The sequence below is a fragment of the Salmo trutta genome, chromosome 31 (assembly GCF_901001165.1).
Source record: "Salmo trutta chromosome 31, fSalTru1.1, whole genome shotgun sequence".
Taxonomy (NCBI): domain Eukaryota; kingdom Metazoa; phylum Chordata; class Actinopteri; order Salmoniformes; family Salmonidae; genus Salmo; species Salmo trutta.
The window spans coordinates 33,997,950-34,142,128 of NC_042987.1; the positions used below are offsets into that span (position 1 = coordinate 33,997,950).

Sequence of the window (144,179 nt, forward strand, 5' to 3'; positions counted from 1 at the left end):
TAAAGGATGGTCCCTGGAAAAGATGAGAGAGGTGAGTTGTGAGAGAAACTCTGGGGTGGTGTCATGACCACTGGAGTCATACACCTCAACCTCTTAAATGTAGTCCACATATTTGATGTTTTTTATTCAATTCAGTCTGGTATGAGAACGGTAGCCCCTATCTGCAAAAGCAGGGTGTCTGCGGAAAGCCGAGTATCTTGGCTATTGAGTGGTGCCTTCAAATCTTTGGTACGACTTACTGCCATATGTAAACACACCGAAAGCTGGGACTCCACAGATCATGAGGATATCTTATTTGTCTGCCTGTGACCTACCGTTATTGATCACCTTCCCCGAGAGTCAAAATGTTCATTTTACACAACGTTTTCACCAAACATCTTAGAAGGTAAGCTTCCATTTTCATCTGTGTCTGAGCTATAGCTACATGGGAGGGTATGAAATGAATCCTTGGGTTGGTAGGAACAAATCTAGCCTATTACCAATGTTATCTGATGATGTATGACTTAATGGCAACATTGAATATATCTTTCACATTAAAAATATGATGTTGCCTGCTTATGTGCCATAGACATCCATATCCCCTGTATATCCCCTGACACCAGCACAATGTTTGAGAGATGTTTTTATAGTGAACAATAACTTTTAGGCGCATCCAGTGTTGAAAAAGTGTGCAATTACCACATTCGGGACACTTTGGAGAGGTTGAAAGGACACTTGTGTACCCTGCATACCCCATAACACCACCACAATGTTTGAGTGAGGTTGATATGGTAAAAATGTTGTTTTTATACTGAACAAATAGCATTTAGGGATTGCAAATATGTAATAGCACTGGAATGATCTAATTTACAGACATATTCCACTTTTGAAACGTTTAGGGACACTTGGAAACATCCCGTGACCACATTTGATACCACTTACTAAAATATCTGACCATTTGTAGTTAAGTCTATCAATCCCATTTTTCTTCTGATATTGTTCACATGTTATGAAGGCCATTTGATGTGTTTCCAGCTCAAATCATCATTGATCTTGTGTATTCAGAACTATGTAACTCATATCTATCTTCTGATCATTTCCCAGATGTCCTCTTTCCAAATATACCAAGTTTTTGCATGTCAGAATCATGTAATTATACATGAATAGCAGTTACATTGGGGTATGTCTATTTACGTGGACATCTACATTTTCACCTGTCAAATTTGTTATGTTAGTGGGGTTGATGAGGGAGGTAAGGGATGGTCCCAGGAAAAGATGAGAGAGGTGAGTTGTGAGAGAAACTCCAGGGTGCTGTCATGACCACTGGAGTCATACACCTTAACAGTACCTACCTGGCAGCGGAGGTTACTTACCGTGACCCAGTGGTTAGCCTTGAGATTGACTATTTGGGGAAACCCCTGGGCCAGTGTGTTGGTACTGCTGACAGCATGGCGATACCGCCTACCACGAGGTGATGTGTTGGGCAGACCACACTACGCTCTGGAGAGCCCTGCGGTTGCGGGCGGTGCAGTTGCCGTACCAGGCGGTGATACAGCCCTACAGGATGCTCTCAATTGTACATCTATAAAAGTTTGTGAGGGTTTTAGGTGCCAAGCCTAAGAATTTGTTCTTAACTGACTTGCCTAGTTAAATAAAGGTTAAATAAATAAAAAATGTGTGGCATGACAATGATAGAGAAGTTGGCACGCATACAATATTGAACCGGGTCTAGAGCAGTGTCTAGTTCATTCGTAGGAGTTACGGGGTCTTGAACTCAGAGTCAACGTTGAAAAAACATTGCGTGGGGGTGTGTTTGCTGGGGACCATCCCATTCAGGAGTTCTAAAAAGGTCAGACCTGCATGATTACATGGCAGCCATGGAAATGGATAAACCAGAATCAAGACAATTTGATTAAAAAAAACTAAACCCCTTACAAAAAAATAAACCTCTCTGCATAGCCGCATGTGATTTCATTCTGCCCAGTAGGACCATGGGTGTCTGCAAACACAAGTCTCGTTATCTGCACTCACCCTCAGTTGTGTACATAGTTACGTTTATTCAATCACTAGGTCTTAATCCTGTGCTGCAGCACCAGACTACGACTGGCTGTCACGTAATTTAGCCACAATTAGGGAGCCGGCTGAGACCCTTGTTTTTTGGTATGTTTATTTTTGAAATTTATTTATGTAACATTTTATTTATGCAGTCGAGTCAACATTTATTTATCCAGGCAAGTTAATTAATTTATATTTACAATGACGGCCATTAAGTGGCTTCCGCCGGCACTTGAGACAACAGAAAAACAGGAAGAGAGAAACATAGGATAATTTCTTAGAAGCTCTAGACTTGATAGGGGGTTCTTGCATAAGTTATGGAATTTCTAGTCCTGATACGTTATACTTAGCCTGGTTAAACCAGACCAGTGGTGAACGCAGCGCTCAGTCTGGTATAACTGCCAGGCTATGTGTCATACTGATTTGGGCAATGAGGCCCTTTACCTAGTCAGATTAACTCATGGATACCATTTTTACGTATGTGCGTCCAGTGACATAAGCCTACCAGACGAGCTAAATAACTTCTATGCTCGCTTCGAGGCAAGTAACACTGAAAAATGCATGAGAGCATCAGCTGGTCCGGATGACTGTGTGATCACGCTCTCCGCAGCCGATGCGAGTAAGACCTTTAAAGAGGTCAACATTCACAAGCATGTACAGGGAGCATGCGTTGACCAACTGGAAAGTGTCTTCACTGACATTTTCAACCTCTCCCTGTCTGAGTCTGTAGTACCAACATGTTTCAAGCAGACCACCATAGTCCCTGTGTCCAAGAACACTAAGGTAACCTGCCTAAATGACTACCGACCCGTAGCACTCACGTCTGTAGCCATGAAGTGCTTTGAAAAGCTGGTCATGGCTCACATCAACACCATTATCTTAGAAACCCTAGACACACTCCAATGTGCATACTGCACCAACAGATACACAGATGATGCAATCTCTATTGCACTCCACACTGCCCTTTCCCACCTGGACAAAAGGAACATCTACAGTGAGGGAAAAAAGTATTTGATCCCCTGCTGATTTTGTACATTTGCCCACTGACAAAGAAATGATCAGTCTATAATTTTAATGGTAGGTTTATTTGAACAGTGAGAGACAGAATAACAACAACAAAAATCCAGAAAAAAGTATGTCAAAAAAGTTATAAACTGATTTGCATTTGCACAGTCGTGAAGAGGGCACAACAAAACCTATTCCCCCTCAGGAGACTGAAATGATTTGACATGGGTCCTCAGATTCTCAAAAGGTTTTACAGCTGCACCATCGAGAGCATCCTGACGGGTTGCATCACTGCCTGGTATGGCAACTGCTCGGCCTCCGACCGCAAGGCACTACAGAAGGTAGTGCGTACGGCCCAGTACATCACCAGGGCCAAGCTTCCTGCCATCCAGGACCTCTATACCAGGCGGTGTCAGAGGAAGACCCTAAAAATTGTCAAAGACTCCAGCCACTCTAGTCATAGACTGTTCTCTCTGCTCCCGCACGGGAAAACGGTACCGGAGCGCCAAGTCTAGATCCAAGAGGCTTCTAAACAGCTTATACCCCCAAACCATTAGACTCCTGAACAGCTAATCAAATGGCTACCTAGTCTATTTGCAACCCTGTTTCTCAAACTTGATACGAAGGAAGTTAAGAGGTAGTTTTTTAGAGCCAAAGCTAACTAGCATTAGCACAATGAATGGAAGTCTAGAGGAACAGCTCTAGCAATTGTGCTAATGCTAGTTAGCAACTTCCTTCAATCTGGATTCAAATACATAAACATGGTATCTGAACTATCTCTTTAAATTTGAAATGTGATGGTTGGAATAGGACTACCATTGTACATCAGACCCCATGCACTGAGGATGTGGTGAGAGAAATGTAATTTGTTGGACATGTCTCCCACAAACTATGTCAATGTTGTGAAATAAATAGGTGTCATTCTGTTGTATAGTGGAGGGTAAAACGCACGTAAACGCCTTTTGTGGGATCGCTTTCCCACCGATCGTGAAAAAATGAATTGAAAGTATAGGGGAGTGTTAATTTAAATTAAGCACCAAACATTGTTTTACCACTACATCACTGGTGTCATTATTATCCGGTGATCTAAGATGTCTCTCACAAACTATCTCAGTGGGTTATTTTCAGGAAACCTTCAGAACCTGTCCTTCCTCATTCACCAAATTACTTTTCTTCACTTTTCTGCAGGAGAACGCTGAAGGACACTGCAGCTTGCAGCTGAGAGAGTCCTGTCAGTCACTCAATATAAATAGGCTACAGTGCCTTTTGAAAGTATTCACACACCGTGACTTTATCCACATATTGTCACTTTTTTATATTTAAACTTTATTTAACTAGGCAAGTCAGTTAAGAAGAAATTCTTATTCACAACGACGGCCTACCGGGGAACAGTAGGTTAGCTGCCTCGTTCACGGGCAGAACGACAGATTTTTACCTTGTTAGCTCAGGGATTTGATCCAGCAACTTTTCAGTTACTGGCCCAATGCTCTAACCACTAGGCTACCTGCCACCCCAAATATTAGTAATATTATGTCCACATCACCTCAGCATACGGTGGACTGAAGTGTTTTAAATGAGTGTTTAAGTGATATGTAAAACGGAACATTGGGCTTGCAGTACAGAGACAACTTTTTTCTGAAGAATTTTCACAATTGATGTTTTACAGTTCACGTCTTCTTCTCTTGTTTATTTCTTTGGCTGTTGTTGTATAGAAGCAGTCATCGGGTGAGTATTTAGTAGGAACATTAGCTTTCACCCTGGACAACGTGTTGAAGAGGTAAAATAATAGAGGCTATCTTGTCAAGGTAAACTCTATTTTTGTGTGTGACCACTGCCCTTTTAACTGGGGTCGGGCTGTGTGTGTGTGTGTGTGTGTGTGTGTGTGTGTGTAGAGTGGGGTAATAAAAGTGGAACCTTTTTTAAATTGGTTGCCACTGTGAACAAAAGCTCCATCAGACATCAATTGGCACAATCATTGGTTCACTGCAGGTCAAGGACTCAATCTTACATGGTGTGTGGTGGAGTTAGGAGATGTACATAGGGGATGAGACCAGAGGGAGGAGGAGAACAGAGAGCTGAGCATCATTTACTCTCACAGAGAAAAGGAATTAGGGAGAGAGAGATTTTATTTTTGGTGCTCTCCAATTCATGAAGACAGAGGAGAGAGCAGCACTCTTTGTCTTCACTCCGGCAGTTCAGGAGATTTTAACATGGTGAACCAAACCAGTAAAGTATAGGAGGATGTAATCGTTGCAAAGTTGAAATCCAAGCAGTGGAGGACAAATGACGAACATCAATTTGCGACCTTTTTCCCTCTCCTCCACATACATCCGCGTCTGAAGAGAAATAAGAAGAGGACATTTAAAAAGGACAAGGTAAGTTTTCCATCTTTCCATCCATGGCATATGACTATGGAAGAACATTTCTGCAACGACTACCATTCATGGCATATGACTATGGAAGAACATTTCTGCAACGACTACCATTCATGGCATATGACTATGGAAGAACATTAATGGTAGTCGTTGCAGAAATATTCTTCCATAGTCATAAAAAAGGTGCATTAGTGTTAGACAAAGACAAGAAACAGGCCCACTGTACTTTCCCAAATTATACAAATATATACAGCTATGGGTTCAACATGGGTTCAACACTGTTTATAGTAAGAATGTCAAAAATGACCAGTATACTTTATACATTTATACAGTATAAATCATATGGGAGTAGTCATATTTTTATATCCATTTTCATGTATGTATTTTAATACCTCTCATGGCTAATTATCTTGAACTTGATATGAATTTGGATGGGAAAGAGCAGTAGGTTGTTGTTTTGAATTAATCATGACTTTAACCAGGCTGTGTTTATGCAGTTGGATCCGTGGCTGGTTTGGAGCCAAATATTTTAACTGAATTGTTACTATTGTTAGGATTATCATTTATATTGGTTATTTGGAGTGACAAAATCCATTTGGATCTTTTAGCTTTGTTTAGAAAAATGTAATGATGATTTATAACAGGTTGGTCACAGATGCCTTCAAAAATAAGTATGGGCTTCGCATAGAGTTGATCAGGCTGTTGATTGTGGCCTGTGGAATGTTGTCCCACTCCTCTTCAATAGCTGTACGATGTTGCTGGAAATTGGCGGGAACTGGATCACGCCGACGTACACTTCGATCCAAAGCGCCACAAACATACTCAATGGGTGACATGTCTGGTGAGTATGCAGGCCATGGAAGAACTGGGACATTTTCAACTTCAGGGGAATTGTGTGCAGATTCTTGCGACATGGGGCCGTGCATTATCATGCTGAAACATGAGGTGATGGCGGCGGATAAATGGCACAACAATGGGCCTCAGGATCTAGTCACAGTATCTCTGTGCATTCTAATTGCCATCGATAAAGTGCAATTGTGTTCATTGTCTTTAGCTTATGCCTGCCCTTATCATAACTCCACCGCCATCATGGGGCACTCTGTGCACAACGTTGACATCAGCAAACCGCTCGCCCACACGACGCCATACACGTGGTCTGCGGTTGTGAGGCCGTTTGGACGTACCAAACTCTCTAAAATTATGGAGGCGGCTTATGGTAGAGAAATTAACATTACATTCTCTGGCAACAGCACTGGTGGACATTCCTGCAGTCAGTATGACAATTGCACACTCCCTCAAAACTTGAGACATCTGTGGCATTGTGTTGTGTGACAAATCAGCACATTTTAGAATGGCTTTTTGTTGGCCCAGCACAAGGTTCTCCTGTGTAATGATCATGCTGTTTAATCAGCTTCTTGATATGTCACACTTGTCAGGTGGATGGATTATCTTGGCAAAGGAGAAATGCTCACTGACAGGCATGTAAACAAATTTGCACAGCACATTTGAGAGTAATAATGTAAGGACCAACGCTGGAGTAGAGAAGCAGGTACGGAGTCAACATTTAAATAAGGAACAGATATAGGACAAGACAGGAACAGTGTCAGCACACAGGTAACACAACGACATACAACAATTAATCCTCAAACAGAGCTTCAGGGGAAGGCAGGTGTGCGTAATGATGGTGGCAGGAGTGCGTAATGCTGAGGAACCTGGTGCTTTCGAGCGCCAGGGAGGAGGAGCAGGTGCAGGTGTGCCAAATAAGCTTTTTGTGCATATGGAACATTTTTGGGATATTTTATTTCAGCTCATGAAACATGGGAACAACACTACATGTTGCGTTTATATTTTTGTTCAGTCTGGTGAACCAAGTTCATGTGACGAGTAACCTGGCCTGGGACATTGGCTTTAGCACAGAAGGCTAACACTGCCAGGAGAACCAGGTCATGCCACCAATATAACCGAGATCTCCTGTGAGCCAACACAAGTTTTCATGCAAGAATTAACCATCATGCGAGCTTGGTTCACTGAACCACCTGTGTTAAATTTTGCAATGTGTGTTAGCAAAGCGGTATTAGAGAGACAAGATGTATTCACCCCTTCATATCTTCCTGCTACAGACTAGAAAATCTGAAATCAATCAATCTCCCTTGGTAGAGGAAAATACCACCGCCAACATTAGCTATATTCATTCAGTATGAAATGTAGCATAACTCATATAAAACAATACATTTTAATGGGAAAGTAAATCAACAATTCTGTTCCTTTTCTGTCAGTAAAAAAAGTACCCCTTTTCTTGCTCCATTCAGTACATTGGTTGGTGCATGAAAGGTTTTCTAAATGGATGAGGGCATAGCAAGGTATCACATTACAGAAGAGGTATGCAATCACAAGTTAATGGCGCCTCCAAAATGTATCTATTGTGCCACTTGATTCAATCATATCGTGTTCTGTTGTTCATGAAAAAAATTGTAACGCGCAAAACCCCCGAGGGTAACAAGTTTGTAATCTTTGGATATTAAATCAGTTTCAACCTGTATTATGGGCAACAATGAAATCATAAAAAAATAAAATAAAATCGGTAACACTTTATTTGAAGCTTAGCTACGTATTATTCTGTATCTACACTACCGTTCAATAGTTTGGAGTCACTTAGAAATGTCCTTGTTTTTTAAAGAAAAGCACATTTTTTGTCCATTAAAATAACATCAAATTGATCAGAAATACAGTGTAGACATTTTAATGTTGTAAATTACTATTGTAGCTGGAAACGGCAGATTTTTAATGGAATATCTACATAGGCGTACAGAGGCCCATTATCAGCAACCATCACTCCTGTGTTCCAATGGCATGTTGTGTTAGCTAATCCAAGTTTATCATTTTAAAATGTTAATTGATCATTAGAAAGCCCTTTTGCAATTATGTTAGCAGAGCTGAAAACTGTTGTCCTGATTAAATAAGCAATAAAACTGGCCTTCTTTAAACTAGTTGAGTATTTGGAGCATCAGCATTTGTGGATTCGATTACAGTCTCAAAATAACCAGAAACAAATACCTTTTTTCTGAAAATTGTCAGTACATTCTTATTCTGAGAAATGAAGGCTATTCCATAAGAGAAATTGCCAAGAAACTGAAGATCTCGTACAACACTGTGTAGTACTCCCTTCACAGAACAGCGCAAACTGGCTCTAACCAGAATAGAAAGAGGAGTGGGAGGCCCCGGTGCACAACTGAGCAAGAGGACAAGTACATTAGAGTGTCTAGTTTGAGAAACAGACGCCTCACAAGTCCTCAACTGGAGCTTCATTAAATAGTACCCGCAAAACACCAGTCTCAACGTCAACAGTGAAGAGGCGACTCTGGGATGCTGGCCTTCTAGGCAGAATTGCAAAGAAAAAGCCATATCTCAAACTGGCCAATAAAAAGAAAAGATTAAGATGGGCAAAAGAACAAACACTGGACAGAGGAAGATTGGAAAAAAGTGTTATGGACAGACGAATCTAAGTTTGAGGTGTTCGGATCACAAAGAAGAACATTCGTGAGATGTAGAAAAAATGAAAAAATGCTGGAGGAGTGCTTGACGCCATCTGTCAAGCATGGTGGAGGCAATGTGGGTGCTTTGGTGGTGGTAAAGTGGGAGATTTGTACAGAGTAAAATGGATCTTGAAGAAGGAAGGGTATAACTCCATTTTGCAACGCCATGCCATACCCTGTGGACAGCACATAATTGGAGCCAATTTCCTCCTACAACAGGACAATAACTCAAGGCACAGCTCCAAACTATTGAAGAACTATTTAGGGAAGAAGCAGTCAGCTGGTATTCTGTCTATATTGGAGTGGCCAGCACAGTCACCGGATCTCAACCCTGTTGAGCTGTTGTGGGAGCAGCTTGACCGGTTGGTAAGAAGTGCCCATCAAGCCAATCCAACTTGTGTGAGATGCTTCAGGAAGCATGGGGTGAAATCTCTTCAGATTACCTAAAAAAATGTACAACTAGAATGCCGCTGGTCTGCAAGGCTGTAATTGCTGCAAATGGAGGATTATTTGACGAAAGCAAAGTTTGAAGGACACAATTATTATTTCAATTAAAAATCATTTTTTATAACCTTGTCAACGTCTTGACTATATTTCCTATTCATTTTGCAACTCATTTCATGTATGTTTTCATGGAAAACAAAGATGTTTCTAAGTGACCCCGAACTTTTGAACGGTAGTGTAAATCCGAGACACTCCATTTAGTATGATATGTTAAGTTTCATATGGTATGTATTCATTTGTGGATGTCCATTACACATTTTGTATAATATGTTCCGAATTACAATTCCTATGATATTTTTTTCGAATTGCAATTCGTACAATATCTAACAATTTACAAATAAGTATGACATGTTAAGAGTTACAATTTGTTGTGGCTAACGTTAGCTAGGTGACTAGGTGGCTAACGCCAACGTTAGCTAGGTGGCTAATGTTAGCTAGGCTAGGGGTTAAGGTTAGGAGTTAGGTTAAAGGGTTAGGGGAAGGGTTAGCTAACATGCTAAGTAGTTGCAAAGTAGCTAAAAAGTAGTAAGTAGTTGAAAAGTTGCTAATTAGCTAAAATGATGAGATTCGAACACGCAACCTTAGCGTTATTCGCCCACCCATCCCGACCAACCACCATCCTTTCATTTTTGCCTTAAGTAACCTTCAGTCTTATATAACCATACCAAACCTATCATACTCATTTGAATGTCCCAGGTTTACATTTACTATGTTTCGTCTAGTTTTTGAGACCAGGGTACGTCATAACACTTTATAACACTTCATAACCATGTCATAACAGGTGTCATAGCCTGTCATAAATAACATTGTAACACTGTTTTCACACATATTTAGATGTTTTGTTGACTACAATGTACATGTTAATGTTGTGCCATACAGTATATTGTGATATTTTATAACCTGGTTATGACACCTACATAAGTGTCAAAACCCACAAAAACCTACCACACAAGGCAAAACCATTCAATTACACCAAACTTGTAGTAGGCTATGTTAGATAACATTTCCTGGAATTAGCATTGTAATTGCACACACATTGATATCAGACATACAGTACAAACCCCAATGCTCATTTGCTGATGACTGGGATGAATTCAGAAGCAGGACAAGGCACCCTCATTGTGACATATGACTGACATATGAGCATGCACATAATAGGTCACGTCATAATCACCAACTGCCAAATGTTGTTTGTTCAGACTACTGCTAAACTGTCACCTACACTGAACCAAGCAAAACATTCCATTCCTGTTATTTCCATTCTCCCCCTCAGGTGTTGTGTCCCCATAAACCAATGGCTCAGTATAACTGTTCCTCTCTGGGTCTGCCTGCCACCACTCCTGACCAGCTTGGTTGGAATGTGTCCTGGGCCCTGGGCAACGTCAGTGCTGATGACATGGAGGACACGTGCCTGAATCGGAGTCAGTACCTGGAGAAGTTTCTAGGCTTCCAGCGGTCGCCTGTTTTCCTGCCGGTTTGCATTACCTTCCTCATTATTTTCGCTGTGGGAGTGTTAGGGAACGTGCTCACCTGCGCCGTCATCGTGCGCTACAAGGTGATGCGGACGCCAACTAATTACTACCTGTTCAGTCTGGCCGTGTCTGACTTATTAGTCCTACTGCTGGGTATGCCGTTGGAACTCTATGAGATGTGGAGCAACTACCCGTTCCTGTTCGGCGCCGGCGGCTGTTACTTCAAGACCTTCCTGTTTGAGACGGTCTGCTTTGCCTCCATTCTCAATGTAACGGCACTGAGCGTGGAACGCTACATCGCCGTGTTACACCCGCTGAAAGTCAAGCACGTGGCCACGCACGCCCATGCCAAGCGTGTCATCCTGATGCTGTGGGTCATGTCCATGGTGTGCGCCATGCCAAACACCAGCCTCCACGGGGTGGCCGTGTTGAGGCCCCGATTTGGCCGCCAATTCCCAGAGTCGGCCGTCTGCATGATGATCAAGCCCATGTGGATGTACAACCTGATTATTCAAGTGACCACACTGGTCTTCTTCCTGATGCCTATGCTCACCATCACTGTGCTGTACGTGCGCATCGGCCTGCAGCTCAGGATGAAGAGGGGCATGCAGGGGGTCAGGACCGGGCAGGGTTTTGGTCCTGACCGCCACTGCAGGCACCAGCAGAGGGCGCGCCACCAACAAGTCACCAAGATGCTTTGTGAGTTCCTCATCCACTTTCTCTATAGTGCCTGAAGGGTAGAGAGGAGATGTCCAGGAAATTACAGATTACAGACTGATCTCACTATTGAATAGAGATTTAAAATTATTTGCTGAAGTACAACTGAAAGATTAGTTCCTAAACATGTCTGTTGTTACTTAACCATTGCTCTTGCTCTCAGAAGATAAGGTGTTCTGGAAATGTGACAAATTATAGACCAATATTTATTTTGAATTGGGACTTAAAATCCTGTGCTAAAGTACAAACCAAAAGATTAGTTTCTAAACATGTTCATTGTCACTTAAACATTGCTCTTACTCTCAAAGTCTGCAAATGTCTTGTCTTGTCTGTCCATCTGTCTATGCAGGCGTACTGGTGATTGTTTTTGGCATCTGCTGGGCTCCCTTCCACATTGACCGTCTCATGTGGAGCTTCATAAACACCTGGACCGGCCACCACCACCTGGTCTTCCAGTACGTCCACATCGTCTCCGGGGTCTTCTTCTACCTCAGCTCGGCGGTCAACCCCATCCTCTACAACCTCATGTCCACCCGCTTCCGGGAGATGTTCCAGCAGATCACGTGTCACTCCAGCCTCTGTGGCGGCAACGTGCCCCTGCTGAACGCCCGTAGCACCCAAATGACCCTACGTAGTATCGTCTATGAGAAGCCGCAACATAATGGGACCCCAGAGAGAATCACCCCAGACAGACAGGAGCAGAATGTGTACGTAAACCCCCACGGCCAGCATGTATATGGCAATACAAGCCCTGATTAGATAGAGGGTGATGATGTGGGGGTACCAAAACAATGTATAAAAATGAACTAAGATTGGGTACCAAAATGAGAAAATGTGTAGCTGATTGAAGGTGTACAGCGAGAGTTTGGATGGAAAGCAACAGAGTTGAAGTTGAAGTTTTGCCCTTTGGATTTAAAGTGGAATTCTCACTGGGCGATACCAAAATTAACCAGGATGAGGTACCAAAATGTAACAAGATTATTAAATCGATCACTGATTGAATGTGTAGCAGGTAGGCATTTATTGGGATGACTCATGTACTGAAGGCAGCTTTGTAGAGTGGTCACTAGATGGCACAGCCACAAAGTCATAAAATCAGATTTCAAACCTAACCCTAACCACCCTGCTAACCTTTTGCCTTACCCTAACATATAGCCAATTTTGACTTTGCAGCTGGCCCATCTAGTGGAAATCACTCAGCTCTGCCTCCAGAACACGGCATCTCAATAAACGTCAACCTGCAACTGTGTACAGCCAGAGTGGATAGAGAGAAAGTAATAAAGTTTAGTCCTTCGACTTCGAATTTAAAATGGTTTTCCCACACACATACAATTAGTTATATGTGGGATATTCAACTGTTTATTCTGTGCAGATGAAAGTGTTCTTCAACCGGGTATTAATATTCAGATTGAACACATTATTTATATAAGCTTATCTAATAATCAAACTTTGAAAAGAAACCATACCCAGCTTTGTAAAATAGCTTATTAATATAATACTGATCTTATTCTATTCATATGTTTCAGGAGACACAATTAAATTGTAACTGTCTTCTTCCATGCGTTATTGTACTAGGTACACTATCAAAATCCCACTCGCTATCAATGTAGATCACAGGCAATATTGAAAGTATACGGGAGATAGAAATGTCATGACACAGAAATGGAAAATGTGATGTGCGATGTGCGTATGACATCCTTAAAGAAATGGAAATGGGGCAGGATTTCCATCAGCAGTAAGTAAATACATATGCTAAACAAATGCTGTGTGCCTTTTTAGTAATGCTCCACAATGCACGGTATTGCTTCAAGTGCTTTCTGAGAACTGCAATTGTTTTATTCCTGTGTAAACTGATTTCAAATGAATATTTTAGAAGGTTTCAGCATCATGTACATTTCCATTGCTAAACAGAAGTTAAATCATACAGTATTTAGTCATTACTTGCATGCTCCCATAACGTCTCAAATGTTTTTGAATGGTATTCATTATGAAAATGACGTAAATGTAAAATATATAGTTCTAGAAGATATATTAGATGTATAGATACCTGTCATGTTGTCATGTGGGTTTAGTAAGGACTTGATTGTTTATAGAATACTAATTCATGTGTTATGTTGCTTTTAAGTAGCATACTGTAAAATATGAACATTATTTAGGAAAACACAATGGTTTTACTGACGAGCTGCATGACAAATCTACATGAAAAATCGGTTTCAATTGCAACAGTATAATTTACATTTTATAGAAAAAAGACTTGTGGGGATATTATAAAGCCAATCTAATAGTAACACATTTCTTCAAGACGAATAAGACTTTTCTTGAGCTTTCTCTGTGTGCCTTTGAGAATATTTCATTTAATATAGGAATATCTAATGGTATTCACAATCTGTCTGGTTAAATGACAGCTCTGAGTGAACAGTACAGCATGAATCTCTCACACTTCCCCATTATTCCATTTGACCCTGAGCCATCTGGATAATGAGTCTAGTGACGGCTCTGCTGGCTTTCTACTCTCCTAATCAACACTTTTTATTCGCTTTCCAGCTAACGACAACACCGATCGTAGCATCTCAGATTCACAGTCCGTCTGGTTGAATGACCGAGGACACAATATAAATGTCCCAAAGTTCCCAGGATTATTCCATTTTACCCTGAGCCATCTGGGGTAATGACTCCACTGACTGCCTCGTCTGGCTTCACTGTGCTCTGGGGCAGAATACTTACCACTCAGACGTGTGTGTGGAGCGAACTTCAGAAACCCACACAGTCCCTGGAGAATTACAATAGGGGTCTGGCACAAGTAACGGATAATGATGAAAAGGTGCGGCTGGCACAAGTTGAGGTGACCTAGGAATTTAATAACAAATATAACAATGAAGCCAAAACCAATGGCAATGAAACACAGTGCAGGTGTTGCTCTGGAAGTTTGGTCGTTTTTGTCTGGTGGTAGCATGCTCCCCGTCAGTGGTTTGACAAAGAGAAGTGTAACCTGGTTTAGAAAATGATCACAATCTATTAGTAGTTTATCATCATTATTATAGTCATGTAATGTCCATGGAGATACCATGATTAATTAGATTTCTTTGTTTCATAATCATTTTAACCTTTATTTTCCCAGGTAAGTTGAAAACAAACTCTCATTGACAATGATGACCTGACATCAAATACAGACAGCAGCAAGAACAAAAACACATCAATGAAGTAAAACTGTAAAACAGCAGGACATTGCACAAAAGTATAGTCTGTGTACTAAACATTGTTAAGAGTTCAGGAAATTGGAAATGTAAGTGCCAAAGGCGATATTCTCTCTGTCATCAACTGGCTGAAGTTGATCATCTTTGGCTGAAGATAATGACTGCACACACTGAATGCCAGTTTTTATTGATTGACAGGTACCAACTCCAGAAGGTTTTAAGCTGAAAGTTAAAGCTATGTCCTGTCTACGAGACTCATGGGCCAGAGGCAATACCATCACAGCGAGATAGCAATAACCAATCACACAATGAACTGGCTGAAGTTGATCACAATCGGCTAAATGTGATTGGCAGAACGTCACTGTTATGAATTTACTTCTAACTCCGGAAGCTGTAACCTCCTTTATCACCTAAGGCCTGTTTGCAAGATTCATAAGTACACTCTCTGGAGAGTCCGAACATCATCTGAGTGTAAATAACACACTTGTGGAGTTCTCAAAAAACATGTTATGAGATAAACTTTTTTTATAAGTAAGAAGAAAATAATACTCTTATAGGGAGAATATTAGGTATCTCGTTCATATATTCAAGCAGGCTTATTTTAGACATTGCAGAGGCAAACTTTAGGATTCACCAGGGACAGTTGAATCCCAGGGCACCATCAAGATTCTGCTGTCATTGTAATCTGTCATCTATAATCTTACGCTCATCAAAACTTCTGTGGTGAGGAAAGAAGTTTCTCAGTGCCAAAGAGAGAACTTTCTTCAAATTCGATCTTTATCTTCAAATCGCTCTTCAAATCGCTCTTCAAATCGCTCTTCAAATCGCTCTTCAAATCGCTCTTCAAATCGCTATACATGGAAGGGTTCTCCTTTAATTAATTTATTTTTTATTTCACCTTTATTTAACCAGGTAGGCAAGTTGAGAACAAGTTCTCATTTACAATTGCGACCTGGCCAAGATAAAGCAAAGCAGTTCGACAACATACAACAACACAGAGTTACACATGGAGTAAAACAAACATACAGTCAATAATAGAGTAGAAAAATATGTTTATATACAAAGTGAGCAAATGGGGTGAGATAAGGGAGGTAAAGGCAAAAAAGGTCATGGTGGCAAAGTAAATACAATATAGCAAGTAAAACACTGGAATGGTAGATTTGCAGTGGAAGAAAGTGCAAAGTAGAAATAGAAATAATGGGGTGCAAAGGAGCAAAATAAATAAATAAATACAGTAGGGGAAGAGGTAGTTGTTTGGGCTAAATTATAGATGGGCTATTGGCAGCAGAGAACTGGAAGGAGAGGCGGCCGAAGGTGGAATTGGCTTTGGGGGTGACCAGAGAGATATACCTGCTGGAACACGTGCTACAGGTGGGTGCTGCTATGGTGACCAGTGAGCTGAGATAAGGGGGAACTTTACCTAGCAGGGTCTTGTAGATGACCTAGAGCCAGTGGGATTGGCGACGAGTATGAAGCGAGGGCCAGCCAACGAGAGCATACAGGTCGCAGTGGTGGGTAGGATATGGGGCTTTGGTGACAAAACGGAAGGCACTGTGATAGACTGCATCCAATTTATTGAGTAGGGTATTGGAGGCTATATTGTAAATGACATCGCCGAAGTCGAGGATTGGTAGGATGGTCAGTTTTACGAGGGTATGTTTGGCAGCATGAGTGAAAGATGCTTTGTTGCGAAATAGGAAGCCAATTCTAGATTTAATTTTGGATTGGAGATGCTTAATGTGAGTCTGGAAGGAGAGTTTAGTCTAACCAGACACCTAGGTATTTGTAGTTGTCCACATATTCTAAGTCAGAACCGTCCAGAGTAGTGATGCTGGACGGGCGGGCAGGTGCGGGCAGCGATCGGTTGAAGAGCATGCATTTAGTTTTACTTGTATTTAAGAACAGTTGGAGGCCACGGAAGGAGAGTTGCATGGCATTGAAGCTCGTCTGGAGGTTAGTTAACACAGTGTCCAAAGAAGGGCCAGAAGTATACAGAATGGTGTCGTCTGCGTAGAGGTGGATCAGAGAATCACCAACATCAAGAGCGACATCATTGATGTATACAGAGAAAAGAGTCGACCCAAGAATTCTAAACCTTATTTCCTGGTAAAAACCAGAGCTCTTTGAATCAGACTTTTAAAATCAACTTGCTTTGTGCCCACAAGAAAGAGCCATCAGCTACCCTTTCACACTACTGAGCTGTGCACAACTGTATTGTGTGGCCTGGTCAGCCATCCAACATAGTTGCTGAAACAATGCTGGAAAAGACAACATGAAAGTAAAACATCTGAGCCAGCACCGTACAGTACAGTTTGCCATTGTAAAAGGGTGTGAGAAGGGTATAAGAGAGGAGCTGGGATGACGATTTTCTTTGCGCTTCTCTGTTTACATTATTAGTGCCAACAGGGCTATTCTCAGCCCCGGATGGCTGGAAAAATGTATTTATAAAACGTTCTACCAGAACCCTCTGCGCTCTATGAAACAAACATCTCCCTTTAAAGCACACCATCAATTTAAGGTACGTGATAATGAAAAATACATTATATGTGTGGCTTCTAACCCCTTTGGCATCACATCCACTCTGTGTGTAAACCCACGCAGCATTACGCTTAAATATAACACCTCAATACATGAAATAAACCTATCTTTTCAAGTCAGTAGGTTGCATGCCTCTGAGTTAAGACATCCATATATGGTCATCCGTCACAACTCTAAGACACACCTCCAAAGGAAGATGATTAGTGAGTAGTTTAACATAATACAAGCAAGCGTGTCATGCAGTCGCATAAGATGTGCCAAATCTGCCAGGGCGCCAAGACCATCTGCTAGGGCACCACAGAAATTAGCCAAAATATCAAATTAAATGTATTTGAAAACTGAAAAAAAAACACTAGCTATTCTGTTAAGAAGGCATGTAAATGTACATAAATAATTAAGTGTCGGTGATAGCCTATGCGTATTGGCTATAGTCGGTCATATCAAAACTGATGCTAACATGAGGGAGAGGCACCTGAAAATGTAGCCAGACTTTTAATTACAAACTATATATATATATATCTCATGTACATACAGTTGAAGTCGGAAGTTTACATTCACCTTAGCCAAATACCGTTAAACTCAGTTTTTCACAATTCCTGACATTTAACGATGGTCCTTATGGCCAAACAGTTCCCTTTTTGTTTCATCAGACCAGAGGACAAAATACGATCTTTGTCCCCATGTGCAGTTGCAAACCGTGATCTGTCTTTTTTATGGCGGTTTTGGAGCAGTGGATTCTTCCTTGCTGAGCGGCCTTTCAGGTTAAGTCGATATAGGACTTGTTTTACTGTGGATGTAGATACTTTTGTACCCGTTTCCTCCAGCATCTTCACAAGGTCCTTTGCTGTTGTTCTGGGATTGATTTGCACTTTTCGCACCAAAGTACGTTCATCTCTAGGAGACAGAACACGTCTCCTTCCTGAGCGGTATGATGGCTGCGTGGTCCCATGGTGTTTATACTTGCGTACTATTGTTTTTACAGATGAACGTGGTACCTTCAGGCGTTTGGAAATTGCTCCCAAGGATGAACCAGACTTGTGGAGGTCTACAATTTTTCTTGCCTGATTTCTTTTGATTTTCCCATGATGTCAAGCAAAGAGGCACTGAGTTTGAAGGTAGGCCTTGAAATACATCCACAGGTACCCCTCTAATTGGCTCAAATGATGTCAATTAGCCTCTCAGAAGCTTCTAAAGCCATGACATAATTTTCTGGAATTTTCCAAGCTGTTTAAAGGCACAGTCAACTTAGTGTATGTAAACTTCTGACCCACTGGAATTGTGATACAGTGAATTATAAGTGAAATAATCTGTCTGTAAACAATTGTTGGATAAATTACTTGTGTCATGCACAAAGTAGATGTCCTAACCGACTTGCCAAAACTATAGTTTAACAAGAAATTTGTGGAGTGGTTGAAAAACGAGTTTTAATGACACCAACCTAAGTGTATGTAAACTTCTGACTTCAACTGTAAGTATATACATGGCTGAGCTCTTTAATCACTACTTCATTAAGTCAGAATTCCTATATGACTCAGCCATGTAACTATATACATTGCCCGTCCAACATTTCCTAATCTCCCAGCCCTTCTAGTGCAACTAGCCCAGATGCTTTTCCCTCTTTTCCCCCTTCCCCGCTACAAAGTCTCTCCCTGCAGGCGGTCACTGAGTCTGAGGTGCTAAAGGAGCTCCTTAAACTTGACCCCAGAAAACCATCTTGGTCAGATGGTTTAGATCCTTTCTTAGGAAAGGGTGGATTTAGCTAGCTAGCTACTGCAGGACACAAGCAGACCAGAAACAGACACTGAAAATTACATTTTGTTTCAGAAGTGATTTGATTGGTGTGAAGCCAAATCCAAACTGGCCTCCCTTGGGGGGCATTTTCTGCACCAGGACAACCCACAGTTGAGCTCAGCTCAACGATGATTGGCAAAAAAAAGATTGTTGTTATTATCAAGAGAGGCCAAATGCTGGCATCAATCAATCAAATGCTACTGCAGCAACGTAAAAACATTTTTTACCAGACAGCATCAGATACATTGGATACACATACTGAGACAGAGGTGCTGTTTTGCTTGCTTGGAGACTGGCACATTTAAGGAAAGTTATGAAAAACACAAAGACAAAATATACATTTTATTTTTATTGGTCAAATATTTGGGGAAGCCTGGCCTCCCTTGGAATCCATGAATACACGACACAGTTCTAGCAGATGGGTTTGAGGTGGCAAAATTGCTGATGCACACCTCATGGTAAATGTAGCAAAAGTTAATTTGTTGCTTTACTGGGGAGTCATGTATTTTTCATGAGGACATGGGTTCCAGTGAAGACCGGTACATCACATTATGATGTTGTGGACCCAAACTGCACCACATGATTGGTTTTACTATTTAGTACAAACTTGAGGAAAATGAGTAAATCCATATGAATTCAATCACTTTTTGAAAGCACCCTTTCTGATTTGAACAAAATCTTTAATATATACGTGCCCATTGTAGAAGATCATAGAAAAGGACGTTTTGGACCCCAATGCCAAAATATTCAAGAAATAAAAGTGCTCAAAGTTGACCTATTTTGCATACCCCACCATACCATGAGACATCCATGTCTTCATCACTGGAAAATATAGAGTTCGAGATCATTTAAAAGCTTACAAAGAGGGTTGTCAAAGGTGTTCATCATTTCTTAAATTTTTTTGAAAACATTTTTCAATTATCTAAAAACGCATAAAACTCTGTTTTTCATATTTGCATATGTTGTAGCTGCATGACATAAGAGGTTGTGTTGTGCCTGCTATCCGCTGAGACATGCTCTTTAATACAGGGTGGTTTGGCTGAGAAATGTACTAAAACAGAAATAAAAATGGACATTTTGACTTTCAAATGCTAAAGCTTAAATCTGGTTGGAGGACCACGCTAGAGAATGTTGACTTGAATGGCAATATCTGTTGTTTAAAATAATACTGTCAATCCTTCATATGAAACCTATTGTAAATCGTAGAAATATAGACAATAGAATGGACATGACCATTTAAGTTGACATTCGACGGTGGGTGGACCGGTGGCCATCTTTGTGGTAGTCATTAGAAATTAACATTTCAATTAAAATTTAAATGAGCTACATTTAAATGAGCTACATACCAGCTACATTTCAGTGGTCTGAAGGGATAAGTCCATTCCTTGAATTATATTTCAATTATAGAAATTACACCCACCCTGTATTCAAGTGCGGGCACAACATAAATACGTCAGTTGATGTAAAGTAGGGTCTAAGTGACAACATATGCGAATATGAAACAAATCTGAGTTCACGTGTTTTTAAATAATTGACTTTAAAAAAGGTTAAAAAAATACACTTTTTCCACTAACAACAAAAATTTAATAATTAAAAATAATTTGACAACCCTGTTCGTAAGATTTAAAAATGATATCAAACTCCACCGTTTATATTTTCCAGTGATGAAGACATGGATGTATCATGGTATGGTATGCAAAATAGTCAACTTTGAGCACCTCTATCTCCTTAATGTTTTGGCCTTCAGGTCCCAAAAAAAATCACTTTCTGACCACTTCTTCCATGGGTAAACATGTATGGAAAGTGTTGTTTAAAAGGTTTGTACCAAATCTAACTGCCTGTAGCTCAGGACTTGAAGCAAGGATATGCATATTCTTGATACCATTTGAAAGGAAACACTTTGAAGTTTGTGGAAATGTGAATTAATGTAGGAGAATATAACACATTAGATCTGGTAAAAGATAATACAAACCAAAAAACATGAGTTTTTTTTCTTCCATCATCTTTGAAATGCAAGAGAAAGGCCATACTTTCAGATAGGAGTAGAGGTGTAATTTAGATTGCCACCAGATGGCAGCAGTGTGTGTGCAAAGTTTCAGACTGATCCAATGAATAATTATTTGGGGATTTTGGGTAATTTCCTGAGTCAGATGAACTCATGGATACAATTTTTGTGTGTCTGCGTGCAGTTTGAAGGAAGTTGAACATTCCAACATTTAAGAGGTTATACTAAACTTATTCCTCAATGACAACAGGGGTCCCTGTAAATGGACATAAATATCACCCAGAAATTACCTGATTATACAGAAAGGGTCACACCTCCAAAAAAACTAAAAACGAAGTGTGATATTCATATTACAATCTGTCTGTGTTTATGATTAGGGGGTACCATCACGGCCGTAGTGGAAACCCCTGCAGCCCCCGGAAGGTGGGGGGCCTCACAAGCTCTGGGGGCCCATGTGCTCCATCTCACACCTGTCTACATTTTATTACTTTTTAAATAAATAATTTTGACAGTAACCCTCCTTTTAAATTTCAATGTGTAGCAAGTGAAGTGTTTGTGATGTCCAATCTACTTGGGTAGTAGGTGAGGCAGACAAACAATATAGTTGCGATGCATCTAAATTAGCCTATTTACCAGCGGCAGACTATAGTCCTACAGGACAGTTGTATTTTATTTTTATAATAATAAGTTACTGATTACTATGCTGTTGCATCGAAAATCTATTTTACAAACTGCAATGTTTGAATTTCCCACTTTAATTACTGAACAAGTAGCCAGCAGCCTAAATACAGTAGGGTAGATTGCCTAGCATAGGAAATTGGTCCCATGTAAATACATAAAATCTTTTAACTATCCCTTAAGTGTTGATGGCCTTACCTGTACATTTATGGGAAACTATAAAAATAACTGTCCTGATGTACAGAAAAGTAAGAAGATTGCATATTTCTAAATATTTCTCTCTGTGGGACACTTTGCAAAGTATACCAAGGCCAGTGCTAATGACTCATCTCCACTAGATGGCCACACAACACATGTCAAACTCAAGGCCTCATCTACACAGTGTGCAAAATATTAGGAACACCTGCTCTTTCCATGACAGACTGACCATGTGAATCCAGGTGAAAGCTATGATCCCTCATTCATGTCACTTGTTAAATCCACTTCAATCAGTGTAGATGAAGGGGAGGAGACAGGTTAAAGAAGGATTTTTAAGCCTTGAGACATGGATTGTGTATGTGTGCCATTCAGATGGTGAATTGGCAAAACCACAAACTGTAAGTGCCTTTGAACGGGGGTATGATAGTAGGTGCCAGGCGCACCAGTTTGCGTTAACTGCAACACTGCTGGGTTTTTCCCGCGTAACAGTTTCTCGTGTGTATCAAAAATGGTCCACCACCTAAAGGACATCCAGTCAACTTGGCACAACCGTGGGAAGCATTGGAGTCAACATGGGCCAGCATCCCTGTGGAACACTTTCGACACCTTGTAGAGTCCATGCCCCAACGAATTAAGGCTGTTCTGATAACAACCTTTATGAAACTTCTATTAGCTCTTATAAGCCTCACGCATCGAAATAAAAACAAATTGCTATCTTGACTAAATTCAACTCTCATTGCCCCACATACAAAAACTCTTCACTTGCTTAATAATGAATTATCTGCTTAACGTGGACAGATTTTGGGTGGAGTAAACCCTCTCGCTTTGCCTCTTCATCTCTGGCGCTAACAAGTGGAAGTGGGAATTTTTGTATGGAGGTCAATGGGAGTGTCAAAATTGGTCAATAGAATGAAGTTGCATTTTATATGCAAGGCTTATTTGATCGACGTTTATAAACGGTTAGGTTGTTACAAATGTACTAATAAAAAAATCAGGCATGTGGCATCCCGGCAACTTTGAGAAAACCAATGTTATCATTGTTGTGCCCGTTGTTCACATGTGAATGTTCCCGCCTGCTCCCACCTCCACCCGGTTTGCAGACATTAGTATTGTTAGAGCCTTGAGTCCAGCATCTTGTCCTTATATAGATCATCTTTGTTTTTACTCAGCGATATGACGATGCCACAAGCAGCACCACAGATGTTACAGATGAGCGCAATGCAAGATGATACACTCAAGGATTATCACAAAGTATCTGCGCATGTGCACGGGTTCGCTGCAATAGCTACACATGATGGCTGCGGGACCGGAAACAGCGGAGAACTTCAGTCTGGCACTTCAACGCTCTTAGTTGTTGTGGAAATCGACCGAATATTGCTGTTTACTTTGTGCATCGCTGACTGACGATCTTTAAAACTTATTTTTTGTTGTCTATGCAACAGCAGGGCATTGTCAACAACGTCGAAAACTTTCAGTTAGTCAATAAAGTGATACGCAATGCTCTTTTTTTGTCCTGTGCATCCTGAAGATCACTGATCACCTTGGTTACAGCTGATTATACTATGTTTAGCTCTGAAACCAGACTGGCTTTGGGATATGATACAATTATTGTAGAGAAAATCTTTCAGCTGTGAATTAGTCGGTTTACAAATCTTATATAAATAGTTGATGGGTTAACATTATAGAATAATCATTTACTGGACACAGAACACTATACTAAAAACAAATAACTTTATTCAAAAATACAAAGCATAATGCTATTCTCTGTGTAAGTCTGTGACTCAAAAAAACTAACTTTACTTGACACCAAGCGTCATAACACTGTCATGACCAATATATTTACACGTGTTGTGACGTATATTGCGTTACTTTAAGGCTGGTTATGACACCAACATAAGTGTTACCACGCTGGGTGTCAAGGAAAGTGTTACCACGCTGGGTGTCAAGGAAAGTGTTACCACGCTGGGTGTCAAGGAAAGTGTTACCACGCTGGGTGTCAAGGAAAGTGTTACCACGCTGGGTGTCAAGGAAAGTGTTACCAAAATAACACTAGGAAATACATGTGAAATAAAACATCAGTGATGTTCTTGACAAGCCAAAGAAAAATCAATCACGCAAAACTGTAATACATGTACATATACTAGCAAATTTACATAGTCGCTTAGATACCAGATACAAATAATATGAAGTATTATTACCTTTGACCTAAGAAGAGTGTTTGACATCCTATTTGACATGTTTGATCTGCTTCCCAACCAAACACACATTGATATAGCTACAGTATGTCCATTTAACAGATTATTTGAACCAAAGCGACTTACAGTTATGCGTGTATACATTGCTCTGCAGTCCATGTAGTTATATAAACCTGAAATAGCAGCATGCTGTGCTCAGTAGGGGGAAAACGTTTTGGAACAGAGTGAAACGGGGAGGTACTACCTGGGCCCGTATCCACAAAGCGTCTCAGAGTAGAACATTGGTCGCAAGTGCTGAGACTGGAGACATTTTTCTCCTACTCTCATGGGTAAAAATAAAAGCTATGCGTGAAGCCTCTTTAGTCATAAGAGTCCCACCTAGTCGGCAGATATTTAGGACACCTCATGAGCTGTCCTAACCAGTTAAGAGTTACCAGCAGGTGTCTTGATAACAGTAAAGGGCAGTGAGTCACTGGTTCCTGCACCATAGACAAGCAATTGATCTGGAGTTGAAAGAATGGTTTGATATTTCTATACGATCAACCCATAAATAATCTAGACCTTCATGCAACAGTAGGCATCTCTTGCGCTTTTGACAATGATTTTACACGAGGCCTAATTCACATGATGATATGCCTAAATACTTATAACCACTAGGCTAATAAATTATCACATTTTTATTTTTGACTATTTCATTAACCTACATGTTATATCAACATGTCCCTTTGGAGTGCAATATCCCTAAATTGGGCATGCTTATAAGTTTGGCAATTGACAGCATCTAGGGGCTAGGGGCTATGTGTTTGGTGATTAATGATAGACCTTTCAAAATGTTTTAGGCAACATTATCGGCAAGTGACTTGATGCCTACTGTGCTAAAAAGAGATTCAGTCGTTGAAGGGGAGAGATGAGTGTGTTGATATAACAGTAATATAATCAAAATTCTGCTTTTATAAACCATCATATGATTCATATGCAATGATTCAGTATGATTCAGTGCAATGCCTTTCACATTATAAATATAAGAATTTGTAAAAAAAACGAAACATTTATAATAAGTTTTGCATGCCAACATATTAGGCAAGAATTAAGAGTAGTTTTTTGTTGTTTTCTTAAAACAAGTGAACAGGATTCCTAGGACCTTTTCTGAGATGCTTTGTGGATACGGGCCCTGAACAATAAGAACACAGAAAAAATAATAAGTGCCGTACCGAACCCCATCTTAAAGTCTGGAGTAGGTCTGAGTACAGGGTAGTATTCACTAGGCACCAAAACAAACAAAACTGAATGAAACGGAGGGACCACCTGAATGTGTAATAAGAAATGATTATTTTCCTTTTTGCATTGAACAACATTTTGATACGTTTTGTCCTTACGAATATGACCCAGGTATGGGATATTATGGCTCCCAGAGTCTACACACTCTTCCCCCATCCTCATTACAGGTCTTTGGGGCAGTACTTCCTCTCAAACTGTGCCACGTCAAACTTGCGGGTGCAGCCTTTGTAGTTCATGTACCGTATCTTTCCGAAGATGGGTCTCTCGGCCCAGCCCTGGTCATGGACCCCACATATGGACCACATACAACCTACAGAGAGATAGATAGGGTTGGGGGAAAAAAAAACGTTGCAGTGTAAAACAGACATGAACAAAGATTCAGCACGAGGCAAGCATGTAGAGGTGCAAATGGATGTTGGTTTAATTTACACAGTGCTGGTGATGACGGTGAAAAATGTACAAGTTAATATATTTAGAAAAAGGTTTGCCCCGCTTTCTAAATAAAAAAATAAAAATAAAACACATTCTGTGACGTGCTCAGTTTTTTGGCGGCATGAAGCTTTCATTAGACCAATGAAATTGCCGAACGGGTTAAGGTCAAAGCACTTTTTTGTTTACTGTTTAGATTAAATTGAGCGCTCTCAAACTTCCCATCATTCTGATCAATTAACCTTGCTTTCACCTACCCAGTTCTATCAGAGCTAGGAACATTGAAGGGGTGTAGGAAGAGGCTAGGTGCAGAACTGGAACCTGGCCTTACACCAAAACAATAGGTGCTTTGGGTAAGAATTGAACCAACCACCAGTGAGTCACTTACCTACGAATCCATTGGGGTCCTGCCCGTCCAACTCGTATCGGTCGTTGAGGTAGATGGCGATGGACAGCGCTCCCTCTGGTGAGGAGGTCCACTCCAGGATCTTCTTGGCCCAGTACATCCTTAGGAAGCCATGCATCTTACCCTCAATCACCATCTGGTACTACAGGAGGAAGGAGACAAGATGGACAATTTATTTACAGTGATATAGGGCTGTCCCGGATCTCAAAAAATCTTGGTTGACCGAGAGTCATCTGTTCTTTCAACCAATTGATTTGTCTAATTTTAAAAACGTGTATTTTTTCATATACTGTGAATTCGTATTATTCGTAAGTATTCAGACCTCGACTTTCCACATTTTGTTACGTTACAGACTTATTCTAAAATTGATTAAATTGTTTGTTTCCCCTCAATCCACACACAATAGCCCATATCGACCAAGCAAAAACAAAGTTTTTCGAAATCTTAGCAAATGTATAAAAAAAAAAACTGAAATATTACATTTCCATAAGTACTCAGACCCTTTACTCAGTACTTTGTTGAAGCACCTTTAGCAGCGATTACAGCCTCAAGTCTTATTGGGTATGACGGTACAAGCTTGGCACACCTGTATTTGGAGAGTTTCTCACATTCTTCTCTGCAAATCCACTCAAGCTCCGTCAGGTTGGATGGGGAGCGTCGCTACACAGCTATTTTCAGGTCTCTCCAGAGATGTTAGATCGGGTTCAAGTCCGGGCTCTGGCTGTGTTACTCAAGGACATTCAGAGATTTGTCCTGAAGCCACTCCTGTGTTGTCTTGGCTGATGGAAGGTGAACCGTCACCCCAGTCTGAGTTCCTGAGCAGGTTTTTAATCAAGGATCTCTCTGTACTTTGCTCCGTTCATCTTTCCCTCAATCCCGATTAGTTTCCCAGTCCCTGCCGCTGAAACACATCCCCACAGCATGATGCTGTCATCCCCATACTTCACCGTAGGGATGGTGCCAGGTTTCCTCCAGACGTGACGCTTGGCATTCAGGACAAATAGTTCAATCTTGGTTTCCTCAGACCAGAGAATCTTGTTTCTCATGGTCAGAGTCCTTTAGGTGCCTTTTGGCAAACTCCAAGCGGGCTGTCATGTGTCTTTTACTGAGGAGGGGCTTTTGTCTGGACACGCTACCATAAAGGCCTGATTGGTGGAGTGCTGGAGAGATGGTTGTCCTTCTGGAAGGTTCTCCCATCTCCACAGAGGAACTCTGGAGCTCTGTCAGATTGACCATCGATTTCATGGTCATCTTCCTGACCAAAGCTCTTCTCCCACGATTGCTCAGTTTGGCGGGGCAGCCAGCTCTATGAAGAGTCTTGGTGGTTACAAACGTCTTCCATTTAAGAATGATGGAGGCCACTGTGTTCTTGGGGACCTTCAATACTGCAGAAATATTTTGGTACCCTTCCCCAGATTTATGCTTCAACACAATCCTGTCTCGGAGCTCTACGGACACTTCCTTTGACCTCATGGCTTGGTTTTTGCTCTGACATGCACTGTCAACTGTGGGACCTTATATAGACAGGTGTGTGCCTTTCTAAATCATGTCCAATCAATTGAATTTACCACAGGTGGACTCCAATCAAATTGTAGAAACATCAAGGATGATCAATAGAAATAGGATGCATCTGAGCTCAATTTCGAGTCTAATAGCAAATGGTCTAAATACTTATGTAAATAAGGTATTTCTGTTTATTTTGAACACATTTGCAAACATTTCTAAAAACCTGTTTTGTCATTATGGGGTATTGTGTGTAGATAGATAAAAAAAAAAAATCAATTTTACTATAAGGCTGTAATGTAACAAATCAATTATATGCACTGTCTGATGCTTTAAGTGAACTATTTTATGAAATAATTATGACAAACAAATTACTTGATTGCATTTAAAATCATGAATGACTCGTATGCTTCGTGATGACATTAACCAATGAATGACTGATACAGTAGCCTATATAAGTATTGAAATATAGGCCTACGTAAGTTACGGTATCAAGACTAAACAGGATGAGCTCTTAGGCCTACAGCTGGATGGTGGTTATACAAGGCTGCTATAGTAACACTACTAATGATAATGACATTACTTATTATGCTGATCATAATAACAACAAGAAAAAGTTGGGTTATTATTATAAATATTTTTCTGACAATTTGGAACAGTGTTTAACACTGAATAAGTGAGAGATGCTGTTCTTACGAGATAAAAAAAAGTGCAAAGCCTTTATTACAGCATAGCAAAGATTAAAAACAGCAGAACGTGAAATTGTTTATCCGACATGTTGTGGTTGCGTGAGGCTTGGCGCTCATGGAATCAGTCGGCTATTAAAACACACTCAAACTGGCAACAGAAGCAGGATGTGTCTTATTTCTGTAGATATAAACAATTCTGCTCAAAAAAATAAAGGGAACACTTAAACAACACATCCTAGATCTGAATGAAAGAAATAATCTTATTAAATACTTTTTTCTTTACATAGTTGAATGTGCTGACAACAAAATCACACAAAAAGAATCAATGGAAATCCAATTTATCAACCCATGGAGGTCTGGATTTGGAGTCACACTCAAAATTAAAGTGGAAAACCACACTACAGGCTGATCCAACTTTGATGTAATGTCCTTAAAACAAGTCAAAATGAGGCTCAGTAGTGTGTGTGGCCTCCACGTGCCTGTATGACCTCCCTACAACGCCTGGGCATGCTCCTGATGAGGTGGCGGATGGTCTCCTGAGGGATCTCCTCCCAGACCTGGACTAAAGCATCCGCCAACTCCTGGACAGTCTGTGGTGCAATGTGGCGTTGGTGGATGGAGCGAGACATGATGTCCCAGATGTGCTCAATTGGATTCAGGTCTGGGAAACGGGCGGGCCAGTCCATAGCATCAATGCCTTCCTCTTGCAGGAACTGCTGACACACTCCAGCCACATGAGGTCTAGCATTGTCTTGCATTAGGAGGAACCCAGGGCCAACCGCACCAGCATATGGTCTCACAAGGGGTCTGAGGATCTCATCTCGGAACCTAATGGCAGTCAGGCTACCTCTGGCGAGCACATGGAGGGTTGTGCGGCCCCCCAAAGAAATGCCACCACACACCATGACTGACCCAGTGCCAAACCGGTCATGCTGGAGGATGTTGCAGGCAGCAGAGCGTTCTCCACGGCGTCTCCAGACTGTCACGTCTGTCACGTGCTCAGTGTGAACCTGCTTTCATCTGTGAAGAGCACAGGGCGCCAGTGGTGAATTTTCCAATCTTGGTGTTCTCTGGCAAATGCCAAATGTCCTGCACAGTGTTGGGCTGTAAGCACAACCCCCACCTGTGGACGTTGGGCCCTCATACCACCCTCATGGAGTCTGTTTCTGACCGTTTTAGCAGACACATGCACATTTGCACAACAATGTGCACAACACATTTGCACAGACACATGCACATGCACAACTCACTGCCTTCCTGAAGACAAACAATGTATACGAAACGCTTCAGTCTGGTTTTAGACCCCATCATAGCACTGAGACTGCACTTGTGAAGGTGGTAAATTACCTTTTAATGACGTCAGACCGAGGCTCTGCATCTGTCCTCGTGCTCCTAGATCTTAGTGCCGCTTTTGATACCATTGATCACCACATTCTTTTGGAGAGATTGGAAACCCAAATTGGTCTACATGGACAAGTTCTGGCCTGGTTTAGATCTTATCTGTCGGAAAGATATCAGTTTGTCTCTGTGAATGGTTTGTCCTCTGACAAATCAATTGTAAATTTCGGTGTTCCTCAAGGTTCCGTTTTAGGACCACTATTGTTTTCACTATATATTTTACCTCTTGGGGATGTCATTCGAAAACATAATGTTAAATTTCACTGCTATGCGGATGACACACAGCTGTACATTTCAATGAAACATGGTGAAGCTCCAAAATTGCCCTCGCTAGAAGCCTGTGTTTCAGACATAAGGAAGTGGATGGCTGCAAACTTTCTACTTTTAAACTCGGACAAAACAGAGATGCTTGTTCTAGGTCCCAAGAAACAAAGAGATCTTCTGTTCAATCTGACAATTAATCTGGATGGTTGTACAGTCGTCTCAAATAAAACTGTGAAGGACCTCGGTGTTACTCTGGACCCTGATCTCTCTTTTGAAGAACATATCAAGACTGTTTCAAGGACAGCTTTTTTCCATCTACGTAACATTGCAAAAATCAGAAACTTTCTGTCCAAAAATGACGCAGAAAAATTAATCCATGCTTTTGTTACTTCTAGGCTGGACTACTGCAATGCTCTACTCTCCGGCTACCCGGATAAAGCACTAAACAAACTTCAGTTAGTGCTAAATACGGCTGCTAGAATCCTGACTAGAACCAAAAAATTTGATCATATTACTCCAGTGCTAGCCTCCCTACACTGGCTTCCTGTTAAGGCAAGGGCTGATTTCAAGGTTTTACTGCTAACCTACAAAGCATTACATGGGCTTGCTCCTACCTATCTTTCCGATTTGGTCCTGCCGTACATACCTACACGTACGCTACGGTCACAAGACGCAGGCCTCCTAATTGTCCCTAGAATTTCTAAGCAAACGGCTGGAGGTAGGGCTTTCTCCTATAGAGCTCCATTTTTATGGAATAGTCTGCCTACCCATGTGAGAGACGCAGACTCAGTCTCAACCTTTAAGTCTTTACTGAAGACTTATCTCTTCAGTAGGTCCTATGATTAAGTGTAGTCTGGCCCAGGAGTGTGAAGGTGAACGGAAAGGCTGGAGCAACGAACCGCCCTTGCTGTCTCTGCCTTGCCGGTTACCCTCTTTCCACTGGGATTCTCTGCCTCTAACCCTATTACAGGGGCTGAGTCACTGACTTACTGGTGTTCTTCCATGCCGTCCATGGGAGGGGTGCGTCACTTGAGTGTGTTGAGTCACTGACGTGGTCTTCCTGTCTGGGTTGGCGCCCCCCCCTTGGGTTGTGCCATGGCGGAGATTTTGTGGGCTATACTCGGCCTTGTCTTCGGACGGTAAGTTGGTGGTTGTAGACATCCCTCTAGTGGTGTGGGGGCTGTGCTTTGGCAAAGTGGGTGGGGTTATATCCTGCCTGTTTGGCAATGTCCGGGGGTATCATCGGATGGGGCCACAGTGTCTTCTGATCCCTCCTGTCTCAGCCTCCAGTATTTATGCTGCAGTAGTTTATGTGCCGGGGGGCTAGGGTCAGTCTGTTTCATCTGGAGTATTCTCTTGTCTTATCCGGTGTCCTGTGTGAATTTAAATATGCTCTCTCTAATTCTCTCTTTCTCTCTTTCTTTCTTTCTCTCGGAGGACCTGAGCCCTAGGACCATGCCTCGGGACTACCTGGCATGATGACTCCTTGCTGTCCCCAGTCCACCTGGCCTTGCTGCTGCTACAGTTTCAACTATACTGCCAGCGGCTACGGAACCCTGACCTGTTCACCGGACATGCTTGTTGCACCCTCGACAACTACAATGATTATTATTATTTGACCATGCTGGTCATTTATGAACATTTTAACATCTTGACCATGTTCTGTTATAATATCCACCCGGCACAGCCAGAAGAGGACTGGCCACCCCTCATAGCCTGGTTCCTCTCTAGGTTTCTTCCTAGGTTTTTGGCCTTTCTAGGGAGTTTTTCCTAGGGAGTTTTTCCTAGCCACCGTGCCTCTTTCACATGCATTGCTTGCTGTTTGGGGTTTTAGGCTGGGTTTCTGTACAGCACTTTGAGATTTCAGCTGATATACGAAGGGCTATATAAATAAATTTGATTTGATTTGTGGCCTGCTAGAGGTCATTTTGCAGGGCTTTGGCAGTGCTTCTCCTGCTCCTCCTTGCACAAAGGCGGAGGTAGTGGTCCTGCTGCTGGGTTGTTGCCCTCCTACAGCCTCCTCCACGTCTCCTGATGTACTGGCCTGTCTCCTGGTAGCGCCTCCATGCTCTGGACACTACGCTGACAGACACAGCAAACCTTCTTGCCACAGCTCGCATTGATGTGCCATCCTGGATGAGCTGCACTACCTGAGCCACTTGTGTGGGTTGTAGACTCCGTCTCATGCTACCACTAGAGTGAAAGCACCGCCAGCATTCAAAAGTGACCCAAACATCAGCCAGGAAGCATAGGAACTGAGTAGTGGTCTGTGGTCCCCACCTACAGAACCACTCCTTTATTGGGGGTGTCTTGCTAATTGCCTATAATTTCCACCTGTTGTCTATTCCATTTGCACAACAGCATGTGAAATTTATTGTCAATCAGTGTTGCTTCCTAAGTGGACAGTTTGATTTCACAGAAGTGTGATTGACTTGGAGTTACATTGTGTTGTTTAAGTGTTCCCTTTATTTTTTTGAGCAGTGTATATATACACAAAAGTATGTGGACACCCCTTCAAATTTGTGGATTCGGCTTTTTCCGTTGCTGACAGAAGTATAAAAAAAAGCACACAGGGATGCACTCTCTATAGACAAACATTGGCAGTAGAATGGCCTAACTGAAGAGCTCAGTGACTTTCAACACGGCACCGTCATAGGACAAGTCAGTTCGTCAGATTTCTGCCTTGCTAGAGCTGCCCCGGTCAAGTGTAAGTGCTGTTATTGTGAAGTAAAAACATCTAGGTGCAACAACGGATCAGCCGCGAAGTGGTAGGCGACACAAGCTCACAGAATGGGACCACTGAGTGCTGAAGCGCGTAAAAATAGTCTGTCCTCACTTGCAACACTCCATACAGAGTTCCAAACTGCCTCTGGAAGCAACGTCAGCATAAAAACGGTTTGTCGGGAGCTTCATAAAATGGGTTTCCATGGCTGAGCAGCCACACACAAGCCTAAGAACACCATGCGCGATACCAAGCGTCGGCTGGAGTGGTGTAAAGCTCACCGCCATTGGACTCTGTATACTGTATAGTTTGGTGGAGGAAGAATAATGGTCTGGGGCTGTTTTTCATGTATCGGGCTAGGCTCCTTAGTTCCAGTGAAGGGAAATCTTACAGCATACAATAACTTTCTAGACGATTCTACGCTCCCAACTTTGGGGAAGGCCCTTTCCTGTTTCAGTTTGACAATGCCCCCGTGCACAAAGCAAGGTTCATACAGAAATGGTTTGTTGATCGGTGTGGAAGAACTTGACTGGCCTGCGCAGAGCCCTAACCTCAACCCCATCTAACACCTTTGGGATGAATTGGAACGCAGACTGCGAGCCAGGCCTAATCGCCCAACAACAGTGCCTAACCACACTAATGCTCGTGGCTGAATGGAAGCAAGTCCCTGCAGAAATGTTCCAACATCTAGTAGAAAGCCTTCTCAGAAGAGTGGAGGCTGTTAAAGCAGCCAAGGGGGACCAACTCCATATTAATGCCCATGATATTGGAATGTCATGTTCGACAAGCAGGTGTCCACATACGTTTGGCCATGTGTATATGGATGACTTATAAAGCCAGGCATATTTAACAGTTAGGCTTTTGATTATAGAGCTAATTAAGTTGGGGTTCTCTCTCTCTACTCACTTTTCTTAGACAATTAAGGCTGTTTTCTTCTCAACTTCACTGCTGCCTCAGCCGCATTGCTCTCAACACCAATATGCTGGGTAACTTTGCTATTATGCACATAGCAACATGGTCTAGGAAAAGGCGCCAATTTAACAGCATGTTTCAGAACCGCGGCCAGCGACCGTTATTTGTTGTTGATTTCTTCAGTCGGGCAGTAGCAATCTCGGTCGACCAAGAGCTTATCGACAAAACAATCGTAAATGGGGTCAGCCCGGCAGTGAGTTGACTTTATTGAAGACTGAGCTTCTTTTTGACTTCCCTAAGGTGTAGTTGTTTCTGGGCATTGCTAACCAGCAAACGGTTAGCAGGAAACGACACCAGAGGGAAGTCGAAAATTCCCTTTTATCCTTCGCAACTTACAGCAATGAGTGCATTCATATGTGTCAAAGTGATTGGAGTTGTTTTCATGCACTCACTATATTATAAGTTGCTTTGGATAAAAGTGTCTGCTAAACTGCTGATTTAATTACATGATTTATGTTAAGAAATAAATACAAGTCTTGTTGTTGTTCTGAGAATTGCTGAATTGGCTGGTTTGCATGTTGATAGTCTATGGGCGGTCAGTACTGTAAATGATACCTGGGCTGCGTTCCAGAGCTTGTCGTGGGTCTGGGCTTTCTCCAGCTGCTCGCGGGTATAGACGTATGGTCTGGGGTCTTTGGCGTGATCTTTCAACGTTTTCTGGGCCCAGTCATTTGCACCTAGATCAAATACAAGGATCATTAATGTTAACTTAGCAAAACAGAACGGAAACATCCCTTCCCCTTTAAAATGTCACAATAGACTAAATTGTTGCATTGTCTAAGACCCTGCACATAATCTACCATGAAAATACTAATCAAATGTTATTTGAAATGCTTACGGCCCTTACCAACAAAACAGAGAGAAAGAAAATAGAGAAAGAAACACATAATAATAAATACTTAATGAGTAACGATAACTTGGCTTTATACACAGGGTACCAGTGCCGAGTCGATGTGCAGGGTACGAGGTAATTGAGGTAGATATCATTCTGTATACATCTGGCCCTTCTTTGGACACTGTGCTAACAAACCTCCAAACGAGCTTCAACACCATACAACACTCCTTCAGTGGCCTCCAACTGCTTTTAAATGCTAGTAAAACTAAGTGCATGCTCTTCAACCGATTGCTGCCCGCACCCTCCCGCCCGAATAGCATCACTACTCTGGACTAGAGGTCGACCGATTATTATTTTTCAACGTCGATACCGATCCAGATTATTGGAGGACCAAAAAAAAGCCGATACCGATTAAATCGGACAATTTTTTTATTTCTTTATTTGTAATAATGACAAATACAACAATACTGAATGAACACTTATTTTAACTTAATACAATACATCAATAAAATCAATTTAGCCTCAAATAAATAATGAAACATGTTCAATTTGGTTTAAATAATGCATAAACAAAGTGTTGGAGAAGAAAGTAAAAGTACAATGTGTGCCATGTAAGAAAGCTAAGGTTTAAGTTCCTTGCTCAGAACATGAGAACATATGAAAGCTGGTGGTTCCTTTTAACATGAGTCTTCAATATTCCCAGGTAAGAAGTTTTAGGTTGTAGTTATTATAGGAATTATAGGACTATTTCTCTCTATACAATTTGTATTTCATATACCTTTGACTATTGGATGTTCTTATAGGCACTTTAGTATTGCCAGTGTAACAGTATAGCTTCCGTCCCTCTCCTCCCCACCCGGCTAACTAGCTAGCCATTTCACATCGGTTACACCAGCCTAATCTTGGGAGTTGACAGGCTTGAAGTCATAAACAGCGCAATGCATTGCGAAGGGCTGCTGGCAAACGCACGAAAGTGCTGTTTGAATGAACGCTTACGAGCCTGCTGCTGCCTACCACCGCTCAGTCAGACTGCTCTATCAAATCATAGACTTAATTATAACATAATAACACACAGAAATACGAGCCTTAGGTCATTAATATGGTCGAATCCGGAAACTATCATCTCGAAAACAAAACGTTTTTCCTGTCAGTGAAATACGGAACCGTTCTGTATTTTATCAAACGGGTGGCATCCCTAAGTCTAAATATTCCCGTTACATTGCACAACCTTCAATGTTATGTCATAATTATGTAAAATTCTGGAAAATTAATTCATAACGATCCAGGCAGCCCAGACTGTTTCATATACCCTGACTCTGCGTGCAATGAATGCAAAATGACACAATTTCACCTGGTTAATATTGCTTGCTAACCTGGATTTCTTTTAGCTAAATATGCAGGTTTAAAAATATATACTTCTGTGTATTGATTTTAAGAAAGCCATTGATGTTTATGGTTAGGTACAGTAGTGCAACGATTGTGCTTTTTTCGCAAATGCGCTTTTGTTAAATCATCCCCCGTTTGGCAAAGTCGGCTGTCTTTGTTAGGAAGAAATAGTCTTCACAGTTCGCAACGAGCCAGGCGGCCCAAACTGCTGCATATACCCTGACTCTGTTTGCAAGAGAAGTGACACATTTTCCCTAGTAAAAAAAAAACATGTTAGCAGGCAATATTAACTAAATATGCAGGTTTAAAAAGATATACTTGTGTATTGATTTTAAGAAAGGCATTGATGTTTATGGTTGGAGCAACGTGTAGCGATTATATGCAACGCAGGACAGGCTAGATAAACTAGTAATATCATCAACCATGTGTAGTTAACTAGTGATTATGATTGATTGTTTTTTATAAGATAAGTTTAATGCTAGCTAGCAACTTACCTTGGCTTCTTACTGCATTCGTGTAACAGGCAGGCTCCTCGTGGAGTGCAATGTAAAGCAGGTGGTTAGAGCGTTGGACTAGTTAACCGTAAGGTTGCAAGATTAAATCCCTGAGCTGACAAGGTAAAAATCTGTCATTCTGCCCCTGAACAAGGTAGTTAACCCACCGTTCCTAGGCCGTCATTGAAAATAAGAAAGTGTTCTTAACTGACTTGCCTAGTTAAATAAAGGTCTAAAAAATAATATATATATATTTTTTTTTAAATCGCCCAAATCGGCGTCCAAAAATACCAATTTCCGATTGTTATGAAAACTTGAAGATGGCCCTAATTAATTGGCCATTCCGATTAAATCAGTCGACCTCTACTGTGGACGGTTCTGACCTAGAATATGTGGACAACTACAAATACCTAGGTGTCTTGTTAGACTGTAAACTCTCCTTCCAGACTCACATTAATGATCTCCAATCCAAAATGAAATCTAGAATCGGCTTCCTATTTCGCAACAAAGCCTCCTTCACTCATGCTGCCAAACATACCCTCGTAAAACTGACCATCCTTGACTTTGGCAAATTGGATGTAGTCTATCACAGGGCCATCCGTTTTATCACCAAAGCCTCATATACTACCCACCACTGCGACTTGTATGCTCTCGTTGGATGGCCCTCACTACATATTCGTTGCCAAACCCACTGGCTCCAGGTCATCTATAAGTCTTTGCTAGGTAAAGCCCCGCCTTATCTCAGCTCACTGGTCACCATAGCAACACCCAGCCTAAGCACACGCTCCTGCAGGTATATTGCACTGGTCATCCCCAAAGCCAACACCTCCTTTGGCCGCCTTTCCTTCCAGTTCTCTCCTGCCAATGACTGGAACAAATTGCAAAAATCTTATATCTCCCTCTCTAACTTTAAGCATCAGCTGTCAGAGCAGCTTACCGATGACTGTACCTGTACACAGCCAATCTGTAAATAGCACATCCGACTACCTCATCCCCATATTATTACTTACCATCTTGCTCTTTTGCACCTCAGTATCTCTACTTGCACGTCATCATCTGCACATCTATCACTGCAGTATCAATGGTAAATTGTAATTATTTTTCCCTCTAGAGCCTATTTATTGCCTGCCTCCCTACTACATTTGCACACACTGTACATAGATTTTTCTATTTTTCTTTTCTTTTGTGTTATTGACTGTACATTTGTTTATGTGTAACTCTGTGTTATTGTTTTTGTCGCACTGCTTTGCTTTATCTTGGCCAGATCGCAGGTGTAAATGAGAACTTGTTCTCAACTGGCCAAATAAATAAAAAAATATTATGGCAAGAACAGCTCAAATAAGCAGAGAGAAACGACAGTCCATCATTACTTTAAGACATGAAGGTCAGTCAATACAGAACATTTCAAGAACTTTGAAAGTTTCTTCAAGTGCAGTCGCAAAAACCATCAAGCGCTATGATGAAACTGGCTCTCATGAGGACCACCACAGGAAAGGAAGACCCAGAGTTACCTCTGCTGCAGAGGATAAGTTTATTAGAGTTGCCAGCCTCAGAAAATGCAGCCCAAATAAATGCTTCAGAGTTCAAGTAAGACACACATCTCAACATCAACTGTTCAGAGGAGACTGTGTGAAATCAGGCCTTCACAGTCGAATTGCTGCAAACAAACCACGACTAAAAGGACACCAAGAAGAAGAAGAGACTCGCTTGGACCAAGAAACACAAGCAATGGACATTAGACCGGTAGAAATCTGTCCTTTGGTTTGACAAGTCCAAATTTTAGATTTTTGGTTCCAACCGCCGTGTCGTTGTGAGACAAAGAGTAGGTGAACAGATGATCTCCGCATGTGTAGTTTCCACCGTGAAGCATGGAAGAGCTTTGCTGGTGACACTGTCTGGGATTTATTTAGAAGGCACACTTAACCAGCATGGCTACCACAGCATTCTGTAGCGATACATGGGATTATCATTTGTTTTTCAACAGGACAATGACCCAACACACCTCCAGGCTGTATAAGGGCTATTTGACCAAGGAGGAGAGTGATGGAGTGCTGCATCAGATGACCTGGCCTCCACAATCACCCGACCTCAACCCAATTAAGATGGTTTGGGATGAGTTGGACTGCAGAGTGAAGGAAAAGCAGCCAACAAGTGCTCAGCATATTCCTTCAAGACTGCTGGAAAAGCATTCCAGATGAAGCTGGGGGTGAAAAAAGGAAAAGAAAATAGCAGCAGCTCTGGCCTTTATCTCAGCCCGAATGTTGCCTGTAATCCATGGCTTCTGGTTGGGATATGTACCGTCATGATGTTGGCCTGTGGGTAAGGTTTATGACCCCCCCATAAATACCTTTCTCCCTTCCCTCTCTCTCTGACTCTACTGAAGGACTCTTGAATAGCCTTTGTTAAACATAGAGAGTCTGGGAACATCAAACAAGTGGGGGGAAAGGAACCATATTTCGGTAATAGAACCAGTTGAAAATATGCGTTGGTACTTAATGTATATAATGTCTGTTCGGTGGTCATCTGAGACATTATGGACTGATGATAGGACGACATAACTAGAATGTGTAGACTTTCTCAGATACAGGTTATCAGATTCACATGGAATTGTTGTGCAAATGAAATGTTTGAATATGAAACTATTTGTGATAAGATTAAATGTCATTTTAGCTTCCAAATGAGAGAATTGGGTTTTCATAAGGTTAGAGCCCTGCTCAATCAGTGGCCCGCCCCTGTGAAGAGACATGGGTTATAAACTATGAAACACACCCTTCTCTCCCTCCACTATATAAGCCCTTGACGAAAATGTAACCTCCTGTTCTGAGGACGATAGGACGACGGTCCATACGTTAGAAGGGTCTAACATGTCAACTACAGAACTAAGCCAACCTCAGCGTGAGCTTTGGTTGTGAATGGTATGAATTTTGAACTCTTATTCACTAAAGAAGAGAGACCTCCTAGCTGTTGAGTTAGCAACAGCAGCTGTAAACGTGGGCTGGGAAAGGACGGACGACGTATCCAATCTAACACACAACGACGATACTACGACGTATCCAATTTACCACCAGAGACATTCTTCCGAGGACAGGAAGATCTCTGTTGGCCAACACGGCCAGCATCTACGACCAACCTACCGAAGCGCAGCTCAGAGTAAATATTTATTGCATTTTCCTTTTCCAAATGGGAGGTCATTTAGAATGCATAAGATACTGTATTTACGATAGCACAGCTTCTCCCTTTGTTCCTCAGTCTTCCCGCTCTTTCATTCAAGCCCAACCCCCTCTCTTTGTGTAACCAGCCATCATACAGGTTCCGTCCACCAGGGATGTTTTCTGTATGACATAATTTGCATTCTGTGTATATGTAATTCTGTGTGATTAGTTAGGTATTTAGGAAATAAATAATTAAACCCAATTTTGTATTGCTGATTCAACTTGTTAGCCAGGGTTCGTGAAGATAACCAAGAATTTACAACTTTCAGATGAGACTGAAATAAAATGACGATTAATATTGACTGCTATTGATGTGAAATATTACTAGGTCTTTAAGAGTTTATTCGGAAGATAACAGCTCTATAAACATTCTTTCGTGGTGCCCCGACTTTCTAGTTAATTACATTTACATGATTAGCTCAATCAGGTAATATTAATTAGAGAGAAAGGATTTTATAGAATAGCATGAAATATCACTTAATCCGGGATAGCCAAAGACACGACAGTACATACGGTCACTGTGGGGATGACTTCATCGATGCACTTGTTAACGAAGCCGGTGACATTGTCCTCAATGTCATTGGATGAACCCCAGAACATATTTCAGTCTGTGCTAGCGAAACAGTCCTGTAGTTTAGCATCTGCTTCATCTGACCACCTTCTCTAGCTGCACAGGTGACATGCTGGTAGAAATTAGGTAGAACGCATCGGTTTCCCATTAAAATCACCGGTCATTAGGAGCACCGCCTCTGGATGAGCATTTCTTGTTTGGCCCTACACAGCTCGTTGAATGTGGTCTTAGTGCCAGCATTGATTTGTGGTGATAAATAGACAGCTATGAAAAATATAAACTCAGCAAAAAAAGAAACATCCCTTTTTCAGGACCCGGTCTTTCAAAGATAATTCGTAAAAATCCAAATAACTTCACAGATCTTCATTGTAAAGGGTTTAAACACTTTCCCATGCTTGTTCAATGAACCATAAACAATTAACCGTTCCAAAAGGTATATGTTCATTAAGACACTAACAGCTTACAGACGGTAGGCAATTAAGGTCACAGTTATGAAAACTTAGGACACTAAAGAGGCCTCTCTACTGACTCTGAAAAACACCAAAAGAAAGATGCCCAGGGTCCCTGCTCATCTGCATGGACGTGCCTTAGGCATGCTGCAAGGAGGCATGAGGACTGCAGATGTGGCCAGGGCAATAAATTGCAATGTCCATACTATGAGACGCCTAAGACAGCGCTACAGGGAGACAGGACGGACAGCTGATCATCCTTGCAGTGGCAGACCACGTGTAACAACACCTGCACAGGATCGGTACATCCGAACATCACACCTGCGGGACAGGATGGCAGCAACAACTGCCCGAGTTACACCAGGAACGCACAATCCCTCCATCAGTGCTCAGACTGTCCGCAATAGGCTGAGAGAGGCTGGACTGAGGGCTTGTAGGCCTGTTGTAAGGCAGGTTCTCACCATGGGCACCAATGTGCACAAACCCAACGTCGCTGGAACAGAAAGTACTAGCAAAAAGTGCTCTTCACTGACGAGTCGTGGTTTTGTCTCACCCAGGGGTGATGGTCAGATTCGAGTTTATCGTCGAAGGAATGAGCGTTACACCGAGGCCTGTACTCTGGAGTGGGATCGATTTGGAGGTGGAGGGTCCGTCATGGTCCAGGGCGGTGTGTCACAGCATCATCGGACTGAGCTTGTTGTCATTGCAGGCAATCTCAACACTGTGCGTTACAGAGAAGACATCCTCCTCCCTCATGTGGTACCCTTCCTGCAGGCTCATCCTGACATGACCCTCCAGCATGACAATGCCACCAGCCATACTGCTCGTTCTGTGTGTGATTTCCTGCAAGACAGGAATGCCAGTGTTCTGCCATGGCCAGCGAAGAGCCCGAATCTCAATCCCATTGAGCACGTCTGGGACCTGTTGGATCGGCGGGTGAGGGCTAGGGCCATTCCCCCCAGAAATGTCTGGGAAATTGCTGGTGCCTTGGTGGAAGAGTGGGGTAACATCTCACAGCAAGAACTGGCAAATCTGGTGCAGTCCACGAGGAGGAGATGCACTGCAGTACTTAATGCAGCTGGTGGCCACACCAGATACTGACTGTTACTTTTGATTTTGACCCCCCCCCCTTTGTTCAGGGACACATTATTATATTTCTGTTAGTCACATGTCTGTGGAACTTGTTCAGTTTGTGTCTCAGTTGTTGAATCTTATGTTCATACAAATATTTACATATGTTAAGTTTGCTGAAAATAAACAGTTGACAGTGAGGACATTTCTTTTTTTGCTGAGTTTAGATTAACTCTCTCTTCGTAAATAGTATGGTCTACAGTTTATCATGAGGTATTCTAGCTCGGGCACCAGCTGTTGTTAACAAAGAGAAACACACCCCTCACTTTAGCTTACCTGGGGCTTCCGTTTGATCCTGCAGATGCATAGAAAAACCAGCTAGACATATATTATCCATGTCCTTGTTCAGCCAAGACGGACTCTGAGAAACATAGGATATTACAGTTCTTCTGGTCCCGTTGACAGGATAGTCTTGAACGGAGTCATCCAGTTTGTTCTCCGGTGATTGTACGTTTGCCAATAGAACAGTGGGTAAAGGCGAACTATTTATTCGTCAGGGTGCTCGCATGTCGGCCTCCCTTATGCCGTCTCTTCCTTTTCCGAGTCACTGGGATTAGGGCCTGGTCCAGGGTGAGCAGTACGCCCTGTTCCGCAGTTTCCTTGAAGTAGAAATCTTAATCTAAATCGAGGTTAGTGATTGCTGTTCTGGTGTCCAGAAGCTCTTTTTGGTAATAGTAAACTATGATCAGCACAACAAAAAAACAAAACAGCAGAACTGGTCATGAGCCTGTAGAACGGCAGCTATCCATTGCAGCGACATTCTAAATCAGGTATTTGCTTGGGGCTCTGGTCAAATGTAGTGCACTACATAGAGAATAGGGTGCCATTTGGGATGCAGATCATGTCTTAACTCAAGAGAACTCGGTCCTCCTCACTCACCCTTCACACTGTCATAGCTGGGGTTGTAGAAACAGAAGTTATCGGTCAACTCTCTGCGCACCACCAGTTCTTCTGTGAAGGAGGACACGGACTCGCCGGCACTCTTCCCACAGCGTTTTACCTGCAGCACCACGCGCTGGGCAGACAAGTGACCTGGAGATAGGGAGGGAGAGAGGTAGGGATGGAGAGAGGGTAGAAAGGGGAGAAGGAAAGGGATGGAGGGATAGAGAGCGGGGGGAAGAGAAGGAGGGACAGTCAGTGGAGTCCACCTTGAGCTTCAGAAATAAGTTTGAAAAACATTTGCATACAAATAACATTGGATACGAGCAGGCCTGCAAAGCCTGTGTTTCTTTAGGTGGGAGTGGGGCTTCACACCGGGTGGGTGTCAATGGGGCTTCACACCAGGTGGGTGCTAGGTGTATAAGGTCATAAGAGGTGTGTTTCTAGGCTGGTATCAGGTGAACACCGTGTTTTGTGTTGGCATGTTGAATTTAATTCAACATTTAGAAAGGGGAGAGCTGACACAGGTGTGTATTGCAGGGTCATAGTGGGTGTGTGTTTATAGGCTGAAATAACACTAAAGTTTGTGTTGGCACAAACTCCAGTAAGTTGCTTCCTCAACTGACCGAAGCGGATCCACGGCGAGAGCTGACTAACGGCAGAAGAATTGGGGTTGTTCCTCTGAGTGGCAAAGTTCTTGAGGCGCAGGTCGATGAAAGATTCCAACATGGCTATGCCTGCTGCCGTGCCAGACTTGGCCCAATCCACCTCCTCCACCGTCTTGTCCACCTCCAGAGAGGACAATGCCACTGGCCAGTCTACTGGCTGGAAGGAGAGAAGAGCTTCATTTATTTAAGGTTGTGGAGAGTTAAATATATATGGAGTGGCCCATACCAACAGAGGAGGAAAAATATGAGGAAGAACTTAGGTCTTCTCTAAAAACAACATCAAACTTACTTCCACTTTGGTGTTTGCAGGTCTGGAGGGACATGATAAGTATAAGCAATACAGCAGAAGCTCCATTGGAAGGCTTTGCAAAGTCATCACCTTATTGCTTACACATATCCTGTGCATTCTGCTAATACGGTGGAAGGGAGACGGTGGGTTGTTTTCTGATCAGGCAAGAAATGAACCAACTCAGAGAACAACCCATTAACCAACCCAGTTTAGTGGATTGTCTCTATACAAATACCATTAATGAATCCCTCATCTTAATGAGGCCCACCTTCTATAAGTAACCTCTTACTTTGGCGGTTCGGAGAGCAGTGTGTGGGTGTTTGTCCACTAAAGGCATCTCTGTGAGGAACTCGTTCAGAAGCTTGGTGATCTTGTTACGGATCGTCCTGGCAGAATACTCCAGCTTGTCTGATGCCACCCAGCAGGGCACCACGTTATGGGCATCGACCTGCAGTAGTGACGGGAAGACGTGATAGTTGACAGACTGGAAATCCTTTGTTAACGTAGCCTGAGAAATTGAAGGAAGAAAGCTATACTGGAATTCAATAGGTGTTCAGTGTTGGTATAACAGAGTGAGTTTCATCCCTGTCTACCCAACACGGGACACAAACCTTCTAACACAAATCTTTTGCACAATGATACTCAAGAAGCACTGGCCCTCAATAACACTGAAAATAATATGGATCTGGGTGCAACATTCATCCTACTTTTACCCCATAATGTTAAATCAAGCCACAACACACCGTCTGTGCATTTTTGTGATACATTTGACAAAAATCTTCGCAAATTGCCATGCAAAATAGCAGAATTGCTGCAGCAAAATATAGCATTTTCGCTCGCAACTACCATATAAAGAAAAATGCTAAGTAATCCTGAACGGGACTGATCCGCATACTTGTATGAAGGGGATATCCGATGGAAGCCCCTTTTTGACCTCCTCCACCCACTGCAGCGGTGTCCTTAGAGGGGAGAAGTCAGTCACTACTGCCCCAAAACTCCAGTCCGCCACAAACCCTGGCAGCAATTCTCCAGCGGAGCCCTGAAGCAGGTGGAACTGAATATCCAGGGCACTGCAGTCCTATGAAAGGGGGGACAGATACGTGCATGAGACAAGAAGGAAGCAAGTATAGAGGAGAATCTCAAATGGATTTTCTCGATTCCTCTCGCCCCCTAGCATCCACTCGATGAGGAGGAGATGAAACGTGGAAACAAATGCGCTTGTAAGAAATGAGGCTGTCCTCCTCTATCACTCCATCAGGCAAATTACATTTACAGAGGTGGAATCTCAAAATACTTATGTTTTAAGTGGTAAAAAATAAATGTTGCCAGATGTGCTAGACATTTTCTAATACAAGGATAAGTAGCGTATAGTTTTTAAATGTGTGCATGCTTTTCTCATCCGAGAAAATAACAGCTGCTCTTCGAGGGCGCATTTCAAAACTCTTCCGGGGTAGGATACACCTGAGCATCCTACACCGGAGGCAGCAACCAAGGAGAGGAGCAAACTCCTCCCTTCACCCATTAACAAACTGACACTCTCTTACATATGGCAGCCACGTATAGGTTTCAGAGTCACGGAAGAGAGGAGGACAGACTTTTTGCCAATTGAGAATCTCCCTCGGGCGACTGATTGGACCATAAACAAGTGTAAGAACTGAGGAGGTGAGCCGGGCCGGATGTCAAGACGACGACCCAGATGTCATATCCTCACATATATTTCTTTACAATCATAACCTGCTTAATTGCTAAGTTAAAAAGGTCTGAAGTATCAAAGTCCACTTGCATTAGGATCACACAGGACACATAATTCTCAAAGGCCTCCTGAACTCATGACACAGCGCATAACGATCGTAGGGGGGGAATGTAGGAGGGTGGCCACCGGGCCTGATGCCAAGACAAAAACCGCACACTAGAAAAGACAAGCACTCGACCTCGACTTTGGTTCAATTTATTTTTAATTTGCTGTGAATCAACAAACAGATTCGCATACAGATTCTTCAGGTTTGTGTTCGTTGATTCACTGAAAATGTAAAATGAACATAACTTAAGTCAAAGTTGGTGGCCTGTCTTTTCTAGTGTGTGATTTTTACACTTGTTTTAGGATAATAGTTGTTTTGGCACTGATTGGCCCAATCAGTTATTGTACTGGTTGGGCCATCTCCATCTCAAAGTCTCCCAGCAGCTGTTATTTTCTCAATTGGGAAAACAATTTGAGCCAGTCCCTAGATGCAGGTTGTCTTTTTTTCCATCATGAATCTTGTTCTGGAGGAAGCTCTGCTCCAAAATCATAAAATCTGATTTTAAACCTAACCTTAACCACACTGCTAACCCTAATGCCTAACCTTAAAATGAAGACTAAAAATAATGTTTGTTTTCATGAATTTATACAATAAATTCAATATTGACTTTGCAGCTGGTCTATCTAAGAGGGAATGAAAATTAAATAAAAAAATGTGCTCAGTTCTGCCTCCAGGGAAAGACTCATGACAATAAAAGTCAACCTGCTCCCTAGATAGAAAAAACAGGGAAGAGAACACACAAGTCATTTTTACCCCAGACAACGATGGAGGATTTCTCTACCTTAGCGACTTCCTCCAGTCCCCTCAGCATGAAGCCAAAATGGCGGATGGTGGCCAACTCTGAGTTTTGTGGTATCACCAAACAGAAACAGATATGCAGGGGCAGCTTCTCTTCGAGGGCAAGCTGCTGGGCATAGATCAATGCCCAGTTATCTACAGTAAGAGTCAAAGAGAGAAGCAAACATTCTGTTACTGGTGAATATGGCTGCAAATACTGAAATGAGTCCACCAAAAACAATTCCCACTACAATGCCAACCCAAACTATACTGGCTTGAAAAGTTTATTTTCCCATTGTCATTTCGAGCATGGCGGATGCATAACCAGGCCAAAACACTCCCCCTATCTACATTGACGGGACAGTAGCGGAGAGGGTGGAGAGTTTTAAGTTCCTCGGCGTAAACATCACGGACAAACTGAAAATGGTCCACCCACACAGACAGCGTGGTGAAGAAGGCGCAGCAGCGCCTCTTCAACCTCAGGAGGCTGAAGAAATTTGGCTTGTCACCAAAAACACTCACAAACTTTTACAGATGCACAATCGAGAGCATCCTGTCGGGCTGTATCACCGCCTGGTACGGCAACTGCACCGCCCATAACCGGAAGGCTCTCCAGAGGGTAGTGAGGTCTGCACAACGCATCACCGGGGGCAAACTACCTGCCCTCCAGGACACCTACACCACCCGATATCACAGGAAGGCCAAAAAGATCATCAAGGACAACAACCACCCGAGCCACTGCCTGTTCACCCTGCTATCATCCAGAAGGCGAGGTCAGTACAGGTGCATCAAAGCGGGGACCGAGAGACTGAAAAACAGCTTCTATCTCAAGGCCATCAGACTGTTAAACAGCCATCACTAACATTGAGTGGCTGCTGCCAACATACTGACTCAACTCAAGCCACTTTAATAATGGTAAAATGTATGTAATCAATTTATCACTAGCCACTTTATATTATATGTTTACTTACCCTACATTAGTCATCTCTTATGTATATACTGTACGCTATACCATCTACTGCATCTTGCCATCTGATGTAATTAAATGTATCACTAGCCACTTTATATAATGTTCTCATACCCTACATTGCTCATCTCATATGTATATACTGTACGCTATACCATCTACTGCATCCTGATGTAATGTATCACTAGCCACTTTAAACAATGCCACTTTATATCATGTTTTCATACCCTACATTACTCATCTCATATGTATATACTGTACTCCATACCATCTACTGCATCTTGCCATCCTGATGTAATGTATCACTAGCCACCTTAAACAATGCTGCTTTATGTTTTCATACCCTACAATACTCATCTCATATGTATATACTGTACTCCATACCATCTATTACATCTTGCCTATGCCGTTCGGCCATCACTCATTTATATATTTTTATGTACATATTCGTATTCATTCCTTTACACTTGTGTTTACAAGGTAGTTGTTGTGGAATTGGTAGATTACTTGTTAGATATTACTGCACGGTCGGAACTAGAAGCACAAGCATTTCCCTACACTCGCATTAACACCTGCTAACCATGTGTATGTGACAAATACATTTGATTTGATTTGATTTCACACAGCTCAGCAGTGTGAAAAGGCTACACTTTCTATCGGACATCTTGTTTTTTGTTTGTTTATTTAACTTGGCAAGTCAGTTAAGAACAAATTCTTATTTACAATGACTGCCTATTCCGGCCAAACCCGGATGACGCTGAGCCAATAGTGCACCGCCCTATGGGACTCCCAATCACGGCCGGATGTGATACAGCCTGGAATCGAACCAGGGACTGTAGTGATGCCTCTTGCACTGAGATGCAGTGTCTAAGGCCACTGCGTCACTTGGGAGCCCACTGTATATCCACTGCTATTGGAAGTGGATATACTGGAGATTTTCTCACCTTGGACCCTGTGATCCCGGTTCATCCAGTAGACTACTCCCTCTGAACCTTGCTTTATCTTCTGGGCTTGGGACACAAAACGGAGGCGCTTCTTGTTGAATTTCAAGTCCTTTTCCTCCTTCCGTTGCTCTGCCACCACACCCTGCAGCCAGCCCTCTTCTCTACCACTCTTCCCATTTTTTACAGCCTGCAGCTTCTGCCGTTTGGTGTTGTCCATTTTGGCAAATGTTGCCTTGCGTTTTTCTGCTGGCATGGTGGTTCGATTAATGCTACTTAGGCTTACTAATTTGGTAAAGGAGCAGTGTCTTTGGCTCTCGAGTGTCAAAAACTTCCAAATGTGCTTGGATGCTGGAATGAGCAACAAACTGTATAGAGGGAAGCATTGGAGGATAATTACTAAAGAAATATCACTTTTTCATCTTCAATACATGTTCTAATAATGCAAGCAACCATGACAAAACAGGATGTTATCATGCAGACCAAGGCACCATTTGAAGTAAGCCAGGAAATAATTAAATGACAATCGCACTGAAATGTTTGGCAAGAAATGCCTTACCTGCGATGCATACAGATTATTGTGAACGTGTATCGCAGTCCTTTTCAGAGTTAATATGTTAAACTGAGGCTTCTTGATATGTATGTATTCAAACAACAGCAGATGCGTGTCGTGTTCTTTTTGTTTTGTAAGAGCAGATCTTTATGGGGAGGGGGGTACTATGACAACTACACATCCCAAAATGCCATTCGTGTCTCCAGTTTTCGTGCGTTAAGACGTTTTTGCAGTCGTCACTAGTTACCACAGCCACAAAGTCATAAAGCTCCCCCATGTCTACAATTGATCTTCTTAAAATCTGATTTTAAACATAACCTTAACCACACTGCTAACCTTATGCATAACCCTAAATTAAGACCAAATAGCACCTTCTTTTTTCTTTTTTTTTGTTGAGAAATAGCAAATTTCGTCTTTGTGGCTGTTGTATCTAGTGACAACCGTTTAGACGGGGGGGATATTTGACGTTGCTAGGCAGGCTAGCTGGCGTACTAATTTTTGGGAATTTCATCCTGAATATTTTCCTGTGTGTAGCTACAAATTTCCACAGTATGAGCAACGTTGGTTTTTCGGCTACACGGGGGATCACCTCAGGCGCTCCTGATAAGGTCGACATGTCTTTAGGTAAGGCCGCTCGCATGTGGGTGGGTCACCAGCAGCTCGAACATGGTTGTTGTAGCTAGCTAGCTTGCTATTTTGCTAAATGTTCGCATATGAGGGATTATAATATGCATCTTTATATAGCTAATTACGTGCATTTATTTTAGATACATTACACTGTTTATTTCAAACTACTTATTTACTACTCTGGGCAACTTTGTTTGCTAACTGCTAGTTAGCTGCGTTCATTCAATGCGACCAAGCCAATTAGCCACTACTAGTCAGTTAACGAACAGCTAGCTAACGTTAATTGTTGTTATGCAGGTCTATTGGCCCATCCAAATGTCAGCGAGAATGATTCATGTAGTTAGTTAACTAGAATGTACAAATTCAGCCAAGACTTCCAAGAGCCAGACAAACTTAATTCATAAACATGGCATACATAACGTTAGATTGACTGAAAGAGCTCACTGACAAGTAAACTTATTGTTTTGTTCATCTGACTATCCTAGATGATATAATTCGTTTGAACAAGAAAGAGCAACAAGCAAGGAGGCCGAGCCCGGGGAACCGCAGGCCACTACAGAAGGGGAAGGTCTTTGTCCAAGGGAGGCCAGTTGTAGCGAGGGCCAGGGGACAGACCCAAAGAGGTGTGTACAGTAGTTTTGTTTGTGGTGCTCATCACTGCAGCTAGTTCTCTATTGACTATAAACTAGGTGGTTCGAGCCCTGAAGGCTGATTTGGCTGACAGCCGTGGTATTTCAGATCATATATCACGGGTATGACAAAATATTTATTTTTACTGCTCTGATTACTAAGGGCTGTATCCAGGCACTCCGCTTTGCGTTGTTTGTAAGAAGAGCCCTTAGCCGTGGTATATTGGCCATATACCACAACCCTTGGGCGGCAGGTAGCCTAGTGGTTAGAGAGTTGGGCCAGTAACCGAAAAGTTGCTAGATCGAATCCCTGAGCTGACAAGGTAAACATCTGTCGTTCTACCCCTGAACAAGGCAGTTAACCCACTGTTCCTAGGACGTCATTGTAAATAAGAATTTGTTCTTAACTGACTTGTCTAGTTAAATAAAGGTTAAATATATATATTTGTTTAAAATATTGCTTAAATGACTTCATATAATCATGCCTGGGATATTTGAAATGCCAGAGAACTAGTTAGACCTTCCAATACATCACATCAATTGGATTCTCCACATGAATAAGAAGCCGTGTCATTTCCAGGAGGTGGTGTACCAAGAGGTGCGATAACGAGAGCGGGTGTTGGAAGAGGCCGAAAGATTCCCCCTCCGGTTGGTCGACGCCGGGGTCAAGGGGTTATCACTGGACTGGCAGCCCGAAAGACTGCAGCACTACAGAAAGGCATCAGTCCGCTCAACCGACCTGCTGTCAACCGGGTACTAAGGGCACACTGTAGCAAAACATGCATCAGAACCAAAATGAGCATCCCTTATTGGACAAGTTAAGATAATACCTCGCTGTTTCAAACTGTTTTCCTCTGTTTCATGCCTAGTTAACATGACCCTTGTTGGGATCAAAGAGGAGAGAGTTAGTTTCCAAAGAAGACCTTGCTCCTCTGTTCACCATCTCTATTTCCATTTTCTCTCTCAGAAGTTACAGCCCTTCAACAACCGATCGCGGCCCTTCAACAACCAATCACGGCCTTTTATCCAATCAGCCCAATACAGACAGATGCAAGGCCAAAGGAGGCCGTACAGACAGACAGACATACAGAGAGGCCTCAACTCGACGAGACCCTTTCAGCAGCGGAGACGGTGAGGAAATAACATTGGTAGCATTACTCCTGGATGACTCCCCTCCATGGAATATCACTTCGTCACACTATCAGCCGGTCCCAGACCGCTATCTACCCCTTCTTCCTTTTGGTCCTAACCCTTCAATGTTTGTAGATCTGTATGTATTAAAGGGCCAATCAGCAGTTGAAACAATAACAAAGTGTTCTCCCTGCTACTGTTATTAGTAAACAGCTGAGGGATTTGGGGTGAAGAAATGTAACCATTCTAAAATGCATACAGCTATGGCTGCAAGGACTGACCATCCATTATATCAAAAGTATAGTTTTAACCATGTGTTGAAGCTATATGGTGTTTGTTTACATTTACTTTGTTTACAAACATTGGAGTAAAACAAGCTTATCTTTTGGGTTCTGATGGGGTACGACTGTTGAACTAAGCTCATGAGGCCTTTATAAGTTATATTCAAGAATCGATGGGTACATATAATTCATTTACAAGTCCAAAAAGGATGTAGCAACTGCAGATTTCCTCTTTAAGTAATGTGGGGAAGCGCCATATACACTGCTTATACTTATATAGGCCTATATAGATAGGCCTATCTGCAAATATCGAAGGGTTAACATCAAAGCAAAGGGGTAGGGAACAAATTGGGTCTGTCTACCGCTGAGAATCACTGCAGCGTTGTTCCAAGTGCTCTCCAATGACATTGCACAAACGAAGGACATCAGGAAACAATTCCATCTCCATTCCTAGACCAACCATCCATTTTGTCTTCTCCCTGTAGGCCCTTGCCCCCTGTCCAAACCCAGAGAGAAGCCCGCCAGGCCACGTTTCTCTTCCGCAGGGGCCTCAAGGTACACTCTATTGGCCCGTAGGTGTCTCTGACCGAATGCAGACTTTTTTTTATTTATTGGACACAGTGCATGGAAAGTCCTGTCTTTGTCCCACCTGTACATTCTTCCATACTGCAGGTTCACACCCAGGTGCCGAAGCCGGCTTTAACCTCTATACCCCCTGCCCCAGTTAGAACTCGCCAGTGAGTATTTGACGTGTGTGTGGATGGGTGTGAGACTGTTAACACATTCTGACTGTCGCCTCTTGACAGACGGGATTCCACTCTATAATATAGTGCACCCTCATCATTCTTGAAGACTACACATCGAACCTTTGCTCTTCTTTATCCACAAGCCGTCTAACCGTATGTGTCTGTCTGTCCACCAGGTGGCGCACGTCAACAAACAGCAGTGGGATCCTGACCGTTTCCATCGACAACCCCACTGCCATGACACAGTCTGAGTGAGTCACATTATGAAGCCACACATACCACTATATGAGCAGAGGCTGACTAAATACATAGAGCCAGTAGTTACCATACCAAAGAACCTGATCATAACTAAGGGCCAGTAGTTATCATACCAAATAACCTGATATTAACTAAGGGCCAGTAGTTTTTCCTAGTCCGTTCAAGTGGTATGAGGACAGCAGGTAGTTAAGAACTTTGGGCCATTAACCGAAAGGTTGCTGGTTCGAATCCCCATGCTGGGTAGGTGAAGAATCTGTCTACGTGCCCTTGAGTATTGCCCTTAACCCTAACTGCTCCTGAAAGTTGCTCTGGGTAAGAGCATCTGCTAAATGACGACAAATGTAAATACTCCTGGCCCTATATATACAGTGGCGACCAAATATATTGGCACCCTTGGACTTTTCTTACATCATTCATTACTTCTTCTAAAATAAGTTGAATAAGTCAGTTTGGCAAATTTCTGCCCTTCTAGTGCTGCCATGGTCAACTGTAAGTGCTGTTGTCAAATCTAATTTTGTTCGTCACATACACGTGATTGACAGCTGTAATTGTAGGTGTAGCGAAATGCTTGTGAAGTGGAAACGTCTAGGAGCAACAACGGCTCAGCCGCGAAGTGGTAGGCCACACTAGCTCACAGAACGGGGCCGCTGAGTGCTGAAGCGCGTAAAAAAATTGTCTGTCCTACCGAGTTCCAAACTGCCTCTGGAAGCAACGTCAGCACAAGAATTGTTTGTCGGGAGCTTCATGAAATGGGTTTCCATGGCCGAGCAGCCGCACACAAACCTAAGATCACCATGCGCAATGCCAAGCAAATGCTGGAGTGATGTAAAGCTGCCGCTATTGGACTCTGGAGCAGTGGAAACGCGTTCTCCTGTGTGATGAATCACGCTTCACCATCTGGCAGTCCGACGGACAAATCTGGGTTTGGTATGCCAGGAGAACACCACCTGCCCCAATGCATATATTTAAATGTAATCTTTATTTAACTAGGCAAGTCGGTTAAAAACAAATTCTTATTTACAATGACTGCCTACTCCGGCCAAACCCAGACGATGCTGGGCCAATTGTGCACAGACCTATGGGACTCCCAATCACGGCCAGTTGTGATACACCCTGGTTCGATTCCAGGCTCTATAAGCACCTCAAGCACTGAGATGCAGTGCCTTAGACCGCTGCACCACTTGGAAGCCCCCTGTAAAGTTTGGTGGAGGAGGAGTTAATGGTCTGGGACTGTTTTTCATGGTTTGAGCTGGGCACATTACTTCCAGTGGCTGAATGGAAGCAAGTCCCTGCAGCAATTTGATAAATTTTACCTTTATTTAACTAGGTTAGTTAAGAACAAATTCTTATTTTCAATGACGGCCTAGGGTTAACTGCCTTGTTAACTGCCTTGTTCAGGGGCACAACGACATATTTTTACCTTGTAAGCTCGGGGATTCGATCTTGCAACCTTCCGGTTACTAGTCCAACGATCTAACCGCTAGGCTACCTGCCGCCCCAATGATCCAGCAATGTTCCAACATCTAGTGGAAAGCCTTCCCAGAAGAGTGGAGGCTGTTATAGCAGCAAAGGGGGGACCAACACCATATTAATACCAATTATTTTGGAATTAGATGTTTGACAAACAGGTGTCCACATACTTTTGGTCATGTGGTGTAACAAATTCTTCTTGTAGCAATCAATGAGCTTGCTGCACCTTTCTACTGGCAATTTGACCCACTTTTCAGCAGGAAGCTGCAAAAATTCCGTAATGTTTCAGGGATGCCCTCCACCTACTTTTTTAAGATCTCGCCATAGGTTTTGGATGCGATTCAGGTCTGGATTCTTCCCTGGCCACTCCAGGACAGTCCAGCTTTTCTTCTTGAACCACTCCATGGTGCTTTTGATGTGTGTTTGGGGTTGTTGTCCTGCTGGAAGTTCCACAACCTTCAACAGACACATTTTTTGACAGTGAGTTGAACATTGCACTTTAAACACCTTGATAATCTGCTGATTTCATGATGTCTTGCACACATTCAAGGCCCCCAATACTAGGCCCCAAAACTGTGTCTGTCTGAAGGTTGTGGAACTTCCAGCAGGAAAACAATCCCAAACAAATGTCAAAAGCACCCTAGAATGGTTCAAGAAGAAATGCTGGACTGTTCTGGAGTGGCCAGGGAAGAGTTCCAATCAGAATCATATCCATAACCTATGCTGCCGTTGTTACAAGCTCATTAATGGCTACAAGAAGCGTTTGTCTGCAGTTCTTGTCCAAAGCCTGTGCCACCAAGTACTAGCTCCGGGGTGCCAATAATTGTGTCCATTCATCTTTTATTTTCTCAATTCTAAACTTACATTTACAAAAATAAAATTGTTTCTGCAATGTAGTTTTAGAATAAATAGGGAATTATTTAAGAAAAGTGCATGGGTTCCATTATATTTTCGGCAACTGTCCATAACCACTCGCCATATTTTCTTCTCTGTTCTCCCAGGCCTCCCTGTGCTTGGTCCCTGCACCCCCCGGCCCCCACCAGCTCTGCCCCAGTCAAGATGAAGGTGGAAGAGGAGAAGAAAACGGAACCACCTAAAGGAGTCCCCTTGCAGTTTGACATCAACAGTGTGGGGAAACCGGTGAGAATAAGATAGAATTGGGCAATCATACACAAAGGCAGCCCAATTCTGATGTTTTGGCACATTTTTGGCAAAAGAGCTAATCTGATTAGGTAAAATATCAGAATTAGGCTGCCTGTGTAAACACACCCCAAGTTGTTTCAGATCATGTCCTCGGGAGCCTCAATGCACAAAACATTAGGAACAGCTGCTCTTTCCATGACAGACTGACCAGTTGAAAGCTATGATCCCTTATTGATGTCATCTGTTAAAGCCACTTCAATCAGTGTAGATGAAAGGGAGAAAGAAGACGGGTTAAAGAAGGATTAGGCCTTGAGACAATTGAGACATGGATTGTGTATGTGTGCCATTAAGAGGGTGAATGAGTAAGACAGAAGATTGAAGTGCCTTTTGAACAGTATGATAGAAGGTGCCAGGCACACCGGTTTGAGTGTGTCAAGAATTGCAACATTGCTGGGTTTTTCCATGCTCAACAGTTTCCCATGTGTATCAAGAATGATCCACCAACCGAAGGACACCTAGCCAACTTGATACAACTGTGGGAAGCATTGGAGTCAATATGGGCCAGCATCCCTGTGGAATGCTTTCAACACCTTGTGGAGTCCATGCCCTGACAAATTGAGGCTGTTCTGAGGACTAAAGGAGTGCAACTCAATATTAGCAAGGTGTTCCTAATGTTTTGTACACTCTGTATAAATGTTATGAATGGTTGTTTGATGTAAAAAGTCTAACTCCCCCTAGTGGTTCAAGATCTAAGTCTCCCCTGTGAATTGGTGAATAGTGTCGTTCATTAGTGCACGCTGAAGCAAAAAGGTTAAAACGTGCAATGTTAACAAACTTATTGAAGTTCAGATAGTGTCTCCCTGATTCGGTCAGTTTGACTCCATTTCGTTTCTAGTGAACTGGACCCAGTTATACTGTATGTACACACCATTATATGCAAATGTATTATATGTACACAAGTCAGACTTCTCTCTGCTACCACACGGCAAGTGGTACCGAAGTGCCAAGTCTAGGTCCAAGAGGCTTCTAAACAGCTTCTACCCCCAAGCCATAAGACTCCTGAACAGCTAATCAAATGGCTATCCAGACTATTTGCATTTAAAAAATAAATAAAATTAAACTGCATTGTTGGATAAGGACTTGGAAGTAAGCATTTCACTGTACGGTCTACAGCTGAAAGTATTCAGCGCATGTTATATTCTGGTCTCTGACATTGCTAGTTATATTTTTACAAAATCTGATTTTTTTAAATGATTATTTCTAGGTATTACTGCTGAAGCTAGAAAACCAAGCATTTCGCTGCACCTGCAATAACGTCTGTGTACACGACTAATACATTCTGATTTGATTTTGTGAAACGAATTGAATGTTTTTCTGACAAGCGTTCTCTCCCAACTGTTGTCACATCAGACTGCGATGACTTTGAATGAGCGATTCCGCATCCTGAAAGACGAGCGCGTCGCCACTGCGCAGACCAGCAAAGGCAGCCGATTCGTCACTGTGGGTTAAGACAATGACACGAAAGAAAAGGGGGGGGGGACACACAAAACCTTTGTGTCCCAGACACACACACACTGATCCCCCACCTATCTGATGATATACAACTGTTTTAAAAAGACCCTGAGCTAATTGTAAGCTGATCCTCCTGAGTGACTTACCTTATGGAGCAGACTTTGTGTAGAAAGAGAAACAATGTGTAAATATGAAAACTATACGGGTGAAATTATCGTGGAAGATGAACCATCTTTTTTTTTTTTTTTACCACGATGGAACCCTATAGCATTATCTGTAACATTGTACTCAGATGTCGGTGTTAAGGAGCTTAAACATTTGTCAGGACAAAAAGGAAAATACTTTTAGTTTATTTGGAAGATTGTTTTTCAATAGGGAGGTTGCTTTGTGCCAGTAATGAAGGGTTTTGTGTAGTGTAATTTTTTAAAATTCTGTTTTACAATGTTTCAAATAAATGTGGCACATTGTTTCCAACACAACCCTTAACCACAGTTCACTACACCTATCCACCAGAGGAGGCTGGTAGTAGGAGCTATAGGAGGACAGGGTCATGGTAATGGCTGGAATGGAATAAATGGAACTTAAACATATGGAAACCACATTAATACCATTACAATTATCTCGTCCCATCAGCCTCCTATAGCTCCTCCAACTTCGGCATCGATGTGGCATGAAAAGTGTTTCCCGTTTGACAACAGTTGATGGGACTCGCTGTTCCAAAATTAACCAATTGCGAGAATCAACGCAATTACGCATAGATGACGCATTCTCAGTAGGATGAGCCGAGTATGCTATTTGTTGCTTACTTGCATTCATTTTTATTAAACAGTAGGCATAATTCTAAATAGTATGCCGTTCGAGTAAATATTAGTCAAGCCAGATTTTGACACCGCCTTTTTGATGTAAAAGATATGTTTTTTATATGTATTGATATGGGCTACTGTTCCATAGGAAATGTTATACTTTTAAATGTTTTTATACTAACTACAAAGTCATTTTGTTGAATAAATCCCTAATTAACGTACGAAAAGGCTTTTTTATAATTATTTCTGCGTAATCACGGTAGGCCTGCAGAGCATATCCAGTGTTAAATATAGAAAATGGATTCATTAGGAAAACAATTATAAGAGGTCTATCTTGTCCGTACCTGCCCGGATGCGGTTGCTCTCGGATAGCCACCTGATGTTTGCTACCCAATTTATTATTTTAGGAGCGCAGTAGCCTATGCCTGCAAAAGTTTGGTAGGTATCAAAGAGAAAGGGGGGAAATTGGTAGGCTCCCAGCCATATTATTGTTCTTCTGTAGCAATTGTTTTTTTTACCTTGCATGCAACAGAAATGGCAAAAATGAGACCGTTACTGCCCCAAATGGCACTCTACCCCAAACATTGTGCATTACTTTTGACATTTGGGATGTACGTAGTATTTTATTTGGCCTTTACGGTAGACTTTGGACAAAAGCGCTAAAATAACTGCTTAATGTTCCAATCATACCAGATAATTTAATGGTAACAAAAAAAAAGATATTTGGCTACAGAAGCTGCATTTGTTACCGATCTCTACAGCTTCCATCCATCAACAAATCCTGTGAAATAAAGTTGTGAGGAGTCTACGTTGTCCGGAAGTGGCTCCACCATTCATTTTCTGGATTCAGATTCACTCAAAAATCATTTAAAGCTTTGTTTTACTATTGACAGTTACAGCTGATTTCGGGATTGTATATCGTTTGGCTCTCCTTAAATATGTCATCTGATGTATTCGTTTGTCTCTTAATTGTTTAATGGAACTTTTCGCTGCCAGCTCCGGATATCGGCGCACATAAACTATACTCCCCGGAATTAGCATAGTGCCCATGTGCGCCCAGCTATAACCCTTCCCGACCTTGTTTTCCCTGGCTAAACTATGCTAGTTTTCGTCATTGCCAAAATTCATCAATACTAAACCTAAACTTCAAAACGCCTTTGCTAGTTATACAGTCATGTAACTAAGAAATTCGCTGGAAATAAACTTGTGTTTTGTTGAATATTCACGACTCGTTCGATATCCTTGGCTCTCATTGTTACTTAACGCAATATCGTTGCTACTTCAGATTTGGTTGCCATGGTGCCCTTATGGTAGCATAGACTGATTTGCTCTGCTAGTTTTATTGAAATGTATTAAAGTGTTTATGTGCATTGTTTTTGAATAAAATAACCTTTTTGTTTTGGGGTAGCTAAATAAAAGTAATGTTTTACCTCAACGTGGAAATTGGACAATATATTTTACTTTTCTGTCGAGTATAGCTAGCTGATTTGTTTTCTTTTGATTACCAACATTGAAGAGTTTCACCTATTGGGTGCGTTCGTAAATTCACTCTCGCTGCTATCTACTCCTTTTTCAGAGCACAGAATAACTTAATTATTTACGAACGCTCAACACCCGTTGAATATAGCGGTTGTCAGTAAACATCGGCAACAAAAACTTGTTGCCAGCAACAGTCACCAACGCTCTGGATAACATGAAAACAGCTTAACCAGCTCTGCTAGGGCGAGTAAAATGGTCAGTGAGGTGTTCTCTCATTTATGTCTGGAAGTAGCTGGCAAGCTAGCTAACTTTAGACAGTTGTGAGGTCAGAAAGTTTGGATCAACTATACTCCTCGCCCAGACGCAACATGCAAAGTGTTGGTTTCATGAGCTAAAATAAAAAATCCCAGAAATGTTCTATACACTCAAACTGCACACATTTGTTCTCCTTTGCCAAGATAATTCATCCATTTGACAGGTATGGCATATCAAGAAGCTGATTCAACAGCATGATCATTACATAGCACCTTGTGCTGGGGACAAAAGGCCACCAAAATGTGCAGTTTTGTCACACAACGTCTCAAGTTTTGAGGGAGTGTGCAATTGACATGCTGAATGCAGGAATGTCCACGAGAGCTGTTGCCAGATAATTGAATGTTCATTTCTGCCTCAAATGTCTTTTGGAGAATTTGTCAGCATGTCCAACTGGCCTCACAATGGCAGACCACATGTAACCACGTCAGCCCCGGACTATCACATCCGGCTTATTCACCTGCAGGAACGTCTGAGACCAGCCACCCTGACAGCTGATGAAACCAAGGAGTATTTCTGTCTAATAAAGCCCCTTTGTGAGAAAAAAAACTCATTCAGATTGGCTTGGCTCCCAAGTATGGGCCTATGCCCTCCTATGGCTACACCCCTGCCCAGTCATGTGAAATCCATAAATTAGGGCCTAATGGATTTATTAAATTGACTGATTTCCTTATATGAACTGTAACACAGTAAAATCAATATTGTTGCATATTGCATTAATATTTTGGTTCAGAATAAATGAATGGTGGACACTCATCTTTTACTCAGGAGGGTTCCTTCATAGTTAAGAGGATCCTACAAGAAAAGCTTAAACATTGACTGTGGCGGTAGGAAATCCATTCATAAGACAAAAAGAGTCCACAGAGAACTGTACAACTCCCTCTCTTCCCTCTCTATGCAGCAAGTTAAAAAATGTATGTTCCGCCTCTCACTCAGGCCCCTTTTAGAGTGGCACTTTTTAATGGCAGTCTGACAAACACTACTATTACAATAGTTCATCAGTGACAACGGCCTGGGACTTTTATGCTTGATGGAACAAATCTCAAAAATGAAAACTACCAGGTTAACAAGCCAGTCTTGTTGGAAGGAAATTACTCCTCAATGGCCAAGTTGTGAGGCTTGCTAGAAGCTAACTAATAGAATACCACATTTTTGTATTTATGTAGAGAAACTAATTACACATACAATTGTGACAATTTAAATTGTGTCTCAGTCTCCTGTAGTTTCTAATGGGTAGTAATTTCACAGAAAAAAATTGAATCTGAATATTGCATTTATTTAAATACATTAAATTTGCAATGTAACAAAACTATTGGCATATGAAATTCAAACACCATTTAAATGAACAAAACATGGCTCACTTCATTTTCTGTAGCTAGTGTACGTAACACTTGTTTGTATCGCTCTACCAAAACCCTAGCTCTTTGTCTCCATGTCTTTTTCCCCATTTACATTGTTCACAGACTATCTTACAATAAGAGTGCTGAATAAAAATATGAGGTAAGAAAGTGGTTTGAAGATTACAGATCATGCAGAACATGCTAAACAGCAACAAAAACATTTTGTTGTGAAAGTGAGAAGAAAAAAAAAAATACAGAAGTGCGCATTACAAAATAATAAATCGAATTACAGCTTTGCATCTTTGGTTACAAAGTAGGTATGAACGATTTCACAGCTTTTTTCCCCCCACCCCAAAAACACATGTACAAGAAGACACGAGTGTATGACAATAAATGCTCCATTTTGGAGACAAAGAAACTAGCAATTGGATTGGAAGTTTGTTAAAAATAGTCTACCGCAGATTCACGTTCAGATTTCCTGTCAGAAGACTTGGTGTTCACCTGTACAAACCTTACTATGTTCTTAATACTTTACACTATACAAAATGTACATTCAAACTGGATCTTGACTGGTGCGGATAAACAATTCCATTGTAAAACTGCCTGTTTAGTGTTAGACGTATGTCAGAGTTTCTTTATTATTGCCTACATATTCAACTGGTTAATGTAATACACTGCCCATTGTGTGTACAGACTATTATTTTAAACACTGATGACAAAAAAAAAGGCTCTTTTTTTAAAGTTTTTTGTGACATTGTTCCTTTCATGAAAATAGCAGCCCCGTAATAAATAAACATTAACCGTAGAACTTTAGACTGATGCATGGATTGGACTAACGTCGAAGAAGAAATGGCGGCGCGGCTCCGAAAATAGATCTCTCCCCACTTCTTACTTACAACATGAAACAGCAAGGCTAAAAATACATCTCTTACAAAAAAAAAAATCTCTGGGACGCTCTGATTCATCCTCTCATGTGAGCTGCACAACTCCTTTGTGGTGGGGGGAGGGGGGGGGATCTGGTCCACAGGCTCTGACACAGCACTCAACCAGTCCAGGCTCCAGCATGGCGCCCCATAAGAAAAGCCCCCGTCCCTCTCGCGCAATGATTGCATTAACACTGGGAAAGCCAAACAGGCACAGAAGCACTGCACTTGGTTGTGGTGGCCAAGCTGGTGGAGAACAAGACAATATAATTTTTTTGTTGTTTCGTATGCTAATTTAGAATAATTGGAGGGTGCTTTTCTGCTTTTTTCCCTCCTGCTGGGGAGGATGCACTTCAAGCGGAGTTGCCGTTGGGCTGCGGTTGCAGCAAAGGCTGGCTGGCGTCAAGCTGGGGTTGGGGCTGGAGTTGGTGAGGCTGGAGCTGCTGGGGCTGGAGTTGCTGGGGATGAAGCGGAGGCTGCTGCGTTTGAAGCTGGGCCTGGAGCTGAGGCTGCGTTTGAGGCTGGGCCTGGAGCTGAGGCTGCGTTTGAGGCTGGGCCTGGAGCTGAGGCTGCGTTTGAGGCTGGGCCTGGAGCTGAGGCTGCGTTTGAGGCTGGGCCTGGAGCTGAGGCTGCGTTTGAGGCTGCGTTTGAGGCTGGGCCTGTAGTTGTGGCTGGCCTTGGCCTACCCCTTGCTGGGGAGGCGTGCTGCAGGAGGAGTTTGTGGCGGCCGGCCGGACGGAGAGCTCAGACAGCTGGTCGCTGTTGGCCAGGGATTTCAGCACGGCGTTCTCCTGTTCCAGCATAGAGTTCCTCTCAAACAGCTCCTTGATCTGCTCCTTCAGCACCTCCACCTCCTCACGCACTGCATACATCAGATGGCTTTTCACCAAGTCCTGAAGGGAGAGAAAACAGGGGACATCCTATTAGCATTTAGCACACTAACATCCTCAGTGGGAGGAAAGAGCAGAAGATCCTATTAGCATTTAGCTTGCTAACATCCTCTGTGGGAGGACAGAGCAGAACAAGTTATTAGCATTTAGCTCGCTAACATCCTTTGTGGGATGAAAGAACAGAACAAGCTATTAGGTATTTAGCTCGCTAACAGCCAATGCGAGAAGACAGAGCAGAAAACAACTAGCCTATGTAAATTAACTGAACAAAGCAAACCCTGTAGGCACATGATGATTTCACAAACAAAAATGGCCCGGAGGGGCAATGAAGTCAGCGATAAGTCAGACCACAATTTATGCTTGTATTCGTCCTCGTCAGCAACTGGCTCAGACCAGGGAAACTAGTTGGAGTCTCTAGATGGCAAAATTACTTTAATTACTTTAGTTTCAGTTAAGTACCAAGGAGGGACCTAAACCAGAAACCTAAAACATGACATGAGTTGAGATTTGTTCCTTGCAATACAGTAGTTCCATTTCAACAATGAGATTTCAACAAGAGACTGTTTAAAACAAGAATGAAAGCAAATGATACCATAAAATGAATATGATTAAATAAAAACACTTACCATCGCCTGTTCGATTTTGTTATCAATGGCAACAACACTGGCTCCAGAGGCACTGTAAAAGGAATAGAGGAGAATATTAGACAGACTTATTTCACTAATTATTGATTACTTTTCATACACTTTAAAAAAGGTTTCTTTAACTTTTAACATTTCTGACACTAGAAACCTGATAGATACCACGGGCCAGTTGATCATGAAAGTAAAGGGAAAAGTAGCCTAGCCTGGTCTCAGACTAAACGTAACATAGTAAATGTAAATCCGGGACACTGAAATTAGTATGATATGTTACATGAATACAGATGGTTACTTAGAGCAAAAACTAAAAGTAGGGTGGATGTATAACGCGAATGTCTAGCAACCCAAAGGTTGTGAGTTCGACTCATCACGGACAACTGCAGCATTTTAGCAACTTTAACGTTTTAGCTACATTCAACTACTTAGCATGTTAACTAAGCCTTCCCCTAACCTTAACCCTTTAACCTAACTCCTAAACTTAACCCAAACCCCTAGTCTAGTTAACGTTAGCTGGCTAGCTAGAATTCATAACACAAAATACGAATTGTAAATTTGTAACATATGAAATGGGTGATGGACATCCACAAATTAATACATACCATATGAAACGTAACATATCATACTAAATGTAGTGTCTCAGATTTAAGAACAGAATAATACAAAATGCTCTGAGACCAGGTTGATTAGTCATGAACTTTTTTTCATATTATTCCTCAAAATATCCTAACTATATCATACATCGTAAGTGCTTCAAATGCAGTAAATTTAGTAAAGCATCAGTGACAATTATGATATTAAAAAAAGGTAGCCTATTAAGATATGAATGGCACGCTACTAGTACTACTAGCATGCTAAGCTACTAGCAGTGACCTAGACAACAGTTCAATATAGGTCACAGCAAAGCCTATAGGGGAAAGGCCAGCCATATGGCCACATTAACGCTGAAATATGTAACTTTTTGGACGACCGGACAAAATTCACATAGAAATGTGAGTTATATATATTCTCATTGAAAGTCATAGAAGCGATAGATCTTTAACTATTTCTATGCTTCCCATTTTTAAGTTTTGTACACCAGCTTCAAAACAATAATTCTCTACACTAGTTGTTTTGTCACAAACTGAAATTAAGCTAACAATTTGAATTTTAGCAACCAGGAAATGGCGGGGCGATTTCTTAATATCTTTAAAATGGAGCCACGACTCACATTCCTATACTGTGCGATTAAAATATATCACGAGATGAACGTGCCATGTAAAAGTTTGACAAAACTACACTTAACACATCTTGTGACACCTGTCCATCAGTTATGAGGACCTGAATGAAAATAAGTCTTGTCTGGTTTTTTGTGCCTCGATAATTTTGTGTGTGTGTGTGTGTGTATTTTTGTACTCTCATGGCTGAGGCAAATCTATATGCATGAAAAAAATTAACATAAAACTAAACTAACATGCATTCATTCAACGACAGGTGTGAATTCTGCACCGTGACCTTTTTGGAAATGTAGTCTACATTTATCGAACGTGTGCACAAAACGTATTCCAAACATCCGACTGAAAACACATTACCAACCTAATTTAGAAAATATAAAATCTAAATATCCAACGACAACTACAGACCCAGTCCGCATCAACGACACACTTAAAACCAATGCTCCACTATCGAAAACGGGCGACGGTGGAACTAAAGTAATGAGCAATACAGTTACCCGCGTCGTTCCCTGTAATGGACCAATGATCCGGAATAACTACGAGAACCGGGAGAGCACGGTAGTTCATAGGATAGTGTGTAGCGCATGGTTGAGAGAGTACTCTTTCATAGAACGTGATAGATTGAAAGGACACTACAAAAGCACTGGAGGGCATAAGTATCACTAGGCTACATCGGGAAAAATGTAACATGAACCCGCACACGACATGGGTTGATAAGTATGCAGCGGGGATACATTTCACTGCTCCCGCAGTCACCTTCACCTTGATGCACATGCAGGGAGAGAATGGTAAATGTATCCAGTTATTTATAATCATGTCAATCAAATAGAAACAAGTAAAAATTAAAAATAAAGCTAGAGTGTTACTAGGCCACTAATCATAAATCAAATGGCAATGGTGGTTTATGACTCAGGTCAACAGCATGCATCCAAGTGAGAATGACTCCACAAAACAGGGGAAGTAGTAAAATGGAATGGATCCGCAATTATCACCTTGCTTTTGAGTACCCGTAACATGTATGCCTATTGCGCGCATGCATTTTGGAGTAGGTTAGGCTGGCTATGCACGAGAATGCAGGTTCAAATTAAGTTTAGTAAAGGGGCACACCACCCCACACCCAAAAAAAAGGATTTGTGTGGTTTCATGAAATAAGACATTGATACTATATCATATGAACAATACAGCCAACATTTGACAAACAGCATTACTTACAAAGCTGTTCACATGATGTGTCATGCTTAATACATACATGAAGGCTACACCTTTAAAACGACTAAACTATAAAAATGAATTTATTATCTTAGCCAATTAAATAATCTGAAAGACATGCAAGATATTTTCCTGATTAAATGCTCAGTATACACTCAGTGGCCAGTTTACAAGGTACACCCATCTAGTACCAGGTCAGACCCCCTTTGCCTCCAGAACAGCCTGAATTCTTCAGGGAATGGAACCATTGCTCAATTGGTATAAAGAGACCTAAAGTGTGACAGGAAAACATTCCCCACGCCTTTACACCACCACCAGCCTGTACCGTTGACACCAGGCAGGATGGGCCATGGACTCATGCTACTTACTCTAAATCCTGACTGCCATCAGCATGACACACCAGGAACCGGGATTTGTTTTTCTACTCAATTGTCCAGTGTGGGCGATTCCACTGGACCCACTTCTTGTTTCTAGCTGATAGGAGTGGCACCTGGTGTGGTAGTATGCTGCACTAGTCCATCCGTGACAAGGACCGACGAGTTGTGCGTTCTGAAATGTCTTTCTGCTCACCACTGTTGTATTGCACCGTTATTTGCCCGTTTGTGGCCCACCTGTTAGCTTGCACGATTCTTGCCGTTCTCCTTCCACCTCTCATCAACGAGCTGTTTTCACCCACAGGACTGCCGCTGACTGGATGTTTTTTGTTTGTTTCCCCATTCTCTATAAACCCTAGACACTGTTGTGCGTGTTAATCCCAGGAGGCCGTTTCTGAGTTACTGGAACCGGCGCGCCTGGTACCGACGATCCTACCACACTCAAAGTTGCTTAGGTCACTTGTTTTGCCCATTCTAACGTTCAATCCAAAAGTAACTGAATGTCGCGATGCCCGTCTGCCTGCTTTATATAGCAAACCATGGCCACGTGACTGTCTGTAGGAACTAAGCATGTTCGTGACCCGGGTGGTGTACCTAAAACTGCCCACAGAGTGAGTGAGTGAAATATATATATATATATATATTATATATATATAGTATTCACCACCAGATATGTGGTAGCCTTTATCAGCAAGGACTGATTGCATGGGTTGACATTCGGTGCTGTTCTACAACGGTCATCACATTGTTGTGATCCACACTTTAGAAGGCTAGGAACCCAGTAAGACAGCTGCTTTTTGATGTCTCAGGCTCTAATGAGCACACACACACACTTAGCGCTTCCCTCAAAATGAGTGTTGGATGGCCCTGGAGCACGACAAGACATTCTGTTCTTTCACCATCCAATTTAGTTGTCCAAGAAGGGCGGAAGTACAGGCAGATTAACATCAGCAGGCTTCTCCACAGAGGAATGCCCTCCTAGCTCTGCAGCCAGTCCAGTGACATCATTTGTACCACTAAATCTCCTCTTTGAGCTCGTCGACAAGAGGATGATGGGTAATGAAGACAGAAGAATAAGACAAACATGTCACACGCGTGGAGGCAGTGGGCACACTCCCCCAACACCTCTAAAAACACAATGCCCACACACATAGTATTAGAAATAGTAAAAAGAAAATGATAATAAACTCCATCTGTGCTTGCCTGTTGCAATGGAACTAATAGAAACGTATTGAAAGTATTTGTCCCTGCCCACCTGGTCCACCAGGCAGGCTAAAGCAAACACATGCGAAGCCAGGCAGGTCCCCACTGTCAGGGAGTTGTTACGTAGGCCAAAAATAAATAAATCTACAAGAAAGCAGGCAAAACACAAACTTCAATGTGTGTTTAATTGTTTAGTTCCAGGTGTGCACACAGGCCTTCTATAAGTTTCCTGCAAGTTTTCAAAAAAGGTCTGACCAGACGGATCTCTTGCTCTGTAAAAGCACAGACCTCGCCGTGAGCCCCAAGTCCAAATATCTCCAGACTGGTCCCACGCCAGTGAGACCATAAACTAAAAACAGTTGAAATTGTTAAATAAAATGCATGAATGCAATCATGTTTAGGCCTACGTCACATGATTAGGCCAGTCCCAAACACTTTTGTCGCCATGGTGTCACTGGTCCTTTGGCACTTTAATAAAACTTTACACAACATCAAACAACCAGAATTAAACATGTCATCTTAGCAGTTAAGAGCGCTTTGGCCAGTAACCAACAGTTTGCTGGTTCGAATCCCCGAGCTGAGTAGGTGAAGAAAAAAAAAAACAATTCTGTCGATGTGGCCTTGAGCAAAGCACTTAACCCTAATTGCTCCTGTAAGTCGCTCTGGATAAAAGCGTCTGCCAAATGACTAATGTAAACATTGGGCTCTCTAGCTAGCAAGTGTACAGTATGTACACTGCCTAACTGGGCGTAAACGGTTAATACCAGCATTACGGATTTAGATGCTGGGACAGACTGAAGGGGAGTTTGTTTATTCATTTGCTCAGAAAAGACAAACATGACAGAGCACAGGCCCGGGTTACAGGATAAAATAGGAGTACAGTAGTGTGGTTCTTCCAGGTTTGCTCAAGATGAGCCTGGATAAAACCAGCCACTGGTGGACACTGGCAGGGGTGTGGTGGACGCCCCCCCCAACATATTTAGGGGGATGGTAGAGTCTTACTATGCGACTGTGGCAGAGGTCAATGTGACCACGACGAGGACAGTCTGTTCTGACCATTAGGCACAGTGAATAGAAGATACTGCTATTCAGTGTAGAGGACTGGGGGAATGCCAAAGATAGCTAGTGCTAGATTAGCACCCATGGTGGTATTCAGCACCAATCAGAGCTGCCACAAACCAGCTGATCATAGATCAGTCTGGGCAGTGCCCACTCAAATTAAGATACAAGGAAGGTATCGTATTAAAGTATCGTTTTTGACATTCTGGTGGGCCTATGCATCTATATAGAAAACGCATAATTCTTGCAGTGCGACCACCCGAAACTCAGTGAAGGTCTGAAGGTCTTGAATTTGGCCCCAGTGGCAAAATGAGTTTGACACCCCTGGTATAATCTGAGAAGGTACATAGAGTGTCTATTGTGACACTAACAACAATATTTTTGTGATGCTTGAAGTTTTTTATGGTTGATGTGGAACAGTCACAGCTTCCTTCAAAAGCATCTCATCCATCCAATGATTTGGACAATCAACTGCATTAACAAAATCAGCTGGTTTTAATTAAGCTGGTGTTGAGTCATGAATGGTTTGTTACATACTGCTACATAGGCCAAGAAAAATAACATAACTAGTTACCAAAGCCCATGGCAGCTATGAGTGTCTGAAAGGAAGGGGAAAAAAATCTGTCCAAGAAGCAAAATTACACTTAGAAGTGGTGATATTTTTGTTGTAAGGCAAAACAAATGTGGCCAGGTGATGTTACAAGTTCGCCCAAGCCTGTTCTGACATAACTAGAAACTATTGGCTTAAACTAAGCCACGTAGGCCTCCCTCTTTGTTCGAGACACTGACTTCGAACATGTACCGTCGGTGGTATAAAGCTACTTCTCCGGCTCTGCGTGGGTAAAGGTGTCAATTCGCCTCTGTTCGTCAGAGCCCACAGGGGCAAGGGTTGGGCTGAGATCAAACAAAAAGCCGCTGGGGGAAAAAAAAGGGTTCTTATCGCCCATCTTACGCAACTCTGTAAAGTTGACCTTGTTCAAGCACCGGACAGAGCTTAAAATGGAGCTCAAATTGGGGTTTGGTGTTCCAAGCAGAACGACCGAGACGGCTCAAACCTCAAGGGTTCAAGAGAAGGTGAATCTAAGACGTATTACCCACCGAAGAGTGGACAGTCATGAAGAGCTCTGACATTGACGAAGACTGAGTGGGAACCTGGAATAGTTGTCATACCTTGCCCCTAGCCACTGTTGCCTCAGTGTCACCAGGATCAGTAACTTTGGCGCTTCAGTGAGGGAGAGAAGCCCAGTTGGGGCCTTTGGCTCGGCTTGGCTTACGATAAAACCAGCACGAAGCTCAAAAGGCAAGGCCAGTCCACTTGTTCAGTACCTGCAGGTTGACTTGACTACCTTGACACCTTTGAGAGTACATACCTGCTACTAGCATGAAAGGCTTTTCAAAACCATGTTTGACTGGAAGCACATTCCTTTCATAACTAGAAAAAAAATGAACAGATACACAGGGACCAGTCTGGAGAATTGGCAATGGGGCATCCATCCATAGTACTCTTTACAGTAAACATTAGGAGGAAACGGTGAAGCATGATGTTAAGAGACATCGGAACAATCTCTATGGAATCATGTTGACAGGGCACAATCTGTTTCAAAATTAGGTTGAATAACTTACTTAATAAAATAATATTTGTCACATGCTTTGTAAAACAGGTGTGAAATAACAGCTAAACGATTACTTATGGGCCCTTCCCAACAATGCAAAGAAAGAAAATAGAGAAATAATAGAAAAGTAAAACACGTAATAAAAGTAATAGATACACAATGAATATTGATAACTTGGCTATATGCTGTACAAGGAGTACCAGTACCAAGTATTGATAACTTGGCTATATGCTGTACAAGGAGTACCAGTATTGATAACTTGGCTATATGCTGTACAAGGAGTACCAGTACCGAGTATTGATAACTTGGCTATATGCTGTACAAGGAGTACCAGTATTGATAACTTGGCTATATGCTGTACAAGGAGTACCAGTACCGAGTAATGATAACTTGGCTATATACAAGGAGTACCAGTACCGAGTTGATGTGCAGAGGTACGAGGTAGTTGAGGTAGATATCTACCGTAATTTCCGGACTATTAAGCGCACCTGAATATAAGCCGCACCCACTGAATTGAAAAAAATATTATTTTGAACATAAATAAGCCGCACATGTCTATAAGCTGCAGGTGCCTACCGGTACATTGAAACAAATGAACTTTACACAGGCTTTAACGAAACACGGCTTGTAACAAAAAAAATAATAATTAGCAGTAAGCTTTAGTTGTCTTTTTGCACTGAGTCAATTCCTCATGCTGCTGTTTCCAACGTCCTATCATCGACTCATTAAGACCAAGCTCCCGTGCAGCAGCTCCATTTCCTTTTCCAACAGCCAGATCAATCGCCTTCAACTTGAAAGCTGCATCATATGCATTTCTCCGTGTCTTTGCCATGATGAGGGTGACAAAATGACTACCGTAATCAGAATGCTGGGAAGTTTGAGAGCGCTCGATTTAATCTAAACAGTAAACAAAAAAGTTGTTTGACCTTAACCCGTTCGGCAATTTCATTGGTCTAATGAAAGCTTCATGCCGCCAAAAAACTGAGCACGTCACAGAATGTGTTTTTTTATTTATTTTTTTTAATTTGAAAGCGGGAAAAATCCATATATTAGCCGCGTCATTGTTTAAGCCGCGGGGTTCAAAGCATGGGAAAAAAGTTGCGGCTTATAGTCCGGAATTTACGGTAGGTATAACGTGACAGATAATAAAACAGTAGCAGCAGCGTATGTGATGAGTCAAAAAAGTTAGTTAACCAACTATTACTCAAATATTACCCAGACTAATCTTTTCAGCCTCCTGAGGGGGAACTTTGACATGAAATACCGACTCAGCACGCCAACGGAACCATTGAGATCTACAGATGATCTGAGCCTGGCCCGTTTGCGCTTCTGCCATGGAAACCGACACTCATGGGTGTGTGTGTGCCTACGGAGCACCCTACATACAGCACCTCTAGAAACAGGAAGTTAACCAGAAAGTTGGGCCAAGGGCACCAATGCCATCCTGTGGTGCTGCTGGTGGTGATGGAAACCAACTAGAGATAGACATTCCAGATGATTGCAGTAACAGTAAAGTCTCCAAACAATCACAGCACAACTGAAATCCGCATGTACTCTTCCAGACGGAAGAAGTACATGACATTACTGCAGCGTCCCAGTTAAAAAGCACTCAGTCAGTCAGCCAGCCAGCCAATCAATGCTTTAGTACTAGTGTGGCTCAGGCACACAGCGTTGTGGGAGGTCGGGTGTTTGAAATGACTGCATATGTATGTGTGCAGTTCTCCTCAGTGGTGTCTGTCAGCTGAGCGTTGTTTTAACGACGTGCTTTCATTTCCAATCTGGTGCTGCTCTCTCCTCAGATATGGTTTCATGTACAGCACCTTCAGAAACTATCCACAGAAACTATCCCGAGCAGTGAATTTCAAACAGATTCAACTACAAAGACCAGGGAGGTTTACCAATGACTCGCAAAGAAGGGCACCTATTGGTTGATGGGTAAAAAAAAAAAAGATAAAAAAAAGACGCAGACATTGAACATCCCTTTGAGCATGATGAAGTTCTTAATTACACTTTGGATGGTGTATCAATACACCCAGTCTCTACAAAGATACAGGTGTCCTTAACTCAGTTGCCAGAGGAAACAGTTACATAGTTTAATAACTGAAATTAGAAGTCTGTATCAACATTGTAGTTAAATCGACAAAACTAACCTACTTGACAGAGTGAAAAGGGACACCTGTACAGAATAAAAATACGCATCCTTTTTTCAACAAGGCACTAAAGTAATACTGCAAAAATGTTGGCAAAGCAATTAACTTTTTGTCCTGAATAAAAAGTGTTACATTTGGGGCAAATCAAATACATTACTGAGTACCACTCGCCATATTTTCAAGCATAATGGTAGCTGCAGCATGTTATGGGTATGTAATTGTTAAGGACTAGGGAGTTTTTTTTAGGATAAAAAGAAACTGACATGAGCTTGGCACAGGCAAAATCCTAGAGGAAAACTGCTTTCCACCAGACACTGGGAGATGAATTCATCTTTCAGCAGGACAATAACCTAAAACACAAGGCCAAATCTACCCAGACGTTGCTTACCAAGAAGTCAGTGGATGTGGCAGAGTTAGTTTTGACTTAAATCTGCTTGAAAATCTATGGCAAAGACCTGAAAATGGTTGCTTAGAAAGGATGTGGAAAGAATGTAAAAAAATTTTTTTTTAAAAAAAGGCAAATGTTGCACAAGCCAGGTGTGGAAAGCTATTTTTATTTAACTTAGAGACTTACCCAGAAAGACTCACAGCTGTAATCGCTGCCAAAGGGGATTCTAACGTGTATTGACTCAGGGGGTTAAATACTAATCTAATCAAGATCGTTCTTTTTCATAATTGTTTTACGAATGTTTGAATTTTTCTTCCACTTTGACAGACAGTATTTTGTGTAGCTCATTGACAAAAAAAAAAAAAAAGTAATCCATTTTAATCCTACTTTGTAAGACAACAAAATGTGGAAAAAGTCAAGGGGTGTGAACACTTTCTGAAGGCACGGCGTGGTTCCCTTTTCATAGGACGCTCCTCAAGAATGTCCTGCCCCCCTGAATGCACCCTCCGTCTAGCTGTCTGAAAGGGGTAGAGGAGGTCATAATATACTGGCAAATGATCTGTTCTGTACGTAGGCGTGATAGGGAAAGGTATCGGATGTGTCATGTTCAATAGGAATAATCAGATGATTAAATAGAGGACTTCATATGACTGAAAAGTAGTTTCCTTTCTAGCACAGTGTCATACTGACCACTGGCCAAAAGTTTTGAGAATGACACAAATATTAATTTCCACAAAGTTTGCTGCTTCAGTGTCTTTAGATATTTTTGTCAGATGTTACTATGGAATACTGAAGTATAATTACAAGCATTTCATAAGTGTCAAAGGCTTCTATTGACAATTACATGAAGTTGATGCAAAGAGTCAATATTTGCAGTGTTGACCCTTCTTTTTCAAGACCTCTGCAATCCGCCCTGGCATGCTGTCAATTAACTTCTGGGCCACATCCTGACTGATGGCAGCCCATTCTTGCATAATCAATGCTTGGAGTTTGTCAGAATTTGCAGATTTTTCTTTGTCCACCCGCCTCTCGAGGATTGACCACAAGTTCTCAATGGGATTAAGGTCTGGGGAGTTTCCTGGCCATGGACCGAAAATATCGATGTTTTGGTCCCCGAGCCACTTAGTTATCACTTTTGTCTTATGGCAAGGTGCTCCATCATGCTGGAAAAGGCATTGTTTGTCACCAAACTGTTCCTGGATGGTTGGGAGAAGTTGCTCTCGGAGGATGTGTTGGTACCATTCTTTATTCATGGCTGTGTTCTTAGGCAAAATTGTGAGTGAGCCCACTCCCTTGGCTGAGAAGCAACCCCACACATGAATGTTCTCAGGACACTTTACTGTTGGCATGACACAGGACTGATGGTAGCGCTCACCTTTTTTCCGGATGCCCAAAACAATCGGAAAGGAGATTCATCAGAGAAAATTACTTTACCCCAGTCCTCAGCAGTCCAATCCCTGTACTTTTTGCAGAATATCAGTCGGTCCCTGATGTTTTTGATGGAGAGAAGTGGCTTCATTGCTGCCCTTCTTGACACCAGGCCATCCTCCAAAAGTCTTCGCTTCACTGTGCGTGCAGATGCACTCACACCTGCCTGCTGCCATTCCTGAGCAAGCTCTGTACTTGTGGTGCCCTGATCCCGCAGCTGAATCAACTTTAGGAGACAGTCCTGGCGCTTGCTGGACTTTCTTGGGCGCCCTGAAGCCTTCTTCACAACAATTGAACCGCTCTCCTTGAAGTTCTTGATGATCCGATAAATGGCCGATAAATGGTTGATTTAGGTGCAATCTTATTGGCAGCAATATCCTTGCCTGTGAAGCCCTTTTTGTGCAAAGCAATGATGACGGCACGTGTTTCCTTGCAGGTAACCATGATTGACAGAGGAAGAACAATGATTCCAAGCACCACCCTCCTTTTGAAGCTTCCAGTCTGTTATTTGAACTCAATCAGCATGACAGAGTGATCTCCAGCCTTGTCCTCGTCAACACTCACACCTGTGTTAACGAGAGAATCACTGACATGTCAGCTGGTCCTTTTGTGGCAGGGCTGAAATGCAGTGGAAATGTTTTTTGGGGGGATTCAGTTCATTTGCATGGCAAAGAGAGACTTTGCAATAAATTGCAATTCATCTGATCACGCTTCATAACATTCTGGAGTATATGCAAATTGCCGTCATACAAACTGAGGCAGCAGACTGAAAATGTATATATTTGTGTCTCTCAAAACTTTTGGCCACGACTGTAAGTCAGTTGAGGGGAGGTTCAGGGAACAACTGTTTGTTTATGCGCTTTAGTAGGCCTTAGTGTTACTGAGGAGGCAGATTGCCTGGCGCTTAAGAGCATTGGGCCAGTAACTCAAAAGGTTGCTGGTTCGAATCCCAGGGCCGACTAGGTTAAAAATCTGTTGATGTGCCCTTGAGCAAGGCACTTAACCCTAATTGCTCCTTTAAGTCGCTCTGGATAAGAGCGTCTGCTAAATGACTAATATGTACATTTACTGATGTAGGCCTATTGGCTGAGCGTGAGAGGTTTGGCTGGCCAACATTCCCACTGCCATGCGGTTTCCATCCATGCACATCCACAAAGGAAAGCTCACTGTTACTGAGCTGCTATGCACTGCACCATAAACACACACAGGCAGGCCTGTCCCATCCAGTCCAGTACAGTACCTATCACTGTGGGCCTTAGAGTCCTGCAGCCTGCTGCCAGACTGGAAGGCCCGGTAGAACACCATGGAGGGGGTCCTGTGTCAACCAAAGTCAAAAGAAAACAGGAGAGAAAAGGAGAGAGGGGATGAATCAGAGAAGACAGGAGAAAAGGAGAAACCCATCTCGTATTGTTAAAATGTCTTAAATCAGAAGAACACCCTGTGTGCATGGTTAACTAGATAGGAGGACAGAGGCTGTGCCTGAAGCTGTTTCAGTAAATCGGCTGTCACAAGTTCAAGATGAGCACATAGTACGTTTTTCCCAAATATTCGAATAAAACTTGCTGGGGGGAGTGGGGTTTCAAGTGCCTGTTGAAAAAACAATACATGTACATCTAACCCCGCAAATATTTATAATGCAGCACAGGCAACTGAGGCAAAAACTGTAAAATCGCTTAAGTGTTGAGTTCTGCAGAGAAGGAAAGGAGTTATTTTGCCAACCACTGTGTTGATAGGGGGCGAGCTCAGATGGTTACTATTCCCTCCCATGTCCCGACTATGGGGCCCTGGAGGCCACAAGCACACCATGTTCCATGAGGACGGAGAAATGCCCCCCCCCCCCCCCCAAAGCCCCATGTCCATAAACTGAACTACACGTGTGCACCCCCCCGCCGTACAGCATGTGTGAATATATGAACATTGAGCCAAGGCTCTTTTCCTAGAAATCTCTGGCACAAACTCTGTCACAAAACACTTTTGGAGCTCCACCTTCACGTTCTGTCTCGCATCATACAAAACCCAACATGCATACAAACTCATGCAGTACTAATAGTGTCGAGCAATTAGTGCTTTTTGAGGTCTGTTCGGTTACATTTTTTAGTTTTTTGTTTAAATACGTTTTTTTGGTCAAAAAAAAAATGAAGCGTTATACATAAAATGCACTACGCGGGTTCAATGCTGTAACATAAAACAATGATTAAAAATCTCATGTTGGTAGTGTCTGTCCATTACTACTCATCATTTAACATGACTTTAATAGAATATTTCTGTTTTATTTGATGACTTTATTATTTCATTCCAAGTCATCTCTATAGAGCTGCTGCCTATGCGATCTGACAACAAAAAAACAACACTATTTTAGTAGTCCTTCAAAGTAAATAAGTCGTTATTTTATGACTGCTGAATAGCAACTATACATAAACTTGTCTCGTGTATTTTCTGGTAGAGATACCGCGAAGCAACTGCTCTCTATCCCTTTCCATCAAACATTCTTCTGTCTCTTTTCCCCCCTCCATGTCTGCCCCACATTAACCTAAAACAGCAGGCGGACAAGAAAACGCCCAGACCGGACAAGTAGGTGCGCAATGGATTATGGTCATTGTCATTCATTACCACGTTTTCTGCACTAAACTATGTAGAATATTGGCCTGTTGGAAACTACAACAGTTCAGCTTGATCAGATTTCTCTCTAGAGAAAACAATGTCACATTGAGCTCACAGAAAAATATAATTCAAATAATTTAACCGATGCTGGTCAATTAGCCGTTTACACACACACATGTAAAAGAGGACATTACATCACCGGTCAAGCTTAGGAGAGAGAGTTGCTGCAGGTCGTTTGTGGGCTCAGCTGGGCTTACATTAGTGTTGGGCAATATCCAGACTGGCATACCTTCATACTGTTCCTGTACACACAAAACACATTTAGGCAGCAGGGATCTTGATCCAGGAGGGGATTGATTGTCTCTGCCGTAACCAAGAAGATTGATCTTGCAAGTTAGCAAACCAAATGCCTAGCTGGAGTCCTGAGCTGGATATAATTTATTTGGCACATCTTAGATTGTTAACTTAAGCAGTGGCATAGCATTTGCTAGCAGCATACCACCCTGCATCCCACTGCTGGTTTGCTTCTGAAGCTAAGCAGTGTTGGTTCTGGTCAGTCCTTAGATGGGAGACCAGATGCTACCGGAAGGGGTGTTGGAGGGCCAGGAGGAGGCACCCTTTCTTCTGGTCTAAAATACTAAAGATCCCTTGGCACTTATCGTAAGAGTAGGGGTGTTAACCCTGATGTCCTGGCTGAATTCCCAATCTGGCCCACATACCATCACCGTCACCTAATCATCCCCAGTTTACAATTGGCTCATTCATCCCCCCTGTAACTATTCCCCAGGTCGTTGCTGTAAATGAGAATATGTTCAGTCAACTTACCTGGCTGGTAAAAGCATGCAACCCTTCAAGGCTTTTTTGTTGTTGTTGACAATATTGAAAATCATACCGTCGGTATTTCAAACTACCCTAGTATACCGCCCAAACCTAGATCACATGATTCTAGAACACCATCGTCAATGTAACTGATGAACTGGAGCGGTTATCCTCACCTGTTTTCAAGTTGGAAATCTCCCGACTCTGAAAGGACACCTTAGCCCAATTATGACTGGTTGTAACATTCTCCTAAACTAACAGACCTCAACCCTTGAAGCAACACGCCCATCAGCCCATGACTGAGGTAGCCTAGATAACAGCCATATCCCAAGGTAAGCTGTTAATTCCTAGGCCTAAATTGGTTGAAAAACTACTAGAAAACTTTGCTCCAACATGACTGATAGCTGAAAGGTGCCTAACCTAACTCAATACCGCCCTCAAGCAAAACTAATGACCCAGAACAACCGGTTCAACAAAAATAACCTTTTCAGGCATTCTTTTCCATTGATGTCAACCATTTCTATCTGGGTCAAACGTTGGCTGTGTTCACCCCTGCACACACAGAACCGCCTTGAGTGAGCCTGTTGGCTGGTTGGTTTGCTTGCAGGGTGTTGGACCTCGGAGCAACCTCACTCACTGAGCATGTGAAAAGCCATAGGGACTTTGTGAAGGGGAGGGAATCAATTCAGTTACATAGTCGGGATATTATTTTTTGACAATATCGCAATATTTTTTGCGCTAGTCGGCTGTACTGCTACCAAAACTCCAGTATTTTTCCATCTATAGCTTGTTCTCTATCCAATTTTGAAAATGGCGAACCAAGATATTTTTAGCAATTTATTTCCATGACTGATCAAAATGTAGTCAGATTTCTCTTGTTCCTCTGCAGCAGACATGGTGAGCTATATGTTAGGAACACTGAATCTTAAAACATATAGAATTGTGACAATTGCAGGACATATCGTATCGGCACCTAAGTATGGTGATATGGTATCGCGAGGTCCCTAGCAATTCCCAGCCCTAGAAAGAAGCAATGGGTGAGGCCATCTGTCATCTGCCCCATCCATCAGAGCCTGGGCAGAACTAGGTCAAGACTATTTAGATTCCAGCGCTCTGTTGGAGTCCCCCTGCGGCACAGGTTTAATTCAGTGGGGTGTTGGGGAGTAAGAGAACGGGGCTCAATGCCCACTGTAAATTCATAAATATGGCCACACTTCTGGAAATGTTCCCCTGTACTGTAGGCCCCTAAATCAGGAAGCAGGGGTGATGGAAAACAAAACTATAGAGAGAGTCGAGGGAACTGACTTTCGTGGAACTGTGGTTTCTTGGACTCACTGTATGTCCTATAGGCCATGTCGTGTTTTCCCATACTTTTGTAAGGATGTGGATAGGCTAGGCAGAAAAGTTACGGATATGAAGTTTGTGACATTGCTTTAACCTACCTGGACAACCTATCAGCGCTTTCAGAGTTACACGGATAAGAAAGTGGCGCAAAGGAAAGGCCTCGACTATTCAAACATACATCACTTAAAACACCACTCACCTAAATACCGTGCATAAATAACATCTCTTCTTTAGCCCTTTGTGACGTACTGTAAATCTATTAAATCAGGGCCGACGGGCCTTTCTTTCTGAAGCCAGGGCCGACGGGCCTTTCTTTCTGAAGCCAGGGCCGACGGGCCTTTCTTTCTGAAGCCAGGGCCGACGGGCCTTTCTTTCTGAAGCCAGGGCCGACGGGCCTTTCTGAAGCCAGGGCCGACGGGCCTTTCTCTGTAAACAATGGCAGGAATCTGTACCTGGAGCAGAGATGATGACTGAGAAGAGAACCTAAATACGACAATGGAGAGACCGGCAGAGTGGGCCGGCAGAGTGGGCCGGCAGAGTGGGCCGGCAGAGAACAATGCACTTTTTTTTTTAGAATAGCAATAAAAAAAATGTAAAAAGGCAGGCGGGACTTGAGAGGCTGATGAGCGCAAAGATTAACGTTGGTAGGCTAATTCTGTTCACCCATTTTAGCCAAAAGGGCCTGCTGAATGGTATGAAAGTGAAGAACATAGGGCTGAATGCAGGCTAATGTCTTTAGGTACATTGTAAATGAGTAGCAGGGGCTGAAGGCGAGTCAGGACACAGCGATCAGTGGTGGTCCAGGTCCCTCAGGATACAACCGGACACCCTGGGGTTAAAGGCCAAGTGCCACTCATTGTCACACACACCCTGACATGAAATACATATACTTCCCCTAACAGACTATTGTACTCAAAACTTTTAAAGTTCATCCCAACCCCCCCCATCCTCCACCCACACACACACTCAAACCTCCTTGTCCACACACACAAACCCCTCCCCCAGACACACCTTGTCCACACACACCCCTCCCCCCAGACTCACCTCCTTGTCCAACACCCCCTCCAGACACCCTTGTCAACCCCCCCTCCCGACACCCTCCTTGTCCACACACTGGCTCATTTCAGTGTCAATCCCTCCTTGTCTCCTAGTGGGCTGCTGAGTCAAGATGCACAGCTCAGCTAACTTAGACCTATAACCTGTTGTCGTTGTACGCAAATAGCCTCAGTTCATTATACAAGTATATCTAGTTAAACATCTTCCCCTAAAATGTCTGTTACTCTGACAACACCGCATAAAGCTGCAAAATGTTCTGCAACAAGTTTTTCGACCATCAGGCAAACATTAAACGTCTCTAACATGGAACCCAAACCGGCTGCGCGTGCGGCATGGTGCATAAATTTATTTTGTCCCCCCACATCAAACGTGATCACGACACGCAGGTTAAAATATCAAAACAAACTCCACCAATTATATTAATTTGGGGACAGGTCGAAAAGCATTAAACATTTATGGCAATTTAGCTAGCTAGCTTGTACTTGCTAGCTAATTAGTCCATTTTAGCTAGCTTGCTGTTGCTAGCTAATTTGTCCTGGGATATAAACATGGAGTTGTTATTTTACCTGAAATGCACAAGGTCCTCTACTCCGCCAATTAATCCACACACAAAACGGTCAACCGAATCGTTTATAGTCGCCTCTCCTCCTTCCAGGCTTTTTCTTCTAGACTTTATATTGCCATTGGCAACTTTCATAAATTAGGTGCCTTACCGCCACTGACCTCGTTCGTCTTTCAGTCACCCACGTGGGTATAACCAATGAGGAGATGGCACGTGGGTACCTGCTTCTATAAACCAATGAGGAGATGGGAGAGGCAGGACTTGCAGCGCGATCTGCGTCAGAAATAGAACTGAATCCTATTTTAGCCCTTGGCAACGCAGACGCTCGTTGACGCGCGTGAGCAGTGTGGGTGCAATAATTGAATAACAGATTTCTACATTTATTTTGCAACGCTCACGCACGCAACGCGAGCGGTGTAGTCAGCCTGTCAATCTGAAGTAAAAAGTAGATAAATGGGGGGAGAGCAGCTTAAATCGTCCATCTTCAGGCTATCTATGGTTGGGGGGGGGGGGGTGAGATAAGATTCAAGACACAGCTAAGCTTTACAGTAATCACTTGCAGGAAGAACTGGCAGGGGGGATACTGACTTACGAATGACGCAACAGTTGACTCAAAAAAAAAATAATGTTCCCGGACTTGCCATAACAATAACAGTTTAATGATGAGGGAAGGGGACCCATGTCCCATTACAAATTCTAAAACATGTAGGCAGAATGTGCAAAACAGATCAGATCATGACTTAGTCTCATTACAATAACAGTAACAGTTGCAGTCACAGCAACAAATTACAAACCCAATATCACCAATATCTTTGATGGCATTTGATTTCTATTGTGAGAATGGGCAAACAAACTTACAACTGGTTAATTGGACCTAGATGTTATAGCCCTGATGTAAACAAGGGAGATAGGCCTAGTACATAGCTCACATGCCTACCCTAAACACCAATCTGGAAACAATATTATAGAATAGGAACCGTGGAACTCCACTCACTCTGCGCCGGCTTCCTAGAGTTTTGGGAATACCTCAGTCACCTCAAAACATAAATGTCATTCAACACTTAACTGATGAGCAACAACTGCCAGTTTGCCTCTCTATGCCTGTCAGTCAGTCAAGGGGCCTGGCACTAGACACTGCAACAGAGGATGTTCCCCGCTGACACAAAAAAACACTGGAGTGGTACATAATGCACAGAACAGAAGAACATTTCCTCTGGAAAAATGTGAAGCACGGAGCCTAAAAGGTCACGGGGCCTATTTTTGCAGCCTATATTCGAGTCAGGTAATTGTTTCCGTAAGGCACTCGTAACTTGAATATTTATCTGGCATAGAACACACAACAAGCCGACTAGGTAAATCAACTATTCTACTACGGGGTTGTCAGATTTTCCTACTTTATTACTCGTTTCGTTTGAAGAGGAAAAATAAAATGTGGACTGTTACAGCATCTTCAACGTGTGCCCCAGCAGAAATATTTTTTCCATGTTCCATATTTTTGGGCCGTGGTGAAAATTATTTTGCCGTGGCGCAGCGCCACAGCTATATGACTGCATTGGAAGCACTGAAACAGATGCAAAGTTACAGCCAAGTCTCGCCAGCCAGGGCCACAGTGTGGTTTTGGTTGAGGCATTGCAGTTTCATACGCCACTCAGCTCCTGACAAGGGACGGTGGGTGACTGACAACAACGAACTTCGATTAAGTTTCAGGCAGAGAGAGTGAAAAAAGTACGTATGGCAGAAGAACATGACAACTGGTAGTGATTTCTGGTTCTGCATTGCCGTTTTTAAAACACAGCAACTTAGGAATGGCAAAACTGGGTAACTTACACGTTCAAATACAACTAAAATCTATTTTTCAAAAGGCTAAAAAGTAAAGTTAAGCTCATGAATCAACAAAGAGCAGAACCAGAGCTTTCAAAATAAAAAAACATGTTCTGCAAAAACTATTTTTTGAAAAAGCCCGTAAGGCAAGTTGGGCTCGTAAATCAACAAAAAAGGTCAAACGATTGTAGGTATCTAGGACATGCGACCGAAAACAAACTGCCTGTGCTGCTGCATATATGCTGCCTAGTCTAGGCTATATTTCAGTCTATAAAACCGGTATATGGAAACCACCAAGAGATTTGAGACACTTTACGGTTTCCTCTAACGCTTGCCGACCCCGACGAGCACTCAATTCAGGAACTGAAAGTTTTAGCATATGAACAGGAAGTGTGAGTGACACCTCTCACCCCTAACAACCCTAACCCCGACAACCCTAACCTTGACAACCCTAACTCTATGATAATTTAGGATGTGATCATCTGCTTTGAAGTCTAGTTCCTAAACTGTATACACTAAAACGACTATTTTCAGTCAAAGGTCACCATCTGTAAAGCTCCTATGCCAGACTGTAGTCAAGCCTTCAATATATCTGTTTGTAGGCCTATCTAAAAAAATAAAAAAATATTTAAAAAAAACTTGACTCCTGTATCAAATGTATACACATCATACAGCCTAACAGTCCTTGAGCAATCCACTTGGCTAGACTTACCCCCCCGAAAAAACACCCAACAGCACTGCACCAACTCCAAGCCCATCCTCTCAGACCCTTTTCCTAAGTGGGGTCTACTAGCTAAGTGAATGGAAATTCTGATAGCATGAAATGTGGCAAAACACCATTTACATTTACATTTAAGTCATTTAGCAGACGCTCTTATCCAGAGCGACTTACAAACACCAGCTCCAGCCTCCACCATACTTCAACGAGGAAGCCTTTTTCTAGGTCAGGAGCTAACAAATTATTATTATTTTTTTTAAACAGGTCAAGCACACAGGAGGACTAATACAAAAGGAATATCTAGCCTCCAGTGTAGAAGGTGGCTGGCTATAAGCTTATTTCGCAAGTTTGTTACAGAGGCCATCGACTTAGAAATTGCCTTAAAGGCCGAGTGCAGTCAAAAACGTGACTTGCCTGTGATGTACGTGTGTACTGTGAAATAGTGAAAATTATGTTTGGGGGGGGGGGGGGGGAAACACCTGAAATGTCTGCCTTTTTTTGGTAGAACGGGAGTTGTGTCTGGCCTGGTGACATCACCAGGCGATAAAGTGGTTAATAGGCCAATAAGAAATAGAATTCCAAACCTCTGCCAATAACAGCTACTTTTCAGTTTTCACCCGCCCCACTAAGCCCACTCCGACAGTCCTAGCAAAACTCTTGCTTGAGAAATTGCTCTTTGCTAAGAAGCTATTTTTGTTTCTTTTTGACCATGTCAATATAATAAAATCATAGTAAGATACTTAATTGACACCCAGAAATGATTTGATATTGAAATAAAAACATCTGCATTGGACCTTTAACGTGTTATGGCAACAGAATTAGGATAGCTGGAGATTAGCCTGGGTCAAGTCAGCAACATTGTATTTAGACTAACAACTGAAAACAGAATACATCAAAGCAACACGAGTACACACACTTCTGTACACCAGTAAGGAGTTAATGTATGCTCATTGCTATCTAACCCAGGTGTTAAGTTGGGGGGGGGTTTACTTGGGCTACACTCCAGCTCCCTTTCGAGTCTGCCTACTGAGAAACATATTTCCTTCCTGTGTGCCCCTCTGCTCCCATGTACAGCTATGCTACATCCCAAATGACACGCTAGTCCCTACATAGTGCTCTACTTTTGAACAGAGCCCTGGAAGAAAGACCCGTTTGTCTGTCCAGCCACGCCAACCAAACCACTGACAAGACGTCATCGTGACAAGAGGAAAGGAATAGGAGATCTCCAGTCCATCTACATGTCCAGGGAGCTGGCTGGCTGGATGCTACATGCAGCCATGAGTTCAAAGACAGACCCTCCCCCTCGTGAACACACACACATGCTTATGCCCCCCCCCCCCACGCTTCATAAAACCACTCCACAGCTGCAATGTTTTTCCACACTGCTATAAAAGCCTGCCAATTCAAATCAATCTTTATTTGTCAAATGCTCCGAATACAACAAGTGTAGACCTTACAGTGAAATACTTACTTACAAGCCCTTAATTGTACAAGCTATTGTACTGCTTAAAAGAGAGAAACAGTGCCAAAATGATTTAAACCTCAACATATGAGATTAAGCTATTGTTTCGCAATAGCTATTATTAGCTAGGCCTCAGTCATGCGTCTGAATGGCCCTGCCCCTGAGAGTCTCCAGTATGTGGCCCAACAGCATTTTGTTGACTTTCTAGCCAGGTTATTCCCTTCCATATGATAAATGAACTGTGACAGGGTAAAAGGTGGTGGCTTACCTGTCCTCGTCCCCGTCTATGGCTATTCCAAACAGGCTGTTCACAGAGGGGTTGTTGGCCAGCTGCAGGCTCTCAGGGATCTTCATCAGGTTTTTCTCGGAGAAGGCGGGAGGCTGGCCCTCCTCCACATGGCTGAACCCGGCCGCCGGGAGGCCCTGCGCCCCCCTGCCATCGCGGGCCTGTTGCCCGGGCAGCAAGGAGGCAGTCAGGTTTGGCATGACAGTGGGGGCTAATGTGGTGGCGCTGGAGGCACTGGGCACAATGGTGGGTACGTTTTGGGTGCCGGGGGGCGAAGGGTGGAGGCTGACGGGTTGACGAATACCCGTGGGGGCATACTGACCTACAAGCTGTTGCAGAGTAGAGCTTCCGCCCAGTACCATGGATGACCCAACACCTCCACCCATCAGGCCTGAAGCTGGCTGACTGACAGGTAAAGAACCTCCTCCCCCCACCGCCGCCATCTCCCCTACCTGCCCCAGCATCGGAACCCCGGTGGCGGGAGTCATGACCAGTGACGGGCCCTGACCCACAGTCTGTCCCACATAGAGGGTCTGGCCGGCTGAGGCCACTGCCTGCATGCCAGGCTGGTTCTGTTGGTGTTGGTAGTAGTCTGCCTGGTTCTGGGGCAGGCCTGGGGGCTGGTTGGGCAGGTGCTGTCCCAGTGGAAGCTGCTGTAGCATGGCCTGCTGCTGGGGAGGGTAAGCCAGCGTCTGGGTCTGGGCTGCAGGGGTCATGCTTGGGGATTTCTGTATGTGAATGCCACTTTGAGGAAGACCGTTGAGCCCCACAGAAAAGAGGGTCTGGTTGGCAGCGGGTTGGATAGTACTCAGCGTTGGCTGCTGACCAGGGACAGCCATGAGGTTGTTGGTGGGGAAAATGTTGTGTGTGGCTGTTCCAGGCTGCCCAATGTTGTAATTTTGGTGGTGGGGCTGCTGCTGTTGCAGTGTGTCCATTGGGTGAACGTGCAAGGCATTAAGAGCAGCAGCGTCCACTATGGAGTCTAGGCCCTGGCCGGAGTGAGTCGACGGTGCAACCACCGTACCACCCGTCAACCCCAGCCCGCTGTCCCTGTCAGCGCTGGGGTCAAACGCATTGGCATGCCTAATGTTATCCGTAGTCCTGTTAACCACAGTGTTACCCTCTGAGTCTTTCTCATAGAACTCTGTGCAAGTCCATCGGCCCTTTCTGAAGGGCTCTCCAGTACCATGGTCAAGTTTGATGACCCTGAAACGTGAACTGCAACTTGCTGTCGATGACGAAGTAGGGGTTAAACTAGTCACTACGGGCTGGGATGTGCTCACTGACACTGTTGTAACCCCCCAACTGGCCACTGGGGCAGGCTGTGGCATGAGCCCGGACTGAGCAATAGGGAGGCCGCTTGACGAACCACTTCCCAGTGTTTGCTGGCTAACATGAGGCGAGCCTGCCACTCCTGCCTTTCGAATAGCAAAACCTTCATTTGGAGGCCCCGACATTGCAGGTATCTGCCCAACTTTAGGTACACTACGCGGTGGGGCCATAACGCCAGGTGCCTCTTGCTCCCCTACATGGTTTAGGGTTTCCTCAGACGAACTTCGATCACATACCTCCGGCTCGAAGTCGGCCCGGGACACATCGAATATTTCCGACGACACGTCTTCAGTCCGTGATTCGTCTGGGTCGTCCAGGCTCTCCGTGTCGTCCGTGGCACTGCTGGCCGCCACCTGAGCCTGTGTCACACTTGTGATCTGAAAACAGCTTTTCTTTTTAGCCGGCATTTTAGACATTTTGAGAGCCTGCGTTCACAACTCCCGTCTAAATGTCTCGCGTTAAAAGCAAGTGAGTTAGCTAATATCAGCTGACAACTGGCTATCTGAAACAGCGAATTTGCATCGATGTAAGTTTTTTTTAACTATTATCAAGAGGAGTATGAGTCATCCTTGTTCCTTCCTCCTCTCGTCTCCTGTTGCATTTTACGAGTTCATAACATTGAAGACCAACCCTTCCAAGTCCAGCAATGCAGCGTTTGCCAATAGAAGTAGTAATTCGATAACTGATCCAAAGCTTTGATCCGTCCGTACCGGCCTGTTCAGTAAAGTAATGTCCGGACCCCGTAGTTGTCAGATGGCGGCTGTCGCAGATATAGTTCCCCAGCTGCGGCAGCTACTTTAGTCCCACTGTGAAGCGGGCCCGTACCTCTCCACTCAACTAGCTAGCTGGCTACAACAACACTCCTTTACGTTGGGACAAGTATGTAAGACATCTCTCGGAACAAGTCTCCTCTCCCCTCTTGACTTACGAACTTAAAACGATTCAATACTAACACTTGTTTCAAAGGTATATGTAACACATTTCCAAGAATAAATCGTCTCTATTTCACACTTCAGGGAACTGAAATTCCGAACAGCGGCTACCTCCCTCATTCTTGTCAAGATGGCTAGCTAGCCTAGGCTAGTTATGTACAACCGCATTGCATCGTGGGTACCGTACGCAAAAATATTTACGTACATGATTATTGAGAATTTCAATTCCCTCGTCTCTCTCACTCTCTCTCTCACTCTCTCTCGCTCTCTCTCGATATAAAATCTCACTTTCACGTGAATTGCAAAATAAACTCAGCAAAAAAAGAAACGTCCTCTCACTGTCAACTGCGTTTATTTTCAGCAAACTTAACATGTGTAAATATTTGTATGAACTTAACAAGATTCAACAACTGAGACCAGGGGCGAAAATCTGATATCAACTTTGGAGGGGACAATTACATCAAATTTTCTCAAGAGCAATTCCTGAGGGGGACACCAAAAGTAGTGCTGTAACACATAGCCTACGTTTAATATGGTAAATGTATATTGAGGAACCAAAGAAATAAGGTGTTTGCCGTACTCCTAACTACCGGTACCCAAAACTACACAACTAATCACAACAACAATACCATTGCCTTTAACAAATCTTAGTTCAGTCACCAGTTTAAGTTGAGAGTGGGGGTATCCATGGCATTTTCCAATTATGTTCCTATTTTACAAGTAAAAAAAATTGAGAACCTTTCATAATGTTGCCAAACAAAGACTCAACAAACTTACCTGAGACTCCCTGTCTCTGCCAGTCTGTCCCTGCATATCTGTCCCCAACTCTGCTGTCTGTGTGCCATCTGTTGCCTGCTCTGCCTAATGACATCATTGTGAAACATTTCCATTAGAATTTCATTTCTTTCTTATGAACATTTTATCAACTAGTCTTTGAGATATTAGGCTACTAGGGTTCTTACTTTGCGTTTTGGTGTACTGCAAAATACTCTGATGTCCGTCTTTTTTCTGCCATTTTTCTACCTGGTTGGCTACACACACACAGTATGTAGGTTATTTACAGTAGGAGATGGGCTTCTATCATCTTATCTTCTATCATTCTACATGGGCTTCGATCTAAAAGGTAGCTAGCAAATGTGAAACGGATTGCAGTGACAAGAGTTGACAGCTGTAAGAGTTCACCATTTACACAACATATGCTGCAACCTTTTGTAATTTTAATCGTTTGTTTCATATTGGCTGGCTTCTAACAATAGCTGAATTTGCAAAGCTAGCGAGCACCAATTCAGTGGTGTTTGCTATAATCTTTGCTACCCGGGTTAAATAAAGGTGAAATAAAATATATAAATAAAAGTTTGCAACAATTTAGCTTTTGCAACGAGACCATTAAATATATTTAAAACAATGGTAGAAGAGAGTGTAGTTCTGTTCAGTTTATCGCTAACCTTATCACAGGGACTTTGAAGCACTAACTTACATGCATGCTGATCTTGGAATAAATTGACGATAGCAAAGATTCCATCTTTGACGACGCCACATAAATGGAATAGGTACTAGCTAGCTTAATAGGTAATATTTGCGCGCTAGCTCTGCATATTCAGCTAGTGTGTGTGCGCGATTGACTGGATTAACCTCACGTCAGTTACGTGCATTTGTAACCGATGTGAAATGGCTAGTTAGTTAGCGGTGGTGCGCGCTAATAGCGTTTCAGTCAGTGACGTCACTCGCTCTGAGACTTGAAGTAGGGTTTCCCCTTGCGTTGCAAGGGCCGTGGCTCTTGTGGCGCGATAGGTAACGTTGCTTCGTGGGGTGTCAGTTGTTGATGTGTGCAAGGGTCCCTGGTTGGGGCGAAGAGAGGGACGGAACCTACACTGTTACACATTGAGTGCCTTTCAGACAGTAGATACGACCTCTACGTTACCTAGCAAGCTAATTGCTTTCATTGCGTATTATTAATATTATTTAAATTACATAGTTATGTTTCAGTGATATATTGGGGGGGACAAATCATATTTTTCCCAGGAAGGGGGGGTCGTGTGTCCCCCCCCCCCCCCCCCCGGGATTTCCGCCCCTGACTGAGACATAAACTGAACAAGTTCCACAGACATGTGACTCACAGAAATTGAATAATGTGTTCCTGAAGAAAGGGGGGGTCAAAATCAAAAGTAACAGTCAGTATCTGGTGTGGCCACCAGCTGCATTAAGTACTGCAGTGCATCTCCTCCTCATGGACTGCACCAGATTTGCCAGTTCTTGCTGTTAGATGTTACCCCACTCTTCCACCAAGGCACCTGCAAGTTCCCGGACATTTCTGATGGGAATGGCCCTAGCCCTCACCCTCCGATCCAACAGGTCCCAGACGTGCACAGTGGGATTGAGATCCGGGTTCTTCGCTGGCCATGGCAGAACACTGATATTCCTGTCTTGCAGGAAGTCACGCACAGAACGAGCAGTATGGCTGGTGGCATTGTTATGCTGGAGGGTCATATCAGGATGAGCCTGCAGGAAGGGTACCACATGAGAGAGGAGGATGTTTTCCCTGTAACGCACAGTGTTGAGATTGCCTGCAATGACAACAAGCGCAGTCCGATGATGCTATGACACACCGCCACAGACCATGACAGACCCTCCAACTCCAAATCAACCCCGCTCCAGAGTACAGGCCTCGGTGTAACGCTCATTCCTTCGACGATAAACACGAATCCGACTATCACCCCTGGTGAGACAACACTACGACTCGTCAGTGAAGAGCACTTTTTGCCAGTCCTGTCTGGTCCAGCGACAGTGGGTTTGTGCCCATAGGCAACGTTGTTGCCAGTGATGTCTGGTGAGGACCTGCCTTACAACAGGCCTACAAGCCCTCAGTCCAGCCTCTTTCAGCCTATTGCGGACAATCTGAGCACTGATGGAGGGATTGTGCGTTCCTGGTGTAACTCGGGCAGTTGTTGTTGCCATTCTGTCCCGCAGGTGTGATGTTCGGATGTACCGATCCTGTGCAGGTGTTGTTACACGTGGTCTGCCACTGCGAGGATGATCAGCTGTCCGTCCAGTCTCCCTGTAGCGCTGTCTCACAGTACGGACATTGCAATTTATTGTCCTGGCCACATCTGCAGTCCTCATGCCTCCGTGCAGCATGCCTAAGGCACGTTCACACAGATGAGCAGGGACCCTGGGCATCTTTCTTTTGGTGTTTTTCAGAGTCAGTAGAAAGGCCTCTTTAGTGTCCTAAGTTTTCATAACTGTGACCTTAATTGCCTACCGTCTGTAAGCTATTAATGTCTTAACGACCGTTCCACAGGTGCATGTTCATTAGTTGTTAATGGTTCATTGAACAAGCATGGGAAAGTGTTTAAACCCTTTACAATGAAGATCTGTGAAGTTATTTTGATTGTATGAATTAACTTTGAAAGACAGGGTCCTGAAAAAGGGACATTTCTTTTTTTGCTGAGTTTAGTAGCTTTTTAACAACTTGTCTTAACTGAAAGGCATTTACAGACTACATTTAGTATGCAGCTCAAGATTTCTCAATGTATTTTAAACCTGATTGTTATTTGTTGAGGCATCATTTGAATTAGGCATTTTTATTACTCACTTGGCTGACATCCCCCTCCTCTCCCCTGTAACTATTCCCCGGGTCGTTGCTGTAAATGAGAATGTGTTCTCAGTCAACTTACCTCGTAAAACAAGGGTAAAAAAAAAGCGAAGTTAGTAATAAACTCCACCGCTTACTATCTGTTCCGCTCAATGTATGGGTGATTAACACTATTGAAGGGACTGGCAACAATTCAAAGTAAAACCCCTCCATCGACCCCTGGGGGTCTTTGTTTTGAACGGGTTCTGATTATGCACACCGATGTATACAAATCTTAAAATATTCCCTGGTCATCCCTACTCCCTCTGATCTGGCGGACTCACTAAACACACATGCTTTGTTTGTAAAGGATGTCTGAGTGTTGGAGTGTGCCCCTGGCTTTCTGTAAAAAGAAAATCAAGAAAAGGGCGCCATCTGGTTTGGTTAATAAGAATTTTCAAATGATTTGTACTTTTACTTTTGATACTTTAAGTAAACAAAATACTTTTAGACTTTTACTCAAATAGTAGTACTTTTTCCACCACTGGGTAAGTTAGAACCACTGCCTAAAGATATTTAGATCTGACCTTGTTCACAGTATAACTAGAGGGACATTCCAAGCATATCATGATGATTTTTGCTTTATTAGTTTGAGATTATTGGATTGCTCATAATATTACTCAGCTTCTTCAAAATGTTGTCTCTTTTCATTTATTTCAGCTGTAATATCCCCATGAGACCTCGTTTTCCAGGTGGGACCCACGTGAGACACATCTACTGTAGCCTACAGAGAAAATGTTTGACAACAACAATGTCTGCATAGCACTGTAATTTTTAATTTCTTTAGATGCTTATTTACTGAATTAGTAACTTGCCTTGCTTTGGGGCACGGCAGCAATATGCAAAGCCTTATGACTGATTATTCTCTGATCACCAGACTTGGTCATATTCATATCCTTTACAAATTGATCATAGTGTTGTATCGAAGCATTTTCAACACTTTATGAACAGCCAACCTCCACTGAAAAACCCATGATTCATTCTCTAGAGTCTAAGATGTTAGGGGGGTTATAAACTGACATATGGAATCGTTTTAAGATGGTCATACCATGGATCATTTAGCTATTTGAATTTGAATTTTAGGATCCTTTAAGTGTAAAAAATATATATAAAAAAAATATTTGATAAAATATTGAATTTGGACTTTAGTACCAAATCCTATAGAAATGCATTGAAAAACAGATTCATACATGGGAAAAAATAAGACAGTCAAAAAATGCATAATAAGGAATAAGGTTTTGAAGTGTCTGTCCTATATCTAGGAAATCTAAGACAGCTCAGGAAATATATATGTACAGTACCAGTATACTCATTCCAGGGTTTTTCTTTATTTTTACTATGTTCTACATTGTAGAATAATAGAGAAACATCAAACTATGAATTAACACATATCAAAACATGTAGTAACCAAAAAAGTGTTAAACAAATCCAAATATATTTTATATTCTTCCAAGTAGCCACCCTTTGCCTTCATGACAGCTTTGCACACTCTTTGCATTCTGTCAACCGGCTTCATAAGGAATGCTTTTCCAACAGTCTTGAAGGAGTTCCCAAATATGCTGATTACTTGTTGGACGCTTTTCCTTCACTCTGCGATCCAACTCATTCAAAACCATCTCAATTGGGTTGAGGTCAGGTGATTGTGGAGGCCAGGTCATTTGATGCAGCACTCCATCACTCCCCTTCTTGGTCAAATAGCCCTTACATAGCCTGGAGGTGTGTTTTGAGTCATTGTCCTGTTGAAAAACAAATGATAGTCCCACTAAGTTGAAACCAGATGGGATGGCAATCGCTGCAGAATGCTGTGGTAGCCATGCTGGTTAAGTGTGCTTTGAATTCTAAATAAATCACCGACAGTGTCACCAGCAAATCACCATCACACCTCCTCCTCCATGCTTCACGGTGTGAACCACACATGCAGAGATCATCCGTTCACCTACTCTGTGTCTCACAAAGACACAAAAATCTCAAATTTTTCATCAGACCAAGAGACAGATTTCCACCTGTCTAATGTACATTGCTTGTGTTTCTTTGGCCCAAGCAAGTCTCTTCTTATTGGTGTCCTTTAGTAGTGGTTTCTTTGTAGCAATTCGACCATGAAGGCCTGATCCATGCAGTCTCCTCTGAACAGTTGATGTTGAGATGTGTCTGTTACTTGAACTCTGTTAAGCATTTATTTAGGCTGCAATCTGAGGTACAATTAACTCTGATGAACTTATCCTCTGCAGCAGAGGTAACTCTGGGTCTTCCTTTCCTGTGGCGGTCCTCATGAGAGCTAGTTTCATCCTAGCGCTTGATGGTTTTTGTGACTGCACTTGAAGAAACTTTCAAAGTTCTTGAAATGTTCCAGATTGACTGACCTTCATGTCTTAAAGTAATGATGGACTGTCATTTCTCTTTGCTTATTTGAGCTGTTCTTGCCATAATGTGGACTTGGTATTTTACCAAATAGGGCTATCTTCTGTATACCACCCCTACCTTGTCACAACACAACTGACTGGTTCAAACACATTGAGAAGGAAAGAAATTCCACAAATGAACATTTAACAAGGCACACCTGTTAATTGAAATGCATTCCAGGTGACTACCTCATGAAGCTGGTTGAGAGAAAGCCAAGAGTGTGCAAAGCTGTCATCAAGGCAAACGGTGGCTATTTTGAAGAATCTAAAATCTAAAATATATTTTGATTTGTTTTACACTTTTTTGGTCACTACATGATTCCATGTGTGTTATTTCATAGTTTTGAGTCTTCACTATTATTCTACAATGTAGAAATAAAAAATAAATAAAGATTAACCCTGGAATGAGTAGGTGTGTCCAAAATTTTGGCTGGTACTGTATATATATATTTTGACACATATTTAACCCCTGTTTTGGTGTAGGCACAAAACTCCCTCCGCACTTCCATTCATTTTTTAAACAAGTAGGGGTTGCCTCCAGAGGAGTCACTTGTGGATTGGTCAAATTAGTTTGTAGACCAAACCGTTCTGATGCTACAGCCGTTTTTGTGAGAAAACCCATTTTTGGGATGTCTCATGGTCTGACAAACACCACTGTAGCTCGGCCACCTTCCACCGCAAATGCAGAAGGCCGCCATTGGAGGATGTGGTGGATTGAGACACAGCCCATGCAAAAATTATATATCTCTAGTTTAAATTGACATATTTTGAAGGGGATTTTTAAATTCTATTACTTATATTGATGCACCGGTTTCTTATATTTGAAAAAGGAAACACTGCGTAACCCTACATAGTCTGCATAACATGTCTAACATATTTCTGGCGTTGCATCAGGTAGTGACATAGACATTTTTTACATTTTAGTCATTTAGCAGACGCTCTTATCCAGAGCGACTTACAGTAGTGAATGAATACATTTCATAAAATTTCATACATTTTTTTTTTCTGTGCTGGCCCCCCGTGGGAATCAAACCCACAACCCTGGCGTTGCAAACACCATGCTCTACCAACTGAGCTACAGGGAAGTGTTCTTTGTCACTTGAAGAACATAATCATTGCATTTCGATGGGAATATGCATTTTATAAAATGTATATTTAAATACCTCTTAAGGATCCGCCCCTTTTTTTAAATTTTCGCCTAAAATGACATACCCAAATCTAACTTCCTGTAGCTCAGGACCTGAATCAAGGATATGCATATTCTTGATACCATTTGAAAGGAAACACTTTGAAGTTTGTGGAAATGTGAAATTAATTTAGGAGAATATAACACATTAGATCTGGTAAAAGATAATACAAAGAAAAAAAACATGCGTTTTTTTTCTTTTTTGTACCATCATCTTTGAAATGCAAGAGAAAGGCCATAATGTATTATTCCAGCCCAGGTGCAATAGATTTTGGCCACTAGATGGCAGCAGTGTATGTGCAAAGTTTTAGACTGATCCAATGAACCATTGCATTTATGTTCAAAATGTTGTATCAAGACTGCCCAAATGTGCCTAATTGGTTTATTTATAACTTTTCAAGTTCATAACTGTGTGAAACCAGTGTGAAATGGCTAACTAGTTAGCGGGGTGCATGCTAATAGCGTTTCAATTGGTGACGTCACTCGCTCTGAAACCTTGAAGTAGTTGTTCCCCTTGCTCTGCAAGGGCCGTGGCTTTTGTGGGGAGATAGGTAACGATGCTTCGAGGGTGACTGTTGTCTGTGTGCAAAGGTTCGAGCCCAGGTAGGGCCGAGGGGAGTGACGGAAGCAAAACTGTTACATGTACACTCTCCTCAAACAATAGCATGGTATTATTTCACTGTTATAGCTACTGTAAATTGGACAGTGTAGTTAGATTAACAAGAATTTAAGCTTTCTGCCAATATCAGATATGTCTATGTCCTAGGAAATTGTCTTGTTACTTACAACCTCATGCTAATCTCATTAACCTACGTTAGCTCAACCGTCTCGTGGGGGACCCACCCATCCTGTAGAGGTATTGTTAGCAGCACAAAGGGAATGTTGTTATAACATTTCCTTGAAATCTGGTTGTCAGGTTTGAGTTCATAGGCGCTTCCCCTTTTTAGGTAAAACTTTGCATATATTTAAACATATTACAGACAAACAGCTTTTCCAGTATATTCGTTTGCATTCGTTTTCACACAGTAATATCACAGACAGAAGGGGTTATTTTAAGTATCTTTGGTAATATCTTCAAATTGGCCTGTGTGCAACCAATGGAAATGTATAATAATATATAATATAATAATATATGCCATTTAGCAGATGGTTTTATCCAAAATGACTTAAAGTCCTGCGTGCATCCATTTTACATATGAATGGACCCAGGAATCGAACCCACAACCCTGACATTACAAGTGCCATGCTCTAGAAAACTGAGCCATAGAGAACCAAACATGTAGTTTTTGAGGGTTTTCATCCTTGAGCGTCAATGTCTTTCATTGTATGCAAAGTGAGTTTTCCTTATAATGTTGAAGTAGAAGTTTTAGAGGTTACATCTGCATCAATAACATTAGCTTCGAAATGGTGTCTTGCTATTTAGTGTACAAAACTCAGTTGCAACATTTTTTTAAATTAATTATAATATTTCCTACTGTATCTCAATGCTTATGGTGTTTCTAAAAGATACCCATCACATCACATTTACCCCTCAGGCCTTCACCTATCAGCTGTGATGATACTGATGTGTGGTGACCAGAGTATGTGAGCGGAGCGGGCCCAATTTGACTGAGCGAAATTCCCAAAGGCAGCCTTTGGCGTCCGCGCCAATTTCGCTCCAATAGCGCTCACTTCACCAGCTAAGGCCATGCCCGATCCAGCATGCATTTGTAGTCTACGGCTATAGCCCCTTGCTTTAGCTACTGACACGGAGCTCACTAAATATTTTCAGAAAAAAACTGATAAAACACACAGATGCAAAATCAAGAATGACGCACAAAGATGAAGAACAAGAGAGGGAGTGCGGTGATGTCCACAACTAAAGAATCATTGTGGAATATTTTTTTTAAATGTATTTTACCTTTAATTTTATTTTACCTTTATCTTATCTATACAATAGGCCATAATTGATTTTGTGCCAATAGTCCTGGCATATTCCAACTTTCAAGGAGCTTTCTGTTTTAATTGGGTTATTTTGCCTAAAACCTTTAGGTCTACCTATAGAAATAACAGTCAGGCAAGAGTGGCCAAAAGGGTGTTTAGCATTCCCATTGTCTCTGCCAGCACGGACAGGATATTCTCTGCTGCTGGCCTGCTCTCCAGGCGCCATCACATGAGCCTGATTGGCCAAACTGGTGTTTCTAAAAATGAATTCAAAGGCACTGTAGTCTGAGTCAAATAAGGCATTTTTTGTTCATTTGTATTTAATTCTAAGCAAGTGACAGCCTATGTGCACAATTTATAGACTATAATGATTTCATACAACGAAATGTTGTTTAAATGCCGAGCGCTTAATGTCCCCGACTCCTTACCAGCCTAGTGTGTCGCACTCACAAATGCTTCACAATGTATTTCTTTGTAGGCTATAGCCTTGAAATAATATAAATAATATAGCTTGAATAATTCATTTTGTTCCTTCTCAGGCTCCATGTCTGGCTCCTGACCTTTTAAGAGTGTTTATATGCTGTTTAATATGACATGTAGCCTACTTGAAAGGATGAGCGCCTCTTCAATAGACCTTTTCATGTTTATTATACACTGCTCAAAAAAATAAAGGGAACACTTAAACAACACCATGTAACTCCAAGTCAATCACACTTCTGTGAAATCAAACTGTCCGCTTAGGAAGCAACACTGATTGACAATAAATTTCACATGCTGTTGTGCAAATGGAATAGACAACAGGTGGAAATTATAGGCAATTAGCAAGACACCCCCAATAAAGGAGTGGTTCTGCAGGTGGTGACCACAGACCACTTCTCAGTTCCTATGCTTCCTGGCTGATGTTTTGGTCACTTTTGAATGCTGGCGGTGCTTTCACTCTAGTGGTAGCATGAGACGGAGTCTACAACCCACACAAGTGGCTCAGGTAGTGCAGCTCATCCAGGATGGCACATCAATGTGAGCTGTGGCAAGAAGGTTTGCTGTGTCTGTCAGCGTAGTGTCCAGAGCATGGAGGCGCTACCAGGAGACAGGCCAGTACATCAGGAGACGTGGAGGAGGCCGTAGGAGGGCAACAACCCAGCAGCAGGACCGCTACCTCCGCCTTTGTGCAAGGAGGAGCAGGAGGAGCACTGCCAGAGCCCTGCAAAATGACCTCCAGCAGGCCACAAATGTGCATGTGTCTGCTCAAACGGTCAGAAACAGACTCCATGAGGGTGGTATGAGGGCCCAACGTCCACAGGTGGGGGTTGTGCTTACAGCCCAACACCGTGCAGGACGTTTGGCATTTGCCAGAAAACACCAAGATTGGCAAATTCGCCACTGGCGCCCTGTGCTCTTCACAGATGAAAGCAGGTTCACACTGAGCACATGTGACAGATGTGACAGAGTCTGGAGACGCCGTGGAGAACGTTCTGCTGCCTGCAACATCCTCCAGCATGACCGGTTTGGCGGTGGGTCAGTCATGGTGTGGGGTGGCATTTCTTTGGGGGGCTGCACAGCCCTCCATGTGCTCGCCAGAGGTAGCCTGACTGCCATTAGGTACTGAGATGAGATCCTCAGATCCCTTGTGAGACCATATGCTGGTGCGGTTGGCCCTGGGTTCCTCCTAATGCAAGACAATGCTAGACCTCATGTGGCTGGAGTGTGTCAGCAGTTCCTGCAAGAGGAAGGCATTGATGCTATGGACTGGCCCGCCCGTTCCCCAGACCAGAATCCAATTGAGCACATCTGGGACATCATGTCTCGCTCCATCCACCAACGCCACGTTGCACCACAGACTGTCCAGGAGATGGCGGATGCTTTAGTCCAGGTCTGGGAGGAGATCCCTCAGGAGACCATCCGCCACCTCATCAGGAGCATGCCCAGGCATTGTAGGGAGGTCATACAGGCACGTGGAGGCCACACACACTACTGAGCCTCATTTTGACTTGTTTTAAGGACATTACATCAAAGTTGGATCAGCCTGTAGTGTGGTTTTCCACTTTCATTTTGAGTGTGACTCCAAATCCAGACCTCCATGGGTTGATAAATTGGATTTCCATTGATTATTTTTGTGTGATTTTGTTGTCAGCACATTCAACTATGTAAAGAAAAAAGTATTTAATAAGATTATTTCATTCATTCAGATCTAGGATGTGTTATTTTAGTGTTCCCTTTATTTTTTTGAGCAGTATATTACTTTTCATTCAAATCATATGGTTTGGTTTCAATACTTGAAAACCAAATGGTAGGTCCAGGTAGTCACAAAAATTGATGGGTGTTAATTAAATTGTGATTTTAATGAATGGAGCGAATTTGGAGCGGCAGTTTTTTCCCCCTATGAGAGTATTTTAGTGGAGCAGTTGGAAAGGACGTGGAAGCCAGAGCACTGCATGCGATGAGCGCAATTTCCGGTCGCTAAATTCTGCTCACATACTCTGGTGGCGACTGGGGAGCGTTCTGGTGCAGAATGGTTGTTGGGTGCAAATAAGTAGCTGTGGTGGTGGATGACCAGTGGCGGTTCTAGACCATTTCAACTGGGGGGGCCAAGCTGGGGCCAGTTGTACTGTTAGAGGGGCCAGTTACATTAGACGTTATTGTTGTCATATCGTTTTCTTCACTGCATTGCAGGCATTAGCAGGCAAAAGACCATGTTCATAATCATCATCGTTGCCACTATCTAATAACTGATGTAAAAAATATTTCATAGTCCACATTTAGGGGGGCCACAAGGGTTTTCCTAATAATGCATTCTAAGACCTACAGTATAGTGAAAGGCTGTACATACAATTTGTAAGTTGTATGTTTTATTAGTTATACAGTTGAGGTCGGAAGTTTACATACATTTAGGTTGGAGTCATTAAAACTCGTGTTTCAACCACTCCACAAATTTCTTGTTAACAAACTATAGTTTTGGCAAGTCGGTTAGGACATCTATTTTGTGCATGACACAAGTAATTTTTCCAACAATTGTTTACAGACAGATTATTTCACTTATAATTCACTGTATTACAATACCAGTGGGTCAGAAGTTTACATACACTAAGTTGACTGTGCCTTTAAACAGCTTGGAAAATTCCAGAAAATGATGTCATGGCTTTAGACGCTTCTGATAGGCTAATTGACATAATTTGAGTCAATTGGAGGTGTACCTGTGGATGTATTTCAAGGCCTACCTTCAAACTCAGTGCCTCTTTGCTTGACATCATGGGAAAATCAAAAGAAATCCGCCAAGACCTCAGAAGAAAATGTGTAGACCTACACAAGTCTGGTTCATCTTTGGGAGCAATTTCCAAACGCCTGAAGGTACAAACGTTCATCTGTACAAACAATAGTACGCAAGTATAAACACCATGGGACCACACAGCTGTCATACCGCTCAGGAAGGAGACACTTTCTGTCTCCTAGAGATGAACGTACTTTGGTGTGAAAAGTGCAAATCAATCCCAGAAGAACAGCAAAAGACCTTGTGAAGATCCTGGAGGAAACAGGTACAAAAGTATCTATATCCACAGTAAAACGAGTCCTATATTGACATAACCTGAAAGGCCGTTTAGCAAGGAAGAAGCCACTGCTCCAAAACCGCCATAAAAAAAGCCAGACTACGTTTTGCAACTGCACAATGGGACAAAGATCGTACTTTTTGGAGAAATGTCACAAAAATAGAACTGTTTGGCCATAATGACCATCGTTATGTTTGGAGGAAAAGGGGGACGCTTGCAAGCCGAAGAACACCATCCCAACCATGAAGCATGGGGTGGCAGCATCATGTTGTGGGGGTGTTTGCTGCAGGAGGGACTGGTGCACTTCACAAAATAGATGGCATCATGAGGTAGGAAAATGATGTGGATATATTGACGCAACATCTCAAGACATCAGTCAGGAAGTTAAAGCTTGGTCGCAAATGGGTCTTCCAAATGGTCAGTTACCCCAAGCATACTTCCAAAGTTGTGGCAAAATGGCGTAAGGACAACAAAGTCAAGGCATTGGAGTGGCCATCACAAAGCCCTGACCTCAATCCTATAGAACATTTGTGGGCAGAACTGAAAAAGCGTGTGTGAACAAGGAGGCCTACAAACCTGACTCAGTTACACCAGCTCTGTCAGGAGGAATGGGCCAAAATTCACCCAACTTATTGTGGGAAGCTTGTGGAAGGCTACCTGAAACGTTTGACCCAAGTTACACAATTTAAAGGCAATGCTACCAAATACTAATTGAGTGTATGTAAACTTTTGACCCACTGCGAATGTGATGAAATAAATAAAAGCTGAAATAAATCATTCTCTCTACTATTATTCTGACATTTCACATTCTTAAAATAAAGTGGTGATTCTAACTGACGTAAGACAGGGGATTTTTACTAGGATTAAATGTCAGGAATTGGGAAAAACTGAGTTTAAATGTATTTGGCTAAGGTGTATGTAAACTTCTGACTTCAACTATATATTGACTCAAGACATTTCAGCTTTTCATTTTTTATTAATTTGCAAAAATTCGTAAAAACATTATTCCACTTTGACATTATGGGGTGTGTAGGCCAGTGACACAAAATCTCTAATCAATTTTAAAATAAGGCTGTAACAACAAAATGTGGAAAAAAATCAAGGGGGTGTGAATAGTTTCTGAAGGCACTGTACACTATCAAATTAAATGCTTACTTACAGGTTCCTACTTGACCTTGCAACAATAACACACCATCTATACACACCATCATATACATTTATATTCCGGACTCTAATATTTAAACATTTCTTAATTCCTTTATTTGTATTTTTGGAATTTGCATGTATTGTTATGTCAAGGGTGTGTACGGGAGGCGAAGTCAGGTGCAGGAGAGCAGAGTGTAGTGAACAGGCACACTTTAATTGCGTTCCACAAAATACAGCACATAAAAACAATAACGTGCCAAGAACACGGAACATAGCAAAAGTAAAGCACCCGACAATAATCCACATCACAAACAAACAATTACACACAAAGACATGGAGGGAAACAGAGGACTAAATACATGCAGTAATTATGGAATGAAAACCAGGTGTGTAATGGAACAAGACAAAACCAATGGAATATGAGAAATGGAGCGGCGATGGCTAGAAAGCCGGTGACGTCGATTGCCGAACGCCGCCCGAACAAGGAGAGGAGCCGACTTCGGTGGAAGTCGTGACATGTTAGGTGTTATTGCAATGTTGGAGCTAGAAACATAAGCATTTCGCAACACCGATAACATCTGCAAAATATGTGTATGTGACCAATAACATTTGATTTGATAAGAAATAATAAAATTAATAAATGGAAACAAGAAATATAAATTCCTCTTTCTTGAAGAGTTCTTGAAGAATCTGGAAAATATAAAAAACATATCTCGATAATTATAATACACAACCTAGACAAAAATACAATTGTCAGAAATTATTTAAAATGACTAAATCCTCTAATGCTCTCCAAAACAAGTGACATGATTACACTTTGCTATATGTTGACCACAAATGCGATCAACTGATCTATCCTTGCTCTATCCACTGCAATGGCATCTTATGTCTACTGAGTTGTATTAAAAATACAAGTAATAGTCTCAAAATCTGAATAGACTGGTAGAGGAATAGCGATGGAAATTGACCAGCTCAAACATTTTAGTTGAAAGTGAACAACTTGCTCAATTGAAGCTTCAGCCTTCATCGATTGCCCATCAGGTTTAGGCCTATGACACGGGTGGAATTAAAATAAAACCACAGTCACGGGTCTTGAATACAAGTCTCCCAATCCATAGGCAACCCTGCTGCTAACACCACTCATGACGTGTACACGCCTCTCCATAGGCCTTCCCACTTGTGACACCAGTGTAGCGAACAGCGACAGTGCAATGCACCATAAGGATTTCAAACTTGGGCTTTCCAACCTTTGGGCAACTTGCTACCCACTGCTCCAGTTAGGGAGATCATAATGAGCCTATTGTATAGGTATTTAGGGGTCATCGAGCCCCACAGTGGAGGTGTCATAATACCCATAAAACCTAGCGGTCAAACAGGGAAATGGTTCCTAATAGTTTTTCCACCATTCCTTTTTCCAATAGGTAATTTTACAAACAATTAAAATAAGGGCTGCGTTTCGTGGATCCTTACCCTGGCGTGATGTTTTGATGACCATGTAAATCTCTCTCGGACAAGGTGAGTTTTATCAATATATTCTGTTCTATTTACTCTCAGATTCTAAAATGCTAATTAGCGTCAAACCAGACATCATGCAAAACTACAAATCCCTGCAAGCTCCTGCACGTCATCTCTAGCTGACACTTTTGCTAACAGGCATTGTGTCCATTTAAAACTTACACAAGACAGTTCGCAGAATTGTAAATTTAAAGAAATGTAGCCAATTTATTCATTACTACATTTAGCTAACATTAGATAGTTAATCCAGAGATTCTTACCTTTGCCGCGATTTGGCAGTCTTGTCCAGATTATCATGGCATTTGTAGTTCTTTATGATAGCCACATTAGCTGCATTTCATTTATGGGGGGGAAATATAGGCAAATATGTTGATATATAATATACCTTGTCCTAGAGAGATTTACATGGTTATCAAAACGTCAAGCCAAGGTTTTTATTTTTATTTATTTAACCTTTATTTAACTAGGCAAGTCAGTTAAGAACAAATTCTTATTTTTTTGCCTACCAAAAGGCAAAAGACCTGCGGGGACATGGGTTCGGTTTAAAACATATATATATATTTATAAATTTAGGACAAAACACACATCACGACAAGAGAGACAACACAACACTACATAAAGAGAGACCTAAGACAACAACATAGCAAGGCAGCAACACATGACAACACAACCTGATAGCAACACAACATGACAACAACATGGTAGCAACACAACATAGTAGCAGCACAAAACATGGTACAAATGTTTTTGGGCACAGACAACAGCACAAAGGCAAGAAGGTAGAGACAACAATACATCATGCAAAGCAGCCACAACTGTCAGTAAGCGTGTCCATGATTGAGTCTTTGAATGAAGAGATTGAGATAAAACTGTCCAGTTTGAGTGTTTGCTAGCTGCAGCGAACTGAAAAGCGGAGCGACCCAGGGATGTGTGTGCTTTGGGGACCTTTAACAGAATGTGACTGGCAGAACGGGTGTTGTATGTGGAGGATGAGGGCTGCAGTAGATATCTCAGATAGGGGGAGTGAGGCCTAAGAGGGTTTTGTAAATAAGCATCAACGAGTGGGTCTTGTGACGGGTATACAGAGATGACCAGTTTACAGAGGAGTATAGAGTGCAGTGATGTGTCCTATAAGGAGCATTGGTGGCAAATCTGATGGCTGAATGGTAAAGAACATCTAGCCACTCGAGAGGACCCTTACCGGCCGATCTATAAATTATGTCTCCGTAATCTAGCATGGGTAGGATGGTCATCTGAATCAGGGTTAGTTTGGCAGCTGGGGTGAAAGAGGAGCGATTACGATAGAGGAAAGTCTAGATTTAACTTTAGCCTGCAGCTTTGATATGTGCTGAGAGAATTACAGTGTACCTTCTAGCCATACTCCCAAGTACTTGTATGAGGTGACTACCTCAAGCTCTAAACCCTCAGAGGTAGTAATCACACCTGTGGGGAGAGGGGCATTCTTCTTACCAAACCACATGACCTTTGTTTTGGAGGTGTTCAGAGCAAGGTTAAGGGTAGAGAAAGCTTGTTGGACACTAAGAAAGCTTTGTTGTAGAGCATTTAACACAACATCCAGAGAGGGGCCAGCTGAGTATAAGACTATCATCTGCATATAAATGGATAAGAGAGCTTCCTACAGCCTGAGCTATGTTGTTGATGTAAATTGAAAAGAGTGTGGGGCCTAGGATCGAGCCTTGGGGTACTCCCTTGGTGACAGGCAGTGGCTGAGACAGCAGATTTTCTGACTTCAAACACTACACTCTTTGAGAGAGGCAGTTAGCAAACCAGGCCAAAGAACCCTCAGAGACACCAATGCTCCTTAGCCGGCCCACAAGAATGGAATGCTCTACCGTATCAAAAGCTTTGGCATATCAACTAAAATAGCAGCACAACATTGCTTAGAATCAAGGGCAATGGTGACATCATTGAGGACCTTTAAGGTTGCAGTGACACGTCCATAACCTGAGCAGAAACCAGATTGCATACCAGAGAGAATACTATAGACATCAAGAAATGTCAGTTGATTATAGACAAGTTTTACGTGTAAGCTAAGGTAAGCCTACCTTAAACACCTGCCTTAAACTCCTCTATGGGAAAAATGAATGGTGGAAAATTGATTGGACCCATTTATCTGTTTGACCGCTAGGTTTTATGGGTATTATGAGTCAAACTGTGGTACTCTATTACAATATTGTCTGAAATAATATACAGAGGTCCACAAATCCGGAAGGGGGTTGTTACATTACTACAGCAACATGCTATAGACACTCACCCTGTCTATGAATTTCTCAATTTAACTGACAACAATAAAGTTTCGAAAAAAATGGATTATGCAGTACAAAAACTTGAAGACACTCCAGAGAACTCTGAAGTGCCTGACATGTCCTTTTTTATTCTTCCGCCCCTTATGCTAAAGCGCCAGTGAGTCCATTGTGCGGAGTGATCTGACGCAGACTACACCCATGCGCTGCCTGATTACATTGGCTTTCTTTACTGCCCGAGCCAAGACGTGTGTGAACGTCAAAGTGGGGGTACAATTAGAGACACTAAATTGATCCGTAAGCAGCGTAAAATCGGCTGTAACTGTCTTATCCCATAAACTACACTTCGGAGTTCATAGGGAGCTGTATATTTCAACATGTCTTGGCAAAGCTACGTGGATAATCTGATGGCGGATGGCAGCTGTCAGGATTCCGCCATTGTTGGGTATACGGACGCCAAATACGTTTGGGCAGCACATGCCGGTGGTACTTTTAACAACATAACGGTAAGAAATGAAATGGAAACCAATAACAAATGTGAATCAGAATGAATGCTGGCAGGGATGCTGGCAACCTCGCCGAGCCTAGTTTAGCTAACGAGTTCGTTTGCTAGCTCCACCGTCCATTCCGTTTGGCCAGCAAGCTAGTAACGTTAGCATGTTAGCTTGCTATTGCTAACGTCATATGTACAATGCGACTTGGCCAATAATATTAGGCTAAAACTGTTGTGGATTTATCCTGGCTGCTAACAATGTTAGCTAGCTAGGTAACGTTAGCTAGCTGTCCAGAATTAGCCTAGCTGGCATGCTTGGCTAATTCTGACAACCTTTTCTTTTTATAAATATCACCTTTTTATTTAACTAGGCAAGTCAGTTAATGACGGCCTACACCGGCCAAACACCCAGACGACACTGGGCCAATTGTACGCCGCCGTATAGGACTCCCAATCACGGCTGGTTGTGATACAGCCTGGATTCGAACCAGTGTCGCTGTAGTGACGCTTCTAGCACTGCGATGCAGTGCCTTAGACCGCTGCGCCACTCGGGAGCCCGTTAAGGTTAGATCCAATGAATGAATGAGTGTCGTGGTCTAAAGTTAACGTCAGATACCATAGTTAGCCAACTAGCTAATGTGGCTAGTTAGCTACCTACCTACACTTGCCAACCGTCACTAGCTAACGGCCTGCCTAATCTGTTTATTCTATACGGGTGTGCTAGCTAGTTATTACGGCTTGTTACCCAATGTTCCCATTTGGAGAACCTAGACAATTGATACATTTCGACAGTTTATGTTATAGCTAGTTAACTAAGTAAATGTGCAAGGTAGTAGTTTATATTAACTAGTTGCAGAAAGAGTGCTTAAGCGTTTTGCGCAAGTCAGGACCTAACTTGCCTTGTTGCTTCCCAAGATGGCGGCTCTCCCATGCCATCCACAATGGGTGAGCTTACTATACTGATCAAAAATATAAACTGAACAATTTCTAAGATTTTACTGAGTTACAGTTCATATAAGGACATCAGTTAATTGAAATAAATCCATTAGTCCATAATCTATAATCGATTTCACAAGACTGGGAATACAGATATGTGTATGTTGGTCACACACCTTAAAAAAAAAAAGGCAAGGGTGTGGCAAAAAAAAGTCGTCAGAATTTGGTGTGGCCACCATTTGCCTCATGCAGCGCAACACATCTCCTTTGTATAGAGTTGATCAGGCTGTTGATTGTAGCCGGTGGAATGTTTACCCGCTCCTCTTCAATGGCTGTGCAAAGTTGCTGGATATGGCGGAAACTGGAACATGTTGTCGTACACCGCAATCAAGAGCATCCCAAACATGCTCAACGTCTGAGTATGCAGACCATTGGTAAACTGGGAAATTTCAGCTTCCAGGAATTTTGTACAGATCCTCGTGACGTGGGCCCATGCATTATCATGCTGAACATGAGGTGGATGAATGGGCCTCAGGATCTGGTCTCATTCAATTCTTGGGGAACAGCTCTGGTGGACATTCCTGCAGTCAGCATGCCAATTGCACACTCCCTCAATCTGTGGAATTCTGTTGTGAAAAAACGGCACATTTTAGTGGCCTTATTGTCCCAGCACAAGGTGCTGCTGTTTAATCAGCTTCTTGATATCCCCCCTCAGGTGGATGGATTATCGTGGCAAAGGAAAATCTTCACTAACAGGGATGTGAACAATTTGTGATATTTTTGTGCTTATGGAAAATGTCTGTTTTTTTATTTCAGCTCATGAAACATGGGACCAACACTTTACATGTTGCGTTTTGTTTTTGTACAGTGTAGCTAGTTAGATTATTTTGTAGACAAGTGTCGCTAGCCAACTCCACTAATGCATTTTGAATTTAGACTAAGTGCTGTACTACTTATTCATTATTCCCAGAGTGTATTTAAAAAAAAAGAGGTCAGGGTAGTCGCACCCACCAAAAAAACAAACAAGCTTCGGCAAAAATTGAGGTTGAAACATGTCAGCTTTCAAAAATTTATAAAATATCACCTATGCGTTACGAAAAACTTTCGTTGCCGTCTTTTTGGTAGATACATCCCTCTTGCCATACCATACCCTTTTTACAAAATGACTTAAATCCAGATGTGCTCCCCATTCCAGATGCTTTTAGTAGTGCTGCCATTTCTAAATGTTACATGTCCACTTTTTAATCTGCATTAAGTTTGTGAGTGCACTTTAACTGTGTTTCAGCCTCAAGAAATTGATGTCCTCATTGGAAAGGACAGGACTAGCTTCTTCACCAACGGCATGACCTTGGGTTCGAAGAAGTGCTCGGTCATCAGAGACAGCCTCCATATTGAAGGGGACTGGACAATGGACATCAGGACAAAGAGTCAAGGAGGAGAGCCAACATACAATGTTACTGTAGGCAAAGCCGGAAAAGGTAAAGGGTGACTACTTTTAGTGGTAAAAACATTTCAGTGATTGCAACGTTATAGCCCCAGATCCATTCTACGAGTTTGCGTTTAGACAGGCAGCCGAATTCTCATCTTTGTCCCACTATTTGGTCTTTTGACCAATCGCATCTTTTCAGATCAGAGCTGATCTAATTGGTCAAAAGACCAATTCATGAAAAAGATCAGAATAGGGCTGCCTTTCTATCACAGCCTAACATACTCAAGTGTTGCCTTATAGTCAATGCAAGCATCTTGTGGATTGGTAGTGATGAATTTCTAGTGCTCTGTTCTCATTAGTACATCATGCAGCTTTTTTACTATGAAACAGAATACAGCACAACATATATTGATGTTCTGAGCATGTCAAATGCAAAGGGAAATATCCACATGTACAATTTGGTTTATCAATATAGTCAATGGTACAATTTAAGCTAGGACATTGCTGTGACTTTGGGATAGAAATCGAAGAGAACTTGGGCCTCCCGAGTGGTGCAGTGGTCTAAGGCACTGCATCTTAGTACTAGCTGTACCACTAGAGATTCTGGTTTTGAGTCCAGGCTCTGTCGCAGCCGACCGTGAACGGGAGACCCATGGGGCGGCGCACAATTGGCCCAGCATCGTCCAGATTAGGGGAGGGTTTGGCCGGCAGGGATGTCCTTGTCCCATCGCACACGAGCGACTCCTGTGGCGGGCCGGGCGCTGTGCACGCTGACAAGGTCGCCAGGTGTACGGTGTTTCCTCTGACACATTGGTGCGTGTGGCTTCCGGGTTAAGCGGGCATTGTGTAAAGAATCAGTGCGGCTTCGTTGGGTTGTGTTTTGGATGGCTCACGACCTTCGCCTCTCCCGAGTCCGTACAGGAGTTGCAGCGATGAGACAAGACTGTAACTACCAATTGGATACCAGGAAATTAAGGAGAAAAAGGGGTTTAAAAAAAAAAAAGAAAGAAATCGAAGAGAACTTGTTGAATTTCATCACCGGTCGGCAAGATGTGTCCATTGAGGCAAAGTACGTAGATGTTACTTATGAAGATCCATGCTTTGTATGAGAAAAATGAAGCCTAATTCACAAGCGGTCTCATTCAAGTTAGTGTATTGAAATGGCAGAAGTAAAGAAACAAGAAGTCAAGGTTTGCCTACTCTTAAGTCCATCTTCCTTTGTGGTCCTTACTGACGCCTGTCATTTGAGTCTAATCAACAACTTTGAGGGTCTTTTACCTTTTTTCGGCTTCTTCTTGCCTCTTAACTATCAGGTGGTTGTCAACCTCACTAACATTTTAGATGCATGCTGTTAGGGTAGTCTGTTTAACATTATTTCTAGCCCTCTATCGTCTCCCTGGACAGTAGCCTACAATGTCTCTCTACATTTTGGCACAGGCAAAACGGGTCTGTAGCCTACATTTTGATTAACTAGCAGTCCATGGACTTCCATTTTCAAGGCAATGTCAAATTTTTAATATGCTGCTTGCATTTGTTATTCTGCCTCAAATGTTTTTGGGCAAGACACCGCCAAGTATTATGAAGAGAAATGGTAGATGGCTGTCCAATCTCCCTGTGCCATTTACCCCTACCATCACTAATACAGGGCTCTATGCTGACATATTTTTACAATGATCACGTGTGTGCCTATTTTGAAAATGTAGGACCACACAAAGAATTTTAGGAGCACAATGAAAAAGGAGGTAATAAAGCTAGAATTCTTCATTTTTCTTGGCACACTGGTGCTCCTAAATTAAAATTCCAGGTTGCACAGCAAAATATGTAGGCGCATATGCAATTAAAATGGTCGGCACTGTAGAGCCCTGTAATAACCCTGCGTTAGATTCCAGTGTAGAAGGGGCTTTAAAAACATACCACACACATCCACCACCCATTTACCTTATGTTGGCCACATTCAACTCTTTTGACATTCTAGTCATTTAGCAGACGCTCTTATCCAGAGCGACTTACAGTAGTGAATGCATACTTTTTTGTGCTGGTCCCCCCCCATGGGAATCGAACCCAAAACCCTGGCATTGCAAGCGGCATGCGCTACCAACTGAACCACACAGGACCCCCACTCCTCAGAGGGAAGGTCCTATATGCATGTAGTGAGTGAAGTGCTCTGTAGAGTGGCTATGACACTGCAAAAGGTGGCCTAATAAACCAGAGATGCGTGCAGGTACCTGAGCATCACACTCCTAAAGGGTAGATGGCTTGTTTTTTAAATGTTTGCTGTACTTTTTAGAGGTCATTTGGCTTATTCCTGGCTTCTGTTCAGTTACATTATTTATCAGTTTGAAACATTTATTCGAAACATTTGTGCGTTGAACTTGTTAGCAGGTAGTCAGGTGACTTGTGAAGGATGGGCTCTACTTGGTTTAATCTAAAGCTTCAGTTTATAGAAAGATAATAAATTCTCAAGCCGTGTTGAAGTTACGGTCAGGTCTGTATACAATTCTGTACATTGTCCATATGCTTGAATCCAGGCAATGACATTGATGATTGATAGCGTAGCAATATGCGAAGTGTTAACCTCGTAAAAATATATTCTACAACAGTAGTTAGCTGTGTTGTCAGTGGTCAAGACACCTACAAAGGTTTTTGGGGTATTTCCTACATGCATGCTCTTCCTGGCAACTAGGGCTGGAAATTGCCAGGGACCTCACCGATACAGTTCTTGCGATTGTCACAATTCGGTATGTATTGCGACTTTATATTGTAATTGCGGTTTGACGTTCCAAACATATTGCTCACCATATGTCTGTTGCAGAGGGACGAGAGACATGAGAAGTTTTGATCAGTCAGGTTAATTTAATAAAAGTGCTGAAAACAAATTGGCTCCCTATTTCAGTAAAAAAAAAAAAAAAAAAATATTTCACCTTTATTTAACCAGGTAGGCAAGTTGAGAACAAGTTCTCATTTACAATTGCGACCTGGCCAAGATAAAGCAAAGCAGTTCGACAACATACAACAACACAGAGTTACACATGGAGTAAACAACATACAGTCAATAATACAGTAGAAAAAAATAAGACTATATACAATGTGAGCAAATGATGTGAGATAAGGGAGGTAAAGGCAAAAAAATGTCATGGTGGCAAAGTAAATAAAGTATAGCAAGAAAAACACTGGAATGGTAGATTTGTAGTTTGAAGAAAGTTCAAAGTTCAAATCTAAATAATATGGTGCAAAGGAGCAAAATAAATAAAATAAATAAATACAGTAGGGGAAGAGGTAGTAGTTTGGGCTAAATTATAGATGGGCTATGTACAGGTGCAGTGATTTGTGAGCTGCTCTGACAGCTGGTGCTTAAAGCTAGTGAGGGAGATAAGTGTTTCCAGTTTCAGAGATTTTTGTAGTTCGTTCCAGTCATTGGCAGCAGAGAACTGGAAGGAGAGACGACCAAAGGAGGAGTTGGCTTTAGGGGTGACCAGAGAGATATACCTGCTGGAGCGAGTGCTACAGGTGGGTGCTGCTATGGTGACCAGTGAGCGGAGATAAGGGGGGACTTTACCTAGCAGGGTCTTGTAGATGACCTGGAGCCAATGTGTTTGGCGACGATTATGAAGTGAAGGCCAGCCAACGAGAGCATACAGGTCGCAGTGGTGGGTTGTATATGGGGCTTTGGTGACAAAACGGATGGCACTGTGATAGACTGCATCCAGCTTGTTGAGTAGGGTATTGGAGGCTAATTTGTAAATGACATCGCCGAAGTCGAGGATTGGTAGGATGGTCAGTTTTACGAGGGTATGTTTGGCAGCATGAGTGAAGGATGCTTTGTTGCGAAATAGGAAGCCAATTCTAGATTTCACTTTGGATTGTAGATGATTGATGTGAGTCTGGAAGGAGAGTTTACAGTCTAACCAGACACCTAGGTATTTGTAGTTGTCCACAAATTCTAAGTTTGAACCGTCCAGAGAAGTTATGCTGGATGGGCGGGCAGGTGCAGGCAGCGATCGGTTGAAGAGCATGCATTTAGTTTTACTTGTGTTTAGGAGCAGTTGCAGACCACGGAAGGAGAGTTGAATGGCATTGAAGCTCGTCTGGAGGGTTGTTAACACAGTGTCCAAAGAAGGGCCAGAAGTATACAGAATGGTGTCGTCTGCGTAGAGGTGGATCAGAGATTCACCAGCAGCAAGAGCGACATCATTTATGTATACAGAGAAAAGAGTTGGCCCAAGAATTGAACCCTGTGGTACCCCCATAGACTGCCAGAGGTCCAGACAGTAGGCCCTCCGATTTGACACACTGAACTCTGTCAGAGAAGTAGTTGGTGAACCAGGCGACGCAATCGTTTGAGAAACCAAGGCTACTAAGTCTGCCGATGAGGATGTGGTGATTAACAGAGTCAAAAGCTTTGGCCAGGTCAATGAATACGGCAGCACAGTATTGTTTCTTATCGATGGCGGTTACGATGTCGTTTAGGACCTTGAGCGTGGCTGAGGTGCACCCATGACCAGCTCTGAAACCAGATTGCATAGCGGAGAGGGTGCGGTGGGATTCGAAATAGTCGGTAATCTGTTTGTTGACTTGGCTTTCGAAGACCTTAGAAAGGCAGGGTAGGATGGATATAGGTCTGTAGCAATTTGGGTCAAGAGTGTCACCTCCTTTGAAGAGGGGGATGACAGCAGCTGCTTTCCAATCTATGGGAATCTCAGACGACACGAGAGGTTGAACAGGCTAGTAATAGGGGTTGCAATAATTTCGGCAGATAATTTTAGAAAGAAAGGGTCCAGATTGTCAAGCCCAGCTGATTTGTAGGGGTCCAGATTTTGCAGCTCTTTCAGAACATCAGCTGAATGGATTTGGGAGAAGGAGAAATGGGGGAGGCTTGGGCGAGTAGCTGTGGGGGGTGCAGTGCTGTTGAATGCAGTAGGGGTAGTTAGGTGGAAAGCATGGCCAGCCGTAGAAAAATGCTTATTGAAATTCTCAATTATAGTGGGCTTATCGGTGGTGACAGAGTTTCCTATCCTCAGTGCAGTGGGCAGTTGGGATGAGGTGTTCTTATTCTCCATGGACTTTACAATGTCCCAGAACCTTTTAGAGTTGGAGTTGCACGAAGCAAATTTCTGTTTGAAAAAGCTAGCCTTGGCGTTTCTAACTGCCTGTGTGTATTGGTTTCTAACTTCCCTAAAAAGTTGCATATCGCGGGGGCAGTTCGATGCTAATGCAGAACGCCACAGGATATTTTTGTGTTGGTTAAGGGCAGTCAGGTCTGGGGAGAACCAAGGGCTATATCTGTTCCTGGTTCTAAATTTCTTGAAAGGGGCATGCTTATTTAAGATGGAGAGGAAGGCATTTTTAAAAAATAACCAGGCATCCTCTACTGACGGGATGAGGTCAATATCCTTCCAGGATACCAGGGCCAGGTCAATTAGAAAGGCTTGCTCGTTGAAATGTTTCAGGGAGCGTTTGACAGTGATGAGTGGAGGTCGTTTGACCGCTGACCCATTACGGGTGCAGGCAATGAGGCAGTGATCACTGAGATCTTGGTTGAAAACAGCAGAGGTGTAATTAGAGGGCACATTGGTTAGGATGATATCTATGAGGGTGCCAGTGTTTGCGGCTTTGGGGTTGTACCTGGTGGGTTCATTAATAATTTGTGTGAGATTGAGGGCATCAAGCTTGGATTGTAGAATGGCTGGGGTGTTAAGCATGTCCCAGTTTAGGTCGCCTAGTAGCACGAGCTCTGAAGATAGATGGGGGGCAATCAGTTCACATATGGTGTCCAGAGCACAGCTAGGGGCCGAGGGTGGTCTATAGCAGGCGGCAACGGTGAGACTTGTTTTTGGAGAGGTGGATTTTTAAAAGTAGAAGTTCAAATTGTTTGGGTACAGACCTGGATAGCAGGACAGAACACTGCAGGCTATCTCTGCAGTTGATTGCAACACCGCCCCCTTTGGTCGTTCTATCTTGTCTGAAAACGTTGTACTTAGGGATGAAGATTTCACAGTTTTTGGTGGACTTCCTAAGCCAAGATTCAGACACAGCTAGGACATCCGGGTTGGCAGAGTGTGCTAAAGCAGTGAATAAAACAAACTTAGGGAGGAGGCTTCTAATGTTAACATGCATGAAACCAAGGCTATTACGGTTACAGAAGTCATCAAAAGAGAGCGCCTGGGGAGTAGGAGTGGAGCCAGGCACTGCAGGGCCTGGATTCACCTCTACATCCCCAGAGGAGCAGAGAAGAATAAGTATGAGGGTACGGCTAAAAGCTATAAGAATTGGTCGTCTGTGATGTCCAGAATAGAGAGAAAAAGGAGCAGGTTTCTGGGGGCGATAAAATAGCTTCAAGGTATAATGTACAGACAAAGGTATGGTGGGATGTGAGTACAGAGGAGGTAAACCTAGGCATTTAGTGATTATGAGAGAGATATTGTCTCTAGAAACATCATTGAAACCAGAAGATGTCATAGCATGTGTGGGTGGAGGAACTGAGAGGTTGGAGAAATGGAGAACAAACTATCATGGGAAAATATATTTTTTATTTGTGCAGGTACAGCCAATTAGTGCAAAAATAATATTGTGAAGTTGTCAAAACGATACGATCCAAAAATATCCAGATTATGGAACTATCAAAAAAATAAAAATTACCCTCATCACTACCTGTAACTTTAACTTCTGTTATGCCAACTGTACAGTGTTTCCCCTAGGATTTTTTTCAGCAGTGGTGGTAGTTCCCATAAACTTCCATTCATTGAGCCAACAACTATCCGTTTAAAAGTGTGTGTCGGCAGAAATGTATATCTTTTTTTTATATATATATATATATCTTTTCTTTTTTTTTGCAGCGGTAGCAAAAATTCAGCAGTGGGCCACCTCTGCTAAATGAATATAGGGGAAACACTTCCATAGGCTCACTAACCTTCTTTTCCTCACTTGACTGTCTTTCCCTTTGACCGCTCTAAACTTTCCCCTTTCCTTTCTTCTCTTTCAGTCTTGGTTCTTGTAATGGGCAAAGAAGGGGTCCATGGAGGTGGATTGAATAAGAAGGCATACTCAATGGCAAAATACTTGAGGGATTCAGGGTTCTAGTGTCACCAAGCTTGCTTAGTTAAAATTGAGGGACAAAAAGAAGAGAAAATAAAATATTGCTGTTAAGATTTCTCCTGCAAGCAGTCAAATGTCGTGGAAACTTTAATAGCAATGGAGAGTAATGGTGGCGGTAAGGTCCTATGTCACCTTTATCCCCACTTTTAGCGGGGAAAAATACTTTCTTGTCAATTTGTCATTTTTCCTTTTTGTTTCCTTGTGTGCTCCAGCATTGGTTTTAGTCATGGGAAAAGAAGGGGTCCATGGCGGACAGCTCAACAAGAAAGCATTTACTATGGCTGAGTACCTGAGGAAGTCTGGATCTTAAGGCAGCCTGTCTACCCACCTAGCAGTTCCCTCTGGCTCCCCCTCATTGTGTTGACAGTACTTCCAGAATTAGTTAGCAGATGCATTTCTCTCCCAGTTCCATTTTTATGTACACCCTTTTATTATTTTTCATGTTAATTCATGTTTTTTTTGCTCCTTTCTCAGAGTATTAACACTACAGTATGTACTCAACTCTATTTCTGACACTACAATAACAAATTGTTGAAGTTTATATTTTACCAAAACACATGTGCAAAGAAATGAATAATGTAATAAAGTGTATACCAAATTTGGACTCGGCTGGTAAAAACAAATACTTAGCAATTGGAAAATGAGGAATCACACTATGAATGGCTGTGTCATTCAATGGTGCAGATAGTTTTGGATGGGACAATGCCTTATGAGCATACTGAAGAGAACCGGCTGCTATTGTTTTCTTTTTCTCCGGGTGTCTTCCATGTCAGGATTTGAAAGTTGAATGCATATCTTTTAGCAGGGTTGGGGTTAATTCCATTTTATTTCCAGACAATTCAGAAAGTTAACCCAATTCCACATTTTCCTAATTGAAGAGAATTGGAATTTCAGTGTAATTCCTGAATTGAAATGGAATTGACCCTAACCCTGTCTTTAACCATACAGAGCTGAACTCTCCTTGCCCTTCCCAAAACTTTTATATTCCCGCAAAATGTTATTTCCATTCAGCCCTCAATTTCTTGCTTTGTCATTGGATACGACATAAATCCAGAATAATCCTCTATACATACACCTTAAAACCCCTGAGTCAAACCACTTTTTCTTTTGCATTGTCTTCCATCAAATGCTTTTGCTGTTGTAACTTGAATGTGGTCTTACACGTCATTGTGGTGTTGGAATATTGTAATGGCAGATTAAATCAGTATTGCTGAGGTTTTTTTGTTGATAGAAATTCCTCCCATGAACTCTCACTACATCTTGAAGTCTCCATGGACATTCCATCTGCCAGCTCCTGTATTTCACGCTGCCGATTTATTGTGCAGCGTATCGTCCCGACTCCCTACATAACCATGTTTTGTCAAGTTGGCAAGTTATATTTTCCATAGGACCAATTGTTATGTCACAGTTAGGGGACTTTTCAGAATTGCTTCAAATCATTGTGAAGGATGATTGTTGTTGTCCTCTGTTTGACTGTAATCATTAGACTATACTTCAGATGACTGTAAAACACACTGCTTCTTATGATGACTTTAAAACACGAATTGATTTGCTGATAATTTGTTAACAGATAATTGCAGTCTCATTTGACACCTGTGGTAACCAGAGTATTCTCACTGAATGCATTTGACTGTAAATCCAAGCTCTGCTGGGCAACAAACTCTTTGAATTTATTGCCTAGTGCTCTACTTATCATCATGTGTATCAGCAACTGTCATAGCACGGTACTTAACAGTAAATTAAAAAAAAAAAAATATGAAAAAATAGTGATAGTGTGTACACTAAATTTAAGAAAAATGGTGTTGGTTGGAATAAGAACACTAAGTTGTCTTGTGAAAACTTTCTAAGAAAAACTGTGTATCCTGTGCCATAACACAGATCTGGTCTGTTGCTACTTTGAGTTAGATTATTATTCTTTTTTAAACTGCTGGCCCAGCAAGGACTAACTTCAATGGCATTTTCCTTTGGGATATTTTGGCATCAACCGATACACTCCAGGCTTTGTGGACTATGTACAGACCAAAAAATACATTTTCCCCTTATGCATTTGGATTCAAAATTATGAAATGTGCATTTTCAAAATTTTGGGAAAATGCTATAAATTGATAAATCACCTTTTTGTTTACAGACGGATCAAATAAAAGCTATTCCAACCAGAACTGTAACCCTGTGTGTTCTTGGTTTATTAACTGATTTCAATTCTGTAGTTGAGTTATTTGATTAAACTGATCTTTACGGTAAAAATGCTGCAGCATTAGAGTAGGAGATGTGGGAAAACGTGCAAGACACCCTACAATATATGCCATATTTACACAGGCAGCCCAATTCTCATCTTTCTCCTCTAATTGGTATTTACCAATAATTGGGGAAAAGATCAGAATTAGGCTTCCTGTGTAAACGCAGCCATAGTTAGCGTTTTCCTGCTCAGACGTTGTATGCATCAACCAATGGTTGCGTTCCTTGTCATCAACTGCGGTCGAGCACCACATTGCTAGAACATAATGCGAGCGTTCCTCTGCCCAGGTTTTGCTGACGCATTACCGATCTTACAATGCCTGGATAGGTATTTTACGTACAACTAATCACATACACTATATACAAAAGTATGTGGACAGCCCTTCAAATTAGTTTATTCAGCTATTTCAGCCACACTCTTTGCTGACAGGTGTATAAAATTGATCACACAGCCATACAATCTCCATAGATCTTGGCAGTAGAATGGCGTGAGTGATTTAACGTGGCACCGTCCTAGGGCGCCACCTTTCCAACAAGTCTATTCGTAAAATTTCTGCTCTGCTAGAGCTGCCCCTCTCAACTGTTAGTGTTGTTATTATGAAGTGGAAACGTCTAGTAGCAACAGCTGCGAAGTTGTAGGCCACACAAGCTCACAGAACGGGATCGTCCTCGGTTGCAACACTCACTACCGAGTTCCAAACTTCCTCTGGAAGCAATGTCAGCACAAGAGTTGTTAGTCGGGAGCTTCTTGAAATGGGTTTCCGTGGCCGAGCTGCCGCACACAAGCGTAAGACCACCAAGCGCAATGCCAAGCGTCTGCTGGAGTGGTGTGAAGCTCACTGCCAGTGGACTCTGGTGCTGTGGAAATTAGCTCTGTTCCGGCCATTATTATGAGGCGTTTTCCCCTCAGCAGACTTCTGTGCACACTTGACCACGGTTTCCCAAACTAGGTGCTGAGTTTACATTGGCAGTCAAATTCTGATATTTTACCACTTATTGGTCGTTTTGGCCAATCAGATCTTTTGACAATAATTGGGCTGCCTGTGTAAACACAGCGCGAGAGGATTGTGTCGTATAATGCTGCGTTCATTAAAAAAGTGGGTAGGTTGTATTTAACACATACGACTGGGAAGAATCCACTTGAACGCCCCTCCAACTTGTAATTACTAGCGAGAAACTCGTCTTTCATCCCTGAGCGCTGACTTCTCCCACATGCTGATATCTAACGTCACCTACTAAGGAAATTACCTTGATAACAACATTTTCGGCAGTTAATTGTAACAAAATATATATAAAAAGCAACCTATTGACTATAATGGGGGATCCTGCTTTCTGAAAACATTGCCCGCAGTACCCCGGTTTGCCTTGAACTTGACGTCCTCAATGAGAGGGGCCAGTCGTTCTCCCCTGACCTAATGCCGCATTCAAGACAACTGGGAACTTGGAAACAAACTAACTCCGACTGGGAAAAATCCTTTTGAACGGTCATCCAACTTGGAATTCGGAAAACTGTGGAATCACCCTAGAGAATTTTTTTTCCCCAGAATTCCCAGTTGTCTTGAAAGCACGATATATACCATATGGGCAATCTGGTGCCCGATGGCACAGTGGATAACGTGGCAGCAACCATTGGTTTATGCATGCAACGTTTGAGCAGGGGAACATGTCAATCTCAGTGCATATAGTGGGCGCGTTTTTCTGTCCAGACATTGCTGATGAATGCCAGAGGTATACTACAAAGCAGGATTATGGAGTTAGCCAGCTAACTTGTCTAAATATTCTGTTAACTTTTTATTTTGTAGAAATAAGCTTGGTCTAATTCATTTAACAAATGAAAATACATTTTCTGTTTAGCTTTTTTTTTACAGTGCCTTCAGAAAGTATTCAGACCCATTGACTTTTCACATTTTGTTACGTTACAGCCTTATTCTAAAATTGATGAAATAAAACACTTTCCTTATCAATCTGCACACAATACCCCATAATGACAAAGCAAAAACAGGTTTTTAAAAATTGTGGCAAGTTTATTTAAAAAACAATAATTAAAAAAATACCTTATTTACATAAGTATTCAGACCCTTTGCTATGAGACTCGAAATTGAGCTCAGGTGCATCCTTGAGATGTTTCTACAACTTTATTGGAGTCCACCTGTGGTGAATTCAATGGATTGGACATGATTTGGAAAGGCACAAACCTGTCTATATAAGGTCCCACAGTTGACAGTGAATGTCAAAGGAATTGTCTGTAGACCTCCGAGACAGGATTGTATCGAGGCACAGATCTGGGGAAGGGTACCAAAATATTTTCTGCAGCAATGAAGGTCCCGAAGAACACAGTGGCCTCCATCATTCTTAAATGGAAGAAGTTTGGAACAACCAAGCTTCACGTATAGAGGAAACCTGGCACCATCCCTATGGAGGAAAGATGAACGGAGCAAAGTACAGAGAGATCCTGTACTTAATCTCTGCTAGGTAAAGCCCTGCCTTATCTCAGCTCACTGGTCACCATAGCAGCACCCACTCGTAGCATGCGCTCCAGCAGGAATATCTCACTGGTCACCCCTAAAGCCAATTCCTACTTTGGTCGCCTTTCCTTCCAGTTCTCTGCTGCCAATGACTGGAACAAACTGCAAAAATCTCTGAAGCTGGAGACTCATATCGCCCTCACTAGCTTTAAGCACCAGCTGTCAGAGCAGCTCACAGATTACTGCACCTGTACATAGCCCATCTGTAAACAGCCCATCCAACTACCTCATCCCCATACTGTATTTATGTATTTATCTTGCTCCTTTGCACCCCAGTATCTACTTGCACATTCATCTTCTGCACATCTACCATTCCAGTGTTTAATTGCTATATTGTAATTACTTCGCCACCATGGCCTATTTATTGCCATAACTTACCTCGTTTGCACTCACTGTATATAGTCTTTTTGTTTTCTTTTGTTCTACTGTATTATTGACTGTATGTTTTGTTTATTCCATGTGTAACTCTGTGTTGTTGTATGTGTCGAATTGCTACGCTTTATCTTGGCCAGGTCGCAGTTGCAAATGACACCTTGTTCTCAACTAGCCTACCTGGTTAAATAAAAGTGAAATAAAATAAATAAAATAAAAATCCTTAATGAAAACCTGCTCCAGAGAGCTTAGGACCTTAGACTGGGGCGAAGGTTCACCTTCCAACAGGACAACGACCCTAAGCACATAGCCAAGACAATGCAGGAGTAGCTTCTGGACAAGTCTCTGAATGTCCTTGAGTGGCCCAGCCAGAGCCCGGATTTGAATCCGATCAAACATCTCTGGAGAGACCTGAAAATAGCTGTGCATTCAACCTGACAGAGCTTGAGAGGATCTGCAGAGAAGAATGTTAGAAACTCCCCAAATACAGGTGTGCCAAGCTTGTAGCGTAATACCCAGGAAGATTCGAGGGTGTAATTGCTGCCAAAGGTGCTTCAACAAAGTACTGAGTAAAGGGTCTGAATACTTACGTACATGTGATTTTTAAATTTTTCCTAAATTTGCACCAAAAAAACGACGTGCTTTGTCGTTATAGGGTATTGTGTGTAGATTGATGAGGGAAAAAAACTATTTAATCCATTTTAGAATAAGGCCTTAATGTATCAAAATGTGGAAAAAGTCAAGGGGCCTGAATACTTTCTGAATGCACTGTAAGTTATAGCAATCTGGTGCCTGATGGAAAAGTCAATGATGTGGCCAACGTCTGAGCAGGGGAACTCGACCAGGGTCTAGGGGTCGATTTGGGGCCAATGTCTTCAAATGGTGACCATAAACAGATGGTGTGTAGAAACTTGGTGGTTTGGTGGGTAGAAACTTGGGGGTAGGGGGTGGGGTTGGTGGGTAGAGACTTGGTGGGTAGAGACTTGGTGGGTTAGTGGGTAAACACTTAGTGGTAGGGGGTTTGGTGGGTAGAGAATTGGTGGGTTGTTGGGTAGAGACTTAGTGGTAGGTGGGTTGCCTACTGTACTTTGCAGATCCTATGGAGTGTAGACCATTGAAGAGTCGACTAAATATGAGGGTGCAGGGTGGTTGTGTAACTTACCGGCCCTGTGAAGTGTGGACCAGTAAGGTTATGAGGGAGGAGGTTGCTGGACAGATGCAGTTCAGGGCCAACATGGCATACTTGAATTCCTCCTCACACACTACATGATCTGGGGAAACGGAGAGGAACAAGATTTGATGTCGTTTTAAAAAGAGTCTTACAGAGATGAGACTCAATAACCACGTTTCCATCCAACCTTTTTATGCAAGTAAAGTACATGTCGGATAAAAAAATATCACGACAGGCCTGATGGAAACAGCAAATTTGTCTGTAAACTTTTCCAATGGTGACAAAACAAAATACGCTAGACAAGGTGGGAACTTTTGGGTAGGTAAAATTCTATATGCAGGAAATGGCGGTGAAACCGCATCAATGCACAAATATTGATATAATAATCGTCATATTGAAGTAAACTTGGATATGTTGTGGAAAAATGTGCACTATGTCATCATGCACAGCTGGAAAGGTGTGTTTGTGAAACACAATTTTATTCTGATGGCATGGAACACAAAAGGGGCAGCATCTATCTTTAACATGTTTAGGGCTGGTTGTGATAGTATTGAACTCATTTGAATGTGACACTGGCCATTTGATTTAACCTGGACTCGGGTAGATTTAACATAGTACATTTAAATATGGTACACTCCAATTAGTTTGATGTTATGTATGGTATGCATTAATTAGAAAAAGTCCACCCATTAGGATTCGAACAAGCAACCTTTGGGTTGCTAGACGTTCGTGTTATACTTCCACCCTGACCAATGTTTTCTTACGTTTTTGCATTAAGTAACCTTCTGTCGTATGTAGACATACCAAACATAACATGTCATACTATTTGGAGTGTCTTGGATTTACGTTTACTACTTTACGTATAAACTATGAGACCAGGCTGTTTGATTAGAGACACCTGTGAATGGAAGATCTGATGTCTGGTTGGTAATCATCTTCAGCCTCTGGTGACAATGAGTGAAATAACCTTTGCAGCACACTGATGTGGTGGTCTGGTTTGTGTGTGAAAAGTTGCTGCCTACTCTATGCCCCCAAACCCCCAGGCTCCACTGCATTGTCACTACCAATATCATTATGACCCTCAGCCAGCTAAGCCTGTAACTGGCTCGGGTTAGAAAGATCTTCAGCCTCCTTGGTATCGAGATCCCTTCTACCCTTATGACCCTCAACCAGCCAAGCCCGCTATTCATCATCCTGTGACTCAGAAGCCTACTCCTGCCATCCTTTACCTTGTTATTGAAAAGCCAACAGCTCCACGGCATCCTTACTACCTATAATCTGCTACTTCGCCTCCTGGGAACCCTCAGTATTACTTTTCCTTCTACCCTCTGCCCCCCAAGCCTGTTACTCGTCTGCATTATCCACTGAAAATGTGGTCGGAGGATTCGTATGAAAGGTGTGGTATACCGCATCGCCGTGCGACTCAAATTTTGTAACAATGTGGAGTGCGCCGCATAGCTCAGCGTTGACGTGATTGGTTGACGGTAGGTGGGGTCAGAACGTCCTGTATAAACACAAACTCACTTCCTTGACAACTTCCTTCACAACAGCGCTGACGTCTGCGGAGGCTGCATCGCACTAAATGCTGTACGGTAACTTCAGATGTCGCATTGATCGTGCAGAGCCTTTTTAGTGTCAACGTGTGAGTCAGCAATGGACACTGGAAGTGAAGGAATCTGCACTGTACATATCAATTAGATTTAAATGAACATTAACCCCTAATTCTTCATTTGGGTGGAATGTTTTCTCTACCTCCGTATTATCCACAGGTTAACAGTGAACTTGTGAGTCTGAAAATGGACACTTGATGTGAAGGAATCTGTAAATATCAATTTGATCTATAAAGACATTTTTCATTTCACATACAGGTGTTAAGTGCACAGAGGTCATTTGTACATTGTTTTGCCCTTCAGATGCGACCTTCCAGTGACTCCCCTTCCACAACTGAACAATGGACCAAGTTATTTGCTAAAAAAAAGAAAGATTATTGAAATCGTTCTGTTAGTTGTCAGTCGTGAGTCATTAATTTAATATTTTGATAGTATAGCACAGTATGCCATTGTGATTTAGTGCTGAATGTTTTAGTTTTATGCATTGAATTTATATGTAGCCTAGCTACAGTATGTAAGGTAAAAAGCTACATTTAACATTTATGAAATATACCTCTGAACAAAAATATAAACGCAACATGCAACAATTTCAAAGATTTTACTGAGTTACAGTTCATATAAATATCAGTCAATTGAAGTAAATTCATTAGGCACTAATCTATGGATTTCACATGACTGGAATACAAATGCATCTGTTGGTCACAGATACCTTAAAAAAAAGGTAGGGGCGTGGTTCAGAAAACCAGTCAGTATCTGTTGTGACCGCCATTTGCATCATGCAGCACAACACATCTCCTTCACAGAGTTGATCGGGCTGTTGATTGTGGCCTGTGTAAATGTTGTCCCACTCTACTTCAATGGCTGTGCAAAGTTACTGGATACTGGCAGGAACTGGAACGATAAAATGCAATTGTGTTCGTTGTCTGTAGTTTATGCCTGCCCATACCATAACCCCACTGCCAACATGGGGCATTCTGTGACATCCGCAAACTGCTCGCCCACACAATGCCATCTTTCTGGTACATTTCAAACCAAGATTCCTCTGAAGAACACACTTCTCCAGCATGCTAGTGGCCATCGAAGGTGAGCATTTGCCCGCTGAAGTTGGTCACGGTGCCGAACTGCAGTCAGGTCAAGACGCTGGTGTGGACGACGAGCACACAGATAAGCTTCCCTGAGACGGTTCTGACAGTTGGTGCAGAAACTCTTCGGCTGTGCAAACCCACAGTTTCATCAGCTGTCCAGGTGGCTGGTCTAAGATAATTCCGCAGGTGAAGAAGCCGGATGTCGAGGTCCTGGGCTGGCGTGGTTACACGTGGTATGCAGTTGTGAGGCCGGTTGGACCTACTGCGAAATTGTCTAAAACCACGTTGGAGGCAGCTTATGGTAGAGAAATGAACATTCAATTATCTGGCAACAGCTCTGATGGACATTCCAACAGTTAGCATGCCAATGGCACACGCCCTCAAAACTTGAGACATCTGTGACATTGTGCTGTGTGACAAAACGGAACATTTTAGAGTGGCCTTTTATTGTCCCCAGCACAAGGAGCACCTGTGTAAGGGGCTCCCGAGTGGCGCAGCGGTCTAAGGCATTGCATCACAGTGCTAGAGGCGTCACTACAGACCCTGTTTCGATCCCGGTCACAACCAGCCGTGATCGGAAGTCCCATAGGGTGGTGCACAATTGGCCCAGCGTCGTCCTGGTTAGGGTTTGGCCGGTGTAGGTCGTCATTGTAAATAAGAATTTGTTCTTAACTGACTTGACTAGTTAAGTAAAGGTAAAAAATAAAAAAATATTTGTAAAAAGTATAATGATCATGCTGTTTAATCAGCTTCTTGATATGCCACACTTGTCAGGTGGATGGATTATCTTGGCAAAGGAGAAATGCTCACTAACAGGGATGTAAACAAATTTGTGCACAACATTTTAGAGAAATAAGCTTTTTGTACGTTTGGAACATTTCTGGGATCTTTTATTTCAGCTCATGAAACATGGGACCAACACTTTACATGTTGCGTTTATATATTTTTTGTATTTTGGAATATATTTTACTAGCTACCACAGAATGCTATCAAAGTGTATTTCCACACCATATATTTAAATATATAAACATATAAACATATATGGCCTTCCCTGTAGCTCAGTTGGTAGAGCATGGTGTTTGCAACACCAGGGTTGTGGGTTCGATTCCCACGGGGGGCTAGCACTACTGTAAGTAGCTCTGGATAAGAGCGTCTGCTAAATGACTGAAATTTAAAATGTAAAAAAATGTATGAAATGTATGCATTCACTACTGTAAGTCGCTCTGGATAAGAGCGTCTGCTAAATGACTAAAATGTAAATGTGTAGAAATATATGAAAACAGCAAATTTTGTTATATGTCCATGTATTTTTGTGTACATATAAGGCTTAAACATAGATTTAGCAGTGGAGGCTGGTTGGGGGACCTATAGGACGACGGGCTCAAAGTAACGGTTGGAATGAAATGAATGGAACTGAGTCAAACGTGTGGTTTCCATATGTTTGATGTGTTTGATACCGTTCCATTTATGCCATTCCAGTCATTACAATGAGCCCGTCCTCCTATAGCTCTCCCACCAGCCTCCTCTGCTATTTAGATATCGGTCATTTACATATATGTAAACACATGTACATACAGGTTAAAATATATGTCAATATATTATTTTTTCCATATGTGTGTAGTGACATTTTTTTATCCGACATGTACCTTACTCGCATAAAAAGGTTGGCTGGAAACCCAGGAGGCAGCCGAGGGGAGAACGGCTCATAATAACGGCCGGAACGGCGCAAATGGAAACCATGTGTTTGATGTATTTAATACCATTCCACTGATTCAGCTCTAGCCATTACCATGAGCCTAGTTTTCATGTGCCACCATCCTCCTGTGGATGGAAACCTGGTTATAGATGGAAAATATTCTAAGCGTACACGTCAATCAACCAAATACCACTAATTGATCACAGCTGCATATCATCACAGTTGCGTTCAACTTGGACGCAATTTTCAGATAGAAATGTAGGCTGTAATGTAGAATAGACATATGCCTCTCATGTAGAATAGGGAATCATGTCAGCTCAGAACAAGACATTTCTGTCTGCGTCGTTCTGAATGTCGCACCCTCCTGAAGGTGACGTGGGTCATTTGATTAGAGACACCTGTGAGTGGGAGGTCTGAAGTCTAATTGGTCGGTAATCATATTCAGCCTCTGGCCACAGTGAGTGAAGGAAACTCTTTCAGCACGCTGATGTGTTGGTCTGGAGTGTTTGTGAAACGCGATTTTAGTCCGATGGCATGGAACGCAAAAGGAGACCGTCTCGCTTTAATATGTTTAGGGCTAGTTGTGGTAGTATTGAACTCCTTTGGTCAGTGCACTGCGTTAGCACAAACAAGCTCGTCAAAATCCTCCATTGTCCTGGGACCCTATTTTAAGGGGGATCTTAACAATGGTAAAGAGGAGCAGTCTACAGGTGCTGTGCGACTTGGAAGGCTTATACTTGGACGTAATGTCAAACCAAGAAATGACAGTTTTTCTACTGATGAACCTACTGTCTCCAAAGTCAGATCCTCCAATGGTTCACTGGATGATGATGCTGACTACCAGTCTGACATGGGTATGTATGATCTTTAACTTGCTTTTTATTATGCACATTTTGTTTCTATTTATCAGTGACTTAATTACTAACAATTAGTTGCACCTTCCAGTGTAAATGGAAGTGTTTGGTCCAAACAATGCTGTTAGGGATTAAGTCCCATGAATGGCTTTAGTAGCGTTGCCCTACAACCGAGGCTTAGAATGGCCTACCATTGGTGTAGTTAAATACCTAAAGTAGTCTTCTACTTTAAAGCTTGGGAGTCTAAGCAGCTGGGAGGACACGTTTATGGCAAAGCTAGCCCAAGTAGTCCAGTGGTGGAAAGCCTTTTGCAGATGGAACCAAGTGTTGAATGTGTTGGGGACTCCATGAAACTGAAGTTCCATGACACAGGCTCTACACTAGGGTCTCTCTTTTTTGTGGACCGAGGTAAGTATCCAGCTGTTTATCCTGGTACTTGACATTGAGTCATTTGAAAGCTGTACAAGTTAGATGCAATTTGTTGTGACTGGTTAACACATGTCCTTTCTCTTGCTGTTACAATGTTTTGCAGGAAATCAGTCTCCCCTGCCTTTGTCACAGTTGCCCACAAGCTGTGGTCATTCCATCATAGCCACTCACCAGGATTGGCTTTTCATTGCAATCTATAATGGCTGTTATGTCACACTGGAGGTTGGAAATCATTTAAATTGTTTCTGATTTAATTTGAATTAACACTTTTTCAAGATGAGTAACTTTAAATGTAATCTTGCAGGATGGTAATTATGTTCTGCCTTTGCGTTGGTTGGGGTTGCCACTTAAAATGTCCTGCCCTGCCAAAAAGCCCTCTAAACCCAACGCTCCTACTGTTTCCTGCTACCCTGAGGGCATGGTGGTGAAAATGGAAGGTGGCACCTCTGCTGAGGATCTCAGGGTCAAGTGTAAGTAATTTCCACAAGTCTCAATCCTTGTGCATTCTCTCAAGAGAAACACAAGCTCAAGTTGGTTAAGTAAATTTGAACTGTATGCTTTAAGTTCTACTCCATTCCCCTCTTCTAGTCAAAGGACACTGGCAGCCATTGATGAGAGTTTCGCTGCAGTGTGGCTACAGTGTGGTAGCTCATCTAGACGCTGTGATCATTTCTGCTCATTATGAACCCTGTGTGGAAACTAAGGTATGGCTACCTGAATTGTAAGGTTTGTGTAAATATTGTCCTTGCTGGTTTAAGGACATGGATGGGAATCAATGATTTGACTCAAATGTTCATCTCTTTATTGCAGGATGGGATGTTCACCCTTGAACTTGCTGGAGAAAGGGAGGTTAAATTGTCCTGTCCTAGTTCTGTTGACCAGTCTTTCCCTCACCCCAATTACCCCCAAAACCCTGTGTTTCCTCTTCCTCCCACCATTGCGCTTCAACCAAGTCCAATGTTTCCTCATCGGCCTACTCCACCCCCTAAACCCCAGGCTCCACTGCATCCTTACTACACAAAGCCTGCTGAGAAGCCAAAACCTGCTACTCTGCCTCCTGGGAACCCTCATTATTACTTTTCCTTCTACCCTCAGCCAGCCAAGCCTGTTACTAGCTCTCCACCTAAAGACCCCCAGCCTCCTTGGTATTCAGATTCATTCTTCCCTCAGCCAGCTGAGCCAGTAACTCATATGCCTGCCACACTTCCCCCTGCAACAGATGCTCCAAATGGCAAGGTGTACTATCCTTACTACCAATATCCTTATGCCCCTCAGCCAGCCAAGCCTGTTAATCATCCTCCTGTGACTCAAAAGCCTGCTACTGAAAAGCCAACAGCTCCACTGCATCCTTACCACACAGAACCTGCTACGCATCCTCCTGTGAACCCTCAGTATTACTTCTCATTCTACCCTCTGCCTGCAACTCCTCCCCCTGCTATCAAAGTTCCTCAGGGCCATGTGCTGCATCCTTACAACCGACATCCCAAGCCTGTAACTGTCTCTCCCCTTAAAGGCCCCCAAATTCCTTGGGAGTTTTTTTACCCTCAACCAGCCAAGCCTGTGACACCAAAGCCTACACCTGCCATGCTTCCCCCTGCTACTGAAAAGCCAACAGCTCCACTACATCCTTACTACCCAAAACCTGATACTCTGCCTCCTGGGAACCCTCAGTATTACTTTTCATTCTACCCTCTGCCTGCTAAGCCTGTAACTCCTCCCCCTCAAGTGTCTACTCCTGCTACCAAAGCTCCTCAGGGCCATGTGCAGCATTCGTACTACCCACATCCTCTCTATCCACCACATCCCAAGCCTGTAACTGGCTCTCCCCGTAAAGACCCCCAAATTCCTTGGGATTCCTTGAACCCTCAACCAGCCAAGCCTGTGACACATCCTCCTGTGACTCCAAAGCCTACACCTGCCATGCTTCCCCCTGCTACTGAAAAGCCAAAAGCTCCCCTGCATCCCTACTACCCTCATCACTACCAACAGTTCTACCCTGAACCAGCTAAGCCCATTACAATCCTGCTTAGGCCTGCAACTCAAACACCAGAACAAACTCCACTTGTAGTCCATACATGGACACCTGCTTCTCAACAACCTAGTCATCCTAGAACTACTAAAGCACCTCCAACTGTGGCTCCTTCTACTTTACCTCAGCCAGGTGACTCTTATCCACCAAATTCTGGGTATTGTCCCACAATCTGCCCTACTGGTTTCTTGACCTGCTGCCCCATGCCCATATCGTTCCATCAACACCACCACAACCATTTTGGCCCTGTAACATCCAAGGATGGTGTTATCATTCCCGCTATCAAACATTCATCTGACTTGTTCAATTATGCATCAGTTTCTGGACCTACCCAAGCCACTATAACCCCACAACCTGTAACGGTTCAGACCGTTGCCCCCACTATAATGTCCTTGACTGGTTTCCATGACTATTGGAGTCAACATGGAATGAGGTTTTCAGCCTCCTTGACTTCGTATGCCCAAGCACCTAGTGATGCCAACATGCCCTCAGAACCCCAACATCCAAAACAGTCACATGTTCAGCCCTACAGCCCACAGCAGCCAATGCACCCAAATTTTGAAGCACCTGCCAGTGACTCCAACAAACCTACGGCACAGCAAAGACCAATTCTGCCCCATAACCCACAATGGCTTAGGCATGCATATCCTCTGCCTTACAACCCACAAGGTCCAGTACAGCCACATGGCCAAGCACCTGTTTATTCTAACAAGCCCTTGGAACTTGAGCGACCTACCAGTGACCCAAGTAAATCATCGGAACCTCAATCGCTGTCTAGTGACCTCAACAAGCCCTTAAAACGCCAACCTTCAAAGTGGCCACATTATCCTTTCAGACCTCCAATGTGGTATGACCCTGACATGTTCTATGCATCCAAGCCTCTGATGCAACCAGACCACAACCACCTGTCTGAATCGGCAATGCAGATGCGTAGCACACTTGACCAACTGAGTCAAGAGCATCCACATGGAACGCCTCAGCCTCCAAGACCAGTCAAGGAACTGGGTGGCTCCCTTCCCGTTAATTCAGAGGGTATCTCTAGCCTTCAGCAGCCAAACCCCTCAGGCCAACAAATGCCTACCCATTACGGCTCCTGGCCAATATATTATGCTGGTTCCAAACCATCCTACCCCCAGAAACCTGCAGCCAAGCCTTCTGGTAAACCCTCCAGACCTGAATTCCCAGAGTCATTCGAACACTATTGGAAGCCCATTGTGCCATTAGGGTCTAACGAGGGGTTCCATGGTTCTTACCCGGCCCAGTCCGCAGGAGGTTCTTACCCGGCCCAGTCCGCAGGAGGTTCTTACCCGGCCCAGTCCGCAGGAGGTTCTTACCCGGCCCAGTCCGCAGGAGGTTCTTACCCGGCCCAGTCCGCAGGAGGTTCTTACCCGGCCCAGTCCGCAGGAGGTTCTTACCCGGCCGCTAACTAAATGTTAAGTCATTTTGACCATTCCCCATAGTTGACTAAACATTTTAAGCCTTTAATTGAACAGTGGACTTAACATTCATCTGTCTTTTTCAGGATGCATGACCCGTCTCATCCTTCAGTTAATGGTGCTGATGCTCACCAGAAGCAGTCATGTTTTCCCAATAAAGTAACAAACTGACAACTGTACAATATTGTTTCCCTTAACTGCATGTTAGGAAATGTAGGTGTTTTAAGAAATGTTTTAGCCAGGTGTGAATAACACTTGTACTGTAAACCAGAAGGCACAATTTCCCCCTACACACTGCCTTTTCTGTGCACCTCTTTTCCCAGTCAGTCACCCAAATACAAACTTAAATTCTAAAACGGATCATATTTTAGTAACAATTTCAGACCATGGTTCCAGAAGCTATTTCAGAAAACTGCTGGCAACATTCTACCACTCAAATATGTTGTAAGCCTCCCATCTAGTGGCCATATTGATAGTTGTATTGGCCACTGATCTCAAGGGAAACTTTGCTCTTGAATGTGACCCATTATTCACAGTGCATCAATTGCAATCCACTGCTTTGAAGTCCACTGCATTTTGCTAGCATCCCACTCAGACTGCACATGCATTTGGTAGTGAGAAATTATCCTCATTGTAATCACTCATTTGCACACATGTCTAGAACTACAGGAACTTTGACCAGTCCCATGCAAATAAAGCTTTTCTGCAGTATTAAGATTTATTTTACACTGCTAACAAGTTAAAAAGTTTGGGAGAGTTCACACAACTGGCTAGGAGTTGTGTATGGGGATGTGGCTTGTTCAATACTGGGTTACAGTAAGACACATCAGCCAAAAAATACTGTTGGCCTGGTTATGTATCTACAATATTTGCTGGAACAGTGCTAGAAAGTACAACACAAAAACAATCTGGCAGCATGGCTTACATTTCAGTCCCTTATCCAAAGTGACTAGTGGGTTGGGTTATGTAATGGGCGTAACTGTGGTCCCCTGTAGAGCATGGTGTTGCCGGGACAGTGGGTTCGATTCCTGGCACCACATGTATGCACGCATGACAGTCGTTGGCTATAAACAGCTTTCTGTGCCAATGCACCACACAACCAATTAACAAAGCATACTGACTTTGGGCACTTCAATAACATGGTATGTGTTTTCAAAAAAGACAATCTTCACAAACAAAATACATCCCACCCTACCTTGTATGCTTACCCAGAATTGAAGGCTGCGCTAGGCAATCTCCAAATGTCAAACTTAATGTCTCGTGACATCTCTTTCTGTTCATCAATTGGCCAGTGCACAGTTTGGATTGATTGATTAATTGATAAAGTCAGGGACTTATTTCCGTTGTAGTCAAATCAAATTTATTTATATAGCCCTCCTTACATCAGCTGATGTCTCAAAGTGCTGTACAGAAACCCAGCCTAAAACCTCAAACAGCAAGCAATGCACGTGTAGAAGCACGGTGGCTAGGAAAAACTCCCTAGAAAGGCCAAAACCTAGGAAGAAACCTAGAGAGGAACCAGGCTATGAGGGGTGGCCAGTCCTCTTCTGGCTGTGCCGGGTGGAGATTATAACAGCACATGGCCTAGATGTTCAAATGTTCATAAATGACCAGCATTGTCAAATAATAATAATCATAGTAGTTGTCGAGGGTGCAACGAGTCAGTAACACAAGAGTAAGTGTCAGTTGGCTTTTTCATAGCCGATCTTTGAGAGTATCTCTACCGCTCCTGCTGTCTCTAGAGAGTTGAAAACAGCAGGTCTGGGACAGGTAGCACGTCCGGTGAATAGGTCAGGGTTCCAGCAGGTCTGGGACAACAGGTCTGGGACAGGTAGCACGTCCGGTGAACAGGTCAGGGTTCCATAGCTGCAGGCAGAACAGTTGGAACTGGAGCAGCACTACGGCCAGGTGAACTGGGGACAGCAAGGAGTCATCAAGCCAGGTAGTCCTGAGGCATGGTCCTAGGGCTCAGGTCCTCCGAGAGAGAGAAAGAAAGAAAGAGAATTAGAGAGAGCATATTTATTATATTATATTTAAATTCACACAGGACACCGGAAAAGACAAGAGAAATACTCCAGATGTGACAGACTGACCCTAGCCCCCCGACACATAAACTACTGCAGCATAAATACTGGAGGCTGAGACAGGAGGGGTCAGGAGACACTGTGGCCCCATCCGATGAAACCCCCGGACAGGGCCAAACAGGTAGGATATAACCCCACCCACTTTGCCAAAGCACAGCCTCCACACCACTGGAGGGATATCTCCAACCACCAAAATACAATCCCGGGACAAGGCCGAGTATAGCCCGCAAAGATCTCCGCCACGGCACAGCCCAAGGGGGGGCGCCAACCCAGACAGGAAGACCACGTCAGTGACTCAACCCACTCAAGTGACGCACCCCTCCCAGGGACGGCATGGAAGAACACCAGTAAGCCAGTGACTCAGCCCCCGTAATAGGGGTAGAGGCAAAGAATCCCAGTGGAAAGAGGGGAAACCGGCCAGGCAGAGACAGCAAGGGCGGTTCGTTGCTCCAGCCTTTCCGTTCACCTTCACACCCCTGGGCCAGACTACACTTAATCATAGGACCTACTGAAGAGATGTGTCTTCAGTAAAGACTTAAAGGTTGAGACTGAGTCTGCGTCTCTCACATGGGTAGGCAGACTATTCCATAAAAATTTAGCTCTATAGGAGAAAGCCCTGCCTCCAGCTGTTTGCTTAGAAATTCTAGGAATAATTAGGAGGCCCGCGTCTTGTGACCGTAGCGTACGTGTAGGTATGTACGGCAGGACCAAATCGGAAAGATAGGTAGGAGCAAGCCCATGTAATGCTTTGTAGGTTAGCAGTAAAACCTTGAAATCAGCCCTTGCCTTAATAGGAAGCCAGTGTAGGGAGGCTAGCACTGGAGTAATATGATCACATTTTTTGGTTCTAGTCAGGATTCTAGAAGCCTTATTTAGCACGTGCTTTATCCGGGTAGCCGGAAAGTAGAGCATTGCAGTAGTCCAACCTAGAAGTAACAAAGGCATGGATAAATTTTTCTGTGTCATTTTTGGACAGAAAGTTTCTGATTTTTGCAATGTTACGTAGATGGAAAAAAGCTATCCTTGAAACAGTCTTGATATGTTCTTCAAAAGAGAGATCAGGGTCCAGAGTAACGCCGAGGTCCTTCACAGTTTTATTTGAGACGACTGTACAACCATCCAGATTAATTGTCAGATTCAACAGAAGATCTCTTTGTTTCTTGGGACCTAGAACAAGCATCTCTGTTTTGTCCGAGTTTAAGAGTAGAAAGTTTGCAGCCATCCACTTCCTTATGTCTGAGACACAGGCTTCTAGCGAAGGCAATTTTGGGGCTTCACCATGTTTCATTGAAATGTACAGCTGTGTGTCATCTGCATAGCAGTGAAATTTAACATTATGATTTCGAATGACATCCCCAAGAGGTAAAATATATAGTGAAAGCAATAGTGGTCCTAAAACAGAACCTTGAGGAACACCGAAATGTACAGTTGATTTGTCAGAGGACAAACCATTCACAGAGACAAACTGATATCTTTCCGACAGATAAGACCTAAACCAGGCCAGAACTTGTCCATGTAGACCAATTTGGGTTTCCAATCTCTCCAAAAGAATGTGGTGATCGATGGTATCAAAAGCAGCACTAAGATCTAGGAGCACGAAGACAGACGCAGAACCTCGGTCTGACGTCATTAAAAGGTAATTTACCACCTTCACAAGTGCAGTCTCAGTGCTATGATGGGGTCTAAAACCAGACTGAAGCGTTTCGTGTACATTGTTTGTCTTCAGGAAGGCAGTGAGTTGCTGCGCAACAGCTTTTTCAATTTTTTTTGAGAGGAATGGAAGATTCGATATAGTCCGATAGTTTTTTATAATTTCTGGGTCAAGATTTGGCTTTTTCAAGAGATTACTGCCACTTTTAGTGAGTTTGGTACACATCCGGTGGATAGAGAGCCGTTTATTATGTTCAACATAGGAGGGCCAAGCACAGAAAGCAGCTCTTTCAGTAGTTTAGTTGGAATAGGGTCCAGTATGCAGCTTGAAGGTTTAGAGGCCATGATTATTTTCATCATCGTGTCAAGAGATATAGTACTAAAACACTTTAGTGTCTCCCTTGATCCTAGGTCCTGGCAGGGTTGTGCAGACTCAGGACAACGGCGCTTTGGAGGAATACGCAGATTTAAAGAGGAGTCCGTAATTTGCTTTCTAATGATCATGATCTTTTCCTCAAAGAAGTTCATGAATTCATCACTGCTGAAGTGAGAGCCATCCTCTCTTGGAGAATGCTGCTTTTTAGTTAACTTTGCGACAGTATCAAAAAGAAATTTCGGATTGTTCTTATTTTCCTCAATTAAGTTGGAAAAATAGGATGATCGAGTCCCTATTTTTCTTTTTACATAAATACATATACAATTACAGTGGTGTAAAGTACTTAAGTAAAAATACTTTAAAGTACTAAAGTATTTTTTGGGGTGGATGCATACTATAGTACTTTACTATTTGTATTTTTGACAACTTTTACTTCACCACATTCCTAAAGAAAATAATGTACTTTTTACTCCACACTGTTTCCCTGACAACCAAAAGTACTCGTTACATTTTGAATGCTTAGCACGACAGGAAAATGGTCCAATTCAAACACTTATCAAGAGAACATCCATGGTCATCCCTACTACCTGATCAGGCGGAGTCACTAAACACAAATGCTTCGTTTGTAAATTATGTCTGAGTGTTGGAGTGTGCCACTAGCTATCCGTAAATTTAAAAAACAAGATGGTGCCGTCTGGCTTGCTTAATATAAGGAATTTGAAATGATTTATACCTTTACTTTTGATACTTACTGTGCCTTTGGAAAGTATTCAGACCCCTTGACTTTTTCCACATTTTGTTATGTTACAACCTTATTCTAAAATTGATTAAATAAAAATATTTCCCCAGCAATCTACTCACAATACCCCATAATGACATCACAATACCCCATAATGACAAAATGAAAAAAAGGTTCTTAGAAATGTTTGCTAATAAAAAACAAAAATAAAAAACATAGTATTCAGACCCTTTGCTATGAGACACAAAATTGAGCTCAGGTGCATCCTGTTTCCATTGATCATCCTTGAGATGTTTTTACAACTTGATTGGAGTCCATCTGTGGTAAATTCAATTGATTAGACATAATTTGGAAAGGCACACACCTGTCTATATAAGGTCCCACAGTAGACGGTGCATGTCAGAGCAAAAAACCAAGTCATGAGGTCAAAGGAATTGACCGTAGAGCTCCAAGACAGGATTGTGTTGAGGCACAGATCTGGTGAAGGGTACCAAAACATTTCTGCAGCATTGAAGGTCCCCAAGAACACAGTGGCCTCCATCATTCTTAAATGGAAGAAGTTTGGAACCACCAAGACTCTTCCTGGAGCTGGCCTCCCGGACAAACTGATCAATCGGGGGAGAAGGGCTTTGGTCAGGGAGGTGACCAAGGCCCAAAAGGCAACTAAAGGACTCTGACCATGAGAAACAAGATTCTCTGGTCTGATGAAACCAAGATTGAACTCTTTGCCCTGAATGCCAATCATCACAACTGGAGGAAACCTGGCACCATCCCAACGGTGAAGAATGGTGATGGCAGCCTCATGCTGTGTGAATGTTTTTCAGCGGCAGGGATACTAGTCAGGATTGAGGCCAAGATGAACGGAGCAAAGTACTGAGAGATCCTTGGTGAAAACCTGCTCCAGAGAGCTCAAGGTTCACCTTCCAACAGGACAACGACCCTAAGCAAACTGCCAAGACAACGCAGGAGTGGCTTCGGGACAAGTCTCAATGTCCTTGAGTGGCCCAGCCAGAGCCTGGACTTGAACCCAATCGAACATACAGTTGAAGTCGGAAGTTTATATACACCATAGCCAAATACATTTAAACACAGTTTTTCGCAATTCCTGACATTTAATCCCAGTTAAAATTCCCTGTTTTAGGTCAGTTAGGATCACAATTTTATTTTAAGAATGTTAAATGTCAGAATAAAAGTAGAGAGAATGATTTATTTCAGCTTTTATTTCTTTCATCACATTCCCAGTGGGTCAGAAGTTTACATACACCCAATTAGTATTTGATAGCATTGCCTTTAAATTGTTTAACTTGGGTAAAATGTTTCGGGTAGCCTTCCACAAGCTTCCCACAATAAGTTGGGTGAATTTTGGCCCATTCCTCCTGACAGTGCTGGTGTAACTGAGTCAGGTTTGCAGGCCTTCTTGCTTGTACACACTTTTTCAGTTCTGCCCACAAACTTTCTATAGGATTGAGGTCAGGGCTTTGTGATGGCCACTCCAATACCTTTACTTTGTTGTCCTTAAGCAATTTTGCCACAACTTTGGAAGTATGCTTGGGGTCGTTGTCCATTTGGAAGACCCATTTGCGACCAAGCTTTAACTTCCTGACTGATGTCTTGAGATGTTGCATCAATATAGCCACATCATTTTCCTACCTCATGATGCTGTCTATTTTGTGAAGTGCACCAGTCACTCCTGCAGCAAAGCACCCCCACAACATGATGCTGCCACCCCTGTGCTTCACGGTTGGGATGTTATTCTTCGGCTTGCAAGCCTCCCACATTTTCCTCCAAACATAACGATGGTCATTATGGCCGAACAGTTATATTTTTGTTTCATCAAACCAGAGGACATTTCTCAAAAAAATACGAACTTTGTCCCCATGTGCAGTTGCAAACCGTGGTTTGGCTTTTTTTATGGCGGTTTTGGAGCAGTGGCTTCTTCCTTGCTGAGTGGCCTTTCAGGTTATGTCGATATAGCACTCATTTTACTGTGAATATAGATACTTTTGTACCTGTTTCCTCCAGCATCTTCACAAGGTCCTTTGCTGTTGTTCTGGGATTGATTTGCACTTTTCTCACCAAAGTACGTTCATTTCTAGGCGACAGAAGCGTCTCTTTCCTGAGCGGTATGACGGCTGCGTGGTCCCATGGTGTTTATACTTGCGTACTATTGTTTGTACAGATGAATGTGGTTCCTTCAGGCATTTGGAAATTGCTCGCAAGGATGAACCAGACTTGTGGAGGTCTGAAGGTACCACATTCATCTGTACAAACAATAGTACCCAAGTATAAACACCATGGGACCACGCAGCTGAGTTTGAAGGTAGGCCTTGAAATACATCCACAGGTACACCTCCAATTGACTCAAATTATGTCAATTAGCCTATCAGAAGCTTCTAAAGCCATGACATCATTTTCTGGAATTTTCCAAGCTGTTTAAAGGCACAGTCAACTTAGTGTATGCAAACTTCTGACCCACTGTAATTGTGATACAGTGAATTATAAGTGAAATAATCTGTCTGTAAAAAACTGTTGGAACAATGACTTGTGTCATGCACAAAGTAGATGTCCTAACCGACTTGCCAAACTATAGTTTGTTTACAAGAAATGTTTGGCGTGGTTGAAAATCGAGTTTTAAGGACTCCAACCTAAGTGTATGTAAACTTCCGACTTCAACTGTATCTGAAGAGACCTGAAAAGAGCTGTACAGTGACGCTCCCAATTATAAGGTATTATGTGTAGATTGATGAGGAAAAAAAACTATTGAATACATTTAGGAATAAGGCTTTAACCTAACAAAATGTGGAAAAAGTCAAGTGGTCTGATTAATTTCCAAAGGCACTGTAAGTACATTTTAGCAGTTACATTTACTTTTGATACATAAGTATATTTAAAACCAAATACTTTTAGACTTTTACTCAAGTAGTATTTTGCTGAGTATTTTTCTGTAAAGGTATCATTACTTTTACTCAAGTATGACAATTGGGTACTTTTTCCACCGCTATACAATGACATAGATACAGACACGTTACAGAGATAGAGACGAAAAAATGCTCAACTTCCAGATGAGTATGAGGGGGGAGTTTAAGAACAATTCTTACAAGCTTGTTTGGCTGGTAGCTTATTCTTTAGATGTTTGGGGCTGCTGGTGAACTATGACGTGCAGCATAATCAAAGTGACACTGGACTAGTGCACTTGCCAGAGTCTTTATGGTGTCTATATCAAGGTTTCCATCCAATTGGCGACAGATTTTCATGTGGCTTTTCTAAAATCTTCATTAAACAATATGCCATTTCAGAGTTTCCAATACATTTTATGGACATCCATATGCATTCAGATCCAACCTGGTTCAGCCAGTGACATCAATAGACGAGGGATATTGGCCCAATGAGACACATTTAAGTGTCCTTAACAGCCTATAACAAATGACAAAAACACTATTCCTTGTGTTTCTATGTGTAGCATATGCAAAACTTTATAGCACATTTTTTTGTGTTTTTTTTTAGGCTATTTTCCTAAAACAATAATTGTCCACCTCACGGTTTAGCTGTCAGAGATTTGAGCACTAAGTGTATCAGGGCACTGTATGGATAGGCCTGTAGGCTTAGGTGTCCACTGTATGATATTCATATTCTAATATATACACTGCATTAAGAAAGTATTCAGACCCCTTGACTTTTTCCACATTTTGTTACGTTACACCCTTATTCTAAAATTGATTAAATTGTTTTTTTCCCTTCATCAATCTACACACAATACCCCATAATGACAAAGCCGCAAAAACAGGTTTTTAGACATTTTTGTAAATGTATTAAATATTATAAGTATTCAGCCCCTTTACTCAGTACTTTGTTGAAGCATCTTTGGCAGCGATTACAGCCTCAAGTCTTCTTAGGTATGATGCTACAAGCTTGGCACACCTGTATTTGGGGAGTTTCTCCCATTCTTCTCTGCAGATGTTGGCACCACAAACCGATGTTGGCAATAAGACCGCACTCATTGAGCTGTGTTAGAGCCGATTCGGACATATTTGTATAAAAGACAGAACATTCAGAGCTCCATGTATATTTGTGTAAATATGAATGTATATGATGAAATATTAGGTACGTACCTTTATGATTTATATTTACCTGATTGAGATGTATTCATTTGTTGTTAGTGTAACTTAGTTTTGTCCCCCCCCTCTTGCCCATTCATTGTACTGCAGTAAGTGTGTTAGGATAAAAGCAGGAAGTTGGGCCTTTGGGGGGAGGAGTCCTTGCTAGACACGGGAGCGGTATAGTTTTTTGACCATACAGACATACATACAGACATACAGACATACAGACAGGTCATATTGTGTATTTTCCATATCAAGTAACCTATGTTTTAAGTTGATTGGATATTCATTTTCCTGTTAGATATAAGAAGAATAAACATTTTTGTTGCACCATATCCCTGGATCACATTGAATGTTTGGCTTTTTGGAAACCTTGAGTGTGGACTGTATGCGTACCAAACAACCCCGCTTCAGGCTTGGGCAGTGGCTATGGTAAAGAGGAAAGGAAGCCACTACAAGCTGTATACGGCCATAAGTAAACAGGAAAATGCTCACCCAGAGGCGGCGCTCCTAGTGGCCGGGGACTTTAATGCAGGAAAACCTAAATCCGTTTTACCTCATTTCTACCAGCATGTTAAATGTGCAACCAAAAACTCTAGACCACCTATACTCCACACACAGAGACGCGCACAAAGCTCTCCCTCCATTTGGCAAATCTGACCATAATTCTATCCTCCTGATTCCTGCTTACAAACAAAAACTAAAGCAGGAAGCACCAGTGACTCGGTCAATAAGAAAGTGGTCAGATGAAGCAGATGATAAGCTACAGGACAGTTTTGCTAGTACAGACTGGAATATGTTCCGGGATTCTTCTGATGGCATTGAGGAGTACACCACATCAGTCACTGGCTTCATCAATAAGTGCATTGATGACGTCGTCCCCACAGTGACCGTACGTACAAACCCCAACCAGAAGCCACGGATTACAGGCAACATTCGTACTGAGCTAAAGGGTAGAGCTGCCACTTTCAAGGAACAGGACTCTAACCCGGAAGCTTATAAGAAAGCCCACTATGCCCTCCGACGAACCATCAAACAGGCAAAGCATCAATACAGGACTAAGATTTAATCGTACTACACCGGCTCCGATGCTCGTCGGACGTGGCAGGGCTTGCAAACTATTACAGACTACAAAGAGAAGCACATCTGCGAGCTGCCCAGTGACACAAGCCTACCAGACAAGCTAAATTACTTCTATGCTTGCTTTGAGGCAAGTAACACTGAAACATGCATGAGAGCATCAGCTGTTCCGGATGACTGTGATCACGCTCACAGTAGCCCATGTGAGTATTTAGTAAAATAATTCTAATAATTTTACATTTATTTAACTCTGGTATAAGCACTTTAAACAGGTCAACATTCACAAGGCCACAGGGCTAGACAGACTACCAGGACGTGTAATCCGAGCATGCGCTGACCAACTGGCAAGTGTCTTCACTGACATTTTCAACCTCTCCCTGTCTGAGTCTGTAATACCAACATGTTTCAGGCAGACCACCATAGTCCCTGTGCCCAAGAACACTAAGGTAACCTGCCTAAATAACTAACGACCCATAGCACTCACGTCTGTAGCCATGAAGTGCTTTGAAAGGCTGGTCATGGCTCACATCAACACCATTATGCCAGAAACCCTAGACCCACTCAATTTGCATACCGCCCCAACAGATCCGCAGATGATGCAATCTCTATTGCACTCCATACTGTGCTTTCACACCTGGACAAAAGGAACACCTATGTGAGAAGGCTATTATTCATTGACTACAGCTCAGAGTTCAACACCATAGTGCCCTCAAAGCTCATCACTAAGCTAAGGACCCTGGGACTAAACACCTCCCTCTGCAACTGGATCCTGGACTTCCTGTCGGGCCACCCCCAGGTGGTAAGGGTGGTAACAACACATCCGCCACGCTGATCCTCAACACAGGGGCCACTCAGGGGTGCGTGCTCAGTCCCCTCCTGTACTCCCTGTTCACTCATGACTGCATGGCCAGGCACAACTCCAACACCATCATTAAATTTGCTGATGACACAACAGTGGTAGGCCTGATCATCGAATACAACAAGACATCCTATAGGGAGGAGGTCAGAGACCTGGCCGTGTGGTGCCAGGACAACAACCTCTCTCTCAACGTGATCAAGACAAAGGAGATGAATGTGGACTACAGGAAAAAGAGGACCAAGCACGCCTCATTTTCATCGACGGGGCTGTAGTGGAGCAGGTTGAGAGCTTCAAGTTCCTTGGTGTCCACATCACCAACAAACTCACATGGTCCAAGCACACCAAGACAGTCGTGAAGAGGGCACAACAAAACCTATTCCCCCTCAGGAGACTGAAAAGATTTGGCATGGGTCCTCAGATCCTCAAAAGGTTCTACAGCTGCACCATCGAGAGCATCCTGACTGGTTGCATCACTGCCTGGTATGGCAACTGCTCGGCCTCCGACCACAAGGCACTACAGAGGGTAGAGCGTACTGCCCAGTACATCACTGGGGCCAAGCTTCCTGCCATCCAGGACCTCTATACCAGGCAGTGTCAGAGGAAGGCCCTAAAATTGTGAATGACTCTAGCCACCCTAGTCATAGACTGTTCTCTCTGCTACCACACGGCAAGTGGTACTGGAGCGCCAAAGTCTAGGTCTAAGAGGCGTCTAAACAGCTTCTACCCCCAAGCTATAAGACTACTGAACATCTGATCAAATGGCTACCCAGACTATTTGCATTGCCCCCCTCTCTTTTACGCTGCTTCTTCTCTGTTTATTATCTATGCATAGTCACTTTAATAACTCTACCTACATGTACATATTACCTCAATTACCTCAACTAACTGTTGTTCCCGCACATTGACTCTGTGCCGGTACCCCCTGTATATAGCCTCACTATCGTTATTTTACTGCTGCTCTTTAATTATTTGTTACTTTTATTTCTTCTTAAAAAAAAATTTAACAATTATTTTTAGGTATTTTTTTTCTTAAAACGGCATTGTTGGTTAAGGGCTTGTAAGTAACAATTTCACTGTATTCGGCGCATGTGACAGGTAAAATTTGATTTGATTTGAGATCATCTCAAGCTCTGTCAGGTTGGATGGGAAGCATCGCTGCACAGCTATTTCAGGTCAAAAGGGGCTGAGTTCTTATGAAACACACTGTATATTATTAGATAAAATATTACTGTGAAGTGTCAGTCTGGTTCCACCTCTAGCATTGATCTGAAATGACTAGATAGGTGAAATTAAAATATGGTGGAAATTCTTACATATTAAATTGTTTTCCATACATCGAGATACACTTTGTCAATCTGGTATCTTCCCCAGCTTTGCTCAGTTCCTCTAGGACTACCTGTAGGCAGCTGCCAGTTGTTGTTAGGATGATGGTGTCATCGGGTCCACAGACATGGCATGGATATCAGGTTGCCAACAGCAACAGCAAACAATGGCACATCTTCAACCTTGATCATTGCTCTTTGCTATTGGCTGAATGTGTGTGTAGGTTCTGAGTGTAAAGAGATCCTCAGTAGCCCAGGATACACATTTGCCTTCTTTGACCAATTAATACGGTAGTTCTTTGAATTGGAGTATTAGAAAAAGAGCTTTCATAAGACATTATTTACACAAGCAAAGTACCATTGAACATTTTGAATGAAAGCTGTGTTGCTATCACAGACTTGTTAATGAAGCCCTTTCAAACCAACTTGTGTTTTCTGGATTCAAATAGTGTTACTTAATCCTTTTCTAAATTGTCCACAGTTATGTCCATATTTTCTAGCCACATATTTTTTATGTTTTGATGTACATGATCATTCAGGGATTTATTATGATACTATAATTTTAATTAGAAATGTATAGTACCAGTAGTATTTTGTACCATAGAACAGCCATACTCAACACGCAGAACTCAGTCAGGCCTTGACTCCTTGTATCGTAGAAACACACATAAGAAATGGAAAACTGTGTAGAATTGCAGGAAATGAGCTTTAAAACTGCTAAATGTTCTCTCCGCCCCATGGCAAACTGTGTAAAATTGCAGGAAATGAACTTTTAAATTGCTACATTTTATCTCCGCTATCAAGAGGGGTGTTAACCGTTTGAACAGTTTGGGGTCGCATGGGTTGAGAAGTGGGGGTTGTTACTACGCCGATAAACACAGTAACAATATCCATCTGGACCTTTGCCACCTAGGAAATGTGTGACTGGACCTGCTCAAATAGTAGTGGAGTACCCTGCCATGGGCCATAGTCAGTGCTATGTATCATAAGGCGGCCCAATCTGGACAGCATGGATCAGTTAATAGTTTAATTCTTAGAGGATGGATGATGCCAGTGCTTCTGAAAATAGTCATTTATTTTGAATACCTTATGAATTATATCACCAGAGTAGTTTATCTAGTAACGCATTTTAAGATGCTCAAAAATGACTAACAACCTTCATGCACATTAACACAGTGAGTCCTATCGTCACACCGGTGTGATTTAGGACTTCTAAACCCTTCTAACCACTTTTATGTGTTTGAGCTACAGACTTCTGAGTTATACCATTGGATTCGTCCACTCCCTCTGCATCCTTTGGTACCAAACATTAGTTTGTTTAATCGGGGCGGAGCTAAAGCGATGTTTGTGAGACAAGGGAGGATCCCGAAACGGCCCAGGGCAAGGTCTTTTATACAAAAACACCTGTAGAATCCGAATGGTTTGAGCTTTCAAGTATTAAAAGATATGACCTCACAAGCTGCACAAGAGTCATTAGAAGGTAAGGGGTTCTTCTACACAGAAGATCATAGAAAATCCCAGGACATAGTGTCTATAATACTGTAATAAGCTGACATAGTTGTGGTCATAAACTCTGAACTCCAAACAGTTGTCACTGACTAGTTGGATATTCATTTCCCACTGAGAAAACAATTTCTGTACTTACAGCATTCATTTGAATTCATTCTGATCAGGTTTTTGCTTTGGCATAATATATATATATATTTGTCAAAAAATGAATCTCATGAATTCAACAGTTTATGTCAAATAGTTGTGTCTTCTACTTGTAGCCCTGGTTGTCCTGAAAAGAAAATGGTTAAACACTTAATTGCAAGGCTAAATATAAGGGCTGGACATCAAAGTCAGATAAATAAAAAGCCAATTTCTGCTGGGGTCTCGTTTAGCTGTGAAAGACACATGAGAAAGTAAGTAAACTGTCATTCTTTATTACCCCTAGATACAGAGCAGTTCAGAGTACATACAGCCATTGCGCATTGAGCGTAGTAAATTAACCCTTATTACCTACATTTTAACCCAATGACAACACCCATAAACAAATAGCTAGTAAAGATGTAGTAAATCTCTGCCTAACCAATTAATGATGAAGGTCTTGTAAAAGCAAAATGAAAACTCAGCAAGGAAGCAGACTCAAGCCCTTATGTGGTATTCTCTGATCATGCAGTGGGCCCACTGCATGCAGTTTGATGACTGCGACATTAAAGAGTCTGTGCTTTGTAAAATCTGAACGCTTCTCAGAAAAATTTCTTCTTCCCTGGACACACTGGCACAGGTGCAAGAGGTGCAGACACAATAGCTGGGCTGTCTGGCACTGGTTCTGGGGCTTCCCTCTTCACCACCCCAGATACAACAGGTGCATCCGTGCCTACAACT

At 42.6% G+C, this 144,179-nt stretch overlaps 7 protein-coding genes across 11 annotated transcripts in view; 4 read left to right on the forward strand and 3 right to left on the reverse strand.

Annotated features, from left to right (window-relative positions):
* Positions 1-5,172: 5,172 nt before the first annotated feature.
* Positions 5,173-13,401, forward strand: LOC115170064 (neuromedin-U receptor 1-like). 2 transcript variants are annotated; one of them, XM_029726308.1, is made up of 4 exons: positions 5,173-5,414; positions 6,160-6,255; positions 10,725-11,622; positions 11,990-13,401. In XM_029726308.1, exons 3-4 carry the CDS (start codon positions 10,746-10,748, stop codon positions 12,397-12,399), a joined length of 1,287 nt encoding a protein of 428 aa, XP_029582168.1. In that variant the 5' UTR covers positions 5,173-5,414; positions 6,160-6,255; positions 10,725-10,745; the 3' UTR covers positions 12,400-13,401. The 2 variants fall into 2 exon arrangements, with proteins under 2 accessions (XP_029582168.1, XP_029582169.1); XM_029726309.1 differs by lacking the exon at positions 6,160-6,255.
* Positions 13,402-23,756: 10,355 nt separating this feature from the next.
* cpdp (CPD photolyase) lies at positions 23,757-48,997 on the reverse strand. Its single transcript, XM_029726307.1, has 10 exons — positions 48,858-48,997; positions 48,302-48,666; positions 46,395-46,546; positions 44,710-44,892; positions 44,104-44,262; positions 43,484-43,682; positions 42,858-43,010; positions 34,456-34,577; positions 26,335-26,494; positions 23,757-25,827 (listed from the first exon to the last, which is right to left on the reverse strand). Exons 1-10 carry the CDS (start codon positions 48,866-48,868, stop codon positions 25,679-25,681), a joined length of 1,653 nt encoding a protein of 550 aa, XP_029582167.1. The 5' UTR covers positions 48,869-48,997; the 3' UTR covers positions 23,757-25,678.
* A 97-nt stretch (positions 48,998-49,094) lies between these two features.
* LOC115170065 (UAP56-interacting factor) lies at positions 49,095-57,672 on the forward strand. The gene is made up of 9 exons (XM_029726311.1): positions 49,095-49,475; positions 49,964-50,101; positions 50,688-50,860; positions 51,075-51,238; positions 52,005-52,074; positions 52,192-52,256; positions 52,442-52,516; positions 54,995-55,133; positions 56,547-57,672. The coding sequence occupies exons 1-9, from the start codon at positions 49,403-49,405 to the stop codon at positions 56,643-56,645; spliced, it is 996 nt and encodes a 331-aa protein (XP_029582171.1). The 5' UTR covers positions 49,095-49,402; the 3' UTR covers positions 56,646-57,672.
* Positions 57,673-60,497: 2,825 nt separating this feature from the next.
* Positions 60,498-86,733, reverse strand: LOC115170066 (TSC22 domain family protein 2). Of its 3 annotated transcripts, none has more exons than XM_029726314.1 (4): positions 84,323-86,733; positions 63,022-63,073; positions 62,093-62,398; positions 60,498-62,002 (listed from the first exon to the last, which is right to left on the reverse strand). In XM_029726314.1, the coding sequence occupies exons 1-4, from the start codon at positions 86,086-86,088 to the stop codon at positions 61,859-61,861; spliced, it is 2,268 nt and encodes a 755-aa protein (XP_029582174.1). In that variant the 5' UTR covers positions 86,089-86,733; the 3' UTR covers positions 60,498-61,858. The 3 variants fall into 3 exon arrangements, with proteins under 3 accessions (XP_029582174.1, XP_029582173.1, XP_029582172.1); XM_029726313.1 differs by having other exon boundaries at positions 62,033-62,398; XM_029726312.1 differs by having other exon boundaries at positions 60,498-62,398.
* A 17,649-nt stretch (positions 86,734-104,382) lies between these two features.
* On the forward strand, positions 104,383-116,325 carry pfn2a (profilin 2a). 2 transcript variants are annotated; one of them, XM_029726316.1, is made up of 3 exons: positions 104,383-104,716; positions 106,925-107,117; positions 114,373-116,325. In XM_029726316.1, exons 1-3 carry the CDS (start codon positions 104,588-104,590, stop codon positions 114,468-114,470), a joined length of 420 nt encoding a protein of 139 aa, XP_029582176.1. In that variant the 5' UTR covers positions 104,383-104,587; the 3' UTR covers positions 114,471-116,325. The 2 variants fall into 2 exon arrangements, with proteins under 2 accessions (XP_029582176.1, XP_029582177.1); XM_029726317.1 differs by lacking the exon at positions 114,373-116,325 and adding an exon at positions 114,048-114,184.
* An 8,977-nt stretch (positions 116,326-125,302) lies between these two features.
* LOC115170068 (proline-rich extensin-like protein EPR1) lies at positions 125,303-129,781 on the forward strand. Its single transcript, XM_029726318.1, has 7 exons — positions 125,303-125,708; positions 125,943-126,116; positions 126,241-126,359; positions 126,442-126,607; positions 126,726-126,841; positions 126,948-129,598; positions 129,689-129,781. The coding sequence occupies exons 1-6, from the start codon at positions 125,342-125,344 to the stop codon at positions 129,594-129,596; spliced, it is 3,591 nt and encodes a 1,196-aa protein (XP_029582178.1). The 5' UTR covers positions 125,303-125,341; the 3' UTR covers positions 129,597-129,598; positions 129,689-129,781.
* Positions 129,782-143,714: 13,933 nt separating this feature from the next.
* ahsg2 (alpha-2-HS-glycoprotein 2) overlaps positions 143,715-144,179 on the reverse strand; it is a 4,521-nt gene continuing 4,056 nt past the window's right edge. The window contains exon 7 of the mRNA XM_029726319.1: positions 143,715-144,179. This exon is cut by the window's right edge and continues 251 nt beyond it. Within this exon, the coding sequence (XP_029582179.1) occupies positions 144,041-144,179 (139 nt within the window). The 3' untranslated portion in view covers positions 143,715-144,040.

Excerpts from the sequence above, each read along its gene's own strand:
- LOC115170064 (XM_029726308.1), top strand. The coding sequence starts at position 10,746 with ATGGCTCAGTATAACTGTTCCTCTCTGGGTCTGCCTGCCACCACTCCT. Across the intron at positions 11,623-11,989 it reads ACAAGTCACCAAGATGCTTT|GCGTACTGGTGATTGTTTTT; the intron begins GTGAGTTCCTCA and ends CTGTCTATGCAG.
- cpdp (XM_029726307.1), bottom strand. Across the intron at positions 46,547-48,301 it reads CCGGGATCACAGGGTCCAAG|ATAACTGGGCATTGATCTAT; the intron begins GTGAGAAAATCT and ends CTCTTACTGTAG. Across the intron at positions 44,263-44,709 it reads CGGATATCCCCTTCATACAA|GTCGATGCCCATAACGTGGT; the intron begins GTATGCGGATCA and ends TCACTACTGCAG.
- LOC115170065 (XM_029726311.1), top strand. The coding sequence starts at position 49,403 with ATGAGCAACGTTGGTTTTTCGGCTACACGGGGGATCACCTCAGGCGCT. Across the intron at positions 52,517-54,994 it reads ACTGCCATGACACAGTCTGA|GCCTCCCTGTGCTTGGTCCC; the intron begins GTGAGTCACATT and ends CTGTTCTCCCAG. Across the intron at positions 55,134-56,546 it reads TCAACAGTGTGGGGAAACCG|ACTGCGATGACTTTGAATGA; the intron begins GTGAGAATAAGA and ends TTGTCACATCAG.
- LOC115170066 (XM_029726312.1), bottom strand. The coding sequence starts at position 86,088 with ATGTCTAAAATGCCGGCTAAAAAGAAAAGCTGTTTTCAGATCACAAGT. Across the intron at positions 63,074-84,322 it reads ATAGACGGGGACGAGGACAG|TGCCTCTGGAGCCAGTGTTG; the intron begins GTAAGCCACCAC and ends TTCCTTTTACAG. Across the intron at positions 62,399-63,021 it reads ACAAAATCGAACAGGCGATG|GACTTGGTGAAAAGCCATCT; the intron begins GTAAGTGTTTTT and ends CTCTCCCTTCAG.
- pfn2a (XM_029726316.1), top strand. The coding sequence starts at position 104,588 with ATGTCTTGGCAAAGCTACGTGGATAATCTGATGGCGGATGGCAGCTGT. Across the intron at positions 104,717-106,924 it reads GTACTTTTAACAACATAACG|CCTCAAGAAATTGATGTCCT; the intron begins GTAAGAAATGAA and ends ACTGTGTTTCAG. Across the intron at positions 107,118-114,372 it reads TGTAGGCAAAGCCGGAAAAG|CATTGGTTTTAGTCATGGGA; the intron begins GTAAAGGGTGAC and ends TGTGTGCTCCAG.
- LOC115170068 (XM_029726318.1), top strand. The coding sequence starts at position 125,342 with ATGTGTTGGTCTGGAGTGTTTGTGAAACGCGATTTTAGTCCGATGGCA. Across the intron at positions 125,709-125,942 it reads TGACTACCAGTCTGACATGG|CTTGGGAGTCTAAGCAGCTG; the intron begins GTATGTATGATC and ends TCTACTTTAAAG. Across the intron at positions 126,117-126,240 it reads TCTCTTTTTTGTGGACCGAG|GAAATCAGTCTCCCCTGCCT; the intron begins GTAAGTATCCAG and ends AATGTTTTGCAG.